The following is a 144,179-nucleotide window of genomic DNA, read 5'->3' as shown; positions in this document are numbered from 1 at the left end:
GTCAGATGTGGCATCCTTCAGTAGATTTGTTTCACGCCTTTCTGAACGCATTTATACTTTCAGGCTCCGTGAAATCTTGCAGCATTGAGTTCCAAATGCAATTATGGATTGAGAGAAAAAGCATTCCTTTTTGTTTTAAACACTGTCTAATCATTCCACTCAGTGCCACTTACTCTTGCTTCTTGAGGTGCGGGGAACAATTGCTCCGTATTCTCCTTCTCCATGCCGCTCTCCATCTAGCAGGTCTCTTACGTTCCCTCTCAGTTTTCTCTTATTTCAGCTGAAAAGTCCTAGTCCCCATGTTTTGGGTTTTTTTCTCAAGGTGAAAGTTATTCCCCATCCCTTCAGTTGCCTTTCTAATTCTAGCATACCTTTTTTGAAACAACAACCTTCAGCTTGCTCTGAGGGGGTGGGCACGCAATGGCTTTGTAAATAGGCAAAATACAAGTTTCCATTGAATTTTATAGACTTCGGATAACTTCCAACTCCTTGTTTAACTATCTGGCTGATGGCAAGCCCTGAGTCGATGCTTTCAGGAGCCCCGCTGATCTTACCAGTGAGACTAAGGTGCACAGGAACTTTGCAAGGCTTTCAAACTATCATAGGCTTTTATTCAAATTCACTATGGTGTTTCCAAGTCCACTGCGAGAGAAACTAATCAAATTATGTCATGTTTCCACTTGATTGCCTAATAGAGTTTTGAAAGAAACAGCCTTTTCATTCTGTCCCTCCTAGTGAGAGAAAAATATGTTTATGCTTACGTGTACTATTCATATAGGGAAGCGATGCCAATGAGATTTGTGAATATATTGACATTATTTAACTGCCTTTTAGCTGAAAAGCATAATGTTGGTGTATCTTACTGTTATTAATCAATTTTGAACACAAAGAATGCACAAACAGGCTTAATTGCCGAATTCCCTAACTCTTGAGTGATATATTTTGCAACTTGCCTATCACTCAAACAACAGAAGACTTGAGTGGAAGATATTAAAATCAATTATAAATAAAATATCTGTGTAGACCTCTTTCTACATACATGTGACTCTGAATTTATGATGCGGTAGCTGTATTGTAAGACACGACTCAGTAAAAAGGGCATCGTCTCGCTGTGCAGATGCCTCCCATGTCCGTCAGGTTTATTGACTCTTTTTTGATCTTTACTTTGCCCCTTCCCACTCTGTTCAAAACGCAGCTGCATTCAACTCTGGTTTATCCAAGAAAGCAGCAAGACAAGATAACGCAGGCAAAGCAGAAACCCAGAGACAGCCAGACCTGCCCAGGAAGCTCGGAGAAGAGGGTGTTGCGCCATCGGGAAGGACTGGTGACTCCGGGGGCTGTGAAGGGCAGGGGGGCACAGCTCCTCAGAAGATGCAATGCCATCTGGCACGGTGCTGCCGGAGCACAGCAGCGCTCCCATGAGCCCACGCTACTTCAGCATTGGTCACCTCGGGGGTATCTGCACCCACGATACACTTAATCCCAGATAATCTAGAGTTGACTAACACTATTTATTGTTAGGCCACGAAAACCCATTCTGAATCCCTGCACTGGCACTGACCTCTCTGTCCACTGAGTCATCGTTAACTCTCTTATTCTCACATGCAAAGCCGGGCACAGCTCCGCTCCTGGATTCCCCTTCCCTCCTTAATAACAACTGTTTCACAGCTCCTCTTCCCTCCCCTGTTCCTGTGCCTACGCTGGGCTACTTTTTGGCACAATGAAGTCAGGACAACACATGATAAATACACGGGATTCCAGTAGTTTAATACTTCCCAAAGCTTACTGCTTCTGCACTGCCCTCAAACACTGACATTCTTCTTGCTACATCATTCTATAGGAGAAGATGCTGCTCAGCTCTAGTCCCAAACTGGCAGCTCACATAGATGCCTAGTTAAATACTTAAAGAGGACTGAATTGCTTTTTAGGGGCTCCATCCACTCAAACCCCAGGCTTTTTATGTATCTAGTGATATGGAAGGAATTATGGGCCAAATTTATGCAAGTATTTTTGAAAACCACAGTCAGTATTTATATTTGAAGTACTTCTTAACATCCTGAAATTATCATCATCACCTAGTTTTCCTAAGGCACCTTGCTTCCCTGCCTCTCCCCTGTAGTGACCTTTTAAATTCCTCGGGGATTTAAGTTCCTCGAGGCAGGCTCTGCTTTATCACGTCCCTCCTGCGAGGTGCCAAAATGACCATTAACACCTAAAAGAACTAAAAAGACCTGACGTCCTGTCTACTGGTGTTGTACCATTTATAGGAATGGGCATTTTTTTGTGGACGCTGTTTGCCGCAATGTCTGATTTCTGTGCAGGTGGGAGGTCTACCTGTTGGAGATGTCTATACACCTGCGTCACAGCCTGGTAGTTGCTGTCATGGTCTACGGCTTGTGCCTTTGGTTTACCACTCTGCACTTCTATTTGCTTATCTGGTTAGTGACACACTGAAACGCTCCCTTACAAAAGTTGTCATTTCCTTTCAGTGGGTCCTTGAAAACTTACTCAGCGGTTTCGTTTCCATCCACAGCTTTCCAATTCTACTAAACTTCCTCCCCTCCAAGCTCCTCAAAAGTAAGTGAGAGTATTCTGCTGAAAGCATCTGGAAAAGGGCATTTTGATGGAGACTAGATATCCCTACTCACTAGTGGTCCAACAATCTCCAGCTGAAAAATTTAGTGGGGTGACGAATGTTACAACAAATCAGCCTGAATTAGGGGGCATTACGTTGTTTAACAAAAAGGGCGATGAGCCAAAAAGAGCTTCTTTACCTGATAATGGAGCTGCAATTGCTCCTAGGATACTTCATACTGCTGGCTTAAAAAATGAGTAACTCTTCCCTGAACCGTTCGCATCTTGGCACACAATTTCTAGCTCATTGTGATTCTAAACAGTGTACAGGATCCGTAAGCGTGCTTAGTCAGCCTGGCCAGCCACCTGAGAGCCATAAGCAATGTCCCCCTTACGACTGCTCGCATCTACTTAAAGAGAAAAGATAAAAAAAGGGCAAGGAGACCCATTCCTCTTGATTCCCAGAGACTGTATCGCTGCTCAGATCGTCCTTCAATCTGGAAGCGGCCAGACCACCAGACTCTCTGACAGCAGATGCACCTCCAGAAGCAGTGAGCAACGGCTTGTGAAGGGTAAGACACTCTCTGGCCTCCCCAAATCGCAGATCTGATACAGAATTACTGGTTGAAATAGCCAGCATTTTGCTGGAGGTCAGATTAGAAAAGGAGCCACCAACCTTCCTGACTTTACATACCGAAACCTTAACACGACTGAAACGCTAAGAGGGGAGCCAAGGAAGAAGAGCTCTGGGAGCTGCTGGCAGGTACAAGATGATGGTGGGTCCTCACAAGTCCACCCAACTCATGGGTGTGCAACAGGCCAGGCTACCCCCTCTGAGATACAGCCCTCGGCTTTCTGTACAAAATAACCAGCACCTCTGGTAGGCAAAAGGCTAAGTCATCAGGGGAAGAGAAAGCGAGATGAAGTCATCCTTTCAAGGCTACCATGGGAAGAGGCTGCAACCCCAGCGAAATCCCACTGCAGACGCAACGCCGTGCTGTGCTGACAGGTCTTCCCTGGCCTGCTGCTGGGGGCAGCCTGGAGAACATGAATTTTGCAAAAGGAACAGGGCAGCCCGAAGGCTGAATTACCTTTCCTGGAACACAGATCCCCAGCAATGCACTCCTACAGTCAACCACTGCCTCCCAGGCAGAGCATCAGAAGAGCGAGATTTGCGGCTGCACCGCTCCCGGCTGGACCGACCGACGGCTGCCGAGGGAGCAAGTCCTTTCGGATGGGCCAGGGTTAAGCAGGGGTCTGCTTCTTTGGCTGCTGTAAGCAACAGCTCTTACACAAGGCAATAATCCGTAGTCGAAGTCGGAGGTTGGTATGTTAAGCAACGCAGTTTATACTCAGGCTGATGTCCTTAACGGCGAGTGTCTTGTGCGCATCATGTTTTCAGGCTCTGGCCCCAAGCAGTGGTCTAAACCATCTGCTTAATTTTCCTTATCGTCTGGAAGTGAGTGATGCCCTATCCTCCCCTGACCCTGGGAAAGAGGAAGGTATTTGCTTGTAGAAGGAGCAATTTGCCTGGATCCTGCTGGAGAGATAACCCCGTGTTCAAACACCGATGAGAAAAACAGGCAGGTTCCCGACTGTTTTCTTAGGCTGGGGTATGTCTTGCCTGAAATGGTCTTGTGGCTTTCTCTTTTAAGCACGGCTGCACAGGCTGTCTCCCCTCTTATTTGCAGCCATCTAGCATCCCTGCCAAAAGCACAGTGAAAAACAGCAACAGGCAAGTAACTAACTCGTGGTTTATTTTTTAAGGTAGTTTTGCTGCCGAAAACCAGGGGAAGAGAAAGTGCTATGTGGCTACTCTGCTGTCAACTTAATCTGTGACCTGTAGCTTAGGAGCCCGTGCACTTGCTGCTAATTCCTCTGGACACGAGTTGCTACAAGACTGTTTCTGCATGTTAACTAATGTCTTCTCGGATTTTGCTCTAAGTATTCTCAGCAAACAGCACCGTGAGATGGGCTGGATATAGCAAAGCTAGCACGCTATGATGTAACTTGTTATTTTGAACACTTGTTACAATAATTGTCCATAATGACAATTGAGTACTGTTGAGATGCCCCTGCATTACTACTTTACGTGGACCGTGCTTCTTTCTCTGAAAGTCACCCAAACTGGTGAAATAACATTCCGTGAGAAACATCATCACTGAGCAGCTGCTTGCAAATTCTCATCGAAAGCCTGTTGATTTTTGTGAGTTTTCCACTAACTTTGGAAAGGCTTCGGATTTCCCTTGTATTTGCAAGTGCTCTTAGGAAACAAGCTTGGAAAAGGGGGCTGGGGGAGCATCCAGGGTGATGTCATCAAGCAGAAAGTGGAAAATCTGGACAAATCGAACTATGGCTTTTGACGAGCAGCACGAATACCACGTTTGGAGGCAGAGGTGCGGCAGGCAACTTTGTGCACAAAGACTCAGAAAGCAAAGCAGGGATTTTTTTTCCTAGGCTTCTAGCAAGGTTTCCTTTCACTGCAAGGAACGCGTGCTAGGTATCTCTGTACGAAGCCAACAAAACAACCCAACCAGTTTATTCAGGCATTTAGCTGTGCATCCGATGGTACCATTGCTTCCCGTTTCGTACGTGAAACCACTTCTAATGCTCCTAGAAGGTGAATGCTACACGTACACCTACGGAGGCCCTTTTCACTGACGTGGAAGTGAAGCGTAGTAGCACAGAGGCTGGGACCGCTCCTCTTCACCATCCCAAGTCTGAACAAAGGAGTGGTGTATGTGCGCTGTTTTTAAAGGAAAAACGTTCAGCGTGTCTGTGATAATCAGGATCTGTGGCTTAAACTGCTGAGTTCAGGGTATAAAATGGTCCGAGCCACTCTAGCTGGCTGTGACCCGAAGATCACCGCGGGTAGCGCGCACCGAGTACAACCGGTATCGCCAGATACCCATCACACTCTGAGCTCTAAGGCAAACCATGTAACATTTCTTTGCACTTTTACGGTAACAGCTAATGATTGTTTTTTTCTTTGAACTTTGTCCAAAGTTCATCTCTAAAACAAACTTCAGTCAAACTGCGCGTATTGACTCCTCAGCAGAATAAACATGCCGAATCTCTAATAACGCTTTATCACTCGTTCTACCTTCTTTTAACGGGCTTGTTAACCAGAAAGATAAAAAACGGTGAAATAAACAGGCTTTACTCAGCATGTATTCTCCTGGTGCCTCTATCAAAACCTCTGAAGGACAAAAGCAACTCTGGTCTGATTGTTTTCGGAGTAAGCTGACCCCTCTTCTTGCCTCAAACCCTAACTGAAGGTAAAATTAAAACCCAGGCTTTGGTCTGGGTTGTAACGCTCGGCCTCCACAGCTTGAACTGCCGGTAGGAAAAGTCTACATGGAGGGGGAAAAATCCGAGTACCGGGGCTGGGATTTTCAGAGGGGTTTAAAAACTGGTTACAGACTCGAGACTGGAGGGGTGAGAGGAGGGAGGGGGCTGGACGGTCCCCCCGCCCCAAGAGAAACCTCAGTGAACTAACGTGCAGATCTGACAGTAATCGAGCTGATCCCCCGTCTTACTCGATCTATTGAGCGGCCGTAGAAGTGAAGTAGGAAGAAGTATAAAAAGCAAATATACATTTATTAAAAATTGTGTCACATTTTTATTCTGCTAACCGTAACGTTTCTTGCCACAGTCGGACATGTTAGAAAACCTACCGCGACGGCTGTTAGATTTTTTGGTAGTCCCGTGCGCGTGACCTTACGTGTTAACCCATGAATGGTGGACCTATCAGTAACTATTTGATAAGCACCCTGGTATTTTCTGTGTGTTTATCTTTTCAGTACTCTATCGACCCTGCTGTTCAGAATCATAGCTGGCTTGCAAAAAAAAAAGAAAAAAAGAGAAAAAAAGGGGAGGGGGGGTAGGAGAGATGGCCCCAAAAGAAAAAGCCAAACAATGTGATAATTAAAAAAAAAAGGCATTTTTGGATGACTCTGTTTGCTTCGTACCTTTTTGTGCCTTTAAGGTTTGTGTCTTCAAGCTCCTATCTACAAACCCACAGGCTAGAAACTTAATTAAAAAAAAATAAACCCGAGTTTCTTGCATAATTGTATGAGTCCAGGAGCTACAGCTTTAAGAAAGGCACCAAATGTTGTAAAGTTCGCAATTAAATCACACACAACTTGGCAACCAACTGATGGAAAAAGAAGTGGAAAATTAACAGTAATTAAATAAACAATGGCTTGGTATCCCAATTTTTTGACAGTTGAGAGGGAACCTTGCTGTAAATCCCCACTCACGTCGAGCACACCAGAATCCTCCAGATGATAAAACTGTGCATTACTGCCCAATTACGACGAGTCCCTGAGTTACTCATCATGACTGCTTTATGGATTTAGTTTCACAACATAATAATGAGTTCATCGTGGTTTCCTGAAGCATCTGCAGAGATAATGCGAACACTTACTTTTCTTCCCAACTTGTGAACGTTTTGAAGAAATAAAGCGATGCGAGAGGCTATTAAAAAAAATAAAATTGGTTTTGCATTGCATCCAACCCCGGCTTTCTGTGAGAGCTCATGCAAATCCCGCAGCGTCCAGGACATGTCCCACTGCTTTAGCAATGGTGGCTCCAACATGAAGGTGAGGTTTTAAGTATTTCTGAGACTCTGGAGACTTTCAGAAGCCGGAGACGCACAAGGAGGGGTGCGTGCCATGCTTGTAACTTAAGCTAGTTTATTGCAGATAAGCACTGATGCTGCATGGGGGGGGTCTGCCCAAACCCAAGCGGCCAACAGCAACCCATTGTGCTGTGGCTGGAACCTGGGGGGGGGGACAGGACACACGGTGGTCCCCGAGGTGCCTTCTCACAGGCACCCAGGAACGTACGTGGGTCTGAGCAAGCGAGGAGCCTTCCCTTCTCTTAATATTTTGATCCTAACACACCCCCAAGTAGAAATCACGTTTATTTGCCTTTCGGGCACCGCAGAACCGTTGAAATTCATGCTGTGTAACTGCACTGCTTTGAACCTGCCTATAAAACTTTCTGCCTCGCCACGGTTTGGTATTTTTTTTCTTTTGGGAGGGGAATTAACGGGGGGGGGGGGGGGGGAAGGGGGAAAAAAAGGCAGGGAAGGCTGATGCGCTGCCGCTCCCCCTTGCTCGCACCAAAGCAAATGGCAGCATCACCCGGCGCTGGAGGAGTAAGTGAATAAATAAATAAGCAAACCCCACTGCACGATCGGCAAGGCGGAAAGCAGCGGCGGAGGCCGGCGGAGGAGAGGAGAGGAGGGGAGAGGCGGGAGGGAAAACCCGCCCCGGCCGCACGGCGAGCGGCTGCGCTGCTATTTCTGCGAATAACATGGCAGGGCCGGCGGTGCGCCGGGGAGGGAGGGAGGGAGGGAGGGGAGGGCGGCTCTTCCCGGGCGCCCGCGGGCTGCCGTGGAGGCGGGCGGCCCGGCCGCGCACCCCGCCGTGGTGCATCGGCAAAGCCCCTGGCGCGGGGATGAGGATGCCGGGCCCCCCCCCGGCCCCCCCCGCCCCGCCGCAGCGGCAGCTTCCTGCGCGCGCCCCCCCCCTCCCGTCCGTCCCCGTCTCCCCCCCCCCCCCCCCCCGCGGCCCTGTTGCATCAACTTCCTGTGCGGAGCCCCTCGCGGCGGGGCCCCGCGCGGCTCCTCCCGCCCGCCCCAGCTTCCTGCGCGCGGCCCCGCGCGCGCGCGCGCCCGGCCGCGCGCGCCCGGCCGCCCCCGCCGAGCCCCGCGCGCCGGCCGGCCGGGCGGGGGGAGGGGAGGCGGCGGGGGGGGGGGGGGGGGGTGAGGGGCCGCGCGCCGGCCGAGCACCCCCTCTCACTCACTCGCCCCCCCCCCCCCCACCCCCCGCTCGTCCGTGCGCCCCCCCCGTCCGGTAGCGGCGGGGCGGCGGTGGCGGGGCGGGGCAGTGCGGCCGCCCGGTGCCCCCCGCCGCCGCGGCCGGCGGCGCCGCTCCGGCAGAGTTTGGTGCCCTACTTCACTCTACTTTAGTTTCACTCACTTTACATCCGGGCTTTTTCCCTAGGCAATGGGGGCCGCAGCACAGCCCGTTCCTTAGGCAAAGGGAAATAAATTCGCCGCACCGACACGTCAAGTAGTCCCCCTCAGGAGGAGCCGCCGAGCCCGCCCTCCCGCCCTCTCGGCTCCCCCCCTCCCCATCCCCGGCCCGGGCCCGGCCGGCGGCGCCCCGCCGCCGTCGCGGGGTGGTGCTGTGGGGTGGGGGGGGCGCGGGCGTGGGTCCGTCGGCCCGGGCTCCCCCCCCCCCCCCCCCCGCTTCCCCCGCGGGTCTCCGGCGGCGGGCCGGGCCGGGCCGGGGCGGGCGGGGGCGCGCGCGCGGCGGCGTGTCGGGAGCGCGCCGCAGGCAGGCAGGCAGGCAGGCAGGGAGGCCGGCGGCGGAGGGATCCCGGCGAGCGGTGCTGCGGCCGGGCCGGGTGAATGGGATTGAAGAAGAGTTCAGCTTCTCGGCTTGTTTTTGTGTCACAGTTTCTCTCCTCCTGCGCCTCTCCGGCTTCGTGCCTCCCTCCCCGCCCGCCCCCTCCTCCCCGCCGCAGGAGGAGCCCCCCGCGGAGAGGGGGAAGGAAAAGGACCCCACAGAGGCAAGAGCGAGCGAAGAGGAGGAGGAGAAGGGAGCAACCTACCATCTTCCACTCCCCGCTTAGCTTAAAGAAAGTGAGAGGAGGAGAGAGAGAGAGAGGCGCCCAGAAGAGGGGGTCAGGGAGGCCCGGAGGAGCGGCGGCGCCGGCACCCTCCCCCTATGAAGAGAGTCCTCCCCCTCACAGAGAGGTCCTGCCAGGGGGACCCCGGCCGGCCCGCAGCAGCACCGCCGACCGCCAGCAGGGTGTAGTATCCCACCTTTCGGATTCGCCTCCTCCTCCTCCTCCTCCTCCTCCCTGCCCCCCCCGCCCCCCGGGCGCCGTCCCCCCCTCTCCCCCCCGCGCCCCCCCTCCGCCCCCCCCCCCCCCCCCCTCCCCGGCCGCCGCGGGGCTGGGGGCGCCGGGGATGGCGGCGGCTCGGCCCGCACTCTCCGGCCAACTTGGCGATGAGGAGCAGCAACTTCGCCGCGGCCCCCGGCCCCTCCCTCGGGGGGGGTGGGGGGGAAGAGCGGAGCGTCCCGGGGCGCCGCCGCGGCCCCCCCGGCCTCCCCGGCGGGCGCCGGCAGAAGTTTGCGAGCGGGAGCGGGAGAGGTGGAGGAGGGTGACACTTGGGGTAAAAGGAGGAGGTGACACATTGGGGTTGGGGGGAGGAGCAGGGGAAGGAGATGACACATTGCACTGGGGATGGGGTGGGGGAGGGAGGCTTATCCCCTCCCCTCCGGTTTCCTTCAGGATGATTATTTCCAGGCCCTTTTCTCTCGGTCGGGTCCTTCGCCGCGATGCTGTCGGGGAAGTTTTATTATTATCTGGGAAATGATGCCGCTTTCGGTGATGGATAATTCGTAGTAAAGCCGCTCCTGCGGTTTTTTTTTTTTTTTTTTCTTTCCTTCCCCCCCCCCCGCCTTCCCTCCTTCCTTTCATTCGTCTTTGTGGCCCGAGCAGCGCCGGGAAAATTCCGTTTCTTCTGCAACTTGTTATTCTGCAGCCGGGCCTGCCCCCCTCGCCCTGGGGCTGCCCTTCCCGCACAGGTACGGAGCTCGGGGCCGGGGCGCCGCCGGGGTTCCCCACTCCTGCCCCGGCACGGCTGCCGGCGTCGGGGAGGGCTACTTCTTTATTTTTATTTCTTTTCCCCTCCCTCCTGCGCCTGTGTAGGTGGAGTGGGGCTCTATGTGGGACTCTGCCATTTGGTGTAGTCCTCTTGTGCATGCTCCTTTCTTCACTTGCCTTTCTGCGCCTTGGTTTTTTTGTTTTTTGGGTTGTTGGTTTTTTTGTGGTGTTGTGTGTTTTGCTTTTTCTTTATTATTCCCAGCTTCGCTGTCGGTAGAGCTTTTCCCCCAACCGCCTCTGCAGTTTGGTGGGTGCTGACGGGATTGTACACCGAGGTTTTTAGGTGAATTCGTATTGGATTAATGCATGGAGCTCTTCATTCAACTTCTTCTCAAGTGTCAAAAAATGAGGCTATGAACAGATGTGTTTCAATATGGAGAGATTTCCAAGTTCCTAATTCTTGGGGGTGGAGGAAAGAGTGCCATTGGAGAGTGGCTTTTGTTTTCGATTGGTGAACAAATGTCATCACATTTCAGTCACGTGCTGTAATATTCTTTGTTCAGCTATCAAAGTATGGTATCTGCTACACCTGTTCCCACTTTTTAATTGTAAGTAACGGTGATTGCCTGCAAACCTTACAGTCCTGGATAGGAGCACTTCCCCTCTTTCTCCCCCTCCTACCCCCTGGATGTTTGTTTGGGCCCAAGCGCTGAGCTTGACAATGAACTTTTGTTCACTGCGCAGACTGCATGTAAAAAGGTCCCACTGGGGGTAATAACTTGCGTGTCGCGAGAAAGTTGCGTACGGTGTTGTACGGTAGGTCTGAGCGTGGAAAAAAATCAGGTGGGGACGTGCGCTCGGTAATGGCAGGGCTCTAGTAAGGGGTAGGATGCTTTGGGCCGGTGAAGTTTCCTTAACTAGATACGCTGTTGCTTGTTACCAGGTTAAAGGACAGATACTCCTGTTCACCCTCATCGATCGATAGATAACATCTCTTCTGCTTAGCTGTAGATTTTCAGGTATCAGAAATAAAAAGGATTTTGGCTGTCTGTTTACCCCCCCCCCCCCCCCCCCCTTCATTGTGCTCACTTCCAACAATGAAGACACCTGCTTAGTTTCAGTTTTGTAAGTCAGCTTCCTCTGGCTTTCCTCTGCTTGCCCGGAGCTAGCTGGTGAGGCTGGGATATGCTACGTAGCAGGGGAATGTTTAACTTTGATGAAAAGAGGCTTATTTTGGGGCTTAATTTGTGAAGAAAACAACATGTTTTTCAAAGCCTCGGGAAAAAAATAACCAACCCTAGAAATCTAAAATTCATGACTTCTACCCGGTTAACGTGTAATGCTACAACTTTAATATTAAGCTTGTTAGTGATTGTGTATAGTACAACTTTATCATTTATATTTAAATAGTGACACTAAATTACTAGTAAGAACAGGATCTTGAAAGAAAGAAACAAACAAAAAAACGTGCATAACAACCCATGTTAGTTGGAGAAGTTAATTACCACACTTCAGTAGAAAGATCACAGGCTTTGGCAATTTTATTTGTATCTGGGCATGTTTCACGATAGCTGAATGAAACTGTTTCCATGGGGGCATTTTTTATTATTATTTTCTAGAAGGGAATTCTGTAGCTCAGTAAATGAAATTTTAAAACTGTATTTAAAAAAAAAAAAAAATAGGTGAAGTGCTTCTCACGTGTTTTTAAACCTTTCAGCCTTACTGTGGTAGAGAAATTAGATTATTTTATGATAGTTACATCAGCCAGAAGTTTGAGCTGATACAGAGGGTGTATGAAGCAAGCTCTTTATCCATTGATTTCATGTTGCATAGTGGCATGTATGGAGTATCACTTCAAGGCCTTAAGAGACCGGTTGTCCAGCAGAAGGTAGGTGCTTGCTTATCGAGTACTTACCGCCAGCTGGTTGTCACCCCCCCCCCCCCCCCCCCCCCCCAACACCCCCCCCCCCAGTTTTTAGCCTTACTGACCTGAGTGACAAGAAACTTGGAGCGGATCCCATTATGGGTTTCAGTGATTTTTTGGTTAACTAACAAAGCTAACACGGTGTGTAATTCAAAATGTCGCGTTAAGGAGTATTTTGTTATTAATAATTATTTTACCATTAGTCATCGTAAGATTTCTACCTGAAAGCTTTTAGTCTTTGCTCTCCTCTATGTGCATCCTGAACTGGATTTGTTGTGAGGCAGAAGGCGGCAGTCGAAAGTGCTTTTCTTCCTTTAAGGAATGAAAATACAAAACTTTCCTTCAAAGAACTTAAAGCAAAGGTGGGAAACTGAAACTTATGCTGCTCAGAGAAAAATGCTGTTGTGTTTTCCAGCTTCAACAGTAAGATCTCTGCTTTCTGTTTAGGTTTTGTCAAGATCTCTCTTCACCCTAGGCCATTCAGCTTCAGCTGTGTTTCAGGCATTGGGCCTAAATAGTTGTTACTCCAACTTTACTTCTCTTTTTTAGAGATGAGGTTTTGTGTGTGTCTCTTAAATGTCACTGTAGAAATTATAATTTAAAAAAGAAAATAAAAATCCTTGGACTGGGTCTGTACAAAGGAGACAATTTTCATGTGTTTTTGTGTTTGTTTTTTTTTTTCTTTTAGGAAAATAGAACGTGTTTTAATGGCGCCTTAGAAAGTTGTGAAATTCTCTCTGCAGTTGGAAAGCTTTAATAGTGAGCCCGGCTATCATTTGGGTTGTTCATGCAGTTTGTTTATAATGGTCGTAATTGCATATGGACACATCATAGCTGTTCACTTCCTTTACACTTCTTCTCAGAGCCCTGAAGAACTTTACTCAGTCAAATGAATGGATACTACTGGAATTTGTTTACAACAGAGATTTCTCTTTCATTTCAATACCAGTTTGTAAGAACCTTGATGGACCACCTTATTTCGTGTGTTAGGGGCGTTTTGTGCTGATACCAGAAACTCAAGATGAACATCATGTGAGAAACACATGTTGGTGACTTAACCTTTTTACTATTGTTTCGGGTTTGTTGCTTTTGCTTGTTCAAAATCTTCCAGGAAGAGCTTCGTAGTGTGATAGGGCTTTGCTTTTCGGAGGGCCATCGCACAGTGATGTGAGCTGTAAAGCAGACTAGCCTTTGGGAGGGGCTCCTTATGTAGAAGGGGCAGCGCTAAAAACCTATTATTAAGCTTCTATTAGTATTTTTTTTACTGTCCCCTTCTACCCTTTATGCTCACAACTGTGCGGTCACATGTGTAGCTGTATGCTAGAAGTGTAAGACTCCACAAAAGGCCTGGCTCCTCTACGTTTGTGAATTGCCCTTGTTCAATTACTCTGTGCCAGAAAGCAGCTCACATCCTGTTTCTGATGTATTTTAACTGCACTAAGGTTATTTAGGAACAAACCGTATACTGGAAAGGTGGGGCGGTGCGCAGAAAGGTTTTGAGATGTCTGCCGAATGCAAGGGGCAAAATGTTTACTTCTGTACCCTGTAAATAGAGGGTGAACTGAAGGATAGTTTTTATAGGTATCTTACATTAATATTTCATGTTCAGTACAGCACAAAGCCAGTGTCTGGCTTGTGCTGGTGGTAGAGATATGCATTATGCAGGTAAAAAAGAAGTTTATTTACATTTGAGGGGGGAGGAACTTTGTATTTTATTTTCCTTTTTTTTTTCTTATTGCAAATACAGTCTCATTAAAAAAAAAAAAAAGCCCCTGTGTTTCTTTTATAAGTTTTAAATAATTTATGGCTCCCGCACCTTACCAAGTTCCTCACTGAATTAAAATTGGTAAAGTATGATTTTAAGTTTGTTTGACTCTGCTTTTGTTACGTCAAAACCTCACAAAAACAAAGTGGCGAGTGCAGATATAGAATGGCTATAAAATGTAAAAAAAACAAAAGAGTTTTTAAAAATGTACTTAGTGCTGAGGAAGGGTGCACTCGTGTGACAATCAGACTTTACAATTAGAATCACCTGTCCTTAAAATAATTTTTAAAGCTGTAGAAAGTTCTGAAGGGTCCCTTCCTTTGGTCTGAGAGGATTTCCATGCCTACTGCCCGAACAAAGCCCCAACTTTGCCACAGAATCTTTTGTTTTAATACTTTGATCATCTCAGGCTTTTGAGTAAAGAATGCGCTACTTGGTATAGGCTTCTCTGCAGCATTTATTTTCTGTTTCACTGTTTACATAATTTTAACATCTCTGTTGGAATTATCAAGTACCCCGTGCCTTAAAAGCTCTTTCCCTAGATGATTTGACCTATTACTCGTTCCCTCATACCTGAGATTTCTTGTTCGCTGTCATTGCAAACACTCACTGTTTGATAAGAGATTGTATGCTCCAAGCATGCTTTGAAAAACCTACACCAGAACATACTCCCCCCCCAAATACTACTACCCCCCCCAGCCCTAGCCTAATGTTTGTTGTTGCTGGTGGGAATGCATTTATAGATAGTACATAAGGAGTGAGGCTCTGCTTAATGTGAGCTCTCTTGTAGGCCATGTTCACACAGCTTCTCTGCTCTTTTAATGTCGGGTTTCTTAAAATGTGTGTTTTCCAGATTCTGCCCTTCCACCTGACAGTACTGCGCTCGTAGGACAAAAGGGAGTGATACCAAGTTCGCTTGCTACAGAAATTGTGCTGCGTGCCTCTGAAGTGAGAGACTCTACCATTGCATGTGTGATCAGAAAATTTTTTTGAAAATGTAGCCGGTGTGTTTCTGGAATGGGAGTGCTGATACGTGAATGGTTAAAACAAACGAGGGCAGATTTGAGCCTGTGACTCTAAGATGGCCTGTGCGTGGACTCGCTCGCCAGGCCGGCGAGAGGAGAACTCCAGCAGAGCAGCTGAGCTTACGGTCGGTTCGGTTTTGTTGTTTCTGCCTGCGAAACACAAGCTGTCAGTACGAAAGGGAGAAGGAACATTGATTCCTCCCTTGTTCCCCTCCAGCCCTGCAGATCCAAGCGTCGTTAACTATGTGGATCCCAAAGACAGCGTAGTTGCAAACAGTTAATTGAAGCGACCAAGTGGTATCCTATTGAAGCTTTAGATTGTTTTAGCAAAACTTCTGAGTAATCGCAATAATTATTTTCTGATAAGCTGGCTGATAGTAACTATGGCAACAGCTGTCTTTGGCCTATGGACAGTATTGCTGTATTGACAAAACCTTTAGATGCTCCTGAGGCCTCCTGCCTCTGTAGGGAAGTGCGTTAGGATGTCTTTCAGGTGACTGAAGCCTCACCGCGTGTCTTTCCGTTGCAACGGGACGCCGTCATTCTCTTGGGTCAGAGGCTTGGTCCTTTTTTCTTTTGCGTGTTTTTGCGGGTGCTGCCTGCTAGCCTGGAAACGCTGCAAAGACTATCTTGTTCCACAAAGACTAGTGAAACATATGAGTACTTAGATGGAATTATATATGCATGTTATTGTTTATTAATAACAATAATCCAGAGCTTGGGGAAAAGGGAGGAAAAAGAAAGGAGGACTTACTCATTTTGATCCCTGGTTGTTTCCTTCCTCGATTAAAACCTTCTTAGAACAGACTGGTAGGGGGAGCTGCCCTTCCCTTTACTGAACTGAAGTACGGCGTATTCTTCTCTGAGGCCTACGCTGAGATACAGCTATTTAATTTTCAAGTAAGCTCTGCTTCTTTTTGGATTAGAAGCGAGCTCCTGCTTCAGTACGTTGCAGAAATGGAGGAAGAGAGTAATTTGTTTCCAGATTACTAAATTCTGGACAGGGACACTGCGCCCCTCGTCAAACGTACTTTTCCTATTGATATTCAGAAGAGCGCTCTTTAATCTTAATAAAGGTAGCTGTCTTGGGGGGAAAAAAAATTTTCTCACTGCACTTTAGTATAAAGATGTTAGAAAGCTATGGCCCATTCGGCATGTTTGAAAGTAGCTAAACTGCTGATTATTCTTTGGGAATTATTGGTTAGCTGATTTGTATTTTTACTGCATCTTTGCCCTCTTAACTTTGACGTATGAGAACTGGATTTCGATCCAGCTTACCTGATGATTGCTAGCAGCGGTCTCCCTGTACGGTATGTGTATGTTGCTTGCTGGCCCGTGGAAGTGTGCAATATGGCCTACATCTGGTCTCATCTTTGGTAAGGATGTGGCTGGTGGAAACTACAGGCCCCAGTGTGCAGTGCTGTGTTTTTAGCTGGATAGCTTGCCTGGATTGTCATCTACTAATGCATCCTGGGACCTGTAGTTTTTGTGAGCAGAAGTTAGAGATTTGGGGTGACAACGGAAAGATGCTATAATATTCTGTAAACCCGGTCGTTGATATCTTACGCAGTTCTTAATTGGTCAGCTTAAACCTGTGCCGCTATTACTGTGCAGCAGCACGTATTTTTATTTACAAGTCGAAGACAGTTGGGTAGTGTGTTTATGGAAAAGCAGTCGATGAAAGGAGTCTTCAAACTGCCTATGGGGTTTTGTACGAAGACTATATTAATAATTGCGCCAATACCTCGCTTTGTCTGTGGTTGCAGGTATCTTATTTGGTACTCTGAATATTTTTAATCTTTCAAGCCAACGTTATGGATGGAAACATTGGGCAGGAGGCGGCTTCCGTTACTGGCAGTATGGCTGCCATGTTTCCTTCCAAACTGCCGCCCAACCGTCGCAGTGGCTTTCTGTCAAAGCGAAAGGGGATTTGAACGGCTTTTTACCGGGGAGATCTCGCTTCTCTGCTCTGTTCCTTGAGGTCGAGCAATGACGTAGCTGCCTTAGGAGGCGGCGGTGTCCCTGCGGTGGGGGTTAGTGATGTCATTGCTGGTTACCAAGGAGACGCAGGGTCTCAAACTCAGGTACCCGCAGGTGCGACCGGAAGCAGAGCGCATCCGGCGACCTGTGTCCGGTGTGTTTGAGCCCTGACCGCTACGCTTGAACTCGCATCAAAGAAGGTGAAGTGTTTCAGGAGTAGGGGTGGAGGAATAGTAACTTTCAGAATGCTTATTTTTAAATATCCGTAAGAATTGTGTATTTTAACGTGAGACGGTAACTAGTAATGTTCAGTGGGAATTGCTAAAGTTAACGTGGACGTTAATTTGATTGCAGTTGTTAAGCCATAGCAAGTTTAGTAGCCGCTGTAGTCTCATGTGCCATGTTTTGGGTACTGCAGTTGTCTTAATTTTGAAGTGAGCAAACACTTAACTTTAACTGATCCCCGTCAGTTTCTTTGTTCTTCAGTTTGTGTGAGATAATACTAAAAAAAGGTTTATATTTAAATGCCAAACGATATGAAATGAACCTTTCTGATGTTTTTGGAGAAATTAATTAGAGTTCCAGTCTTGGCAAGAGTCATGTGTATTTTACTTTAAGTCCCACAGAAGTCAGAATATCTGAATGCCTAGAATCGGAACCTGTATAAGTAGTAGTAGGATCAAGACCTCCAAACTTCTAATGTTGAAAAGTAGATTCTTTGTATTCACCATAATTAGCTTATGTCTAGGTCTGTGTGGCAAAATTCTTCTTTTAGTAAGTGACAAGAAATTCCACTCAATATAAATTTAGAGTTCGTATTTGCTTCATAGCAAAAAAAAAAACCAACAAAAAAACAAACCCAAACCAAAAAACCCAACAAACCAAAAAGTTGCTTTCCTTCACCTGTACAGATTGTAAATATGACAGATACTTAGGTGGTAATAGCTTCTTTGAGGCAGGGAATGTATTTTGTCGGCACTGATGCATTGTACACACAGTACATTGCTGACGCTTCTGTTTAAAACTGATACAAAAAGGTAAATCTATACAGAGGTTCATCGAAAAACCTTACTTATGCTGTAACTGTAATAGAGTTGGTAAACAGTTAGTAATACAGTTTTCTTTAAGCGTTCCCAGCTCCTTCGCAGCCCATGTGGAGCAAATTGCTGACAGGACACATGGTTAGCTGAAATAGTTACTATTAGTATATTGACATGATTAGAAAGGCTGTCATTGTTGCTGTGCAAGGATGAAACTCCCTTTCATTGACTGATTAGGCCTAGACAACAGGCAGGAGAAGAAACCAAGATAAATCTATATGTAGCGGAATGATGATGTATCTTGTCCTTCAAGGACATTTTACTCTCAGTAGAGAGCCTGCGACGGTGCCCTTTGTAATGCTGCTGTATCGGGGTATTCTAGATAAGGAACGTGGGTAATAGGGATGTGCAAAAGGGTTTGATGCACAGTTGTAAAGGAAAAACTCTTCTGTAAGTACTTCTTATCTCGTAAGAGCAAATGTGTCCTGATCTGGGAGGAAATCCTGGCCCTGCTCAAGTGGATGGGAAGCTTCCCAGTTGAATCAGGAGCACCAGGGTTTCATTCTTTTCCCCCAAAAAGATAGTTTTAAGTGGATTTTGCTGGGCTGAAACACTTGACAAAGTTTGAAGAATCTGGCATTGGTTTAAGATGCTGCTGCTGGCCCTTGGGGGATCTCGCACCAGCTACTTTGCCTCGTGGTGTCTTTGCTGTTCCTTTAGAAAATGGATAATATTGAGCTCCTGTAACGCTTTGTAATAGCTTGGAATCTATTTATTCAGGGCTTTTGCTTGATTTGCTAACACGACAAAATTGTATGTGAAAGCCAGAAATTAGTCCTTGATGTGTCCAAGGAATACGTTTTATTTCTGTTTCTTCCTTCTTGCCACTGTGACAGAACTGTACCAATTGATATGTTCAGTCTGAAATTCAAATAACCTGACTTGCGATGGATTTAAAACGCCCCGCACCACCCCCCCCCACCCCCCCCCCGCCAACCTAACAAACCTTTGTCGTAACTTTGTAGGAGGACTACAATGGCCTATATTACTAATAATGAAGCTTTTTGGTAATTTGCATCTAGCTGGAGCTCTAGATACCTTACTGTTCCACTGCTGCTTAGCTTGCAGTAATTGTCTCTGATAAGCATCTTTATCGTGTAAATCTATTGTTGTGTGTAGTATGAATTTGCTGTATTAAGGATGCTTTTGTCAGTGACCCCAGGCGGAAAGGATGTGGCTACCTGAGCTTCCCTTATTACCCTTTCAGAGAGTACATTCTGGTCGGGAATAAATTGGGAAGTGCTAGCAAGGTTTGCGCTGGTTTTGAGCACCAGGTAGTGTCCTTGAGCCAACTGCAATTCTTCTCCCAAGGAGGAATCCCACCATACCCCTTATTTTGCATTCTCAGAGAATTCTGCTGAAATCAGTGGATTTGTCACCGTAAAACTTGTTTCAGAATCAGAGACTTGGCTTCCGTTTCCCACCTGCATTTTGGCATACTTCACCAGCTCTACTTTGAATTTCATGCTCTAAAGTAAACAAGGAGATCTTCCCCTCTTCACGTAATTCTCATCCCTGTGTGGCAATTTCTTCTTGCCTTAAAACTCGCAGTGTCTTCTCCCACCTCACTTCTTGCAGGAATTATATTTGGATGCCTGGCTGTTGGTACAGAACTCCTAATAGATTGTGCAGTGTTTAATTTAATCAAACGTTTTTTCCTGTGATGATGAGCTGCAATTTTTGCAGACAGTCAAAACCTTCTGTTGTTGGCCTGTTAAATGCATGCTCCAGGTTAGTTCCTCACTGTAGTAAACGTATCTGCTCGGCTGCAGAGTTGCTTAGTTCAGCATAGGTCTATGAGTGTGAAAACCAGTGCCTCAAATTGCTGTTTTGCACTGGGATTGTCATTGCTACAAAATTGCATGAGTGAAAATACTGATCTTGGGTTTGCTCCTTTCTGATGGAAGATAAACATATATGATTCCTCAAAAGTTGGGACCTTCTCTCTGGTTTCCCTTTTTCAACTTAATCTACCCTACTCTGCCTGCAATTGTTTTTGTCCAAGAATGCTGATTTTTCCTTATGCCACATATATTGTTAATATGATGGATGATTTCCTCATTATGTATATAAGCCATCTTACTCTAAGGCTTTTGAAAACTTAAACTAAGGAAGGGAACAAGTATCTGTTAAATCTGTTTGTTGTTTGTAGAAAGTACTATGTATGAGACGTGCCTGAATTTTTCTCCCTGTTGTACCAGTAACTCCTGCAGCTTCTTCAGGAACTCTTGCGTTATATGGGAAAGGTGGTAAATGCTATCTGCATATTTTTTCCATAACTTCTGACATTTTCCCCCCAATGCAGGATACATTTTAAGCCTTCAGCTATGAAACCTCCATTGTGTTGCGATTAGTTTTTCTTTTCTCTACACTGCTTTCCATGCTGTGGTCTTCGGTAGTCCAGTAGGCAGTAAGACTCATATGGGCTTCTTGGGGATCAGAAGTTGTATTAGAAGGGACTTAAAATAACGCAATAAATTTTCAGGTATATTTCTGGTCCTCATATGGCATTTTTTCCCCCCTCTACTGTAATAACCAGAGTCTAAATTGAGAGGAGCTGGGATTTCTCTCAAAGGGATTTTAAAAGGGGGGAAAAAAAAAGCCATCCTTGAAAAAGCAAGGAGAGGAATATGTAAGGACAATGTAATGAAAGGAGTGCATGAGAATTTCTCTGCGTGGAGAGAGATGTGTTTAAACATCTTTCCTAGCCCAGCAATAGGACCATTAAAAATCTGGGCATTAATTGTTAGATAACAAAAGTTGTTTAAAGAGTAACTTTGCAAAGAAGTTAGTGTAGTGATGGGCACTACGCTGATACCACACTAATGCTGTCATTGTAAATATATCATTGCCAGTGTTGGTCTTGGTACTACTGTGGCATACGCAGTACTAGTTAAGTGCCTCACATAGTTTTGTCTCATCTTGAAGGAAGCGGGCAGTTTACTGCCTTAAACACACAAATGAGGGCCTCCGTTGTCTCATCAGGACAAGAGGAAATGGCCTCAAGTTGTGCCAGGGGAGGTTCAGGCTGGATATTAGGAAAAATTTCTTTACTGAGAGAGTGGTGAAACACTGGAATAAGCTGCCCAGGGAAGCGGTAGAGTCACCATCACTGGAGGTGTTCAAGGAGCGTGTGGATGAGGCACTGTGGGACATGGTTTAATGGACATGGTGGGGTTGGGTTGATGGTTGGACTTGATGATCTTACAGGTCTTTTCCAACCTTAGTGATTCTGTGATTCTGATTCTATGATTCTGTGATCTTAGTCTCTGCTGTTATGGTAAGCCTTCTTGCTGTGTGGTGGCTGTCTCCATCTCCTAGGATGATGTTGGAGTGGGGCTGTTGCATATATGGAATCAGTAGGTCCCAGGAGAGCAGGTGAAGGATGTGGTGATGTTAGTGTGAGAGGATGTGAAAGGGGAGTGTCCCTCAGCAGCATGTTACTGCCTTCTCCTCTGGGTGAAGCACCCTGGCAATAGGTTCTGGCTCCTTGGGAATAAAAATAATTTGAGGGAGAGGGAAAATTGACTGCCACCACCAGCCTCCTCCAAACTGCCGATCCTTTTGTTTAGAAAGTGTAATCATACCATGCTTCACAATACCCTTTCGCACACTATCAGCATTGTGAAAGTTGAAAATGGTGTTGTCTTTCAGTTGGTTATAGTAGCCACTAAAAATGGATAAATCTACAGTTTAGTCTTCCTATTTTACGTAAACAATCGGTTAAAAATCCATGGCAATCAGTGTCAGTAAAAATGGTTTGGACAGTTTTTCTTGTAGCTGAAGTCTGCTTTCATTGTACAGCAGTCTTGCACTCAGCTTTTCTTCCATTAAACACTGATTGTATACTTACGTGATTCCATGTTGGATTGGCACAGTGATTTAGTGTTATGTTTATGTGATATAGTATGTAAATCTTTTTACTTATATTGAATAATCATGGTTTTGAGAAGAAAGGCACTTCTATTAAGTGTACGGTTACTTGAATTCTTCCTTTCAGATCAGTGACTACCATCAGTACTCCCACACTGAGTGTGACTACCCTGGCTACAAATACCGTTCTCCAGATGCTACAGTTCCCATTTGTGTGCTTTTGAGGAGAAGGAAGGAGAAAAAAAAGGCTTTTAAGGGGTAAGGAGGGAGAATACAATAAAAGGGGAAGGGAGGACAGAATTTGAGGTTGATACCTGTGCCTATATATTTACAGGGAGCAGCGAGAGTGCCAGCTGACTGGAATGTGGGGGAAGGAAGATCAGAGCACATCCGTGTAATAATTTTGGAGTGCTTCCTGTTGACTTGTTAATACTGCATGGAATTTGGCCCAGGCAATTTGCTGTTGTGAATCAGCATAGTTTATTCACTTGAGTATAGGTGTGCCTGTTATTATTTGAGAATCTGCTCCACTTGAAAGATAACAGGTCAGTCTGGTAAGTAGTAGTATTCCCATGTTTCGGATTAGAAACTGAGGCAGAGAGAAATTGATTTATTCCGCGTTGCGGTAAATTTATTGAAGACCTTAAGCTAAGAACGGAGGCCCTGACTTGTGTGTTTAATCCAGTAAACTACCTGCTTCCTTCAAGTCCTGAATGTTGCTACGTTGTAAACAAAAGCAGCCTAAAAATGATTTACTGATTAAGTATGGGTGGTGTACCAATAAGTAGTGCTTGCCCCCAAAGGAGGAGAGATTCTTGTAAAACTGGTTGTACAAAATAAATAGGGTACTTTGTTTTTGAAGTTTTAGATATTTTTTTTTTATTATGTTGGGTTGAAGGAAAAGTAGATGTTTGGTTGGGGATGGGAGACCTTCTGAAGCATAGAGGAGATAATGATTAATAAATGTGTATTTGAAATCCAGTGAAATCCTGAGTTGCATAGGTAAGCATTGGTGCCAAGAAACAGTCCCAAGTTAAGTCCTGCAGAACCTGAAAAAATATAGAAGAAAGATGTGGTGGTTGTTGTTGCTGTTGAAATTTTTTTTGTCCACCTTTCTAGCTCCCTTGCATTATACTACAATTAATACAAGAAATTGCATATTACAATGTAGGCATGATTATGTTTTTACAGATACTGTTACACATGGGCACGCATCCTAAATGTATTCAGAGGGTCAGAGTTAAGGTTAGTGCTTACATTTACCAAATTGAAACATCTCCAGAATGTACTTTGCTATGACCAATGTGTGACTGAGGGTCCAGTAGCTTTTCTGCATAATATCACTGTTTCTGTATCATACTTTGAGTCTGGTATAAAGGACTTAATATAGCTAGTTGCATGGAATGGTTCAATGCACAGCACAAGTAACACTGAGTAACTAGCGTGTTGTCACTGCTGAAGTCTTAACCGCTTGTTAAAACTATTCTGTGTACAGCTTATGCGAGCAGAATTCTCCAATCCTCCCAAGCGAGTACTGTTCAGGGACAGATATCTTGTTCTGTTAATTTGGACAAACCCCTTTTCCAAGTGGAAAATCAGCAGAGTCAGCAATACCCAAATTTCTGCATCTGTCCCAGTTGGCTGGGTCCAGTGTTGCTTCCACTAACTCTTTCAGTACTGCTTAATAAGGATGCTTGAAAGGTACGGCTCTCTTTTTGTTATATGCCTCGCTGTCTACTGTAAATAGCTCACTTAAAGGTGTGAGTCTGATGCTTAGAACTTCATGTGATTGATTCTGTGCCTACCCATGGCATTAAGCTCTTGGGCTGTGGTGAGATATTGAATCACGATCTTCTAAATGCATGTCTCTTGTTCTGGAGTATCTCCAGTTACAGCCCTTAATGGCACTGCTTGTGGTGACTGCTGGTGTCTTGGAGTATTTGTGGAGCTCAGGAACTTCGGCATATGCCCCTCTAATGTTTCATTAGAGTTGTTCATGTTTTGAGACTCTGGTTCTGTGTAAGCCTGGGGTTGACTTCCGGCAGTAATCTGGTTTAGTACAGTCTTTTTACTGAAGTGTTTTTATGGTGTGACATCTCAACTCTGTAACTGCGGCGAGAGCTTCAAGGCCAAATAGAAGGAAACTTCAGTAACTACTGTGTTTCATACTCTACAATGTGACTTCTGTGAAGTAGAATTCTGGTTTTGGTGATCTCTTGATTCATAGATGGGTGTAATGAAACTTCCTGGAGTATCTTCTTGTGTTAACAGCTTAGTGATTGGCATGCTTCTCCTGTTCGTGTGCAGTTAGTCCCACTTACATCACCACTGCTTAACGAAATGATGTTTCTAAAATAATTCTCAGGTATATTGCCTTGGCATTAAAGGCCTGAGATCCAAAGAGATAGTGTCGGCTGGCACTGCATTTTTCAGAGAGAAGACTTTCAATTCTTGTTCTCCATGTTGCCAAAGGAAGCAGTGGTTCTTTGTATGCAAGTGTCATGGAAATGTGAAGTAAACCAACACGAGAACTGTATTACACCAGAAAGGTCAGCCTGCATCATCACTAAGACCAATGGCTTGGAATTGCAGGCAAATGGGCATAAATCTAGAGACATCCATACAGTTGTCCAGTTCTTCCTCCATCTCCATGCAGCCTAATGTGTGGGAAGAGAAGAAGATGCATGAAAATCATTGCCTGTATTTTGGAATATATCAGAATCAACTGAGTTTTCCTGTGTAATAGTTGAAGAAGTATCAGCAGATAAGGGGGGAGAGCAGAAACTCCCCTTGAACTTAGGAGGAGAGCAAGAGGACAAGCATTTGGTTTTCATTGTGAGCAAAAAATGTGAATGACATTTGAGATGTTCCTTGGTACTGCTTGGAGCTCTTTTATACTTTGCTTGGTACTAGAATTTGCTCATGGTGAGAGATGGGGCACTTCAGAAGAAAACTTTCCAAGTTATGTATCTGGAAGACAAAAGACACATCTGTGATGGGCTTTACTGGTGGGATGGGGAAGAGAGAAATGTTGCCCCATGGATAATCAGCGGAAGTGCTGAAGCGTGAATAAACTCTCTACACACATGTTAGGATTAAATCTTCTTGCAGTTCTCCTGGGGGTACCAACAAATTCAACCTGAAATATTCAGCCTATGACAGCATGGAGTGAGAAAACATCTAGTAAATCTGGAGTTCCCAACTACAAATAAGAATGCCAATTTCTTTGAATTGCTAGTTTGTAGTGCTATTTGTTGCCGGTGTAGTTTGCACAAATGATCTTTAGGATGACAAGGGCATTATGTTGCTGTTTTCTTTCAGCAGGACCAATTTAAATGCTATTACTGGCCTCGATAACAACCCTCCCTCCCAAAACAAAACAAAAGAACCCCAAACCAACCTGTGTGATTCTGTAAGCAGAAGGTTATTTGAATAACAAAATTATACTACCCCCTATGTGAAATCAAAACAAAATGTAGCACAGCCTGAAATTCATATTTTGTTGTCTTTTTGTGTGACTTAAGAGATTTCTCATGTCAACTGGATTGTGGTCAGCTTTCTCACCAGTGTAGCTGAGCAATAATTTTATTGAGGCAATGTCTGCGTCTTCATGAAACTGATCACAAAGCTTCTGCTCGCTCTTATGCATTTTTATCCTTGATACTTGCTTGTTCCTGATAAGGACGATAAGCTTATTGGGTACATCCATCTTCATCTTACTGCCTAGAGCAATACTGGTGGTGTATACTGGACACTTACTTTGTTTTCCAGACCGGTTGTAATTTGGGCTCTAGAAAATGAAACTTCTGTGTTTCTCACAGATTGAGACCTGCTTGTTTATCCTACATGGCTTTCAGCTTGGCTATCTTCAAAAGCTCATCTGTCAGAAGAGAAGGAAGCTGACAGTGATGAGAAAGCAGACATTCACCAAATTGTTTAGGCAGTGCTTTCTAGCAGGATTAGCAGTACTTCCTAGCAGAATTCTGTTCGATGTTTTTCCTGGGCCTCAGCTTGAGGTTATGCATTTTCTGCGACAGTAGTACTTCTTCAGCGAGACTTCTGTATTAAAAGGGAGAGCATCCAGTACTGCTCCAGGGTCAGACAGGGCCTGATGACTTTGGCAAGTTCGGTTTTCTTGGAGAGGAGTCAGACATTCATCTGCATGTTCCCTTTGAATCCGTTGGTTCAGGAGATCTTTCTTCTGGTCAGCTGGGAGGAAGCCAAATTGTTGCCAATCTTAAATGGGTCTTGGCAGTTTTTCCAGCAAACATCCATGGCTTATGTTTAGTGCTGCTTTCCAACTTTCTGGGTCTTTCTTGGTTAGGAGAGACTAACTGCCTGAATCTCCTTGGGTTGACATCCTGATTAGTGAGGGGCTTATAGGAGAGTTTTTCAGGATTCTGGGTTATGTAAAAAAAAAAAAACCAAAAAAAACCCAAACAACCCCACACCCTTGTATATTTGATCATGTTTTTATTTCAGTGTTGCCTTATATTACACAATAAGCAGAAAACAGTTTGATTTCTGCTTCAGAAGTTAGAATTACTGCTTTTAGCATTACATGCTTGAATTATAGCCTGGTTTATTTACCAGAAGAACCAACCTCCAAAACAACCCAAGACATGTACCGGTATGGCTGCTCAATGTGATTAAATGTAAGAACTAACATACTGTGCTGGACCAAATGCTCATCTAATTCAGCATCTTGCCTTTATCAGTGGCCAGCAGCAGCAGCTGACTGAACGGCGTAGGAAATGGGTGAATTCTGTCAGCTGCTGAAATATTAACAGTAAATTTCTGACAGACACTTGTTTAGCTGCTGCCAGAGATGGAAGCTACATTTGGGCTGTTGCACTGTGAATAGCAACATCAAACTATTTATAGGTGAATTTGTTTGCTGCCTTTTTGAACTCATTTATATCCGTGGCTTCCATAGTGTTCCACAGCAGCAAGTTCCACACAGTTCAACTGCGTTTTCTGTGTGCGTGGTGGGTTGGTGCAAGAAAAATAGTTTCTTTTGTTTCAAGCATGCTCCCTAGTTGTCATTCCTCTCCGTACCATTTCTAGCTCTCCCCTTTTTGAGGTGGAGCAGCCAGAATTACGTGCAGCGTGCATCACAGCAGAGTGTTCCCTGTTTGTTCTCTATCCTGTTTGTAATACCTTCTGAGATTTTCTCTGACTTCTTGCTGCTGGGAGTTGAACTGTTTGCTTGCAATAATCTCAATCTTTTTTTGTAAGTAGTAATGCCTAGTTTAGACTCATCGCTGTGTATTTATAGCTAGGGTTATTTTTTCCTCCAAGTGTGTTACTTTGCACTTGTCGACACAGGACAATAAAATGATAAATGAAAATCAATCATTTGGTATTATCAGATCCCCTATAACTCTTTGAAGTTTCCTTTAACTATCTGGAATAATGGAAAGCATAATCTCCACAACCTCCCTTTTAGCCAGATCCGTTAAAATTATGTTCACAGACTCAACCCTGATCCTTATTGTGGTAACTTCCCTGCTTCTTGACTGTTTAGCATTTCTTTTTTTCAGTATTTTAGTATATTCTTAAGAAGGGGAAGGTCCTCTCATGGATTTTGCTCTAAGGTGGTGTGAGGTGTACAAATGAGTTCACCTTCCTTTTGTTTTTGATGCAATGTAGTGTATTAACCTTTTGCTTGTTCAAGATATATATATTCCAGTGTCCCTTTTCTTTTGCTTTGAAGTTGGATGTCCAAAAGCTTCATTTCATTAAGATTGCAATCTTCTATATGAATACTTAGAAGAGAGTGTTCCTCAGAGATGTGATTTTTTTAATTTTTTTTAAATGATAGTTTAAATGGCCAGTGCTTTGTAAGCGTAGTACCATGAATTATATCACCTCCAGTAGGTAGTGGCATTCCCTGCCTCTTTTTTCAGTTCTTCCCTCTTCCAGTTTGTGGAAGTCTGTCTTGCATTTTTAACCAAGTCTGTCATGTTTTTGTTATGACCAGTTGTAAGTTTATTTTTTGAATAAATATCAAGAATCCACTGCTTATCTCTCTTTGTCATCTTAGTAGGATTTTCATAGCTTTTATTTGAAACTCTGGTTTGAAAGCAAAAACTTCTCACTCCCCCAGCATTGATCTCAATGAGCGATATTGTGATCAGTTTTAAGGCAGTTGGACTGTCAGGCAAAGGGCTGGTGTTAACTGTCATAGGTTTAACCCTTGTTTAACTAGACCATCTCAGTTTGATTTTGGGGGGAGTTTGTATTAACTAGTTGAACTTCTAGGGAAGTGGGAACCGACACTTTTCAGAGAAGAAATATTGCTAGGAAGTAATGCTGCTTTTGATTATTGTGCTTCTACATGTGAATTTACCTTTCCCTTGCTGCTCTAAGTATTGATTGGGGATTAAATAATCAGACTGACATGCGTTCTTTCTTACCATATCTGAGGGGTAGGAAGAAGGGCTGTAACAGCTTGGAGGACAAGAAGACTAATGCTTCGTGTATGAACATGCAGATGTGACATCCAGACTGTAACAATTTACCCACTGTAGGAATTGCATCCTTTACTTCAGCTTTGCTCAGTGTGTACGGATTGTACAAATTTTCAGATATCTAGGTGGTTTAGATTATTGTTGGGGGAATCAACCCCCTTTCAACTTCCTTGCTATTTGTGCATTTGGGAACTTGAATTATAATTTTACATTATTATATTCAGCAGCTCTTAGCAGCTTGTGCTCTTGTGTGGGTGCATACTTGTGATGCTTCGCAAGTTGTGGAAAAAATTTTTTTGGTAGGGCGGTATTAATCTGTTGTGGAATTTGAACAGTCTCTAGTGAACTGTGTGACTGCAGCAGGAACTTAATAACTGCAAAAAGTTTAATTCATAAAAATTACTGTTGTCTTGACTGCTTGTATAAGAACTTTTATGCAGATTCTGAAAAAGTAAGACTGACCGTTTTAGATGTTCCTGAATGAGAAGTCTGAATGATGTGTTTCATTTTTGTAGCACATGTAGCCTAAGCAGCTGAAGCTTGCTTTGGTTCTCTGTCTCTACCTGGACAAACCATTGTTTTGTGTATTAGTGAACTTTATTCAGACACTTCTGAAAACATACAAAACCAAGAAAAGAATACTTGCATTGTTATAAACCAGGTATCATTATTGTGTGTTTGTATTTGGAAGATGAAACACTTCCAAGTGACTTGACAGAGGCTGTTCTAATGAACTAGTTCTGAAATTGGCAACACATGCATGCTACTGCTGATCCCAGGGTCCTTCAGTCTGTTCCCTAAACAACCATCCTGTCCTCTTCAGGAAAAAAGTACTTTTTAGCATTCTGCCTTCTTCCAGAACTGGAGCCTGTAGTGTGTATGAAAGGATGATATACAAGCCACTTCCCCCACAGAACCGGTGCCAGATATTATGTGCTTGTTAATGCAACTTGAGAAAATAGAAAGGGTTGAAATAATTGAAATTCTTAATGTTTCTCCAATAGATGATTTGAAAATATGCCATTTAGCACAGGTTAAAATGACAATAGGGACTATTATTTACTAGGAGTGACTTCCGAGACATTAAATGCCTCTTGTTTTAGAATTCTTTAAAATGTTTGTGTTTGTTTTGGAACTTAAATACCTCTTGACTGGTACAAGGATGTGTTTTCTTGCAGCAGAGGGGGCTGAAAAGGATGTGGAGAGTGGTGTCCTCCTGCTCTTCCTTTCTTCTAGGGCAGGTGTTTCTTGGAAGACAAGGGACTGAAATAAACCTTGTAATTTAGTTCAGGTATATTGTGCAGAATAAAGAGGGGGAAACAGCTGCTCAAATTTTAAGATCAGAAAACAAATCTGTAATGGGGAAGACAGAACAGGTCTTTCCAAGGTGCATATATAAACTTGTTCTCACCCATCTTTTTTGTGTTGGTTGTTGTCTAACAGTGAGTTCTTTAGGATTCTGTTATAAATGCTTTATGTATGAAGTGTTGGGGTTTCCATTGCAATGAGCTAGTTAAATCACTGTTTAAATAATAACATATTTTAAAAAAAGTTGCACATACTCTGGATTGTCTGGGGAATCTTTTATTTTTGAATTGCTGTGGACCAGTCCCTGGAAGGAACAAACTGGTGATATTTTTTTGTTTGGTTTTGATTTTTTTTGTGTGGATTTTTTTTTTTTAAAAAAGTACAGTGAAACCATTTTTGCCTCCAGTATTCAGGTAAAGTGTGTATTTCTGTACTTACTGCTAAGTCTTAGTGTTCTTTATTTATTTTTTAATGCAGTACTCTGATATATATTTGACCTCTAGAATGTTACCCCTTTTTGGCCTGGTGAAGATGAATTTTGAGACTTCATCTATACCTTAGTTCATGCTGTTGTGTTTCCCCAGTAGTTTTCTGTCAGTCTCCTGAGACTGTGTTGCATCAAGTACTTTAGCCAGAATGTCATTCAGGTTAGAAGCTGTTAGAAAATGTGGTTTATTATCTCAGTGTTGTTCCATCTTGCCTGGATGAGAAAGTTCATGCTATATAGAGACAAAAACTTTTTTTTTCCCCTGAACCTGGGTGTTGCAAAGCTACAAGGTAGATTAGGAATCCAAAGAGCAGAAAAATGCTGAATTAGATAAAGTAAAAGGCTTAAAGTAGTTGTCAGAATGGGATTAACCTGGCAGAGAAATCAAGTTCTCTGTAAGAGAACACTTGAGGTACTTGGGCCAGCACTTAGCTGCACTTTTATTTAATAGCTTTGTATGAAAATAAACAGGGGAGCAAGGAATTGGTGTTGAGAGAGAGAGAAATGTGTGAATATTGAACCAGTGTTGGACTTGTGTATCTGTTGAGAGAATGGGGAAATCTGAATGTTCACAGAGCCCAGCAGGAAGCAAGTGAGAAGAGGGGATTTTTTCCCCTTAGAGGTATGCTGCGAAAACAGTGATGCAGCCTGGCAGACTAAGTCCTGTTGCATTCGAGGAACAAAAAACAACAGCCGACGATGGCTTAGAAGCTGCAGGGTAGCTGCTGTAGTAAAGAAGAAAAAAATCAGGGCCAAATCTTGCATGGTAAATTGCGATTCCCTTGTCTTTTTAAATATAGACACTACAGCTAAAGGAAGCAGAGAACAAAAGCTGATGCTGGAATAATCCGGTAGCTTAAATCCGAAGGGAAACGGGGCAAAGGGGTGGACTCCTCATCTGCAGCAGCACTGCACGCAGAGCCTACCTGATTTAGGCCTAGCGACAGTTGCGTTGGAGGCCTTGGGATGGCAGATAGCTCAGCAAGCGTGTTTTCTCAGTGTGACGTACTTGGGAGAGTGTACAGCCTGCATGCTAAATGCGAGTGGCTGGATTTGACTTCGCTTATAACAGTTCTAAGAATGTAATGAAATCCCTTCTCACTCACGCTTTTATTTTGGGATGGAGGGGGAGAGAAGGAGCTTTCAATATTCTGTTTAGTTCAGAGTTTGAAACAAGCATGTTTTACCTAATTCTGTTTACTGCCTTTTTATTTAGACTACTTGTAAAATGTGTTGATGCCTTTAAGTGCTCTATCGTAATTTATCAGTACACAAAACTAGAAACTCATGAAAACCCTAATGCTGTTTATTTTCTTTATTTAATCTATACAGAGAGCATACTGTACTTATTGTTAGAGGGTCTTAAGCTGATTTTTTTTTTAGTGGGTCTCTGTGCTCAGATTAGGAATGCCAAAATGACAACACAGTATAATGAAATAATAACTGGTGAAATAAAATAAGTTTGACTAAAAAGCAAATCAAATACAAATGTAAATGAGAATGTTTAGTAAATGTTAGAAGGCTGTACTTAGAACAGGTGTTGTATTTATTCAAGAGGAGAGGAAAATGTGATACCTTTCTGGTAGCAGCAGAGGGTCCCAGCCGCCTTTTACAGGGTTCAGAGCACCCAACAGAATCAACAGAAGTCTGAGACTTATTTGCGTAGAACTGTGTGAAATTAAATTGCCAGTATTCTTTCCAGAACAAAATCACTTCTAGCAGGTGAGAAGCATTACCTTTTTCATCTTGTTTTTAAAATCTGAAGACAGATTAAGAAACAAACGATCATTCTTTGATACTTTTGTCATGTGAACATCTGTTCACTAACAGATCATTTTCATATTGTCTTCTGATAATTATTCAGAAGCCTGTGACATATTAGAGCCAGTGATCTGTAGTGTTGTAAAGGCAAGAATTTATGTATAGTTTCTCATTTTGAGCCATCTTGCTTCCTGTTAAAACAAAAGTTCTAGAAAAGATAAAATGAGCTCCTGTATTCTTTTAAGTATTTTTCAGTATCATAAAACACAGAACACAAGAACGTACGTTAGCAGCTAATTTTCAAGTTTATGCTGCTGTGCTTTTATATACATGAAATGTGCTAAAATAATTAAATTGAAGAGGCCAGTTTATTATAAGAACTGTGCCAGACAGGAAGTGTGGACCAGTACTTGTTCCAGTATATTGACATGAAAGTTGACCCATAGCAAAAACAGCAGAAGTTGGTTTAATTTTAGTGTTTAAAGTACATCTTAGATGATGATTTTTCTCCGTGACCTTTTTACACAGTCTTTTCCTGGACGATACAGTAAACAAGTGAAGAGCTGTTATCCCCTGTGCCATAATGAGGATAAGCAGAAAATAATAGTGATTTCTATTCTGCCTGAGTAACAAGCAGAACGTACAGAATTCAGATGCCTGGCAAACCCAGATGCCTCTTTTTCCCCATTCGTCCTGTAGGTCTTCCAGTCTCAAAATCAAAAGGAACGTGTCTATGTGACTGGATCACTGAAAACATAACTCACAAACCAAACTTCTAACCAGGTGGGGAAAGTGCATGATGATGACTCCTTGATGACTGTTTTAGTTAAAAAGAAAAGTAGCCAAGCGCTCAGTCTCTTACCCGCTATAGCACACTGGAAGTCAATGACTGCTGAGGGAAGGAAGGAGGTCTCCCTTCTGCTGCTAACCCAGTGCTCCTGCTGCTTAAGCTTGTGCTTGGTGCTCCCCAGACCTATCTGTGAATCACTTCAGCTTTCTGCGGAGTGTGACACCCCCTCACCCCCACTGCCCCCAGAAAAAGAGTGGGGACTGCTGGTGGTAGGATTTCACAGCTGGAAGAGAACATAAAGGAGAGAGCCTTGGTCAGATAGATCAGCTGCCTGTGGGAGTGTTTCAGCTGCAGGATAAATTAAATGAATGTGGAGAAACTAGAGGTAGAACTATAAACTCTGAGCAGAACTGGGTTTTACTTAAACCTCTTGATGTACTGTTAGTCTAATCTTTCCTTGCGCATGCTTGAAGCACTATCATTCAGTTAGCAGGTTTCATGGACACACTGAGAGAAGAGCTTTACTCAAAGTACAGCATCTGATGTTGAAAGAGCTTTCTAAATATGGAAGTATAAAAGATTACCCCTTGTTGTAAGGTGCCCTACCATATAATCACTAATCACCATTCATCTGCATTTTTTCATGTTTGCTTATTATTATATGTGTACCTAGCTTCTGTCTGATATTTGTGGGAAGGTAACATCAGTAAAAACGTGTAGCTGACCTCTATAAATCTGTCACCGAAAATCTTCCTGTTTTTCCTTGCGGTTCTTCATCTGTGATGCTTTAAACTGAAAGTCCTTGTGATTGCAGGGCTTGTCTTTTTTTCATCGTAAATGCATGTTAAATTTCTTTGTTCAAGAAATTTTTGCATTTTGGTTTTCTATTTCTTAATTTTAAAATGCATTGTGTAATTGCGTCTGTTTCCTGTCTGTTGCATGCAAGTTGCCCTTCATCAAAATATGTTTAACACAGATTTATTCCCTTAACTGATACTCTCTTTAAGTAGTTTTCACTATAGTTTGTAACCATGGAAATGGTCTACAGATAATATTTATAAGGTAGAAGGAAAAACAGGGTGTCTAATGGGACCCCTGCTGTTCTGAAATCTCTTCAGCAAAAAAAAGTCTAGACTCTTGGGATTCTGTATAAATGTAATAGGAAGCCTTCTGTAATGCAGTAATTTTCTAGAATATATGTATTCACTTTAAATAAATTAGTTCATACATTCATGTTGGATAGTCCTTTAAAAATTCATATTCTTTCACCTCAGTTCTCTCAGTTGTGTAATCACAAAATTTTGCTCTTTGAAATGCTAGATTTAGGAGAACTTCAATTGATTTGCAGTCACTCTGTGCTAACACTGAAATGGAAAGCTTGTTTTTGCTCGCAGGTGCTGTTCTTAAATGTTTATATTTTGGACGGGCACTTTCACTGTTTCCTCTATAAAGCCTGGAAGAATGAGCAAAATACTTCGAGTAACTTTGAGTTACTTTGAGTCGTATATACTTTCTTTATCCTGCCTCCCCTCTCCAGGAGCAGAATCTTTCCCTTCCTTAACTCTGTGTGTGTGTGTGGATTGGTTTGTTTTCTTTTCATTTTATTCCTCATCTTTAGTGTTTTGCTATTTAACTTTTTTTTCACTTGTTTGGCATTTCCCCCTGCTGGCAGATGGAGTTCATAGCACTTCTTTCTGCTGTGGAAATGGAAGGCCGTAGTTGTCCTTGAATGTCACTGCGTTGTGGTTGAGGCGTTGGCTGCTTTTCTGATTTTTTTTTTTTTTTTGTGCTCTCAACGTCTCTGGTAGATAGATAAAATTCAATGAATACTTCAATCAAGCAGGGAATGTGCACATACCTGAAGTATCTCCGCATCAGAAGTGCAGTAGCACTTCCAGTGATAGTCAGAGATACCTTTAGTTTTGCATTTCATGCTTGCAGTCTTGCAGCACTACCCAGATCATCTCCTTTTGTACTCTGGACCTCTTCCCAAAACTCTTAAGGCACTTCTGCCTCCGTAACGCATCGTTCCCACAAGCCAGTTCTTTCCAAGATAAAGTGGATTGCTAGAAGGGGAAAAATAGTTTGGCACTCAATATCAAATTGCTCATCATGTTTAAAAGAATAAAATAAGAACAGAGGGATCTCCGATTTCTTAATGGAATTTGAAGGGGAAAAAATACTTTGATCAGTACTGGAGTAGAGTTTTCTTAATTTTTTTCTTGTTCCTTGCATCTTCAGTTGTTAAATCAATTGCTAGGATTTTCTCTGTGTGTTCCTTCTAGAAAAGTAGTCTTCTCTCCTCCTCGCAACTCCTTCTCCTCTATCTCCTTTTCCCCAAATAGTCCTCTGTCTCTGAAGTATGAAAGGAAGGCAGAAAGTTCTCAATGACTGGAATGAGAAATTTACACCACGCCTTAAGAACAGTAGAGGTTAATGAACTGATTTTTCTAGGCATGTTATTAAAAAAGCCCAAAAAACCAAAACACCAACCTCCAAATAACTTCCCTTTGAATTTCTTACAAATTTTGAGACGAAACAGTGGGCTAGTACAGCTAGGAGGGGACAACTCCTTCTGTTTTCTATTGACCTTCCATCTTTTTTCCCCTCCCAGCTGTACGTATACTTTGTAAATAAGTTGAAAATAATTTTTAAAAACATTCCCATTCTGAAACTTAACAGATTAACTGACATTTTTTAAGTTTAATTGATAAACTTTGTTTTCTAAAAAAACCACATTTTCAGCAATTTTATGGAATGTGACAGAATGCAGAAAAAAATTTTAGAAACAAACACCAAACTCTGCCTTGATTGATTTATAGCTTTACATCATGTAAATGTTTTAATCTTTGCAAAAAAATTCCCTGGCTCCCTGCTTCAAATATGAAAGTTTGCTGTCACACTGTTAGTAAAGGATGAACTTACAGACTTAATCAGGACTGGGGTTTCTTCTTAGTGTATGTAGAGATAAACAGTCCTTCTAAATAACGAAGTAATTCACTAAAATAAAATTTCAGGTCATCCAGCTTTTTACATGAGCAGGAATTTATCCACACTGCATAGAAGGTGATTTTTGTGTTGGTGAATGGTAACTCACTGAGCAAAGTCAGGCTTAAGTGTTCTTGTTTGTATTTCTCCCTCTGCAGTACCATAACTTTTGAATGCAACAATGCTGTAAAACAGCCCCATACGGTGGTTTCTGGGTACAAAAAGCAGAATTGTAGTGATGATGATTTTATGAATGTTAGAAGGGGTTACATGGGGAATACATTGAGCCCTTGGTATCAAGTCAGGAAGAACTTCTGCCAGGCTTACTAATGGCCATAGTTCAGAGAAGATTACTTTCTGTAATTTTCTAGTTTAGTTTTTGTTTAAAAAAAACCAAAAAACAAAACCCCAACTTTCCCTGAATGCCTTATTTATCATATGGAAGGAAATAAAAAAGCAGGGAGTTGAATTTGTTGTGGGTTGGGTTGGGTTTTTTTTTTGTTTTAAATGGCAGCACCTTACTCTTTTTCCTTCAGAAGAAGGGAAGGTATATGTTTGTGAGAAGTGAGAGGATGAGTGGTTTATTTTAAAGATGGCTTAAATGGTTACTCCTTGGCGAGTTGGATTATGCAAACTTTTTCCCTTTCAAGTGTAAGTGGCTTTAGGATGTGCTTCTCTGATTCAAGAAATATACTAAGACTGTTCAAAGAAGAAGGGTTTGTGTGTGGGTAAAAAGTGTGAAGCCACATACCTTAAATTGCTCAGGTGAGAGAGGTGATCCTGAGATTTTAAAACGTGCTTGTGCTAACTTTCCACCAGCCCAAACGAGGTTTTTCATTTTGCTAGAGAGCGTGATCTTATCCCTCACCTCCAGATGCCAGGAAAGACTCCGTTCAGGAAGAGTTCCTAATGCCTGTCAGAGCTGTAGTCATAGGACAAACAGAGCTAAGAGGGTAATCTTCATCTGCTTACATGTGTTTGACAGCCATGGCAAGTTTTGGTTCATATTTTAAAAATCAGGTTGTGAAGTGGTTTTGCTTTACAGCAGGGATGGACTTTTTAGCTGTAATGAGTCTTTTAGCTCATTTTCTGTGTGTTAAATAGAGTACTGCTTCTGCAAAGACAAATGATGGCATCACACGCTTCCATTTAAACTTAGTTTGATGGTTTTCTAAACTGTTTTGGAGAAGGTGAAGTGATCTATCCCCAAATGAAATCAGCTTCTGGTGTCTTAAACTCCCAGTTGTGTCTGTTTCGTGGCTAATCATCGTGGCAGAAAGAACTCGGAGGCAGAATTAGAGCTTGTAGTTTGAATCCCGTAGGTTGTCTGTATGCATCAACAGAAAATACAAGCCCCTCGAGCATGTTAGTGGGAGTTATCTTCCAGTATTGGGTGGGGATAGGGAGGAGAAAGAAAGGTTATAAAGGAGTTGTGCAGATGGACGAAGTGGAAGGCGTGGCTAGTACGCTTCAGTGCGGTCTGGGTTATCTTGGGCAATCCTGTCAGTCCCTTTACCACCTGCCTGGTACGTGTTACTGGGGCTGACTGGGAGATCTCCCAGCTGCAGCGCAACGGCAAGATCTGATTCCCTGCACTGGCACACAGGAGGCTTGTTTTCAATCACGGAGGCGGCAGCACCAGCGCTGCTAACATGGTCATTGAAATGTGAGCCTTATAATAATGTAATTTGAAATAGCTTGTACGTACCCCCTGTCTAGGCTGTTTTTGGTCTGTCTTTTTCTTGAGACTGCAGCAATCCTGTCCTGTTAAGGAATATGAGTTGTTTCACTTCTGACTTGAAAATCACAGTAAAGTAACTGTTAAGACTTGTTTTCCTAGAAGATACTGATAGAGTGCTCTCTATATACAGGATGCCTTTCAAATATAGGAAGGAGAGCTGTTGCTTTGAGGAGCTCGCATCTAAAGACAGAGGTCCAGAGAAAAACTGTTAATCCCTTCTGTATTTTGTACCAAAAAAAAAAGTAATTTTTAATTTTTTAATTAGTGCTTTACCCTTAATATTGTCAAGCAATGCTCTGAAATGTGAAAGAATGTCAGGCTCACAATTGCCTGTGCACAACAATTAGTCTTTTTTCATCTGAGTCCATCCTGTGCACTGAACAAGACCGAGGTCCTATTGGCAAAAAGTAAAAATTATGTAATTAAATATTGTAATGTGATATGGACAAATAAAGTTCCTGATTAAAGTTACATGGTCTAACAGTAAACATGTGCTAGCTTCTGGAGTTAGGAAAAATGCTAACAAAAAATGGCTAAATGTGAATTTTCATTTCTCCCATTTTTTCCAAATGAGTCTCTGATTACAGTAGCATGAGCTTTGTTGTATAACTTAAAGGTAATAATAAGTACTTGATTGATGTAACCAAACATCTTAATATATGGGTACTTAGCATTTAAATAGTCTTAAACCTTCAGGTACTGTATACTAAAATGTTTAACCACCATGTGTAGTTCTTCTGATGTCCTCAGGGGCTACCAAGCCTTAAACATAGGAGTTTTGTGTTTGAGGTCTTTGTTTTCATAACAGTCCCATGAAATGAGTAACTTTTTTCCTTATTTACAAACTTCAACAAAAAGTTTAAAGTTGATCTGCAGAATATGATTGTTTGGGTAATGGTGGTGTATTTTTCCTTACATATGTTGTATAGAATTGTTGAAAAGGTTAAGAGTCTTTTTTTTGGGGGGGTGTGTTATTACTTCTTTTAAGTGTGTGTATCTATCGAACTGCCCTTCCTGTTAGCAACGCTAACATCAGATTCTCAACAGTCAATCTCACTAAGAAAAACATATTTCTAAAACTTTGATGTTTTATTTGGTTAATGCTAATTTTAATTGCTTTTTGTTTTTAGCTTGTAGTAAACATAGGCAACCATTGCTCAAGCTTTTCTTCAGATCATATGTATGTTTTGGGAAGAAGGTGGTGTTCTTAATAGAAAGCAGAGATGGGTTTAGAAATACGACTCCCAGAACTGGGGTTTTGAAACCCCCTGAATATTGCAGAATATACTGTAATAATCTGAGAGTTAGCCATGCAGACTCATACCTTGGACAGCTTACAGCACGTATTTCTAGAGCCTTCAAAAGGCAACCTCAGTAAAATGAATAGCTGAGATTTCGTGATACATTTCTACTTGCTGAAGTTTTTAAGAAACACTGCAAAATGCTAAACTCTTTAGATTTCTCTATTGATATGAGTGATTGTGAGCTGTCTAATCTTAACTTTCTGATGTGTTTTCTAGTGAGAGTGAGAAGAGGCAGTGTGAGTTCGTGTATGTACTCTTGCTGTGAACAAGAAATAATCTCATTTCATCTAGAGAGCAGATTTTATCTGGCACCTTTTTCATTAATGCCATTCCATGTTGGTTCCCAGTAGCCACAAATGCAGAGAATTGTCAAGAACCAAAGCTACAGATTTAGTTGGTCATAAACTGTTCTCTACTAGAAAAATATTAAGAGCAATGGAAAATGTAAGTCTATTTAAGATGCTTGGAGTTACCAATCTCAGATGTTTGTTCTTCATTTGTCTCTCTCAATTTCCTATCTAAGAAAACTTGCCTGTATCAGGCACGAGGTTTTTTTGTGGCTCTCATTAGTGTGCTGCTTATGAGGCAACCAATACTTTATTTGCTCTAAAGCTTAGATGTTGAATTAAAAAAAGCATGCAAAAACACAGAATGAAAAGAAATTATTCAAGTGATACTTCATTCTTTAAGCTTGTCCTCTCTGCTAAATGAGGCAGAGATGCCAGTAAAAATACTATACTTGCATGAGGGCAGAATTAAAGTATTTTGTATTTCCAGAGGCTTGACTTTCAAACATTAACCTGTTCTAAACACTTACGAAAAAGCCTGTAGTAAATTATGTACAGAAGGGGATGCAAATGTATTTCCATTCCCTCTCTAGGTCCTCTCTAAGTGACTTCTCCAAGGCAACACAGCAAATCACTCGGATAGTTACGATTAAACTCCTGGTGTTCCTAACTTTGTCCTCGGGAGCCCCTGGGTTCTCAGCCTGGGGTTGCAGCCCTTCAGAGTGGTTAAATGCAATCCCAAGGTTTTTAACTGTGCAGCTTTTTTCTGCACAGTTCAGTCTTGATGAAGCTAGGGTCCCGCTATGGAGGCAAGTGGGGGAGGAAAGGAAGGAAGGAACAGTTAATCATGCTGTTATTTTTAAGCGACAGTTTTCTTTTCAGTTTATGTATGTATTTGTGCTACAAGTAAATTGATATTTTTCTTTTTTAAATAAAAATCATGCTCTCTTACTCTAAGACTGTATTTGCAGATGTGTAGTACCGACTGTTTTGTTTAGCTTTCCGGAGTCAGTCACCTACAGCAGTGAGATTTTTTTTATTATTATTATTTTTTATTAATAGCTTGGAGATACAGTTGTAGTTGCTTGTTGAAGAGGGACGGGTTAGTGCTTGCATGATGAAAGAGCTTCCTCTATAGATTTTTGGACCAATGAAATAACTGATTGATAGTTGGAGGTGGAGGGGACAACTAAGGTTTTAATATTGAAGAAGAAACAACTAGAGTTTGATAATCACACCTGTCTCTTCAGCACCTTCAACAATGAGGGTATTTCAAATTCTGTAGCATCCACAGCAAATGCACTTAATTTTACTATAGCCTCAAATCAGTCCATACTCCCCAGTTCATAACCTACCATGTTAGCAGTTGGATGTTATTTAAACTAACCTGAAATTTCTCTAAAATTAATTTAACAACTTATCGTCTGTAATATTTTGTTGTTCAAAATGCACAGTAAAATTTGAGACTAGGAGAGCGGCAATACTTACAGTCACTACCAGCAGTAGGCTTCCCGTTTTCTTTTCTGTTCTTGGTGTTCATCAGCACCCTGGTTCTGCTGGTTAGTAAATGCAAACCTCCTCCATTTGTGCTGGCCTCCACTCAGCAAGAGATGATTATGTGGCTTTCTACTGCTGTATCTATTTATAAGGCTGGGGCTTGAACTTCAGCTCTGCAATGACTTCTGTGTGTGCATAGAAACATATCTGCAAAGATGTTGTTAGCTGTGGAGTTGAAGCTTAAAATAGGCTAATATTCTAGTATTTTACTAGAAAATTGGAGTATTTTGGAGGCTTTTTTTAGCATCCGGCAAAGTAATTGAGCAAATGAGTTATCTATATTTTAGCTATCTTTTTAGGACTCTGACTCACGAGTTTTTTATGATTCATACGAGGATGATTTAAGAGGTACTACCTTGCTCTGCTGCTAAACGTTGTTGTTCCCATGACACACGCAGCGTAACGGGCAGTGTATCTTCTCGGCCTCCCCAGTTCATGACCTAGCATATTAGCTTAAACTGCCATTGATTTCAGTTTACATTAGTACGCTGGGATTTGAGCTCTAGTGACTGTGCTGACACGCCACCTGCTCTACCATCTTTGTTGTGTTGGTTATAACCTCTAGCAGAGGTGGTGGGCAAATGTCTGGAGTGGGTCACCTTGGCATATTTAGCTGTGGCAACTGACAGGGCTTGTGATTTAGATGTTAATAAATGGAGAAGAGGTATTTCCCCAGGGGAGGGGGACACAGGCCTTGCACAGAACTAGAAAAGCTTGCACCTATAATCTCATCTTCCCCTAGTGACTGTAATAGTTTGTATTTTAATCCAGATTAGAATCATAGGTCTCCTTGGCTTTCCATGCCATGTCAAACAGATTTTCTGTCTTTCTTTCTTTCTTTGGTATTTTATAGTTAGCTTCAGCATTTAAAAAAAAAAAAAAAACAAAACCAAACAAAAACCAAGTGCCCCAGAACTGGGGGGGGGAACCAACCCCAAAACAAAACCCGAAACTAAAAACCTCTCCCCAAAACCCAAACAACTCCCCCTTCCAAATTTCCAAATCTTTAAATTTTCTTTTTCTATTTCAAACTTTAAGCTCTTTGTAATTATCTGTTTTTTGTTGTTGTTTTTCTTTTGTAGGAGGGGGTAGAGAGCTGAAGGGAAGAACTTTCTCAAAACTGGTAAGTACTTCTTCCCAGGGCTAAGATGGGTTACCTAAGAATAGATGATACAAAGAGCTGGCATCCACTCCTGGAAAAGTTTGACGTTTACCGAAATTGAAATCCTATCCTTATACTCAGAAATTAAAACTTAAAAAGTAAATGTTACTGATGGAAGCCCCAGTCCTATAAATAAAATCACTGTAGGGCTGAGATTTGCGCCCAAGGGTCTGTAAGTACAGTGGACACTTAATCTACTCAAAAATAGTAATGTTAATTTTTTTTCTGTGTAGTGTGAAAACCAAATTTATTTGAAGGGATTTTTGTCACAGAAAGACTTCTGTCTAAAATTCAAAGTTATTCCGAGTCCTTCCATACACACAGAAGGCATTCATGGCTTTTGTATGGGTCCTACCTTTTGTTTTTATATATATACACCTTGTCAGCTGTGTTTCTAGTGTAGTTTCCAAAATAGCCATAGTTTAAATAGCTTTGTGATGTGTTAGAGGTTCTGATGTGGATTGTATTTAATTGAGATAACGATAGAGAAGTGCTAATGAACTTAAGTGATTATTGTAGAGTTTAAGGCTTCATTCAGTCTCTGAATATTTATATAGTATAGAAACATCTACTGCCTTAACTGCAGTGCATTGAGGTACTTACCTGAGTATGAAATTTTAAGTCTTGAAGCAACCACATAAGAAATAAGGGATTATTTATAACAAATGCGTGCCAGCAAGAAATTGAGTCAGGGACTGCTGCCTCCAATAGTTGAAAGCAATCCCAGGAACAGCAAATTTACCTCTTACTCTCAGTGCTCTTTGTGGCTGAGGCTTGGAAGTATGTCTGGATGTGCAAGAGATGCATGTACTCCACAATCATCTGCTTTCTTTCTGGCAATCACTGATTCTAGCACTGAACAAGGCATTTGCATGTTTTCCTTTAAAAACTAATGGGATGAAGGGTATTTGCAGACCAACCCGTCCATGCAATTTCAATCATCTACAAGCTTTTTAATTAAAATAATCCTGCTGTCATAAGAGTAAAGTGGAAAATGCAGTATGTTTTATGATTAATCCAGGGATAGTTTTATACGTCTTCAGATGTGGCATTCTAGTTAGTTTATAATGCCACTGGACCTAAGTTTTTAAATCTTCCCTTGAAGTTAAGTGTAAAAGAGTAAAAGTTCAAAAATATTGAAGATGTTCACATTCACATAAGCAAGTGGTCACATGCATTTTGTAGTTCTGTACCTGCTTTCAAAGGAAATACTAGCAATATTTAACCAGCTGCCCTCAGATATTTCTAGACATTATCCTACATAAAACAGAAAACTACAGTCTACGATTTGTTGGATGTAAGGAATGATCACTTTAAATTAACGTTGGATAAGTGTTTAAGGTACTTCAGAGGAATCTTGGACAGGGTTAACTTTGGATAGTTATTCTTGCTTGGGAAGGGAAGCTCCAAGTGCATGTTCTAGAGTGTTGCAGTTCTACAGGGGTGGAACCAAATAACAGCTCTATGTGATTCATATTCAGAAAACAGCAGCTTGACCAAATTTTTAAATGAACATCTTACTTAATGTGTTCTCCCACTCTACCAATTATTTGGATGCTTAGAACACTTCAGAACCTCGTAATAAATTCTTCACTGTCCTTTGCCTGTTTCCTTGTCTTTAAAGTGGTGGTGATGCATGCCTTGGCTGGGATGCCATGCCAAATATGTGGTATCTTATTTGTAATCTGACAAAGTTCTCATAATTGCTTATCCTGGTTCTTTTTGACTAAGGAGAACACTGGTGCTGCTAGGTGACAAATACAGCAGCTGGCAGAGGTGATTGCAAAAGATCATTCTTTGCTTTGTGGTCTTTGCTGATGAAGCAGCGTTAGTTTCTCTTTCCTTACATATCAGACACTTAGTTTTTGAAGAGGAGGTTGTTTTCTGTGTTTAAAATGTGCTTCAGTGTAACTTTGCCATCAGAAGGTAACTGGAAGTAAATGATGCTGCAGAGTGAGTTGCTCTGAGGCTGTAATGGGAATGCTGGAGGAGGGGAAGTAGGAACGAGGAGTAAAAAAAGTCAAAAGTTTGTTAATATCTCTTGCCTTTTCTTGGAAGCTTCGGTCTTATGAATTGAAATTAATTCTTCAAGATGTTATAGTATGGCACCTATTTAAAATCTATATATATTGAAGGAATAACTTTTGAGGAATCTTAAAGTCTGCTAACTTTTTAAATTACAATGAAAGAAAGATCTGAAATTGTAACAAATATTTTGGGATGGAACTGAATGATTGGTATGTTACTAGAATTGTTTTGGGTTTTTTACTTGTCACAATACATGTTTGTCAATACAACAGTGAATTACATTTGTTCATGTCTACACCCCTGTAAACATGGCTAGGCTGAGCAACCACTTGCTCCTGCAAAGCACTTACCACTTTTTCCTTAAATCTTTTAATTTAATTTTGAAAAATCTTTCTAGCTGTTCAAGGCATCTATGCAATTAGGTTGGATTAGTTTTTATGAACCATCAATACTACAGTTTCTATCTGTCAAATTAAGTTGTGCGTTAATAGTAGCTGCTCAATCTTTATATGTTTTTTTTACAGAAGTACTGTGTCATTTTTCCCATGAACTAGTACTGGGCTGTACAGTCACATGTATTAAAATTCTGTATTCTCAGTTGAGATAACTGTCTCTTCTGCTGTTTTGCACTTAACTTTAAAGTTAATACGTAGTTACAGGGTAATACCAGCTATTCATCATGAGTGCCTTCTCATTCATTGAAGATACACTGAGAAAGAAACTATGGCCATACCTGCCTGTATCTTTACCCCAAAATCAAATTTCCAAGGCTTATGAAAGACTTTTTGTCTCTGCAGTGGGTTCCAGTTTTCATTAGCCAGTCTCCCACGTGGTTTTCTGAAGCGTGGTTTCTTTTGAAACTGCAACGGTAGGGACTTAACACAGGCTATAGTTGTTCTTGTCAGTGAGCGGAAGTAATAATCCGGGATTCTGTTTTCTCATTACTGTTTGTGGTAATAGAACAGGGAACTATATGTGATTTCCATGTATCCCTTGATACAAATTACAAATTTATAGATAGTAGTGCAGCAAAGGCAGCTGTTCTCGCTCCTCTGTGTCACATGTGGGAGAGGCCCTTGCAGAAGGTCATTTCATGTGTTGACTAGAAAGTCTGATCAGGCTTTTGTTATTTAAATAAGTAACTTTAAGCTAACAGCAGACAGCACTGACAAAGAATAAGTTTAAATATGCTTTTTAAAACCCCTTTATAGTCTTGTCTTTTTGTAACATGTTTCCATTTGGAAAGAGAAACAATTAATTTAAATAAACAAAAAAAAAGAACACCCACCACCCACACCCCAGCTTTTTATTTTCCGGAGTTCACAAACTTGTCCAGCACTTCAGTTTACCATAGTGAGACAATGTTAAAGTTAAATTCTCTAACTTATGGGAATTATTCTCTTTTTACAGTCTACATGTCTAATCTAAACTGTCATTATCCTTTTGAAAACAATGAAGTCCCATTATGAAGGCCTCTGAGTTGGCTACAATACCTGTGCAATAATTGTGAGCAATTTAAAAAAAAAAAGGAACTCTTTTAACACTCCAGCAGTTCTTTAATGGGTGGTGTCTGGATGGAAAAGTAACTGGAAAGATTGCTGTATAATGTTTTCCGATGGCTCTTATGTGTATGTATTTATAGATGTTTTTACACAGGTTCCATTGTGATTAGAGCATATGGGATAGAGGCAGGAGTCTTAATCCTATTTCAGAAGCTGATACTTCTTTAACATTTCTGAACAAAAATCTCTTGTCCAACTTTCAAGGCTTTTAGAAGTATGGCTGATAATGCTTTTCTATGTCAGAGGTTGGGGGGATTAATTTGTTTGTAGTACAAGTGAAGATGGTAAACTCGCACTCATGTTCTACAGGTAAAATTCCAGGATTAAAAGGATTTTAAAATTAATGGTTTTGAAAAACTCTTGTGCTGCTTTATATCAGTCTTGTGTTCCTTCAAAATAGGTTTCAACTGAAATGACTAACTCAGCACAAACTTTAGGCAGTGGGTTATTAATATATTAATGTTGTTCTGTCAAATTGCATGCAGACCATCCCATCTAAGAACAGCTCTATAGTATCATGGAAGTATGTTGATGAAGTACATTCTGTTTAACAATTCATTGCTGTTCAGGTTGCAGAATATTAGTCTCCAGAATATTTTCTCATCTACGCAGATTTTTAAAACATTCTCGGTAGTTAAATTTTCTAATTTAATATGCAGCTGCAATAGGATATTGGTAGGAAATAGCTGCCTGCAAACTAAGATAAGGGACAAGTATGTCAACTTTGGGATATGTGGGAAGTAACAAATTTGGCTAAATGACTCCAAGGCAGGCATTTTGTACAGCTTGTAGATTTCTTGTGTTCAAAAGATTGTTTGTGTTTAGGCTAGAAAGCTGCAGTTGAATATAGTTCACTACTGAATTCCTGCTCTGTTATAATCTCCTTTTTTTCAAACTGACTTCTATCCTTCACTAACCAAACCAAAACTTTTATTTTTCTATAGCACTGGTGTTAAAGAGAAAACCAGACACTAAAGGCACTGGAATCAGCAAAGACACTTCTAGAGAAAGTGGAGAAGGTAGAGAATGGAGCTGCAGACTCTACAGGAGGCTTTGAAAGTGGAAATTCAGGTTCACCAGGTAATTTGTATTCTTTCTTGCTGTATACTTTCAAGTATAGCAGCATTAATATTGCTGATAGTATTACTACTAATGGTAGCATTAAGTAATAGCACTACAACTATTGTAGTAATTGGTTTATAAGCTTGAAACTACTTTAGAATTTTATACTCTGCATTTTGACCCCACCACCTGTTGTTTTTTAGCAATTGTGAAAAATCTACATATCAGGCTGTGGGTGGGGATTTTTTTTTTTATATTTTGTAGCAGTGTTAAAAGCGTTCTGAAAAATCTATGTTCAGCAACTTCTGTCTGGAAGGTTTTTCTAATGTTCTGAAGCCAACTTCTGTATTCAGTTGGCAATGGAAGAATATGGTGGACAAACTTTCAACTCCAAGCAAAATGTGTGTAGTGCTGTATAGTCTCATCTGGTGCTTCTCTTCTGGAGTATCTTCTACTTCAGTACCTTCTAAACTTCTGATTGTATAGTTTTGCTAACCAAAACACTGTAGTGCTTGGGCTCAGAAACTTTTACATGTTGGATCTTTTTACTGGTAGCCTATCTGATACCACATGGCGGGTAGAGTTGCAGTTTGCCATTCTGTTACAATACAAATGAAAACTATTAAAAATAATAAAACCTCATTTAGCAAATATAAGAGGATATATGCATGTTAATTCTTGGAACAAAATTGTTACAGCCATAAACACAGAGTAGCTGCCAACTTGAAATGTTAAATTTATCAATGAGACTTTTCTAAAGACAGTTCTCCAAGTATTTCTGTTGGATATCTGAAACTCACAACTTTTACACAGTGGATAAAAGAAATATGTGATAGGTTGCACCGATCGGTGTAACCCGTCATATAAAATTTGGAAAATGTTTCCAAATTACCTGGTGACTTGTTTAGGCAAGTGTTCTAGATGACTTGTTCAGTAGTTGCTGCAACGATGAGCATAGTGCAAGAACTTGAATGGGTGGATTAGTAAAATGAAGCTATGTCTGATTTAACAAAATACAACTTTCAGCTAGGGAGAAAAACTTGAAAAACCTAAAGACAAATTTCCAGAACTGCAGACAAGTATTTTGCTCTCCTCAGAAACTCCAAGACCCTTGCATTCAAAACTTCATTGAAGTTTTGTTATGGGGGTAAGGAAATTCAGATATTACCCATGGCATTTTGCTGCAGGCATTAAAATGTTTAAGGCCAGCAAGTATTTTTTTCAAGTATTATCTGCTGTGTGGTGACCAGAATGCTAGTCATACTTGCGTTTGTGTAACAGCATTTACCTTGTGTGTCTATCTTCATTCCCCTTTATGCCTAAACTAACCAAAAATTTTAAGACTGTGAGTTTTGAGTAATCTTTAGCATCTGTTCATAATGATGATGATGAACAGGGATGAAGACTGGAAAATGTCCAAAAAGACTTTTTTTTACCAACTTCAAGGGTTTTTGACCCTGTTTGCCTTAGCTTTGCCCAATACTCATTAAAAGTGAGCTCTGCACTGAAATCAACTTTAATTAAATTTGCTTTTAGTTGGTGAAACTAGAGAAGCCATTATATCAGAAGGTTGTCTTTTTTCTTTAAGATACTGTATATTCCCATAATTAAAGGCTAAGAACAAGTCTAAATGTTTACAATGGAAAATAACACTTGCAGCAACATGTTGGGTGCTTCAGTAAACTTTTCTTGAACTGTGCATGAGTGGTTACTGCTGTGCTTGTCAAATGGCCACTGATATAAATGAAACTGGTTTTGGCACAAGAAAAAGAAATCTTCAAATGAAATGCTTGAACTGTATTGTGTATCTTTTGAATTTTCTAACTTAGAGGTGCAATAGATCCCTTCTTTTGCCAGTGCTCAGGATTTGTGGAGAATTGTCTTGCTTGTCATCTTTTACTTATCTAACATTTCTTTTTCTGAGGACTCGCTAAAAAAGCTTGCCAACACTCACACAGTCATAGTTTGTCGTCCCCTTTTAAGCGGCGGACAGGTGCCTATGATGAGTGTACAGAGTTCAGCTCTGCGCTGTGAGCAAAGCCTCCCAGCTTCCTGATGCAGTGTCTTACCTGTGACTGCTTACATCGCTGTAAAAAGTGATGCTTAGTATTACTCTACTTTTGTAGAGTAATAGCTTCTTGTTTCCTGCCTATTCCAGTTCAACTCCAGGACTCTGTCTGAAGCTTTGTTGCTCCTGCTTTGGCAAAGTGTATCTTAAACTACCAGTAAGGGCCCAAAGGAGGTGTTCAGTTGTTTAGAAAAAGCTACTCTTTTTGTTTCGTTTTGATGATCAAAGAATCCTCCATAAATGAAGTCTGACGAGTTCGCTTGCTGTATCAGAGTACAACTTGAATATTCAGGTATCTTCTATGTCAAAGCTATATTGCTTGTCCTGAGAAGAGATTAATCAATTCTAAGTAGTTCATTCTTCTGCTACTGTGTTGACTTAATTAAGGTTATTTTGAAACAGTCTGCTCTTCATAGTTTTGATCACAAGAGGTGTTAAAGGAGTTATATTTAGCTATTCTCACAGAAGGGTTGGGCTTCATGGATGACTCCTCGAGCTGATGTATGGAAAGAACCTAAAACATCCTTTTCCTTCTCTCATTTTGTAGCAAAAAGATCAGTAGGTTTTAAGATAACTTCAATTTAGCTTGCATTTGGGGTCAGTGCAAAAGAACATTATTTTTTTCTTACGTTTAGATGACGCAGTATTGTGTGATCCGTAAATTTAACAATACTTTATGAACAGTTTACAGTCACTGTCTGTATTGTCTTATGACTGAGTCTGTACAAGCACTTTGTATAAAAATAACAGATTTGTTGCTTGTCAAACTCTGATGTGGCAGAAAGCACGAAGGAAAAATACACTAAGATGTAAGCAATGGGGTAACATAGCACCTTAGCTCCCGTGACGCTGAATGGCGGCATGATGAAACAATAATATTCAGTATAGATAAATGCCAAGTGATGCACTTTGAAAAAACAGGCCCAGTTTTGCATCTGCAATAGCAGGCTGTGAATTAGCTGTTAGCACTGTGGAAGGAGTTCTTGCAGTACAGCGTACTCGAGTGTTGCATGCAGTTTTAAACTTTGTCTCCAGATGATGGAGACGAACTAGTACAGGGAAGAGTGCTAAGAGTGAAAAAAGCAATGGAATGATTCGTGCACAAGGAGACTTTCAATCTGAAGAAGCAATGACTGATGGGGCAATATGTGGTGTGGAAAAAATGTAGGAGGAAGATGAATAGACAGTCAGTCATAGAATATCTCAAGTTGGAAGGGACCCATAAGGATCATCAGATTCAACTTCCAACTCCTCTTGACTCAAGTTGAGACTGGTTTTCCATAATATTATTTGCCCCTCATGCTTGCATTATCAGGAGGCTGATTCAAACTAAAAAGGAGGTCCTTTTACGTAAGAGTCCTGTAGTTTAACTTTGGAACTTATTGTCACAGAATCTTGAGCATTTTCCTGAGTTGGAAAAGTAATTAAGGCAGATTAATGGAAGAAATGTGTGTTACTAGCTATTAAGCCTAAGACATAATCTTTGAAGATACCAGAGATGTAAATTTCTGAAAGATGGGAGATAACACTCTATGCTTGTCCAGCATAGACATCATGCTGATGCCTCTGTTTGCTGTTGGCTAGTACTAGAAAGAAAATGCAGCAGGTCTGTGGTTTGACACAGAATTACCTGTTACGCTTTTTCTTGATTAATGCCATTTTTAGGATGTGAAATGAAATAAACTTTTAAAGAGAATTAGTTGACAAAGTCCAAATTCTCTGAGTGGTATCAATGCAGGTGGAAGGAAACATATGATTCCAATGAGCAAACGGGGAAGAAGGTACAGACTTTACATTGTTGTTTGCATGTGCGGAAGGGACACGGCAATGCGATGAATAAACATGGCTGTAACCAAAAAAGAAATTGGGAGTTTTTGATTTACATTGCCTCTTCATTCTGGGCTCTGGTTTTCTTGGGTGACAGCTTGGTAACTTCTTCCTTGCTTAGCAATAGACAGCATTCTCCTGCAGCTGCCTGAAGGAAATGAAGGAGGAAGAATAGTGAATGGTAACCATCTGTCTGCTTTCCTTTGGACGTGAAGGGCATCTCTTCTACAATGATCTCAATCTCTCTCTGAGGGAGAAAAGTGGCAAAGATACTTCTGAACATGGGTCTTCCATGTGGTAGCAGCCAAGCCAACACACAGGCAGACCCTTAGTACTTGAAATGTTCTGCTCTTGAATAGACAAACAGCTTTTGTGCCCGCAGTGGTTATCTGTGATTTGTGTTTCTTGTGACTGCAAGCAAAGAAGGCAGCAGTTCTAGAGGAAACACAGCTATTAGATTATTTTACCCAGCTGGCTTAAATTGTCCTTAAAAGGCATCACTTGTTCAAGAGCTGTTTAGGAGAAGGAGCAAAAGTGGTGGCTTAGTGCGGTAGCTTTACTATATTAATAAGAATGGGTTTGAAAATTCTGTAATACTGGATTCCAGGCATTGCTGTTGAAATACTGTAAACTGAATATTTTGCTTTTACAAAGGTTCTTCAAAAATGTTGGAATTTTAAACTGTTCAACAAGATCCGTAATGAAAATCTTCATTGTATTGTTGCATCTCTTTTCTTTCTAGAAATTGGTTGCCCAAATGAAGCAAGATCCGCAGGTAACTATTTTTATATTGCATTATTTACCCCTAAAAATACAGGAAATAACAGTGCATGAAGCTTAGGAATTTTAGATAGTTCTTGATCATGTTCTTCCTTGCTAACACAGTGTTTAGAAGAAAACTATTATGAACAAGTCTTTAAGAAAGACTGTTGGATAGTTTAAAAGAAAACCAAAACTTTTGCCTTTATGGACCCTTTTGCCTCACACTCTTAATAGCTTAAATCAAGTGATTCTTGTGGGCTGTGGTGCAGTTCAAACATGCAGTAAGTTTCTGATTCTATTGGAAGCTGCTCTTTATAAAATCTGCCATTACTAGAATTTTCTTTTTTCTTTTTTGAGTATCAGAAGGTTCACAGTTGTACAAGAAGCGATAGGATGTTTTGTCCAAATAAAGAATGTAGCTTAAGGCTGTGTTCAGATTGCCTGTCTTAGGTATCCAACTACAGCACTGTAGTGTCTAAAGAGTGGGCACTTGGCCTTGGGATGTTTCAGATCTACTGAAGTTGGATAACTAGACTCCTTGCATAGACAGAAGTAGACATCCCTTTCCCAATGACTGTGTAAGGAGACTGGGTTATCTTGTACAGCAATTAAGCGCTCCGGTGTGCTGAATGGGGAGTTCTATGGAGTTCTCTAACCAGTCTGAAATGTTGAGTAGCGGGATAAAGGCAGCCCGCTTGAGGCTTGCTATTAAGTGCTTCCATCCTCATGCAATACTAAATGCCCTGTAATTTTCTGAGCATCTATTTTTCTGAGCTCAGTGGAGTGGGAGGACAGCTTTTTGTAACAGTCAAGTAGTTAGACCCCTGACGGGGAGGGATGAGCAGCCGTGCAAAGTTCCTGGAGCCAGGAAGACTAAATCTGGTCCCTGCTTCCAATGCTCTTAATGCATTTTTATCCCAAATTATTAAGTGGAATCTAGAAGAAGGGATGATCACTGATCAATATCTGGTTTTGCTAGAATTATGTGTATATTGGAGAAGACTATCTACAAGCTGAGATTGTAATGCATTTCAAAATTGTATGGAGGAATATAAAAACAGGGAAGTTGTCCTGAGCATGAAGTTCCTGTAACGATATGTAATTCTCTTAAACACACTCTAGGGCATAAACATACATGGAAATGAAGACTTAGAAATGTTTGCCTTCATTTGACATGTGTGTCAATTAAGATTTGATAGATATGTTTGCTGATGCTCTACACATTCAAATGTATGATAATGTCTTTGCATAAGTAGTATAGGTGAGAATGCTTTAGGTAACATACCATAGCATACTGTTGTACGCAATACGATACTATTGTATTACATATTAACGAACATTTGTTTAATTTATAAACTGGATGAAATGTACAAACGTGCTTTATAATGCAGTAAGCACTAATGGATGTTTTAATGAGATCTTCATTCCAAACTGGGTTGTCTCTCTGAGTGCTAGAAAGGTCCTCTGATTATTGTTGCACTCAGAGACTTCAGTAAGGCTTTGTTGAGCCTCTTGAATTTTATTGGCTGTACATCCAGAGGTGCTGTATTTGTAGTACACTATGCAAAACAAACAAACAAAACAACAACAAAATACAAAACAAAAAAAATCACCTTCCTTCTACTACTCCATGTTAACAAATGGAATATCTTTCTCACAGATATTTTTTCTTTCTAATCAGAACGCTGATTTGAAGAAACAGCTTCATGAACTTCAAGCCAAAATCACAGCTCTGAGTGAGAAACAGGTAGGGAAACAAATGTATTTTTAACACCCTGTTCTAAAGGTGTCTCTTTTTCCCAGCTTCCAAGAGAGCTACTAAATTTTTAAGTGCAAAAATAAGTGTGGGCAACTAGACATTTTGGATTTTCATTTGATTTCTCAACAAAAGATAGGTTGAGTTATTGTGTGTCTATCAAACAAGAAACTAGTGTAATCAGTGGAAGCTATAGTAACTTTTTCTTGTATTGAAACTAATGTTTTATATTAAGGAAGCTGGGAAAATGAATTAATTTTGTCACTTCGTTTATTATCTTGAAACTGATACTAAACCAGAACAACTTGGTTGGTCCATGCTGTGTGCCTGGATGAGTATGCTGGAATTTTTCTTCGTGTCTAAACCAACTAAATTCATGTCAGTTATGGTTACCTAATAGACAATTTGGAAATTAGTTGTGTGTTTTTACCATGATAAATTACACCACAGTTGTCTTACGTTTGCCTTTTGGTAGGAATTCTCTTTGACAGGTCTAAAGAATGAGTAATAGTTACAACTGCATGCATAATAGAAAGATTGTGGAACTTGAAGATGCATCTTGTGGGTGACTAGAAGAAAAATAAGTAACATTGCGAGATCTACAAAGCTTGTTCTCACTTATGTTTTTAAAAAAATAAAACACCACCACATTCAAATAAACCTCATACACAGCCCCCCAGAAAAACTAAACTGACTTAAGCAGTCCCTTAATGGTATTGCAGTTATGTCAATAACGGAACCAAATCAGGTCAACAGGTAACACCTTTGAAGAGGGGAAACATTTTAGAACATGTCCATGGGTAAGAAAATAGTTATGCATCAGTGTCACATCTAGATACCTGCATTCATCTGTTGTTATCTGCATGTGTTCTGTTTTGAGAATTACCTTTCCTAAGGAACTAGGCAGACAGCAATTAACATTTATCTAGAAATTTTGTTTACTAAAAAATTGTATGTATGTTTTAGTAGTGGAACAGTGAGTCTGGGAAGGAACATGTAAAGATAATAAAGAAAATTATTTTTTAATGCGAATACCAATTCAACAAAAACTGAGGTTTTGCTGATGTGGTGGCATGCCCCTCTTAAAGATGATTTATTCTCTAAAACCAGCATGAGCCTCTGCATGTGGCTATGTCTCACAGCAAGCAGCTTCAGAATTCTCTGGTAAGCTCTGGAGGCCCATGGTAATTTCAAAATTAGCTTGCCTTGATGCCACAAAGCAAGTCGTATTGACTGCCTGTTCACATGATCGGCAGGGACAGGCAGTCAGATAGTGAGTGGAAGGTAAGAAAGAAGTAAGTGTATCTTACTGTAACTTTTACACTCGGATTCATAACTATTTAAAGTTATGTTACAGAGTGGTCTATACTAACATGTATTTTAAATTACCCATCACCAGATATGCAGCTGTATCTTTTCTGCTGAAAATTACAGCTCAAAGTACTAAAGCGCACTTGTTCATGGGGTGAACATGGGCTACGTTTCCAAAAGACTTTGGAAAAATAAGTTTCTGACTTCACTTCCACCACACAGCGGATGCAGTCAATATGAAGTCAGTCCAGTTTCCTTCTTTGTATTTTTGTGATTTTGATCATCAGTAGAACAGTGAACTTCTATGATTGTTGAAGTTTAAATATTTTGTTATATTTACCACTAAACCACAGAGCTGCCAGTCTCCCAGGTGACAGTGTTGTGAAAGTAGTATGGCTGCTCAAATGCAATGGTCATGGCAAATGTGAGTTCTAGAAAAAACCCCCCAACTTCCCACTGCAGAGAAATGCTCACTCAGTCTTATTTGTAGGAGTCTCTTGTATAGACATCTGTGGCTTAGCAATGCAGGGTTGAGCAGCATTTTAGAGACTACAACAAGGTCCTTTTTTCTGTTCTCGCTTTCATTTCTCTTTAGAAAAAATAACTTTTATCAATTTTTTTATGGGGAGAATATTATCCAACAATTTAATTTTCACACAGCATGGAGAAACGTGCAGTTTTGCATAGTAAATAAATGCTTTACATTGTGCAGTGCATTTCTTAGGGAGGAGCGCAAACGTGTTATCTGTACCCTTGTTTAGAGCCAAGTAAGTAGTCTTGATGTCTGATGAATAAACTCTGAGGGCCTAACTCCACTGTGGACAGTTACGGGAGGCATAATTGTCACTGTTTGATAAGCTTTTAATGAAATGTGAAAAGCTAACGTTCCAGCCTGTGTGATGTCCCTACTTGGAGACAGTGGCGTGGAGCTGAGACCCTGGTGTTAGAGAGGCAGAATACCGAAATATTTCTGGCTTCTGAAATACTATGTCAGCCTAATGTACCCTTTTTCTTTGCTCTCTTTCTTAATGAAGTTGCATGAAGACTTGTGCAAGAACCAAGTCAGTGGTAGGTTAGCTAAAAGCTTTTAGTTGCTTTAGGACTTCTCTCTATTTCTGAAGCATTGTGAGAGTAGTGCCGACGCTTGCTGCCAGTCGCTGCAGTGATTCATAGTGGCTTAGGTTTCTTGCTGAGAATTAATAATGACAGCTCTGTTCAGAAGTTTGTGAAATTGAAGAGATCTGGCAAAGTACAGAAAGGAAGCAAGTAGGCTGTGCAGCGTGTAGGCTTAAACCTAAAGAAATTTGTAAGCTGATGCAGGGTTAAATTGCTACAGCATAAGGTATGTCATATATTCATATGGTTTTCTGAAAATGTGAAAGAGGTGAAAATAAATGCTTTGATTTGTTTCACCTGAGATGATGGAGCAGTGTATACTGATTGCGTTATCATATGGAAGAAAAACTTCAAAAAGAGAAAAAAACTTATTTGAAGATAATTTGCATTTAAAGAGCAGTAAACGTGAATCTTTCAGATGATTATTTTCCTCTGCTAGTCTCTTTATGTTAGTACCACAGAGTTCTAAACTGTGCTTGCCTTATTTTTCTAATCTGGGGGCAATAAGGTGAATTCAGTTCAACAGTCTTGTTCCTCAGCTATAAATGTGAGTGCTGCAGTTTGGAACCCCTGAATGCTCTGGTTTTAAAACTGGCTTCCTCTTTTTTCCCCCACCCCTCTCTTCAATAAAGAGAAGTCAAGAGTAACTTTTTGCAAAACAGTTTGAATTGACAAATCTAAGCTTGGGTTGCAAATATGAATTAATTCTGTTGCTGTGTAGCACTGTTGTTTTTATTACGTTTTCACATCATTGTAAGAAAGTAATAGCCTTAGCACTCTTTCCTTCATTTCATATTCTACGATAGTGTCTTCTTTGGCATTCTGTTTTGTAGACTTTTACCCACATTTGCCTATCACTACTCAGCTTTCATCTGGGCTAAATGTACTCCTTCCCATAAAAAAAAGAAAGAATGTATTCTTGAATTTTTCCATGAGGAAGTTTACCAGTGTGTACTTTTTTTTTACTTCGGGGAGGTGGGGTGGGGATTGTTACCAGTGACACTAGTGAAAGACTGAGGTAGAGCAGGGCTAACGTAAAGGAACAGGAGGGATGTAATCTTGAAGTAACACCTTTTTTCTACTTCTTTCCCTCCATAGTTTATTAAAACATTATAATATGATTTTGCATATATATCATCATTGAGTATGTATCATAACTATTTTTTTTCCAGTGACAAGGAAGAGGTCATGTTTTTGACTAAAGAAATGTAAAGAACAAAGTGGGCAGCAAACAAATGCTTTTTAGGAATATCGTGTCAAATACAGAGGAATTTCTACACCTGTCCTTATCACAATTTCTTGGAAAAGTTGGAGCAACATTCTTTCTTAAATGTAGAAGAAAGCTTACAGGAATAGTCCTTAGACCTTATGGTAAAAAGGTGATGGTGATAGTCATGCAATTTCTTTGGTATATGCTTCTTTCCCCTGTATTTGAAAATGAAGTTAAAATGTCTCTTACTGTGGTTGCAGTGAAATTCACTGAATCTTCAAGAAAACAGTCTTGTGAAAACTAGGCTTGTATTCCAATGCATTTGCTCTTGACATGGAAAGAATAAAGTGGATCCCTTTGTGACACTGATTTCTGAAGAGCTCTATACACTTGTAGGTAAAAGTACTCAAAAATAGTTGTTAGCGTATTATTATGAATAGGCAAATCTAGTGACTTATGCTTGTATTTATAAAGTTTACAGCAAATGGAGGTAGTTGAGGTTATTCTAAATCCTGTATGTTTAGGGTGAGACTCCTTTTAGCCTTGCCACTAAATAGCAAGTAATGGGAAAGGGGATTTGGGGGGGGGGGTTTAAGAATGGTAGTGTAATTTTACCATGTTTTTTTACAGTTGGATGAAGGTAAACATGTGGTTTAGACTGACAAAGGAAACTTGTTATTTAAGTCTTCAAAAACTTAAGCATTAATGTTGCTATATTTGTTACAGGTACCATAACTGAGTAATGAAAAGATTAGTAACGTGCATAAATTCATCCTGTGAGACTGTTCTTGAACGCTTGTCATCCATAGTAAAGGTGAATTTTTGTGGAGGCTTTTTGAACACATTATTAGAAAATTGTACCTGAAACATGTTCCATGATATTCTGTAAAGATGAAAGGCTGTCTTTTGGTGAGAGGAAAGTAAGCACAAGAAAGCTAGAGAGCAGGAGGGAAACTGGGTACAGTTAATGGGTAGGAAAGAGCACTTTTGAAATGCTTCTGCATAAGAAGGTAGGCAAGATATGCCTGTATGTTGTTGATACATCTAATGAATACCATGAGAACTTTAGGGCTTAAAATCTGGAAATAAATAATGAAGTCTCTCACTTCTCACTCCTGCCAGTTTTGTCTGGAGTTTCTAATCCCTCCTTTCCCCAAGATCCATCAAAGGCATATTAAAATGCCAGTTATTCCGTCAGTAATGGAGGAAGCGTGCAAATATGCCATATGAACGTGTAGTAACTTGAGGCAGGTGATGCTTAATTTCAGTTCCACTTGTTTATCCGGAACTGTATGTATTACTAAACACCTATCTTTAAGTAAATGGCATGAATGATAAAGATATGCTAATTTCCATGTAACTGCAAGCATCCATTTATGCCAACTGTTTATAAAGCAGTCTTAAAATATATGAAAAACAATTCTGCACCTTTCCAGAGTTTGGTTTTAATAACGAAACCCTGTAGTGGTACACTTAGCTCTGCCTCCTCCCATAATTGACTATTTGCAGATTCCTTTGTTAGACCGTTTGAAGTAGTCACTCCTTTTTCCTATCAAAAAGATACTGGTCTATCTGGGTGTAAGGAGGAGTAAGTTAACTGCCTCTGTGAATCGTCAGACCCTTTGAACTCTCTGATCAGTGTGAACAGCACCTGTTTAGAAGGTTAATATTTGTTAGAGAAATCTGCATGAGCTTACTATTTTAATCTTTGGTATTTATTTAATTTGCATCCAAATATTGTGTGAAAATGTGAATATAATGACTTCTCATTAAGTTATCATCTTCCATATTCTCAAGATATACTGGCTGAAACAAATTTTGAATGTTGTACAGATGACTGTAGATAGGCAGAGTGCCTGCATCTCTCCCTGCTGCCTCCTTTGCCCCAAACTCTTTTGCAAAACTGATGTTATAATTATTTGCATATGACTGAAATATTGCTAAGCTTTCTCAGACCTTTTGTAATGCTTAAATTATCATTAAACCCATACTGGCATCTGAACTTGGATTTCCCGTTCTTCTCTTAATGTAACTCCACCTAGACTTCTCACTGTTGGTTCGTGAACTTAATTTTTGCGTATCTAATATACATTAGCACCGGAGTAACTTAATTGAGGAAACGCAAGTGACCATTTCATGATATCACTAAAAAGAAAAACCTTCCACACCTTCTTCCTGCTACACTTCCTTTAGCACTGATTTTCTGGCTCAATTTTTAATTTTTGAGTTTGTGCTGTATTTATGCCAGATTTGGGTGCAGCCGGAGAACTTTTTTAATTGAGCCTAGATGGATACATCTTTCATCTTCATATAAGACAGGGCATAACTCCAAAATAGCCTGCAAAAGTCAACATTGTAGGTAGAAAATGGGCAGTTAAACTACAGTATTTCCTTGAAAATCCCCTACTGATGGCGAGAGTTAGTTATTAGGTGCTCCTGCATGTTTTGACTTGCTGGATAACCTCACACATCAGTAGTTATTTCAAGGCCTACTATTCCCTTTTCCTTTTTATACTTGGAGGAAAGACAGGCAAAACATCAGATTGTGATAACTAGGATTTAGGATGTTTTGTACAGCACCCTTAAAGGTATCTTAGTTGGAGGCTGGGAAAAGGGATTAAATCTACTAATGAATTTTTATAAGTGAAAACATTAAAATAGCCCATTCTGCTCTGTTCTGCATGACTCAGTGGAACAACCTCAGAGCCACAGAAACAGTATTTTGATTTATTCCAAGTGTATCAGTGTTAGGGGAAGTCAAATCCAGGGATCTGCTTTTCAGAGCTTTATGGATCTTTAGTTCCTATTGGAGTTGTGTTTGGTCCCCAGCTCTTCTGAAAACTGTGTTGAATTTTGGAAGGGAGAAGAGAGAAAGACAGTGTGTCTAATGCTTAGGATACAGGCAAAGACTGAGTAGGGTAGTCAGCATTAAGTGGTAATTTCCAACATACAGGTTACTCGTTACACTCATAGTGTGTTGTGGAACCACCCAGTTCAACTCCTCATGCTTGTATTTGAAAAAGACCGAGGTGGATGTGATAGATGACATTGCTTCCGTAGTGCCAGTTCAGAAATGGTTTCTGTTAATTGTACTGGCCTTTACAGGTGGAGTGAGGGTCCTTTTGTGATGGACACTGGACAAATAAAAAGGAGATATGCCTTTCTGGAAGTGATTTAGAGAGAAGATGGCATACTAAGGAAGCATGAGAGGGCCAAATGCATGTACAATTTCTGTAAAAGTTTATTTTAGGGTTTGACTTTTCTATTTGAATAAGTGTTACCTGCCCTTACTGCTCTAGTCACTATGAGAGTTTTTTTCTCATTTTACTGTGGAGGCTGATAGGCTTAGGCCTTGAAGGTCTTAAAGAGAGAACTAAACCTTAAGGATTAAAGGTAAGAATGCCCTTGATGTGGTTTCACTAAATCTCTGTGTTTTTCTTTTCTATATTGACCCTGTTGTAGGGAGACAATGCAGCCTTCATCCTCAGGAAACATCAATGTTCACTGAAATTATAACCTGGTATACGTTTTCTGTCCAGAGAAATAATTAAGAGCATTTTCTTCAAATGTGGGCCAAATAAATGTGAATTCTGCTATTTGTGGGCATTATATATAGTCAGTTTATTTCAGTATTGGATTCATTTCTGGGTTAATTTTTAAAATACTTGTTCTGACATTCAGAAACTCCAAAATGCGTATAATCTCTTTAGAGCAACTTTTCCCCTGGTGTGGCATTGCCATAGCTAGTTAGCAGAGACACCTGATGGGGAGCTTCACTATTAGGGAAGATAGGTGGTGGAGGCCAGATGGCATGTAGGTTTTCTTGGTGTGTTTTTTGTTTTAATTGGGTCCATTATTCTTTGAGCTTTTCTTATTTCCTCCTTCATGCTAAGTCTGTCAAAACTGGTATTGATGTGCAAGGTGTCTTTCTCAAGTTTCCCCGCTTATTGTAACGTAACAGGTAGATTTAGCCAGTGGTGAGTGCAGAATTCTGATGGAAATTTTGCCGAAATGAAGTTTGAATTACTATGGGGATCAATAGAGAGGTGGAAAGAGTACTTTCCGGGAGGCAATTCAGACAAGGGAACCTAATTCTTACCGTTCCATGTTGCTTTTGTGAGGGCCCACCCCTCACTCCACTGACTATAGAAAACTTGTAGGAAGATTAGGCTTCAGTTAACTTCTGTGAGCTCATTACCTGTTTTCCCTACAACATTTATCTGATGTATTCTATGGAAAAGAATTCTGGTTCTATTCTTTCTTTTTTTAATAGCAAGAAATTCTAAGTGTCGTCTTACAGTAGACTTTTGAAAGCTAGCAGGGAGAAAGCCCTTGAGTTGTGATGAGCATTTCTTTGTCCTGTAAAATCCCTTCAAGGTTAGGTGAGGTGAGTTAGAAACAGTGAAGTAGTTGTGATTCCTTTTTTTCCTTCTTTCTCAAGATTTTTCTCAGTAAAATGTTGGCAGTGTGCCCAAGTAAATGGACACTAGGGTGTAAAAGAGTTGGACCCACGCTGCCCTATGTAGCAAGAAGAAATGAGCCAGCTTTTTCCTTACCCAATAAGTAAAACCTCAGTGATGGTGTTTGTACTGTTTGTAAAAGGCAGAACTTGTTTATCTTATTTTTCCTTTAAAAATAAACAGAGAAAAATTACATAAGTACTCTAATATGTGATGTGAATTCTTGAAACATGTGCTTTAGAGCTGTTTAATGTCCTGCAGAACAGCGAGTGGCTATCCTTCTATTTTAGACTTCTGAAATTTTGAATGCTTGGCAGTATTTAAACGTGTGAGGTCTTGCTCCATATCCATGTGCTCTCTTTATAAATTGCTTCATTTTCGTTCTAGTATGGCAGCTTTTCAGAGCAGTGCTTTGTCCTTTAGAGTTGGGGCCAGCCCCGAGCGGTGTGGAAGTGCCTGATTGTCAGCAGCTTTCTAGTGTAAAAAGCTCCACACGCACCTTTGGGCTGGTAACAAATGCTTCAGCGATCAACTTGGACAAAACTACGTTCTCAAATTCTCCAACTCATTCTAAATTTTGTCATGTATCTCAAGAAACAGAAATATCCCATTCTCTGAGTAAATCATTTTGGGGGAAGCAGTTTTACAGCAGCCCAGAACACTAAGCTCCTAACATTTGTCCGCTGGGCAATTAAAATTGTGTGGCCTAAAGGTACTATGTTCTCTGTTTGGAACTTGGAAACACCAGAAGATTTTCAATATCTTAAGCTTTTTCAAATGAGAACAGCTTACTGGCTGTCCAAGATTCAGTTCTGCCTGCCATGTAAGAACTACTTTCTCAACATCTTGTCTTCTGTAATATGCAGGAATCCTGCACTTGAAGGCTGGTTTGATAGGTGTGTCTTCCATGCAGTGAGGCTCTTCAGAAATGAGTTATTGGGATGCTTTAGTGCATGAAAATTATCCACTTCAAGTGGATGAAAAGCAGCAAAATCTTGCTCTGTCTAAATGTTAGAATTTCTTCTGCTACCAGACCAGGGCTGGTGCTTTAATATCTTAGGGAGAAAATGGCCCTCTGTAGAGGAACTGGGTATCATCTGAGTCTCAAATAATTCTACTGTTGTTTAGAGAACTGAATGTTATTCCCTTCTTTCAAACTTCTACCCTATTTTTTTGTTATCTATCAAGGTACTGTCATTTGGGACAAAAATTCATTGTAGGTCTGCTTTTAAGATAGCTTTAGGAATTTCCTAAGCTACTGTGTTAAGGATTTTGGTGCACAACACTGCTTAAGTGGAGAAGATTCATTTTAATCAGATACTAGGCTTCTTTTTCAAAAGCAAATGAGACTAATTTGTATTTATAGATACAGACATAAATGATTTGAAAGATTTTGTCTTTAAATGTAACTTAGTCTATGTTAATTTCCTTTAACTTAGACATGACTATCACAAAATAGATTTTGAGTTTCTAACAGTTGCTTTTATGGAGAACTGGCGAGAGACTTGATAATTTCTCCCAAATTACTTTTAAATGCATTCAAGTAGTTGTGTAGCTTTTGTCTGACAGAGTTTCAACAGTCAAGAATGAAATTTCTGCAAAGGTCTTAATTTTTGAGCAAAATACAATACAGTTAGATGAGAAATGCAGATACTACAAATTCAATTTTGATCTGTTAATGGAAAGATCTTTTTGAAAGGATTTTCAGTTATGATACGAAGTTGTGTCTTTAGGAGCTGTTATGAATTTGTGGATCACTTTGGATATTTGAATATTCTTTACGCCCTGGAGTTCAGAGCTCTGTGCATCTCCTGTTAACAGGAGCATTGGGTCAAGACCTCAGCGAGTGTCAATTCAGATTTTAAAATCCAAGGAATCCTATGGCTAGAGTCCAGTTAACTTAAAATGTGAAGCCATTTTAATTTTTAGTCTTGTCTCTATTATTCTTCTTAGTTTAGTAATCTGAAGGCCTTTAAATCCTGCTTACATGGAGAACTATGAAGAGAAAACTCTTCAAGAACCCATAGAAATGGACACGTAGAACGCGAATGTCTCTGGGCGCTGAAAGAAGCCAAGCAGACACACCAGCTGCAGGCCAGCAAACTGGTGTGTTGGGCAAGCTAGCCTGTGAGCTGGACGGATCCGCAAGCAGAGTGTTTTTTCTGAGGTCACCAAAAATTGCTAGATGTAACGTCAGTCATAAAACTAAAACCCTTGAAAGAGGAAATAAATAGCCAAACATTTTTAGGAACAGCCATGCTAGCTGGGTTTACATTACTGATGCTCTACGGCATTTTTCCTGGATAAACCAGGTAAAAACACAGCTGATAGGTTTGGGGGGGGGCGAGTGTTTGTTTTTGTAGTAAATGCCAAATGCATTGCTTTTATCCTGTGCATTAGGAAGGTGCGTTATGGTAATATAAAAATGTGTCGGGTTCTGTATCCCTAAACCTTAATTTTTCGGACAAGACCACAGGCAATAACCGAAGTTTTGAGTAGGATGGCCCTGCAGCAGCAGGGGTGTGGCACTATGTGGGACACTAATACAGTGTACCTCCTTATTTTTGTGTGGGAACATCACCTTGGACTGCAATATGGCAGTGCTAGGTTTAACTCATGTATAATGTGCTGGGGTTTATATTTGAATAGTAAGAGACAGTTATTGTCCTCATGTTCAAAATGAGAGTTTAGAACTTGAAATATTGCATTGTTTTTATTCTGTTTTTTAGTTTTGAATGTAAATGCTACTTTTAAACTAAATTCCTTCAGAATGGGAGTTAGTATTTACTAGGCTTGTGCATCCTCTATGATAATCAGGCATGATCTCAAAGCACTGGCACTAGCGTACAGTGCGTATTAAGTAATCTTTTAGAACGTAAAGGGTAAATAAACAGGTTTTGCCTTTTCCTCTTTCTTTATCCTGCGTATCTCTCTCTGCTGTATTAAGTGATGTAAACACTTTTTATTCCATCATTTCATAATGGGTTTTACATCATTTGGATTTAGCTATGTGGAATTAAACTTGATGTACTTCTCAGAATGATCTTTGTGGCTTCCAAATTATTCAAAAGTTGCTTGAATTAAAATTGCTGATCATTTGAAGCCTTGCAGGTGATAAAATCTCCTTCACCTTCATAGTTCACTTATTTATATCTTTGAATGGTGGCTGTTTTGCTAGCTTTTAAAGTATATATAAATTTCTCTATTCAGAAATGGGTTTTTTAAACAGTATGTGAATTACAGCATTTAGCAGATAGTTGGCTTCCCTTCTGACCTCTCCTGAGTGAGCAGGAGACCCACTTAACTGACACACATACAGTCATTTTGAGCCTTAGCTTTCAAAAATATTTTAGTGGGTCAGATGTCTCCAAAATTTCATTACATCCTTTATTTGCCTTTAAAATATTAATGATCTGCTCATGCAATATGCTGATTAAGACTAGAAAATGCTGAGACAAAAGGTTTGTTTTACCACTTATGGTACCCAGGGTTTCTCTGTGTTTAGTTACATGTCTCAAACCGTATTAAATATTCTGAGACCTCCTGAGTTGAGGTCTGTTTCTTGAAAAGACAAGGTTTGACTAGTTGATCACTAAATCTCTCAAACTTCTATACGAGGGGAGAAATGGGTTGTGGACTTAAATTTGACCCCACTCTGAGACATGCAGGGGGGTGGGTGGTATTTTCTTGTTGGTTTGGTTTTTTTTTTATCAAAATTGTTCCTACAGCCCACAGGCTAGAGTGTCTGTGCTGTTTTGGACTGGCTGGCATAGCCAGTAAATCTGTGAAAATGGAGCCCTTGCCTCCTCCCTCCCTCCCTAATATTTTGGAAATCAGTTGTATAAATTGCTATACAGTTAAATTTTCCTCTAACAGTGTCTAATAACAGCATCAAATTCTAAGGCCATGGAGAAATACCCGGTGCTGTAATAATCTTGGACTCACTTGATATAACTCTTCACTAAGACCCGGGATCATTACTGCCACGTCAGGCTGAAAGATGAATGCAATTAACTGGGACCAGAACAGGGACAGGAGTGTGTCTCTGAACCAAAAGTAAGAGGAAGGCAGGACCGCAGAGGCCCTGGGGGAAGCCCTGTTAGCAGCTGGTTCTCAGGAGAAAGCTGGCACTAAGGTTGATGTTGCATTACTGGGGTATTTGTTCTCATCAGCGGGTTTGGCTGTGGGGTATGTGTACTTCTGTTTGAAGACTTGGTAGGAGCTTGGCCCATTCTCAGTGGTCTTTTGTCTGCCTTGCTGGGGGAGGGAGAAGACGCAGCGTTGGCACCTCTGACTGTAGCTTACTCTCCCGTATTGAGGAAGTCATGACATAAGGTGTTTATTGATGCCAAGAGACAAGTTTGCCTCTGGTGCATGGATTTGGGTTATAAGAGCAGTTGCACCCAAAAGCACTTTAAACTCGTCAGAACAGTTGCAGTCCTGTTTGCCCATCTAATCTTGATTTGCTCAGTGTTTCCTAGTGTCCATTACTGCTTTCACACCTGCTTTTAAGGGAAGCTGGCCAACTGTGCCATGTGTTTACCTACACCTCATCCCTACTCGGACTGTCCCTGTTCCCTGGAGATGAAGTCCTTTTTGCAGCCCACTTGTCATTTCTGGAGGTCAGCAAAGAGGAGAAACTTCAGAGAGAGGAGTGGGATGCATCACTTGAAAGGACGATGCACCTTGTGCATATCCTGTTTGCGCTGCCGTACGCTGCGGTCGTTTGAAACTGTGTAATGTCCCCAAAGCAGCCCAGTGTGCTGGGAAAGCTGCGAAGACAGTAGGCATCAAATGTAGTGTCGTAAGAAATAAAAATTGCCTATTATAAGGCTTTAAGTAATTTAATGTTTGTATTTGAACGGCTTTGATAAGGAGTCAAATTAAGTTCTACAGGAAACAAGGTAATAACAAAGTATCTTTGAAAATAATCTCCCCCCAGTGCATTTTTACCTCGCCTGTCTTAAAAATACAGGTTGTTTTGAAATCTTTTATTTCGTAGGGCAGAGTGCATTTCAATAAATCATTTAATCAATTGATGTGTGGCATGTAATTTACAGAAAGAGTTGGTCTCTGTCTATGTTGCCCGTTATAAAAGATAAACATTTCTTTAAGAAGCTTTTGTACTTCTATTTTTGCAACAGGTCTTTGGTAACTCAGACTAGAGAAGTACCTGCTTTTTTTTAATAAATGTTCATCTTGTACTAAAAGTACCCCCCAAACCTGCTTTTTAAAAACTGCTATTTTATTTGTCTTTTCCTAATGGTCTTTGAAAGACCGTAAGCAGGTTGCTGAAGAAATCTCTATTTAAGAACATCTTGTGGTTGGGCTGATGATAACACTTTGTAGTGTCATTGTCTGGAGTTGCTGAAGCACTGCGCAGGAGTGAGGAAAGTCAGGTTGCACTCCTTTACTTTTGTCTTCCTCTGGAACCAGCGGTTCCAGCGCTGCGCTTCCAAGGCACCAAATCCACCGTATTTCAGAGGCAAAACTGAGTTAGGATCCCATACCTTGTGGGTTTGTAGGTTGTGATTATATGGCTGCTTTGATTAAGCTTCAGATTAGACTGCTGCTGTGGAAGTAGTGACTTGCCTTCCTGCCTGGTCTAAGTGCTTACTTCTGGCCCTCTCTCGTTCCAGAATTAGTGCTCATGTTGCTGTGCAGTACCTAGAGTCAAAAAGTTGTGTGGCTGAAGACTGAGATGTGCTAGTTTTTGAGCATCATCCAGTTTGCTGACTTGGCTCGCGTGCAGTTGACTGGACGCTGCTTTTGGCATAAGGGAAGTCGCAGAAAGGAAGGGCTGAAACAAAGGAAGGGTGAAACAGCTTCCATTTGACAGCTGCCTGAACTTATCCTGGACTAAACAGCTGTGTCACCACAGCTTTGAACTCAATCTGTGGCTTGGTAGTCTCCTTTTTCAGGGCGGTGCAGTTATGGTAAGTGTAACTGCAGCTCCTCATGGAAGAAAGGAAGGCAGGCTGTGTGTCTGTCTTGCTTCTCCCGCTGGAATAGCTAATCCACACAGTAGCCCTATGCATGAAGCAGACATAACACGTGGGACAGTAGACCTGAATGACTGGAATTTAAGTATAGAGGATGGAAATCGTTACAGTTGCACATGGAAACTTTCTGTTAAAGCTTTTCATTTTGTTTGTCACCACTGATACTATTTTCAGTATAACCTAACAGAAGTATGAAGGTGAAGCACAAAAAGAAATCTTAAAATGGTTCTTCAGTGTTCTTTGTAGAACTGAATTTGTGTAACTTGAGTTGTACATAAGAAGAACAGCTGAGAAGCTTTTTTGGAAGCTGTTTGACAGCAGAGAGCAACCTGAATTCTAAGGCATTATGATTTCTGTTTAGCAAATTTCAAACTGAACTGGTCAGAGGCAGAACTTTTAAATTCTGCCTGAGAACTTCTGTTACAAGTCCTGAGTGTTTCAATATGGATCATGTACACTGGGGCCAAGCAGAAAGCAACAAGGTGTCTTTGAAATCTCATACAGTCAAAGCCTTTGTTTATGTGTTAATCTCTGGCTTCAAATAAAACTATTCATGGACAACAGAAAATCAGACCCAAATGATGGTCCACTGGGGGTATCCTCACTCCTGCTGCCCAACTATGAAGAAGGAAATCCCTAAATTCTACTGAAAAGCATGTGAATTTTCCACAGCTGCTTTTGTTTTCAGTGGTCTTACACAGGCATAGCTACAGCGAGAATTTGTTGTGTACTTGGAGCTTGGTTAAAAAGTGTTGGGTTGTTTTTTATGCATGAATTGGAATAGAAACAAGTTAGGTTTTTTTTCCTTCTAAGTTCTGCAGAGTTGATTCAACATAAATAAAAAATAGTAAAATTGTTTGTTTGGGGGTTTTGTTGTGGTTTTTTTAGACTTTAAATGTATGTAGAGATTGAGCTACTAAGGAAGACAACTTTTCTGCACTCATGTTTCAAAGCGTAGCTGAGTGTAAGAGAAAGCTAGCAGTATGACTTACACAAAATGGCTTTCAGAATCAAGAATTCTAGAGGGTAACTTCAGTCTAATGCTGTAGGGCATCTTTATATTTTGGATCAGAACACAGCAGTTAATCAAAACATTTGTCACTTGATCATTTTAAAAATGCTAAATAAACTCAAAGAATGCTGAAGTGTAAGAATATGGACATTCTGATTTAGTTGGTCACAGGTGTGGATTTAAAAAAAATTAAATAAAAATTAACATTTTGGGCAGGCACTTGTAAGAGGTTTTCTGCTTTTTCCAAATAAAAATGGAAGGGGCAGCCTCTGATTTTTCTGCTCCTCTCCTCCCTGCAAATCCCCCATCATAACTGCTTTATATGGTGGTAGGGTGATGGCTAAGGATGTCTGAGAGGAAAGAGATTTGTGAAATTTAACATGCTGCTCAATAATTTTTCACTGGTATGCTGATGCTGTCAGGTTGTTTTTGGACAAACCAGCAGCCAGGTCTGCCAGAAAGGAGTTGCAAATGACAAAAACTAACAAAACGCAGCTTAAAAAGAAACAAAAAACTCCCTTCTCCCCCACCAAGCTACCACAACCAACACAATGGAAAAAAAACCCCAAGAAAAGTGTCTCATCCTGTTGTCACCCTAGATCCCCAGTCTAAGGCGTGAGAAACTCTCTCAGAGAGGCTCACTGACAGTAGGCAGAGGGAGGTTCTTTTACATGGAGGAAGTAGGAAACATCCTTTGACCCTAGCCTACATTTATTATATCCCCCCAAAGTGCACATAGTCCAACTCTAGAGAGACAGACAAACTCCTACAGGATGCTTCTCAGAAACAAGTTACACCTCAATGATAAGAAATAAGATTGTTATGACACAGGAAAGTGAAAAAGATGGAGAAGTCCAGGCATGGGGAACACTCCAGAGCATGCAATGCAAGTTTTATTTTTGTAAAGTGTGTTCAGGGCTGGTACCATAATTGGCGTTTTGATGGCGTATGGCAAATAGAAAACTCTAGCTACAAAGGGAGCTCCAGAGGTCGTCTAGTCCAACCTCCTGCTCAAAGCACATACATACTTCATGAATAGAGTGGTACCAGTCTCCCAAAAGGGATTGATGGCCTGAACTTGCGTTATTTGAATAAAAGTGTAACAGTTGTTTTTCCATTTGTATTACTTAGTATCCCTGTCTGAACTCAATGCCTGTGCCATCAATCTTAATATGTTCACTCATATATTTGACAATATTTTCCTGGGCTGGAAAACTCCCTCCATTGCAGCATTTTTAGGAAGATGTTTTGAAAACGCAGTTGTTTCTCTGAAACCCTTCCAGGGCATTAACACTGCTGCAGCTCTGCTGGCACTAACACCAAGAGGAGCGGTGCTGTATGCAAACGGTTTTTGTTACTGTGTTGTCTGCTAACTCTTAATGTGAAAGTAAGCAACCAGTGCTTTTCTCTTGTGCATCCAACCATTATTAACTGCAGTAGATCTGAGCAGGTGCTATGACAAGGAGATAAATGTTTTCATTTGTCCATCTGCAAGGACTTATTGCAGTCTGAAAAGAGTCTTAAACTGAGTGTTCCAGTGTCAGTGTTTGAGATGAGATCTTTCTTAGTCAAGCCTAGTCTAGAGCTGCTGCTAAACCTTTTTTTTTTTTAAATTCATATCTTTTTATGAGGAAGTGAGGAGTGCAAAACTTACTGCATTTTCCCTTGAGTGTCAGCTCTGTTTATTCCCTGTATACATGTAAAAGATAGCTCTAGAGCTAGCTCTGTCCCTTGTACAATTAATTAACCCCCCTGCTGTGGGCCTAGATATGTGCTCTTGCTGTTCAGTGATGTGTGTGAATTGACTGAAGAACATACACTCCCGTGCAGGCGTATGCAGAGAGAGAGAGAAAGCCTCCAAGAAACACGGGGAAAGATGGTGGGGGTGGCATGTGGCTTTGTAATCTGTCATGCTGAATGCTAGCTAAAGGTTGCAAAAATTGGGGATTTCGGTTACAACAGATAACTACAGAAACAGCTTACCATTGTATGGTAACAACTAGCCAGTTTTTAAGGTGTTACTATAGGAGCAAACCGTAATAGATAAGTATCAATAACCTAGAAATGTTCTTCAGTATTTCAAGCATTTGAAAACTCTTTGAGTAACTATATAACCTCATACAAGTAACTGTTAAAGGACTGACTTGTGCTCTTAAAACACAGATGCATACAATCCTAAAACAAGACAAGATGCAACTCTGGGAAATCAGTAAAACATCACAATAGCAAAGCTGCCTGTGAAGTTTAATGAAAGCGAAATAAAATTGTTCCTTTAGTGTGTATTTTTATTGTAGAATTAACCTGGCTCATTCTCGGGATTTTTCACGCTCCTATTTCTATACAAACTTCTGTACAAATGCACACACCAAACTTTCACTGAATTTGGCATGATTTGAAGCTCACCTTTGCTGCTGCAGCTAGGAGTCTGTATTAAGCATGGACAGTATCTTTTTACACTTACCCTTTTAATCAGCCACTTCTGAGTAACATTGTAGTCATTGCATCCTGACAGTTTTCTAATGGCTTTTTGTAGTTTCTTTCCATCGTGTATCTGGAAGAGTAGGCAAGTTCTGAAACTGGGAAGGACGCACCACTTAATGCAGAACAACACAAAAGCAACCTGTGCTAGCGCCTGAAATCCTATCAGCAAATTGCAGGTAGTTTGTTACCTATGAGAAGATAGTTACTGGCAATAGAGTGTCCCTGCTCATGCATCAGCTTGCATCTGGATGCCAGTCATTCTAGCAAGCTGCAGTGATAATATGCAAGGTGCTTATCTCACCTGCAGGGATGTGGTGGTATAGAAATTAAAGCCCTTCTTATGTCCAGCTTGAGGTGTGAGTTTTAGCCTTGCTTCCTTCAGACTCACACTAAAAACTTTCCCTTTGGTCTCTGCTGTGTTGAGTGGGACTATCTGATCATGCAGGCTGGGCAGCCATGTCTGCTGATTTTATCGGTTCCTTTGTGTGCCTTTGGCTGTTAGGGACTGTCCTAGGGCTTGTGACCTAGATGTGGGTTGGCCCTTGAACTTAAAAGTTTATTCTGAGTCCTGTTACAGCCCTTGCGTATACATCTTCTGTGACATGATTTAATTCTTGACTAGGTTGCTCACTGAAGATGTGGATTCAAATGTGAATTTTGCTTAACTGTGAGCTGGCAGATGCCGGTCTGTAGTTGAGGATGCACACTAAATAATGGAAGATCTCCAGTGTTTTCCTGTAACTTACAGTTTTTGCCATCTTCATTGTGAAGTTTATCAAAAGAGGGGAAAAAAGATGTTTACTGTCTGTATTTTCCCCTTACTATTTCACCATATTCCCTCTTCGCAGAACGCTTTTGCAGCACGTTCTGTTCAGCGAGTAGGTAAAAAAAATCATAGTCTGGAAGTTAGGAACTGCTCTGAATTCTAATTCCTACTTTCCTGTCATTCACTGGATGTACTTACAAAAGCCTTTTGCTTCTCTGTGCCAGACCCCTGATCAATTAAACATGGCTCAGAGTATGTCATCAAGTAACTAAGTAACTGACGATACATTAATTTCTGTTTTCAAACTACCTGGATTATGCAGAGAGCTACATTACAGTTAAATACAACTGATCTGATACTACACGCATGGGCATGGACACGGAAGCACTCTGCTGTCCATATAAGCTATAGCTATGTATAAACATTACCCCAGTATGTCTTCTAATTTTTCCAAACATTTCTTTTTTAGGATTGTGTTTTTTAAATCCTTCCTGTATGTGGAAAAACTTTCAGATGTATTCTGGTCTTCCAAGGGAAAACATGCACAAGGCAATAAAAGCTTTTTCATTAGGCAGTAATGTTTGTGCAAGGGCTGTGGAGTGGCATTGCATAAATAGCGTATTTAAGGAGGGGAAGAAAGAGAGCTTCTGCAGGACCCCTGCTCCTCTCCCCACAAAAGCAGTTAAAAACAACTCTAAACTAATTGTAAATTTAAACATTGTAAGATGCAACATTTTAACAATACATACTTTGCAAACAAACGTGCCTTAGTATTAAACTGGGGGGTTTTAAGCTTAGTTGAAGCTCCTTGCAGCAGGATGATCAGATCAAAGAAGGACAATCAAAGACTATCAAACAGGTTTACTTTCTGTTGAATTTAAAAAGGCATAATCTAGATAGAAAGAATGGCTTGATGTAAGGGTTTTTTGTGCGGATTTGGGTAGCATGTAATGTTTCTCGGCTTATTTTCTTTAAGTATGCTGTATTAAGAGTTGTCAAAATCAGTCTGCCCTTGAGCGACTGATCTCAGGTTTGAACTGGATTTCAGTGTCATCGCAGTAAGTTTTTGCTGGCCTGAACCGTAGTGCCCAGTGAGAAAGCTTTGTTAATGTATGGCAAAGGTAGAAACAGGTTTAAAGCTGTTAACCACAAACCCCAACTTGCCCAGTTCCCTTGATTTACTGCAAATTAAATTATTAAATGGCCTGATATAAATCATTAAATGCACATTTTAAGGTTCTGAAAGAGATTAATTTTTCATTGTTTTCCTCACACGTAGCCACCCGATCTACAATTTATAGTTCTGAGGGCTAGGAAAATTATTAGAGGATTGTCCTTCAGGATGCAGAAGTGAAATGCTTACATCAGTGATCCTGTTTGGAATGTTTGCTTCTGGCATCATCACTTTTAGATATAAATATTCATATTTCACCTGGAACAAAAAACTGCTGATTTTTGAAAGTGGGTTATTTTCTTTAAAAATGACTCTTTTGGCAGTTTTCATTATGTGTATGTAATGCTACATCAAAACTGGGGAATTACGTGGCAGTGTTTGTCTGTAGATGTATTCAGCTGAAACTTAGATACCTTGACAGCCTCCCCCACGGAGAGAAAAGGACTCGTTCACAGCCATGTGAAGAAGGCTGCAAATGGGAAAAAGCAATGTATTGTGGTATGGACATCGTTCGCCTTGTTCTGCTGTTTTCTTATTCACTTTAACTAATTCATTCAGAAGTAATTATGCTGGAAGTCACGTAAATGAAGATTTTATTCCCCAGTGCATGAAATGAAAGCACAAAAATTGTTCTAACGTGTAGAGTTGTAGAATGTAGAATTTCTAATTTGTAGAATTTACTTCTGTAGAATAACTTGTAAAAGACTCTCCAGATCAATTTGTTAATGTTTGTGTGGTGCTTTCAAGTATTAAATTGCCTCATAAGCAATAGGGACAAAATAGTGTTACAACCTACTTTTGTTGCTCATTAGCAGAAGGGCAAATTCTGCTATAGTACCATTGGTTTTGTATAATGCCGTAGTGTCTGGACACCATCTAGATGTGTGTAGGTGGGACAACCGTCTGTGTAGACAAGCCTACAATTATAAACACCTATTTAGGACAAGGTCTTAGGGTTCAGTAATTTCACATGTGAATCTGGAACATACTTTCATGCTTCATTTTGCTATGAAATGAAGTGTGGAAGGGAAGAAAATAGTCAGATCTGCTCCTGGTAATCTTCACTCTGACATACTTACTTAATCTTATTTAGACAGTTTTGAGCTGCTTCAGAAAAAAGTCCAGATTTTTATATCCTCCAATGGTTCTTTATTTTTGGTTTGTCTGTTTCTCTTTAATGATGGTTTTCCTTTGCTTTGAGAGAAACTCTTAGAAGACAATGGAAATTTAGTACTAGGTTTTAGTTATTTGCTAGTGAGCAGGTGCTCTCATCATTTTGTGTTGGAAAGACAGAAAAAGAAAGAAGGGTGGCAGCTCTACAGGCAGGGCTCGGCCTTAAGGTGTATTTTTCTGTTGCAAGTTACTGCCCTTTCAATAGAGGGAAGGAAGATACTGCATGCTTAGACTATACCAGTTCAGTCCTGTACCGGATCTCAAACTCATGCTAATAAGTTCTTATTTACAGCAAGATGTCAGACTGTGAACAGGTGTGGTTGAGGAACAGAGTTATCTTCTGTTCTATCGACTGATTTATTTTTCCTAAACTAAATTTGGAAAAATAATAGATCAAGAGGGGCAGTGCCTAGAATGGCTAAGTTGTGCGTCAGTTTACACTATTCATTCAAGAAATTTCAGTGCGCTCCGGACCACTCATGAACATCAGAATAAAAATGGTACAGAAAATGATACTCAGAGTTTTTTTGATTAAAAGTCTGACCTGTTTACACGTTGGTGTATATGATGGGAGAGCTAAGTACACTATACATGTGTCACAGTATGGGGGGGGGAGTTAGTTGCCACAAGCACCATTGTATTACGCTCTCTCTGCTGCCCTTGTGTCATTGGTAACTATTGAATGTTCACTTCTGATCAATTGTGAGGATGTCTTTCCGTACTGCTACTGCAGAAAGTAAGCTGAGCTAATTTTACAAAAAGACAGCCTAATTTTTTTGTTAAGAAGAGTTGTCTTAATTTTCGTTTAGGAGGAGAAATTCTGGGCCAAAAAAAAAAAAAGTCTCAACAAATATTTTCCTGCTCTTTAAAGCAGGTTGAGTAAAATGACAGAAGATAAAAAATCAGATCAAAATTACTGAACAGTATCTTTCAAAGTTTGTTTGAATTTTACTTCATATGAAGCAGAAATATGTAATTTTTATCAAATAAATTCTGCATTGATAGATTCAGCAGTATTTAACAATAGAAGTTTACAAAACTTTTATTTAACTTTTATAACTTACAAAAAGTCAGATCTACTAAATGGACCAGAATATTTGCATTACATTACATAAGTAATGTATCAAAGAGTTTATCTGTGGGTATTGCTAATTATTTCGTACAATGTGTAGCATATTACAGCCCCTCCCCAGGCTCGATTCTCATCAGTTAAAATCAATAATTTTTCTGTTCACTTGAATTGGTACAGAATCAAGCCTCCCACGGAAAACTCTTGTATTTTCTGAATATTAATACATAATATCACTAAGAAATGAAATAATTGAACTCTAAGTCTCCCTTCACGTTTTAAACAGTAAATTTACCTCTGTTGTCAGAGAAAATGAAACAGTAGATCTTGAAGTGGAAACAGGCCAGAGGAGGACCCAGAAACACGCTCCAGCCACGGACAGCCTGTGCAACGCAGCCTTCAGAGCAGCGTTCCCTGCAGTCATCGTGAACAACACTGATCACTTGCTTACTCCTAAAGATACTGAATGGTAGAACAGTGGCAGTGTTCATAACACTTATAATCACTACGCCGACCACAGAACTTTATGAATATTTTTAAATTATTTTTGTTAATGACCTGATTTAAGATATGCATGTAAAGCATGCATTAGCTATGTAGAGTATTTCTTTCATTAATGTAAAAATGCAGGCTCTTTACTGGAAGTGGGTGTGTTCTTAATCTGTTTTATTGGTCCTGCTCTCAATTTTCAGCTGTTCAAAACTGAAACTCTCAACCACATTTGGAAAGATGTCAGTTAGAAAATAGAGACAATTCTTGAAGCGCTCTTTGGGGTCAATACCCACTGAATTGTTGAGAAATTGTCTTAAAATATTGGGAATGAGAAACAAGTGAGTAATGCAGGGCTTTAGTCCATATGTAAAAGAGAAAGTAAAAGAAAAATCCTTGAAACACACCATTAACAACAGCCTGAAGAGTAGTTAAACCAGGCAATTTATGAAATAACATTATTTGCTATATTTTTTGCCAACTTTGGTATTACATCCTAGTTGTGTAAAGATAATTTACGTTTCTGATCAGCTTTATTGATTCTAATATATTATATGTGTTGCAAACACAGGAATTGCTGTCCAAACAAAACTGCTTTTAATAGTGGGGGTATTTTTAATTGTGGAAGGAGTTGTTAATCTTGCTTTTTGTAGGTCTTAGTTCTCTCTGAAATGTATTTTATTTGTAGTCAGCCTGGCTTTCTCCATTTAATATTTGAGAGGAGCCATGGAATAAATCTCCAAAATTAGGACTTGCTGACTTTCGTGAAGGTGCAGACTTTAAAGTGCCTACTCACCTGCAAATGGAAAGCAGACTTTGTAGTCCTTTGGACCACTGTGGAAAATTTGTCTTTATTTAACTTCCAGATTATTTTTTAAAGATTGCAGCAGGTGTAATGGAGTATAGAACTACAGCCAATCTCTAGAGTTCTTTGGAATATAATTTCGAGCAGACTTTCTACAAAATTTTTCAGTGTTCATATTCTAGTCTTTTATAGGACTGATACAAATGCAGTCCTATTTGTTTCTAAACATTGGTAAAATGGGTTAATTAAAACTGAGTAATCCTTCTTTAAATTAGGATCTGAATAGTGAAAATTGTCTGAGGTTTGGTACTCAGCTGGTGGAAAGCAGAAAAAAAATTTAGTTCCTTTCATAACCTCTTGAGTCTCCCCCAGTTATTTCATGAGATCTTACTAATACGAATGTGTTCAGAAACTATGTTTTATTCTGCTTCTCTATAATATCTCCAGATCCATTTTCCAGTCATTCATACGATGTTTCTCAGATACCATGTCATCAGCTGAAAAATGGCCAAAAATTACCTCCTTTTGTAAAATCCAGATACCAGTGAAGCTGGTGTGCATTTTGCGGTTTATTTCAGTGGGGCCAAAGTTTCATCTCTTGTCCTCTTTCTGTCCCAGATCCTCAGTTTTCTGTCTTCTTCTGCTACCAACAATACAGTCTTCATTTTCTGTATTATTCAGGTGTGCAATTTTTAGATTTTTTTTTTTTTTTTTTAGTATGTTCATCTAGGTCAGCTATAAATCTGGTGCTTGCTTTCTCAGCATCTTAAGACATGCTTTTTTTTTTTTGTATCCCTATGGGCAAGCCTCATTTCCTGCCATGTCTTAACCACTGCACTATCTTCAGCTCTGTTCTAGACATGTCTATTATGACAGAAGGAATAGAGACTTCTTTCACTTCCTAACGTGTAGCTGTTAAAATAATCCTTCCTGCTTGCTGATTTAATTGTCACTCTTATTTTTGTATTCCCCCTACTGTTCACCACCCATATTTGCATCCGATTTGAGCTCCTTTCAGTACTTTCAAAGTTCTATATAATTCTGCCCTTCCTTACTTATGTTCCCTCGTTCAGTTTCCTGTCTCTCCCCCACCCGCTCCACTTCTTTAATGTTCCCACACATCCATCTGTCACTTCTTGAGCAGTTGCTTCCATGTTAGCATCTACGCATCCTATGACCTCCCAGGACTCATCTGTAGAAGTGCTTACCTTGGCCACGTTTAAGTCCCACACTTCTTCTCTGCTGCTTTTATGGAGCTGAGTTGGATTTTATTTTAAAAAAATGATCTTTCCTATTTATTATTCCTCCTTCTGTAACTTCTGTTGCTGTATCTATAAACTGTACCCTGCTCATATTACCAACTCCCTTTAAATGCCTAGACAGATACCCTTTTGCAAAAATATCTAGAATAATTGAAGGCATTACCAGAAGCAGTTACATGTTCTGCACCTCAGCTAATCAAATACTAATCAAATGTTTCACAAGCTGATAGTGACAGAACTTGGGGCAAAGTGGCCTCAAGTTTTCATCTGCAGAGGAGTAGAACATAGAAGTAGGAGTGGGGAAAAGTAACTTCTAAAAGGGTTGTAGATAGACTTAGAAGATGCTATCTGCTGGAGCCCAAGCTGTCTGGAAAGCAACTAGTATGTTGTTTGTGTATCAGTGCTATACAATGGGTTTAAACAGGTGTAACTCCAGAAGTTGCATTACGCTTGCAGAGATTACTAATGAATTTCTGTATGATGTGTGGTATCAGTAAGCTCCTGGGCCGGAACAGGAATCTGTACAATGCTAAGGCCGACAGACCTTGAAGGACAAGTGAAAAGCTCTGCATTTTATTTTTTTTTACATGTCTGTGTCACGTATATTGATACTGCAGTCATGATGAAATTTAGGCATCTACTGAAAATTTTAGCTCAGCATGATCTTGCTAACACTGTATTAAGAGTGCAGGTAGTTGGGTCTTGGCTTTTGGGGGTTTTTTTTGTGGTTTTTTTATTGGTACAACACTGTTTTGTCTCTAGGTGTAGGATCCTGTCTGAAAAAATGTGAAGCGCACAGATCTGTCTTGTGTTGCTCTAAAAGACGGAAGACATAAGATTAACCCTGACCAATGTCAGTGGTCTATAGCTTGATGTCTTTAGCTGAGAGGATCTGCTTCCAGCTTTCTTGAATTTTACTTTAAGCACCAGTAGGTGCATTGTACATGTTGATTTTAATATTTTAGAGGAAGTGTGCAGTAGGAAAGGTAGTCTCTAATTGATCCCACTGAAAATTCTCAAATACAAGCTGTGTAATAACGTATGTGTGTATTGAAATGAAATTATGTGCCTTTGCTGGAAATAGCCACTAAACTAACTTCGAACTTTTTGGCCAAGGAGCGTGTAGAAGAATTGTGAATGCACTGCCAATTACTTGGAGCATTACCACCATTAACAGCCCTCCAAGAAAATTTTCACTTGTGTACTTTGTCTTTAAAATACTGCTACTACTTGGAAGGATATAGTCTGATATAATGGTATCTGAACGTACAGTTTTGCCAACAGGATGAGATGAAACTTACACGTATCTGACAAAGTAATTTTTCTATAGGCAAGACAAAATACTTTTAAGGACAGAAAGTAAAAGTGTTCAGGTGGGAACAGTGTCAAGACTTAATGTGTTGCAAATACAAAACCAAAGATCACTTCTTACAGTTTTTGTAATAAGAATTGTACTCTGAGCGTCATCCTTTATATAATCACTCCAGAATATTAATTATGATCTAGTATTTTTAATGGCATTTCTGTGCAAAACACAGAAATAAGTTGGTTTTAATTATGATTTTGATTTTTCGTTTGTATGTAGTTTAAAAATGAGCTGGCAGACTTCGGAGCATGCTTTTCGTTGTGTTGGTATCTGAGTAAGTACTTCAATGAGTTGGATAGGTTGTGTTGCTTGCATGATAGAGGCACAGACTGGACTGTGTCTTGTGGTTGTTGCTGCAGGCTTCAGTGTTCAGGTGCATATATTATTTCCCAGTGTCTAGTAGGACAGGCAGTTTAGTTGTTTTTCTAAAGACAGCTGAATTATAGTACTAAACATTTAACTTGTAACAGACAATGCAAGTGTGCAGGCCAGTTAGTCTGTACACATATATAAATCAGGTAAACAGTAACAGGTTAGTATAGAATTGCGTTCATTGTGAATAATCTTAAAAACAAATGTATTTGTGCTTGTGCCTGTCACACCTATTACAGAGCATGGAGAAAATATGCAGAAATCGCTATATCATGTTAGAAATCTAATAGAAATGGAGAGAGAAGGCAGAATGATGAGAGACAGCTGCTGCTGCTGCTGCTGCCCGGATTGGCAGCCTATTTATAATCGGGCAAGCTGGTAGCTAGATTACTGTGCTCGGCTGTAACACATCAGATACCAGCGGTGATTGTTTGTACATATACGTTAAGCATTTTATTTTCTAAAGCAATGCATAGTTTTCACATTCTAGAGAAATTAAATAAATGGACCAAACCAAATTTTTTGCTATTTTAAATAGTTTTGAGTGGTGTAGTACTTTCATATCAGGAAACGCTGTTTAACAGTTTGTTACTGATTTTTTGCATGAATCAAACATGTTGTGGTAGTAGGGCTTGTTTACATGTCCTGAATGCCATCTGAAATGATAACGTCAGGTGAGATTGAGCCTCGCGCAGATCTTGACTGCGTATGAAAATGAGTCTGTAACAGTTACCAGCCTGTTCCACATTTTGCTTTTTTTCCTTCCTTTTTAATTGACATTTTAAACACATGCAGTGGTATTACTTTAAAATTACCTTTTTTAATATTTGGGCAATTCCATTCATAAGTCACATGGGGGAATTGTAAAGGCAGGCATTCATTCCACTTGGAGGTGATCTCTGGGTAGATGTCTGCATAACACGCAAGGGCATAGAGCCTAAGTGACTTGTTTCACTACTCAGGTCCAGGAATTTTACCAATTGATTTGATTTCATGTAAAGGTCAGTTCCCTCCAGCCTCTCACCTTTCCAGTACCCCCAGCTCCTTACTCTGTAACTCCGGCAAGCTTCACAAATCTTAAAGAAATCGTAAATTTTTACATTAGGAATTGTTTTGTGGGAAGATTATTCTAACCAGGCTGATGCACAACTAACCTGTGTAGAGTATTGTGTTACATCGTGACCTGATCTGCTGTTTGGAGTATTCCTGACAAGGAGACGGGTAAAATACTTTTACATGTTGTGATAATGTAGTTAAGTTCCCTTCTTTATCAAAATGTGCTATGAGATTGTAATTGATTTGGTAAACCTTAAACCTCGAGAAAAATAAGTTTTTCTGTCTTTTGGGGGAGAAAAGGGGGAATAAAGGGGTAGGAGGAGTCTTTTTGTTTACATAATGATGTCCTTACCTAAGTAAATAATGTAAGATCTTCACCATGCTACCTTGTGGCTGTGAGTTCTAAAAGTTATCAAACAAAATTAGTTTATTTCTAATTGAAATTGTTTACTTTCAATTTTTTTAATGTTCCTTTGAGCTTCAATTTTTAAAGACTAATAGGACTTTGTTTTCGCTGTAGCATTTATTCACTCACTTCATCTGAGTGAATCAATTATACAAGCTTGATTTTTTCCTTTCTTCATATGAAAATCTTTCTACGGCTTATATTTATTTGTGTTGTCTATTACTGAATTAATTATATTTTGGTTGTTTCTGAGAACAGAATTAGGGAAAATACATATTCAGGATCCTAGGCCCACTGTTAATTTATATAATGCCATATCATTCATGTATTAAATCTTCTTTGCTTTGCTTTAGTAAAAATAATTTTCACATTGTTTGACATTCCAAAAGAAACATTCCAGGTTTTTAATTTCAAATATATTTACTGATTGATTTTGCTATGTCATCACTGACCGGATTGTCTGTGATAAGCGTTCAAAGTGTCTTACATTGAAGTAAAGCCGGTTCAGCTGTAACTTCTAGGATTTCTTTTTGCATCCTTAAGATAGTTACAGTGTTTACATTTTAATATGCTGGTGTATATACACCGCCTGTTTCTGTCAGTTGCTCAAGTTCTTAATTTCAAATTCTTTCATACTTTCTAGATATTTTATATATATTCTCAGTGGCTATTTCTCCTGTAATTTTATCATCTGATTCCAATACCCTCTCTTTGGCATCTCAGTTATCATATCAAGATATATGATAAGTAAAGTTATAGGCATATATTCACCTTCTGCGAAGAAGACCTCATACAAAGACATAATTTTGTTTTCTCTGCAAATTTTTGACCTTAGCTGTCCGTCGATTCTTCAGCAGGCTGGTGGCTTCCTGCTTTGATGCATTTCAAGAATCCTTGGTATTGCTGTTATAGCTCTGTTATTTGCTGTGCACGTTTCCTCATGTGTCTCCTTATTTCCATCTTTCATTTCTCCTGTCATAATTGATACTTCCTGCTATTGGTTTGCGAGGGGTGAATTTCCCTCTTCTGAAGGACACATTTGCCTCTAATAACCTCCTCAATCACACCATTAATGAAATTGGTTTATTTCTCACTTTTTTGCTTCTTACTCTGTATGGGTTTTTTCTTTGCTTGCTTTATGGTTTCCATGAGTCTTTTTCGCTTGGTAAAAGGCTTTCTGGTAAGTATTGGGGTTTTCGTTTCCCTGCTTTGATTTGTAAAGCCTTTTGACCCACATTGTTTTTCTGAAGTTTTAAGTTAGCGGTTAGTGTTTGGAATTCCAGGTGTACACCACCTGCCCTTTCCCAAAGGGATCCTCTCTGGGCAGTATTCGTACACATTTGTGTGGATGTGGCTGGGTACTTATCCTGTGTGTTTGTCAGAGCTTCCGAGCGTGATCGGAGAAACCGGTGGAGCTTGTGAACTGAGCCAGGGGGGTAGTTCTGGGTTTTTTTCCTCCCCTTTTGAAACCTAAAGTAACACAATGCAGGCAGCTGTGGCGATGCTTTTAAGTCTTTGGCTCAGATTCAAAGGGAGTGCTTTCCATTAGAGCATCCCCTGCCCGACCGTCAGATACCACAGTTGGAGCCAACAGCCCCATTTCATGGCCTTCCCCACTCAGGCTTTCGCTCCCTTTCCTCTCCTCTCCTCCGCGCTTCAGTCACCACCACCCTGTGTCCTCTTTCTGCTACTGCACCGTCTTTCCTCGTTGGATTTTGTGTCCCCGGCAGGAATCTCTTCCAGCCCAGGAACAAAGACCAAAACCAGCTCTGGGCAAGTACGTGTATTTTTCATCTGCGTGTGCTCATGTACGTCAGCTGCGTGTTGGAATACATTTCCTTTCATCGCTCCCCAGTCAGTGCCCGCGGAGAAGTGTTTCTTCTGTAATTATTTTCACAAACTTTTTCTTTGCGGGGGATGGAATAAGCGAAAGTCTCAGTGAAAGTGCTGACCCAAAGCAATATCAGGTTTTCTTCCGAAAAATCAAAATGTATGTGTAAGATACCAGCTGAGAGAAAGTTTGTTCACTGGTTAAGAATTATATAGGAAAAAACTGCCGTGCCCTCAAGCAAAGTGAAGCCAAATTAAGAGCAACAACATCCTTGAACTGTTACGGCATAGTATATACAGTCCATTTTCCTGTGGTGAAGAATCAGAATAGCCGAAGGAGACAATGGTAGTCTTTCTACTTCTGTACGATAGAAATCCATGCAGGAAGGTGTCCTCTCCATGTAAGTTTGGAGCCACCTTTGTCCTGCTTCGTGTTAAAACCAAAGCAAAAGTGGGCCCAGGCTGGCGCTTGGTTGCCCTAATTCTGATGAAGGTGGCATTGACTCAGTGTATGATTCTTCTTAGTATTAAAAAAGGCCTCTCTGTGTTTGTATATCTGAAGAACTAATGTGCATTCTTAGTTGAAATTAATTATTATTAAAAGGTGGGTAAGATCATGGGCTAGAAGCTGTAACAGGATCTGGCTAATCTTGCTACAGAACTGGACACCCATTTCATTAATTATGGAAAATAATGTAATAAAATTTAAAAAACAAAATATAATTAAAATGTTAGCCCAGACTGTCAAATGTCTAATGTTATACTCCTGGAGAAAACTTGTTTTCACAAGCTCAGAGCCCCATCTGCTTTTATTGATTTTAGTGCCTTTAAAATTACTCTTTTTTTTTGCTTAGGCCTTGACTTTACATTTGGGGGACCTACACTTACATTTTTGTTTTTAAATTAATGTCTCTGTTTCAGTTTTCCCATATGTGAAGTTTAAAGAAAAATGAATACTTTACTCCCTACCAACATTACAAGGTTATTGTGAAGATTCATTATGCTTGTAAACATTATATAAAGGCCTGAATATTGCCAGCAGTATTACTGTGCTTTATTAGGTATTTGCATGATTCATCCTATAGGTAAATGTGTAATGTTCAATGATGAGTAGTTAGCAGTTTAAAAGAGAAGAAAAAAAGATTGTGCATTTAAATTCCTCCTTTTATTTTAAAATGTATCTACTTAAAATTATTGCAAATCAATGTCATGCCCTGTTTCAATTTGAATAAATCTAATTTTATTAAAGATAACATTAAACAATACAAGGATGTTTCTGACATCTTAAAGAACTCAGAGGAACCACCTCATGGAAATCACTTGGTACACTGCTGGGATTAGTGTGTATGTGTTAAATTGAATTATGACAGTAGTAGTCCCTTCTGCCGGTAAAGAGCATATTTACTCATTTATGTGTATTCAGTTAATTTAGTTTATTATTACTTCATAAAGAGCTGAAAAACAATGATGGAGAAACTGTTTTCTCTCTTAATCTATAAGTAAAAAGTACCTGAAGAAGGGCAAGATCTACTAATTCTAAAATCTGGAAGGACATGTTCACTAAAACCAGTTCAATTTTGTCTTATCAGAAGGCCCTTCTCTGTTTAGTACATCTGTTTTAAATGCAAATCATGCCTTGATAAACTTCCATTCCCCTCAGATAAACAACACGTTCAATATATTTGTACTGGTCTTCTTTAAAATGTGTAGTGTTCTGGTACAATATTGATACTCTTCTTGCCACAAATTATAGTAAGAGATTAAAATAATAGAATCTAGTAACATAAAATAGTCACTTTTGAATGTTGTAATCTACGTGTGAATAAATTGAATGAATGTATGTTTAGCTTTATTTTTACTTTAAAATTATATTGATCTGAGCTACTTTCTGGTTAGCAAAAATAAGTAAAAATGTTAGAGGCTGGTTTTGTTACATTGTTTTATACATTCAGTGCTAGTGAGAACCAGCTTTTTTCTAAAAAGTTAAAAAGAAACACAAATTCAGAAAAGATTAAAACCCAGCTGTTTAAATGAAGATTTTCCTGTTCAAAGGAAAAATCAAAATCAAAGCTCACTAACTTCCATGTGCGCCCTAATGGATAAAATGTACCCTTAGATTTAATTGATTTAATTCACCTGATGATGATGGGGTACGTATAGGTCTTTGTTTCTAGGAGTCACAGAGGGCAACAGCATTGTCTGAGTCTTTCTCTTTGTATCCATATGATCTGCTTTGTTTATAATGTCACTAGTGGATGTTCACTTCTTAATTTCAATACCTGGAGAGAGAGGTATGTTAGAAGCAAAGGTCAACAGCATCATGCTTTTGCTGCAACGTCGTAGGTAGCAGTTCCTTGTTATTATTCTGTTGGTTGTTAGATTATCTCCTTTCCTTCCCTGTGCCACGTGTGAGTTTTATTCCAGCCGCAGCTGAACCAGCAGGGCTGAAGAAATGAGTAGCCTCCAGAAAGGTTGAATTTATCGGTAATGTAGTAGAGTATAATAGTAGCGTGTAACCACAGCCTTGCCATCAGCATCCAGAAGTGAATGTGTGAAGTACATGTTCATGTTTGAATTACACTAACCTGATACTTTACATTTTGCTGTTTGATTTTTCAAGAGGATGATTCTACGGTGCACGACTTTAGTGAACAATTCTGTCATTTCAATATGTTTGATAGGGTTTTGTGTCTTTTTTAATGGATGGACTTAAATGAGGACTCTTTTGGGAGCTTGATATGAACTGGAATTTCACATTGTGGTCACAGCATGGTTTTGTCGCACCTGTTTGTGCATGCTACCCTGATTAATATTCAGCTGATGTCATTTTGATGTAACTTGATTTGAAGCTGAAGTCCTGAGCTCATCAGAAAGAGCTTCTAGTGGCAAATGAGAATGCTGACACCCCAGAAATGCTTTAAAAAGCATGAGAAGTAGCTTTTCTCTGTATATTCAGGAAGTTAAAGCAAAAGCCAACTATTTCAAATGAGAAATTGCAGGCCCTCGGACAATATAATGTGTATCTCACAGTGTGCACACAAAGGAAATATATTAATTTTTAATCATCAAGGGCATAGCTGATACCATGTGAACAACTTCGAAAACAGGTATTTAAAAAAATAATATTGTGTTGATGTATCCCAGGTCAAACCAGAAAATGTCTCGATACCCGTTGATGGGCCTAGGCTTTCAAAACATCATTATTTCCCTCTAGGAGCTGACTTTCAAATAGGTAATACTGGCCTCCGTATATTTTTTAGAAGTCTAGTTTTGATACTGCTTATTCTCCCTGTTCTTTCGTAGCTTTAACCGAGATCCTGTCACAGTGAAGATGTGCTTTTGCTACAGATATGTGTGATAGACATTAGTTTTGCAGTTGTCGCAACAAGTCTTGTACCTTTGCCAGTGCCCTGCACTGAGCTGTGTTACTGTAATTTGTCACCCCTGTAAGAAGCAGGCTCGGACACCTCCAGGTTATTAGAGAGGAAGAAAGGGAAAGTGTTACCTTATCCTGCCCTCCGGCATTCTGTTTCTGTTCCTATGGCTTTCACATTGTCTACCTGAAGTTACAGAGAGCATCTACCAGGTACACAAACATTCAATATCACTATTTGGGGAACTGTCCTCATTTCTGCTGCAACTGAAACTAACGATACAGTTTTTATTCTTTCTGGCCTCAGCTGGCAGCAGTTCAACCCAGGTAAAGCTGTTCAAGTTGGTGACAGCATTGGCTGAGTTGACCATACAGTTGAATCCTTGAGGTTACAGTTTGGTGTGGTATTACAGTGTGTTTCAGAAACATGCAATAAATGTATTATAAATTAACAAAAGGCAGTATTTGGATTTTTCCTAGTCCACCTAAGTGTTTGGGAGTTTTGTAGCTGATTTAAATGGATTCTGTATGCTGTGCTGTATGGACCTGATACTGAAGTCCACTTTAAGATGAAAATGATCTTGACAAGCTACTTTTAGAAGAGGTTTAAAGATTGTTAATGAACATAATGGACATTTCAGAAGAAGTTTTGTACGGACTGAGAAGGGACAGCAGCTGCTGCTCCTCAGCTGGAATGGCAGAGGGAATCGTTGCGATCTGCTCGTCAGCCACCCTGGACAGACGGCTCTCATAGCTTTAGCAGTAGCCTCTCCTTAAAGCTACTGCTTATACTTCAGGTTTGCATTTGGAAAGAAGGTTTTTGGAAGGGGGGAACAGCAGTTAGCGCCGTGTGTTACGTGAGAGTGCTCAGTGACTCTGTTACAGGCCAAATGCAAATGAGAAAGCCTGTTGGACTCCTCTGACAGCACTTATTTGCTGGAAGCTGTCATCTTTTGTAGCGTTTTTTCCTCTCCGTAAGAAACGGGGCGGAAAATGTTTGTAGAATTAGGGTATAGTTACACCCAAATAACAACCTCATTTTTGTTTTTCTGAGGCAACTGAGGGTAGAAAATGTTTTTAAGGAAAAAGGCTGTGAGACTTATTTGAACAGCTTTAAACAATTTAATGCTGTGCATATTGCAACACAGTCGTCTTCTGCTTGAAGTTTGTAGTGACTGGGTTTTGCAGACCAGAATTTCTGAGTTGTGATGTTAGAGGAGAACCCAGTTCTCAGCACACTCTGTACACATTTTTTTCATTACTTTGTATACAGTGTTTCAAGAGGAAAGTAAAATAAACACGCCAGAAATATTTGATACAGAAGTTAATAAATGAATCCAAACAAAACCTAGGAATGATATTGACTTAATTGGTTCTTCTAAGGGAGCAGATAGAACCTGTAGGTAACTAACATGTTAGCTTTTCCAGGTAGAGGCTCAAGACACAGTCCTCCCACTAAATTGAACCGCGGCAGAAGCCCTTGCGTGTGATTCTCGCTGGAATCTGGGTAGCGGTATGCCCCCGGGATGTCTTGCAGAGCTTTGTTCACTCTGGGGGAGGAGACGTGGCAGTGACTGAATGATTGTAGAAGATGGAATTTTATAGTTCATGTGCAGTGGACTGGAAGAGAGGGGGGTCCCGATAAGGCAGACTATATGGAAATACTTAATATGTATGGTATCTGGTGGTTTGAAACACAAAATTAAAATAAACAGATGCTGGTGCGGGGACCAGCATTCTCTCTCAGGGGAAATCCCTCCTTTATCCTTCCTCTTCCCTTCTCACTCCATCCCTGGGAATCTTGGGTTCTTTTCTACATTGTGGCTAAGAAGGGGAGATAACAAGTGCCCCTGGCCCAACTTCACTACAACCCGGCGCTTAGAAAGCTCTTGGGGAAAAAGAGATGTACTTTCGTGTTATCTCGAGCTGATAGGGGAAACGAATGTCATCTGTCACTTTTTGGGCAAGTACTCCAACCACAAGGACATGTGCAGCCAAGCACTGCCGGAGCATGGTGAGTAGATGCCTAAGTGTGCAGAAGAGGTGGGATTTCAGGCATTCTTTCTCTTCAGGATTTCCTTTAAAGCAGAATTGGACTAATGGGACTCCAGGTGTTGTAAATCTTTCTTTTGTGTTAACTCTCCCTAAGCACTGCATGCGGTACGGAGGCAGCCCAGCACGATCACCTGAGTCTGCGTCTACGTAGCCAAAACGATGCCTCCAGTTCCACAATGTGGAGCTGTGCTGCGCTAGCCTGTAGGAAAAAAGGTTAAAAAAGTAAGAATGAAATAACTTGGAGCTCAGTAGCTTTCGGAGCTAGAGAAGTAGCTTTTCTTGTAAGACAACTCGTTTGGATCCGATTCAGTACTAATGGTTATTCCTCACATCTCACATGCAAGCGGTGTCAGATGGACTTTGCTAGCCTACTGGGCTTCTGAGGCTTATGTACGGTGGTTTCACCTGCATTATTTTACTTTCTTATCTCACTTTACCTTCTATTAATTTAGAGGAATCAAAAGCAAAGAAGGAGGTTGGGTTGGTAAATTGCCGTTGCTTTTCAGTTTCTCACAGGTGTAAAAAGTGAAGGCTGAAAGCATCTTTTGTACAGCGTTATTACTGTATTACTGAGTATGAATCGTGGAAAGTGAATTTACAAGAAGTAACTTCCTTTCTCAAATTAAATGCTTTATTTTATTTAACTGTTGTGGTTAGTGTATTTTTACTGTTTTATTTCCTTTAAAAGTATTAGCTTCCAGGAAGATTTCAGACAAAGTTAATATTAATGAATAATTTTAAAAGAAAAAGTTTAATTATTAATAACATTTCAGAAAGTCAGTAATGCACTGGAACAAAAACAGTAGCTTCCTGAAACAGGATTGCTGGAGTAAGGTTCTTCAATCAGTGATTTCCAGCAGTATCCAGGAAAACAGTTTAGCGGAGTGTTACGTTCAACGTCTGGGATTCTCATTTTTAAAACCTCTGTTCTTTCTGTTTCTGCACTTTCTTAAAAAAGTGCTTCTGTTTTAAGCAGAGAGATGTTCTTGACTGGAGATGAGACAGAAAAATTGTTCCATTTCTGTTTGACTCCACATGTTCTGATACATTTTTTTTAATTACTATGATGTTATTTTTAGCTAAGTTCATCCTTGCACTTTCCTTATTCAAACTTCCTTTTCACGTGATTCTAATTTTATCTAGAATTTTTTGTAGCATATTCCTCCTTAAGCGTTCAGACCAAAATTGAAGGAAAAAAAAAAATACATGTTTTCAATCTTTTTGCATTCGCCAATATCAGTTTAGCTCAGCTCTTCCAATTGTTAAAGGCTTATTTTTGCTTATTAAGGTAAACAGCCAGAAGACCTAGTTAAGATTAAAGTCTTAGTATATTAAACAGTTGTACAGACAGGTTCTTTTTCTTTTTTCTGAAAGCAGTGCAGAAACGTCGGGAGAGAGGAAAGGAGGATTATTTTCAAAGTGTGTGGGTACATTTAACTAGTCCTTTATAAAGTTTGGGAGCCACAGATTCATCTCAGATCTATGAAGTTAAGAAAAATCAGTTCTTGTTCCCTACAACGCTGGAGTTTCTGCTGACCCTCCAGCCCCTTGGGCTTCTGCTCCCAGAGAGCTGCTGGGACAGTGGAGGGCGGCGTGGCTCAGCCTCCGCACGCTGTGACATACGGTGTGTGGGACATAATCAAAACGCATGAGAAGCGACTTGAGATTTCCAACACCTGTCTTCTGTTGTATGTCCTTGTAATTTCAGTAATGGTATTTTTGTCAATGATGATTCTTTGAAGAAAATATTCATGTGAATTAAATCAGATAGTTATGAAAGAAAACTAGGAAAAAAACCCCAGATTTTGCTATTGCTTACCATAATAAATATGCTACTTTCAGTCCTCATGCAAGTGGGTTATAAGAAGGTTTGAAACAAGGACCTTTCATTAGCTCTCAAGACGGTTCTCTCTTGACTGAGTTAATGGGATAGTAGGAGAAGTAACAAAAGCAATTTGTTGGTGTTTTTGCCAAAAACGCAGCTATTTTTAAAGTAGCATTTGAATGTGCATTGGATTTCCTTCAATCTCTTCCTATTTTGAGGAGAGGCACCTGATTAGAGCTGTGGTTTCATGCAGGATAGTCAAATATATGGATTTGACACGTCGTCTTAAAGGCTGGACTGGGTGAGTCTTTTTTCTTTTGTATTAGGACCGTGTTTCGTGTCTGATATTGCAGAAATACCCTTGTGCAATCTATGTTAATTCATTTATAAGGCAAAAGAAATAATTTATCACCCTTACAGGTTGAATGGTTTGTGGCCAGGTTCAATAATAAAATGTTAGAACTGAAGAAAAACATGAATAGCAGTGAGTGTTCCTTGCCTTACAGTTCACTGCACCTTCCTTAAGGCCATCTATTGTGTAGAACACCCTTTTTCTCAATTTCTGCTTAGCAGAGACGCGTGTCGAAGAGATTGATTGACTCAAGCTCTGAAACACTGAAATCTGCGATGCTTGGGAGGTCTGGAGTGCCTGTCGGACAACTGATACTGGTACACATCTCTGAGCAGTGCTTGTTAAAGGCCTGGCTGTCAGGCCAGCAGCAGAGGTATCTGCTGGTCTTGAACGTGATAACCTTTTTGCATACATGGATGTGGCTAGAGAGATTGCTGTTATGGGCGTGTGGAAATTAGTATTTGTTTTCAGGCATCTTGGATTCCGTATGTAATGCAGAGCACATTTAAATCATTCTCTGCCATAACTCACAGAAATGCAGAACCAGATTTCTTGTAATACTGGCTTACTCACATTCCTTATATATATGTGTGTGTGTGTGTCTTGATCATGTTCTTCTCATTTGAGGACAGATGAAACCAGACTAGTTTTCGCTGGAAGTTAGAGAGGAGCCTGAAAGCCTTTTGCCGGACGTCTGGTTGGCCGTAGCTCCGCTGGCCATGAGGGCGGTTAAGTCTGAGAGCGGGTGTAAAGTTCTGGTTTGGTTGTGCCTAGCAGAGAGTAGCGCCTGAGCTTGTGTGCCAGCTGTGCCACATCTGGGGAGGGACCCCTGCCTTGGTGGAGTGCCGGGGCTGCCGTTCCCGCTGGCTTTCCAGCTGCCTTCAGCCGCTGGAGCAGCGCGCAGCAGCTGGAGTGGGGTTGGCGACGGAAGTCTCTAAAGTCTTGTTTGGTTCTTCAGCTAGAGCCTTTGCAAATGCCGTAATGTGCGTTCGGAGTAAATAATGTCACGCAAGAGAGGTTTAGTGCTAGCTGTGGAGTTAAGCCTGGGACCAACTTTGTCGGGAGAGGAACGTGAACGAAAGCTTCACGGCGTAGCTGTAATGCTTCAGTTTCAGTACAGACAGCTTGAGGTGGTTCTGGAGATCTGAAAAATCTCTTAGGAATTTAGCAGCAGGGTTGTTTCTTCGGGTTGGGGTTTCTTTTTAAATATTGCTGCAAATTCTCACCTCCGCCGGTGCGGAGATGACCCCGCTCGGAGGACGAAGCGCGGTGCCCGCGGCAGGCAGCCGCGGCGCCCGCCAGCCCCGCTAGGTGGCGCCCGTTCCCTCCCGGCGCGGCGGGCAGCGCTGCGGGCTGCCGGGGAACGGCGGCGCGGCGGCTCCGGCACCGGCTCCGGCACCGGGCGGGGACTCCGGACCCCCGGGCGGGCCGGCGCGGCTCCCTGCCCCGGTGGGAGGGTGGGGGATTGCTGCATCCCCCGCATTTCCCAGCACGCGAGGGAGCACAGCCTGGGGGTACGCACCGTACCTGCTTCCACGGCGCGTAAAGGCTTTAACAGCGTCAGTGTTTTTGTGATGATTTCTGTGATTGCCGAGCTTCCCATCTCTCCGATTTGTTATGATTTTTACAAAGCGAAGGCAGAACGTAGGCGTTCTCTGTTGAAACGGGGATTTTCTCCTATCTTCCAAGAAAAACAAAGTTCTATAACAACTGAATTAACAACGAAACGATGTGTTAGCCATTTTGGTGGTTTGGCCACTAGAAAAGCAACGTGGAGGAGGTGCTTCTTAGTTATTTTGGGGTTTTTTTCCACAGTCCATTATTTTCAATCCTGTGTAAGAGAGAGAAATTTGTGAGGTTTTGTTTGGGGGTGTTCCATTTATAGCGGTTTCAGCTCATTTTAAAGAATGCAAAACGCTGTGCAAGTTTTTGTTGGTTTGGTTTTTTCTTATGGGGTTGGGTTTTTTTAATGTGAAACACCTATTTATGTGCATTAAGTAGGTCATTTCTTGGAAGACTTGAGGATATCAGGGTTCCTGCTACTAAAACAACTTCCATGTTCTGTTAAAGTAATTTTTAGTCTGATCATGCAAACACACTTGATGAGTGCAAATTCTTCCAGATGCACAGAACAGCCAGTACTTTGAACAGCATGAGCTTATCTTTAGTGCTTGTTTTACGCTGACAGATTGTTAGCGTTCAGCTTTCTTACTTTTAAAGACCATTCCGACCCTAATTAATTGAAAATTAATACAGACACATTTGTGGAGGAAAATTTTTGAGAACATATGTTTTTCCTGTGTGCACATACATAGTATAATTGAGTAGATTTGGGAAAAAAAAGTACAAAAGCAGAAAACAGTAGGCAGAAGTGTTTGGTACTGTGATTGGGTTTTGAACGAAATACAGCAGCAAAAGTATTTAGCTGTCTTACAACAATACTTCTTCGCTCAGTGCTGTCAAGACTTTGCATAACTGAAAACAAGAACATCTATTTAGTATCAATGTTGTTAAGAATTCGCATAACTGAAAACATGGACATTGATTTGATACCTCTGAAAAGTGTCGAGTCCAAAAGAAGGATGCATTTTACAGATGCAACCCCTGAAGTGTTTGGGCATGTAAAAGCTTACTTTTACCTATTTTTGGGTTTAGAAATGTTAATATCTTTTGGGTTTAATCTGTAAAAAGCCTGTTAGAAGCGGGTAAGTTATCTGCTTTTCGTCCGCTTCATTCTATTCTGTTCAGCAAACTTTGATGTATTTCATGTGCTTTGGTTTTGGGGGTTTTTTTTGGCTGTGAATTTAACAGAGGTCGTCTTACTTATTTCGTTGTTTGTGCATCTTCAAGACTGATAATACTACTTCGGTTCTAAAATTATCATTTTCTAGCTGCTAAAAAACATGCTGGTTTAGTTTCTTGCGCAGGTGATTGTCTGTATTTCAGTATAGTCACAAAGCCGAGACCATGGAAAAGCTGTAAGTCTAGTGATCCTCGGTAGTTCTCTAGTCTCATGGGCTTTAATAATCCAGGAGAGATTAGCTGCTTTTTTGATTTCCCTCCCACCAAGTGTGTCAATTCTGGGTGAAACTCAATATATTACGATGCATATGTTGAAAATAAGAACAGTGTTAGGAATTTTAACACAGGTTTCCCAACAGTATCTTGGGCCCTTGCAGGAAGTTAAGTTCAGCAAAACTGTGTGTTAGGGCTGGAGCTAGTCTGTAGGAATTACTTGCAAATACTTTAGTATTAACCTGAAGCCAGTCCAAACAGTATTCAAAGTTAAAAATATTTGGCTGGATCATATGGCAGAGCTCTTTTGAGGGGAATTCCTAGGTGCTTTATGGGATAACCCCTTTGTTTCTCCATTGTGTTCATAACCAACCAAGCAAGATGCATATATACCCAGGGAGATCTGCTGTGAATCATTTCACTGTGGCAAAGTTTGTAGGAAGTGGTAATATCTTTGATTCAAAGAAATGATGCCCCATCAGGAACGCAAGCCTTTTACAGTTGCAAAGTGGAAAAAGCACATTTCAAGCTACGAACACGCTGAGAGCAGTCACTCGGAGTTTTAATTGAAAACTGTCAGTCGGAGAGGAAGAGGTGGGTGGTATTTGTGAAGCAGAGTGAATGTCAGCAAGGGCAGAGGTGCTGCATTGTATTGCCTGTGTTAGCGTCAGGATATGCATCTGTGAGCGATTGCTGCTGTCAGCAACAAAGTGGAGGATGAGTGAGGTTGCTGTTTTTAATGATGGACAGATTATAGGTTATAATACGAAACAGCGGTATATGCAGACAAGTAATAGGGGAGTAAAAGAGGGGTCTGTGGAGTTGAGGAAGAGATGTTCTGTCTAGGGAGTCAGCTCAAGGTTCCTAATTTCAGCTGTGTAAAAAGGAGTCTAAACTGTCCGGAATTTGTGAAGATGGGGCACATGCCGAGCGTTATTTATTCAACCATCCATCTGTCTGTTTCTGTTGACTATACACAGAGGCAAAGGATGATTTATTTTTTAATTGCAGTATTAGAAGAGTTGAATATCATCCTAGGTATGCAGTGTAGATGGCTTTTCTGAAAATACCCGTGCTGTGGTCAGCTAAAGTACTGGAAGACTGCAAATACATTCCCTGCTACTTCTAAAAAAAAAAAAAAAGTACCACGTATTTAGCGTTGATGATATCCAGAGCATGGGGATCCCAAGAGCGCAAAATTAATATGCATGGATGTGTACCCTGAACACTTTTCTTAGTTTCAGATACTTGGGTTTCACTGAGTTTGATAGTCGGCAAGAGCACCAGGCAGCTTAACTCCTTGTTAATAAAGATTTTTGTTGCTGAATTTCCTTAAAACTTCTGTGTTTGTCCATGTTCTTTTTTTGTTGTTGTTGTTAAGAAAGAATTCTTTATAGGGGTCAGTAATCAGTTGTGCTGCTGTGGTTGCATGAAATGGATAGTTCAACGACCCAGCGGAATAGCGGATGCTGTGCAATTTGCAAGTACAACTTTCTTCTGTGCCGTATCACTGTAGAGTGGAAGTTCATGCTTGATAATGTCTGGAGTATGTGATTGACAATAGGGTCTGTGAGAGGAATCCACTGGCCTGGTTATTTGTCCCAGTTTCTTGATATTTACACCAAATTATGATTAGACTAACTTTAACCGTGTGACATCAAACAGCTGCCTCCTTGCCACGTTACCATCCCTTGCAACCTAGAGCTCCTCCCTGCTGTTCACTCAGTTCATTCTGTTCTTCCCATTAAACTGTTACAATTCTAGTATGCATTAGCACTTTGCAAATTCTCTTTTTCATTATGCTGTTCCTTGTCATCTGCTTTATATGTGAAACACAGGTAGCAGTTGTATGATGTGACTGCACAGCCCCAGCTGTATAGCCGAAGTTTAAGCAGCGTAGTCCAAGTTTAAAGCTGATCGTGCCCAGCTGTGTCCTTAGTCACACTTCTCCATCCTAATTCGTCACTTCCAGTTAATTTCCACTAGCTGAGCAGAGTCGTCCGGTATTTTAATTTGTATTACAGATGTGTAATTTCAGCCCTCAGCTCTTCACCCCTCAATACTGAGGCACTCCGGTCATTCTGCAGGAGCTTCTTGCAAATCCCCGGAGCGCTCTGCCTGAGGTTCTGATACCATCGCTGCAGCGTGTCTCCCGGCTCCGCTCACCGTTTCACGGGTGAGGGAACACGGCAGAGCAGGCTGCTTTTGTTCAGCCTCGGCCTGCCACGCCACGTGCCAGCCGTGCTCCTGTCAGCAGCGGCGAGAGCCCTTGCAGCGTCAGGCTGTGGTGTTTGCAGGGGAGACGGCTTTGAATGGGAGGGCTTGGGGTGAAAGAGGAAGGGAGTGCTGGGGAGTGGGTGACAGGCAGGTGCTAGCCTGGGTGTCTCAGTGCCACTGTCCGCCCACCCTGGGCACGTTCTCTAAATCCACGGTCCCCAGACCCTAGGTCGTACGGTAAATAGGGGGAGAGGCTCAGCTACCAGCAAGGAGGCACGGCCGATGGGTGCAAGGGGTGGTTGTTCTCAGCTGGCAGCGCCGGGTGCTCCTGGGCGATGAGGTGGCACTTCCAAGCCAGGCTGACGAGTCCTTGTGTAACTAGTAGTGGTTAGCGGTGCTGCAAAAGGGAATGATTTATGAAGAGTGAGTGTCTGCAGTTTTTAATAAAGTGTTTAAAGATATCTGCACAGACCCAGATTTTAAGGCTCTCTGTTCCAATTTTAAATGTTACAGTCCCTCTAATTTTGGATTATTTTGACTAGGCACAGCTGTTAAGCCTTTCTCTCCTCTTCTGCTCTCCTCTCCCCAAAGAACAGAAGCCTCTAAAAGTCCACTCTTATCTGTCTTACTGTGAGCCTTGCCGGCTATCACATATTTAATGAAGGCTATTAACTACCTTGTGATTAAGTTGAAAGAAAGAAAGGAGAGTAACTTGAAATAGGACAGTGACTAAAAAGAAAGACAATACCTAGCTTGTATCAGAAGACTTAAAAACCACACGTTTTCAAAATAATGTGCCTTAAAATACACATTTATTAAGAAATTCTTTAACTTGATTTGTTTTGGGAACCGCGTCTATGTATGTCACATCTGAAAAGCTTACAGAAAGCTTTTACAGGTGTTTCTTCAGAAGGTGTTTTACTCGTGGTGCCTAAACTGGCTTCCCTGTTACAGTTACCTTCTGCACATTGAGTCATTGCCTTTGAGACGTAAGCTCACCCCGCCTTTTTAACAACTGACCCGTCAAGTTACTAAGAACACACATTACATGTTTTTGCAGCTTTGTTAGTGTGACTAAAATACCTCACTGTTGCTAATTTCACTTCTTCAGATAGAATTTTCTACATCCGAGTGTCTTTTGCAAAATGTTATAGAAGACCAGATCAGGGGTAAACAACAGAAAACCAGACTGTATCGCAAAATATAACTCATGGCGTTAAACAAGCCACACAAGACAGTGGGATGACAAATTTGCCAGTTTATAATGAGTTAAGTAAATTAATAAAATCGTGTTATTTTTGGGACCTGTTTTTTGCCTTTAATGTCTGATGGTAATTTTCCAGTAGTCTAGTTTTAATGAAAGCATTTACTCATGTAAAGGAGGGTTTCGGTTTGTTTGTGTTGACATTATTATTTATTTCCGTAGAGAAAAATCCCTCCTTTCTTTATCATCTACTTTCAGAAATCTTGTGGAATGTGCTGAGGAAATGTCATCCTTCCTTTGACATTCATGTTTTGTTTGGGTTTTTTCTTTCATTTTAGTTTCTATGAAGTAGTGTAAACTCGAGCTTAATTTGATCTGGCATCCCCGCAGTTGAACATTTGTAAGTATCTTGTATTGTGGCCCATCTGGGTTGCCATGGAAACCGGAGACCTCCATCCTCCTCCTTGTTGTTGGAAATGGAATGCAAACAGGGCATCAAAGTGACGTTTTTCTAGTACAAGTGAGAGCCCTGTGAAGAGCCAAACAGAAAGGTTTCTTCTTGGTTTTATGCTCTTGTGGCCTGTTGTAGCAGTTGTTACAGCACACCCTGTTTTCTCTTGAATATCTGGCAGCTGGGTAAGAGGAAAAAATGTGAGCATCATGAAAAAGCCAAGCCTGTGTGGTTAATCTTGTCCACAGCTTTTTCCTCTCTATCTTTTCTTGATGTATTTGTCTTGGATTGTGCCGCTAACTAGTAAGGAGGTGCGGAGCATGTTACTGCAAATCGTGTGTGCTGCAAGGGGCTGAAAGAACCGATTATGTAGCACGTACATGTGGCTTAACGTTTCTCTGCACTGATCCTCCTCTTACAAGAAAAAACAGCCAAACAATTCTGGCAAACGTGTCAGAAGCTTTCACTTGTAAAACAGTAGAAATGCCAAGTGATGATTCTTCAAAACTGTATGGATTTAACAGATATAATTGCAAAATCCTACACCGTTTCCCTTCCCCCACGTACGCTCCAGCTGTGTACTCAGCAGTTCTGCCGGCATGCTGGTGAATGGTCGTATCTCCTCCCCGGGACAAAGAACCTTTGGAATCGCCGCTGAATACTAACCAACGCAGCCGATTGTACGTGATTGTGGATTTCCAAAATAGGTTGAGAAATTATTTTCTAAATAGCGAACTTGCTCATCAACCGAGAGACAGGCTCCATCAGCACAAAGGGGGCACAGGAACAGTTTGGTTTTGTGTGTGGGAGAAAAAATCTTAGTACAGTCTGTTCATGCTGAGCATGCTGTTGCTGGCCTAAAAGCAGCTGCCTCTACAGCCTCCGCTGCTGGTGCGGTTTCTCGAGCAATGTGGGTCACTGGGCAGGCTTCTGATCTTCTTTAAATTAATTTAAGGAAAGCAGTTTCTGCCCCTGTGCAAAAGATGGATTGTCCAGTTCGGAGAGCTACGCAGTGTGAGAATCTGTGCTGAAAGCGTTAAAGGCTTGGAGCAAAAGCTCCTCTTCCGTCACCGCTCGGGTAAACTGGAAGAGGAAGACGAGGAATGTGCAGGCAGAACGCTACAATCCTGCATTATTTGTCTGGCTCATAATAAATACATTTGAAATGCAGAGCAGGAAAAGGCCACTGAATTATTATTACTATTTGCATAGTACTAGTATGTGTTAAATATTTCAAAAGATTTTTGCAGACTGGGTTTTTGGCCTGCGGAGCGTACAAGCTAATTGTGCAACCTACCAGCGGGGAAACAAAAGAGGGGAAAAAAATGAAGAATGTGGGTTTAAATCGAGCATGGTTTACTGGTCAGTTTTTGCGTATGTGTATATTAAGTATGGACTTTCTTTCTTCAGTGAGGTAGTTATTTCTAATACCTTGGAAAAAAATCTCAAAGTATGCCCTGCACTACCTGTGTCACCTCAGACATCCCTCTGGGCATAGGCCTGACGTGTGGCTGTGAGGGGACTTTAAAAGGGGCTTGTGTGCCCAGAAGTGTGCCCTTTTTCCCAAGTCAATCCAATAAAATACAGTACTTTCTCCTGCAAGGCTTGCCTGCCAGGGAGAAGGGGCTAAGTTTTGCTTGTCAGACTTCGCTACTTTTCGGTTCAGCTTTACGTTGTCTGCGAGTGCCCTTTGCTTGTGTGAACCTGTTTCTTCTTACTCCTTTCTGTGTTTCCTGATACTTTTTTTTTTTTGGAGCTTGTTTTTTGTTTTCTTCTGAGCTTCCTCGCAATCAGTGACAGCTTGACTGTCTTCCTATGCAGACTGACAAACGTGGTTTGGATTGTGTGGTTTTGATACGAACATATTTATATGATCTTCCAAAAAAATTACCGTGAAAATCCTACTCTGCTCGTAACAAATACTGCCTGTACAGTGTGAAGTCAACTATTTCTGTTTGCACATTAAAATCTTTACATCGTGGGTTTTTTTTTTTTTTTTTTATATTATTTCTGGAACACCTATCACACATGGACATTTTTATTACAGTTGGTTAATATTTTCTTAGCCTTTGGTCATGGTGTTTCTTTTTTTAAAGTAAAGTTAGATCACCAGTTACTTACATGCCCTTGCATGTGTTTACTGATATAAGTGTGGGGGTGTGCAGTATAGATCTTTTAAAAGCCTCTTTCCTCTGCTTACATCCTACCCCAACTCCAGAGGAAATACAATAGAGGATAGTTTTATCAAAACAATTAAATATGCCCTATTTTCTTGACTATGCGCCCTGTCCTATTTGTTAGAAAACAGAAGGAAACCCTGAAGCTTTTTTCCCCCAAAGCACCCCTGCATTTCAGCGTCGGTTTGGTTTATTCAGAGGTAATATGAGGGGAAATGTTATCTCAGCTGCTTCTTTCCTCTAATGGCTCCCCTACCACAGTGCCCACAGGAACGGCTCCTTAATGCTGAAGCTCCCCTTCTGCTTCTCATTTGGTGGAGGTGATCTGAGAAAGAGGGTTAGGCGAGGCCTTACTTTTATGGACTGGAACTTAAAAGGGTACGCAGTATGTGTATGAAACTTTAATTAGACTCTGGTTGCAAAGACAGTGCAGCTTTAAGGTAGTTCTCTAGGTTGATAACTGAGCTTCAGATCCCAGTATGAGTGAAGTTAGCAGACCTGAGGACACAAAGCAAGATGGCTTGCTGTAATAGCCTGTGTTTCAGTTGCTAGGTTTCTGTAATCTTTCAGCCTTTCTCAACAGCGCAACATGTGTTTCCTTTTAAAAAAAAAAAAATAAATCCATCAGCGCAAAACCACAGGGAGGAAAACTACTGTTTTGTGATTTACAGCTCTTAGAGACAGGTGTGATAGGTGTCTTTAGAGATACCCGAGAGAGACCCGCTGATGCTGTTTTTAGAAGTCCGTGCGTTTGGAGCTAATGCTTCCAAACATATTCGCAGCTGAACGGTCACGCAGGAAATGCTGAGTGACGGCCAATGAAATAATACTTCTGAGTTGCACTAAGGCTGTCTGATACCTCTGAGGGCAGGTTTAGCGGGTCAGACCGGTTTGTAGTATGAAATGTGTTCATCCGGCAATATATTGCCTGTTCTCTGCAGTAAGTAGCAAGTCAAGCATATGGTCTCAAAAAAGAACTTGCGCTTCATCATGTGACGGAAATATATGGTCGTTTTTATTTAATCCTTTTCAAAACAAAAAGTTAATTTGCCTTTTAAATCTAATACGGGCCTGCAGAGGCAAAGAAGAAGTCTTCATCTCCCCTAAAAACACACTTATTATATATGTATAGTATTGCATAAAGAGGAATTATAAGAGAGCCTATTTTCTATTTCTTACCTCTCTTTGACAGAGAACTCCTTGGAGAATTACAGAAATTAATCAAAGCCTTCTTCGGAGTTCATTTTACATCTGTAGCATTTACAGTCTGTCTTTAAAAGTTTTAACAAAGTACTACTAACAAAAATACTCCCCCCAAAAAACCAAAATACAGAGAGTTTTAGCCAGTTGCACTAGGGCTCTCTTCCCACCATTTAAAATGGGGTCCTCACATCTATGATGTCAACAGCCCCTCAGTCTTCAAGGATTATTACAACAACAGTATAAAAAGCCTCAGCAATTCTGTTCCAGGAGTCCTTGACCAGACTGCATATTTCTGTACATATTAGGTTAAAAGATCTGTTCACCCACCTCATGGGCACCCAAAACCCTCAAGACATCTTCTTTATTGAGATAATAAAAAAGGAAAGTTCTTGCATTATTTTTGACAGATCGTCTATAAAAAGGGAATGATGAGGCAGTGTAGAGCAAAATATTTCCTTCTGAAATATTTTCTAAGAGGTGTTGGGAAAAGAACAAACATTACCAAAAAGTTCTGAAGAGGCACATTTCTCAGGTGACGAGTTAAAAAAAGGTCCCATCAACTGCAATGTCACATTCTTCAGAGGTGAGCTTGGCCCACTTGTTGGAAAACAGTATTCCAAATGGTGTTAGCAGTGACGGGACTGCTCAGGGAAGTGGAAGCACCTCTGCAATGCTTTATTCTGAAAGCAGTTTCAACACTCGGTGCTTACAGCCAGGAATTTTGGAGCTTTCAGTCATGATTCTAGTACGTACTCCAAAAAAAGATGAGAGCGCAGGTTATAGAGGCATTAAGTACAATTCATGTGTGGATAAAGTCAAAATTATTTTTAGAGAAGAGCTAAGGGTGGCACAAAAATGTGGTTCTGCCTTCCTTCACAGTGCTATCCTGGCTGTTCTGACAAACTTTAATCCCAGCTCAAACAAGATTTCATTCCGTTACAGCATTGAAGCACTATAGATATATTTTTACCAAACAAGAGAGATGGATGCTTTAGATCATTTTATTCAATGTCCTAATCATGTATGTTTCAAATTTATTAGGTTTGAGAGTGAACATCATCTTTAGTAGAGAAATTATATCTGACAAAATTCATCTTGCATCTTAGTTGATATGAAATGCCTCTCCATGACAGCGGTCATTGTTCATCCAAGAAGTTACTGTTACAGAGGTACTTGTGTTTGCACTTTGAGCAAGCCTGTCTTAGAAGGGAGAACTAACTGTCCTCTGACTATTCAGCTTTCCTGAGGCAACCTCAGCAGCTTGACCATTTTGGAATCACTGTGTTCGGTCACATCCACGAATTCCAAATTTATGCCATATATTATAGGCTTAGATGGCACAAGTTAAATCGCATTAAAGACTGAATTGGCATCTTTAGATTAAATTTAAGAAAATTTGGGAAAGGAGGTCTAAACTCTGTTAGAAAATTACTTGGTTGAGGAAAGTGGGTCTTATGTTGAGAGCCTGTAATGATCACTCTGAAAACCAAGTCTCTTCAGGCTACTTTAGGTTGGTTCAGTAGCAGTGTTCACCTTTCTGTTAGAAAAGAAGGGCCACCTCTGTTTCCTTCATACTGGAGGGAGTCTTTGACAACATTCACCAGAACTCTGAAATAAAATTCCTGTACCATTCTGAACAAGGACGGTGCTGGATTCATAGCTTGACTTGTAGCACAAAAAGATTTTGTTTCAGGCACTTCAGAGTTACCAAGACTTAGAAAACAGCAGATCACTTCAAAATATTAGCTGAATGTTGGGAAACTCGTGGTAGAAGAGAGGTTATATTTATTTATGGAGATGCATGCAGATGCGAGTATCACAATACATTGAACAACAGGAGAGGGATGGGAAAGGATAATGGAGGTAATAGCAAAAAGAATATCACCATCACTCACTTACACAGGGCAGTTCCGTATACAACTTTATGCTGTGAAGTCATTTGAAACAGTTACATATTCCAACGGATAGTATAAGATGTCATTTGAAAGTGCAGATTTTGTAGTGTTTCGTTTATTTTTTAAATAATTCGGATTCTGTTCCAGATTGTTTACAATCCCTCCTTCCAAATTTGTTTCCCTTTTATCTGTGTAAGCATGTGCCGACACTGTTGCTCAGTATACACAAATGCTAATCTACCTTCATGCACATGGAAAATAGCTTTCCTGGCACTGAGTTTAAAACTCCCATAGAATACATTATTAATCGAAGAAGTCTCTCTTTTTAGAAAAGCCTATCATTTATGTGGTCACCGTTGAGAAGGTTATAGATAAATATAATGCTGTTTGTTAACAGTGTGGTCTTCAGAACATACAACAAACAACCCCGGATGCTGAAAGTGCATTAAAAAAAGATTTAAATTTCAAAAGTAATTTTCCTTCTCTGTACTCTGGTTGCATACACTAACATGATCTAACTATAATGTAACGACAACTTCTTTTCTATTGCCCTGCATGCTTTAATGCTCTAAATGCATTTCTCTTGGCAGGTCTCTGCAGTGAGGTGAAAGCATGGTAACTATTCAGTTCCCTATAGTGAGTAATTCCCTAGTTCTGCATTTGGCTTTCGCATGCTAGATCATGTATCTATGAAGTTCAAGGAGTAGAGCTGTGAGGGAAGTGGGCAGGGTGAGGCTGGTGTCCATCTGTGTGTCATTTAGCTGAATATGACTGCCGCTCAGTAACAGAGCTGCAGCCCAGCTTCTGCGAAGTCTGCCAGTGCTGAAGCGTTCCTTTAGTTACACGTGCTGGTCTTGCAGACTCTGCTGAGCCTTATCAAACACAGCCAGTTGGTGCTGCTGGTATGAAAGCACAGGGGAGCTCTCATGTGGAAGGTTAATGGAGTGTAATTAGAAAGAAAAATGAACTGCTCAACCACTCTATCTCACTCTACCTGCACTGAGAGTGACAAGTGCTCTGATCTTTTATAAACCCTAGAGCAGAGGTTTAACAGTCTAAAATTATGACAGTATAACTGTCAAACAAGCAAGCACACTGTGAAGAAGTAGTACGAACTTATGGATAGGAATGTTTACATTCCCTTATGTGGTCTCTGTTGTAGTTTTATTCATGCTGGATATTGTCCATATTGATATATCAGGTCTCAAATGCATTTTCCTGTGAAGTGTCCATCAAAGCCAGAAAGATCTTTGTGTTCCATGCGGGGCTGCTTCGTGTCTGCGCATCACGTTACTGTTACCTTGCTGGATGAAGTGATGACACCTTCCTAAGGCATTTTGATAGCAAGGGATTAAGCTTTTAGAGAGAAGAGTTCTGGCAGGAGCAAGAACAGCTACTGGGGTTTCCATTCCAGGAACTAACAGAAATTTGAGATTACATACATAATTTGATTTTAGATACTGATGCTTGATACTGTTAATTATGTTAGATACTATGTGCATCTGTCAAAAACTACCATGTTCATAAAACGGTTTTTTGTCTTTCATCTAGCATGCAGATTATTTTTTTTTTCTTTTAAAAGAATACTGACAAACTTTAGTTGTGAAACTGCATCTAGGAAGTAGAGAGAAGACACCACACATCAAATCCAAAACGGCCAAGGAGATTAACCAACTTAACTTCCTGCGTGTTAGAGGCCATTATATCCTACCCCGGTACTCCTGTGTGACGTCTTCTCCCTTCAGGGAGACTAGGACAGTTTAGTCATCAGGAGACTAAATTTTTGTCTTCCACACCTTTGTGTTCCAGAAAACAGGTGCTGGATTCGGCTGCCAGTTATTCTGAAGGCCCTTGCAATGTCAGCAGGTTGATTAGGGGAAGTTTGCCCAGCTAATCCTAGCAGGCAGTCCACATCCTGCATTGCAGTGGAAGGGAAAAAACCGACATCCCAGCAAGTCTGACCTGGGGAAATTTTTTCCTATTGCAAGTCTAAAATCAATAAGTATCTAAATATGTAAAGAAGGCATAGAATAAAAGGCATCAAAGGAAGAAGATAAGCTTGCTTTGCTTAGCTTCTTTTCTCTAGCTGTGGCCAATATCTCGTGTTTCAGAGGAAGGTGAAAAAACAACCTTGGGTATATCTGGGTATTTGTGCCTCTGGACATGTTCGTATTCTGAAGAGTAAGGCTTTATGCAGAGTTTCAGTGCTGGAGAAGCGTGCTGGGAACAGTGTTGGCATTTGCACTGTCCCTGCTAAGGGACGGGAATGAGCAGAGGTGTCCCAGGTTCCAGGGCCATCACCCCCTCACGTGTGCTGTACAGTCTCCTCCAAAACTTAAATTAAGCATTTGCTTTGGAAAGCTGTGTAACCTTGTCCTAAAGACTTCAAACCACGGTAGGCCATTACCTCTCACATTAGGTTGTTCCAGCTTTTAACCATCTCTGCATCTTATTTCAGGGTTGAATTTGTCTACCTTCAACTTGCAGCCACAAAACCATCGTTTTACATTTCTCAGAGAAACTAAAAACCCTCCCATCATCAGATGTCTTCTCCATGTATAAATATCTATACTCAGTGAGAAGTCGCCTCTCAAGCTTCTCTGTAATGAAGTGGATATGCTGACCCCCAGTAAGCCTCACATTACACAGCGTTGTTTGTCGGGTCCTTGATTACGTTTGTGGTTTTCCTTTGAACTGTCTCCAGTAGCTCTGCATCCCTCGTGGAAAAAGGTAGCTTTCCATTCTTTTGGCAAAATGCCTGTTCTAGGGTGTTTTTTAAGAGAGGTGGAAGTTCACCAAATCTTCAGTTGCTGAGTAGTTTTGGTGTTACTCAGTGAGGCGCTTTTTGCGCTGAGAAAAACACACATAGGGACAAAGTCCCCCCTCCCCTTGCCATTTAAATCGGGACACTAAGGAAGAACCATTGCTTTGTTTTTCAGAGAGTCACTGTTGACTGATCCACAAACCTTGAAACAATTGAAGAACAGCAATTTGGGTCTTCTGTGGTGATTTAATTTGATGTCTTCTCTGTGAAGCAGGCATTTTTCTTTGTTTTGATCGTGCTTGGTTAACTAAAGAGAATAGTACAGCAGGTATATTTAGCTGGTCAGAGTATCTGTATTTGATATACTGTTCAAGCAACTAGGAAGAAGAGAAAATCTCTCATTTGAGTGCCGTGAAACTATGACTTTTTGCTCTGATAACTCAGTCTGCCTGTGAAGTAGAGATCAACAGTGAATTGTGATGCGATGTTGTTAGTGATGGGTTTTAATTGAATTGGCGCTAAACAGTATTTGGTTGACGACACAGCAGCAGGCAGGCTTTTTCCCTGTTAGTTTGTGATGTTTCTAAAGCAACTGTGGAAATGAAATACTAGATGCTGTTAACAACATCAGAGTAATCAACAGGTGGTTGTACAATATAGTTTGAGCATCCAGATCTTTCTGTTCCCAAAAGAACAAGTTTGCATTCTGTGGTGAAATAAAACTGGTCATCTTGCTTGAAACTTCTGATCATGCGTGAAGTGCATGAGCATGAACTGTGTGTGTTTCCTTTCACGGGGAGGAGAGAAGGTGTGATTCAGTCGTGGGAATAGCTGTAGGATGCACAAGAATCCTGCTGAAGCTGATTCATTTTTATTCAAGGGACTGTGTTACTGTGCAGTAGGACGCTGTAAAAGTACTTGATGGCTATCCTTCCCACTTGGGTTATTCAAAAATATGAGGAGTTACCAGATTAGAAAGTAGACTTGTATTTAGGTTGATTGTTTGTAAAACATGAAATAAGTTTACAGATTTAAATTGCTGTAGCGGACTTGCTTAATTCAGAGAAATTCTGTTTAAAGGATGTCACATTATGAGGTAAATCAGAGGTAAGAGAAGAGAAGCAGCAGGACTTCCCTGGTAGAGGTATTTAGCTTAGACAACTGGCTACCGTGTATAGATGCGAATGGCTTTCCCGTGGGGGTGGTTGTTGCTGTGTGTTCTCCTGCACAGAAATAATAATTCACAGTATTTTTTGTGCTGAGATTTTATATCCCAAGCTTCAGTCCATAACAGATTTTACAAGACCACATTATACACTTCTGGGAAACAAGCGTCAGTCAGAGATCATAGAAACATACTTTATGTTGAAGTACAAAGAACCCTTGTTTCATTTCTGCACAATCTAGGTGGCTTTTTTTATTTTCCTAAGGACACTTTTTTTTCCCTGAAACAGACAAATGGGGGTAGAACAATATGGAGATAGGCAAAATAAAATTAAAATGAGCACCTTTTCAATGGTAGTCAGCAGTTTTTAATTTTTTCATTTCTTCAGCCTTTTCATGTGATCCCCACATCCTTTTACCAGTTTGTATTTGTGCTCGGAAATATTTCTGGGAAATGGAAAAACCTAAACCAAACCAAAACAAACCTTGTCAAACCTTGTCAAATTTAAAAAACATTAATTTCATTCCTTTCATTCCATTTGTCCTTAATTACATTCAAAGGACTGCACTTAACTGTTTTTCCTGTTCTGTTTTGCCTGTTGTCATACACTTAATTCTCCATTCATTAATTGCTTCATTGTTTAATTATTGTAGCTGTTCTTGCAAGTTTCTTTCCGTTAACATAAGTACCAGGGTGAGAAGGTAGATACTACATTTACTTAATATATAAGCTGCAGGAAAACGTTGTGTATGTGCTGCCTCTACTAGTTCAGTCTCTGTTCCCTACTTGTGCAAGAGTAAAAATTCTAAAACGAGAAGACAGTGATGCATAAGGCATTTCACGGTACAACATTCCCTTCCAAAAATTAATTGATCTTGTGGTGCTGCAAATGGTAAAAGACACGGTACTGAAAATAAAGCAATCAAGAAGTCACATAAAGCAGAATGGCACAGAAGCTTTTTTTGGTCATTTTCATTTATAATTCTAGCTATATTTTTAAATAAAATAAAAAATTATAAGCATTCGCCCCTGTTAAGAATGAAGGAATGAACATTATTTTCAGAACTTACATAATTCTCTTCTGAATGATTTCTAGCAACTTCAAGTAGTGTTTCTCTATCATAAAGGAAAAATCACATTGTTTTTCAATGTATGTGTGTTCATGTGTGAACTGTGTATTTGTTTCAGAATCACACCTGTAGTAATTATTTTAAATAGTTTAAAATATAATGATGTGTAATAAGTCTGCCAGCATTTTTAATGACAAAAATACTTTTCAGATCATGCCGATGCTATATAACAATATTTATCTAACAAAATGTCAAAGCAGATTTTTATGGCATGAAGATATATTTAAATTCCGTTTTACACAAGGTGCTCTATGCCATATTCAGTAATTGTATTAAAGACATTAAGACTGCAAAGCAAGCTCATGAATTTAAGGCTGTACTGTCTTGGTACATCTCTGGTGCTCATCTCTATCATAAGTGTGTTGCTCAGTTTATCCCATAGGACCATCATGGCAGAGGGAGGATAAGCATTCAGTTCCCCTAACATGCTCCGCGACCCCTTTTAGCCATGCAGAAGAAGCCTTTGTGTCTTTGTGCAGCTTTTAGCCGTGTTTTCTGTGGGTTGAATGCAGCACGTCCTCTTTGGGACAGTTACAGAGTGTTGGCAATGCAGCCATTGACTGGGTATGGTTAAGATATCTGTGTATTTTAAAAAAGCTTAAAAAAAATGATGTTTTTAAATTATAAAAAGAAATAGTGCACATTTCAGTAATCATGCCCAGTAAGACATGCAGTCTTACAGTCTTCCAGTCCCACTGCTACGTTCCTATTCAGCACACAAGCACCCCTGCCCCGACTGAGTCTTTTCCAACTGAAAGGTATAGGTGCCAGTTTGATCACCTTTAAGAAGTAGAATACTGTACCATGCTCTTCCTTGGAGTAAAATTCTTTCTAATTTAGTTGGTTTAGATCTTTTTGTTGATAAAAAGATCTGGGTATGAGTGAAGCACAGCCAGAAGTGCAAAATTCCATAAAAATACAGGATAACTGCAGAAATAGCTGAAAATATTTCTATAGTCCTTTGATCGGTCTTTCAATGGAATTAAATTCAAGTTGTTTTGTACAACAGTTTGGTTTTTTTCTCACTGGTGTAGATTCTGCGTCATCAATTTCTATAATTGGATTTCACTGTTTTAAATTTTAGATACTGTCTTAAAGCAGTTGATGAGTGTGCAATTATTCTCCTTGCTTGTAATCTTTCCACTCTCAAAATGCACCCTCTTTGCAGGTTAAAGGCTAACTGTGCCAGGGCTCCAAAATCTTTTAGCTTCTTTCTGCCACGAAAGTTTTGGTATCTTTCTGTTCTGTCAAAAAGCAGAGGCATTTCACCTCTTTTTGGGTAGCGGCAGGGGCTGGGGCTGGCGAGGAGAGAGGCAGGAGGCTGGAAGGGAAGATTGCAGAGCAGTGAAATTCTCTTCATCCTCCCCACTCACAAGTTGGAGCTTATTTGATATCAGTACTTCGTCTGACCATTTCAGTCACAGCAGTTGGCAAGTTTTATATCCCAGAGAACATGTCTTGGTTGTTGGAGGGAACAGGTAACAGAGGATCCCTACTAGCTGACTTGCTGGAATTGGTGGAGCAGGAAAGCAGGTCACTAGCAGGCAGCTGAGCAATTCAAACCACCTCAGCTTTGGTTTTGCGATATAAAAGGTATGCATTGCAAGGCTGTTTAGTTACTTTATTTTCCTCTCTTGTTTTTAGAAGATTTTTGTGTTTTAATTTTTATAGATTTTTGAAGTTTAAATGCAGACCTTCCTTTAGTTATGTATGCTTTTCTGAATGCGTTTCCTGGATGAAGAAGAAAGTGTGTCACCAAATATAACAAGGGATCTACTATTTAAAAAATTGCTGTACTCAGAGAACTACTTTGTTATTGATTGATTAAAATGGACATAATGCTTAGCTAATAATGTTATACTTAAACCTTACTAAGCTTTAAGTTTGCTCCAAGGACTTTCCTTATCTTCTAGCAACATATTCATGATAGTTTTTTACACGAGCACAGAGAAGACACCTTTTGGCACAGATCTATGGCCAACAAGACGTAGAGCCAGATTTTCTGCTTAATCAAACCAAAATAATCTTCTAATGCTGTGTTAGTATCTGGCCTGTGGCATGAATGAGAAATGAATGAGCACGGCATCGCTAAATGTCACAACGTTGATTACAGTTATTACCTTTAAGAAGGGGTCATATAAGATGTGTAGGGCTCTGTGAACTCAGTGGTGTGAACGGTTCCTGATGAGATTAGCGATGAAGATGGCAAGACAGCAAGAGCTATGAGATTATGTAGTATGCTTACAGGGCACTGTTCGACAAATGGGTTTTGAAGTAGTCTGATAGTAACCATTGCAGAGGGCTAGCGGTTACTTTTTGGGTAGAATACAATTTGGAAGAAAGGATGTGATTATTAATTTCTTTCACGTTCTGGATGTAAAGGAGGATCAGCATTCGGCTTTGAGGAAAATTCAGTAAACTTGAAGGACAAATGCTTTTCATACATGTGTAGTGTTTCAAGAAAAGAAACTATTTGAGGAATATGGGGAGGGTCAGAGCTTTCTGACGTGCAGAAAACTATTCTGTTGTGTTTATGATGATGTGTTTATGATTGAGTTAATCTCAATTTAAAAATTTGGATTTGTCAGTAAGAATTTAATTTAAATATTCTTAAATAAGAGTGGAAAGGAAAAATGGCAATGATTACATTTAACAATTGGGAATATTTCTTAAGAGTTCTGCAGTACTGTTAAATAATCTCAGTCTCACTGGCACTCAATCTCTAAGGCACATAGCTAGGACTTTATACCAGCCTTGGCAAATTTCAGTCATACAGATTGTACTTTCTGCAGCACAAACCGCTTTCAAAATTGGTTAAGAACAGTCAAGTAACTCAAGACCAATTTTAATATACGGTTTTAATGAAGTATCAAGTCTGACAGTAGACAAGAGTTTCTTTCAGACCGCCCTCCTGTTCAATCCCCTGCAAAAGGAGGCTCTGCTAACACTGCTGCAGACAGACACGTGCCGGGGCTCTTGTGCGGCGGCAGAGCAGCGGTTCCAGCAGGATGCCGAGGAGCAGCCGTACGGTGTCAGACCGACAGCGTGGGTTGGGACCACGCAGAGGAGGACGCAGCAGAGGGTACTGCTGAAAATGGGCGTAGAGCTGCTCTTAGTTCCTGTGGAGGTGCAACCCTGAGAGTCTCGTCTGGTTTTGCTAATTAAGCTAAGCAATTTTGGAATATGTTGTTCGGAGTCCCTCTTGATAAGTGCTAGCAAACAGATAATCCCAACAGCCTTGCAGATAGTAAAACGATTTCTGTAGTTTCACTGTGGTATTTTTACTGACAGTTGGTAGAAGCAGCTTAATAAACTGCGTAAGCAATTGGCATGCACTGCAAACTTCAGTTTTACTCTTTGAATCTTAAAAGCATTAGATGTTTCTTCCAATTTAATATCTGCATAATGGATATGGATGGCAGGATATGCTGCTGCCAGGCAGCTCTCAGCAGCCTCTAACAGGCTAGTGTAGACTTCCAGAGCAACGGCGTTTTTCCACTCACGTTATCCATCTTATGCCAAATATGCTGAGCCTCAGTTTTTGCGCAAGGCACTAATAAAAGTTGTGCTTCAGCCCTGTTTTTCCCCAGCTCTGCACGCCGTGTTTCGGGCCTGGGGGTGGAACAGGCGGCGTGTGAACGCGATGTGACTCACCTCGCTCCTGCTCCCGTCCTTGCTGGCTCTCGCCCTGCCGTAGCAGTATGGCAGAGGAATCCTCCAGCATGCCTCTCCCTCTCCTCTCTCTCTCTCGTTTTTTATTTTTTTAAAAACCTTTCACTAATGTTCCCTCCCATTGTAAAGAACAAGATGGAAATGAATTCTTGGGCCATTGCTGCTGATTTCCTCCAGCTAGGGAATCAGTAGAAGAGCACCGTTATCGCTGAATTTCGTCCAGGCAGCTGTGGAAGACAAAAACTCCCTTCCTGTTCATGTATGCAGTGTATGTGCAGTCCAGTTCTTGGCAGGTATTCCATAGGCATGTTGCATTATTTCCTCTCCTACTCTGCTCCGTTCTCCTCTCCCCTCTGGGTTACTCTCTGGAAATGTTTTTTCAGCTCTTGTATCTGCTTGCTGACACGGCACTTTGGTTTGCATGTTAACGTGGTTGATCTTTTCAGAAAGCAATTTTAAATGATTGTTCAGTTATTATGTGTAAGAATGAGTTGATAGGCACAGGCCATTTAAAACTATATAAAATACCTGAATTAGAAAAATGCCTTCTACACTCCTCTATTATTTCCCCCTTGTTCTAGAAGGGGACAAACAATTTACAGCTGTTAGGTTATGACAGCTTTTAGCTCTTTTCTGGATGCAGTGTAAAATAGGTCCTTCATGCTGCCGTCCATTACCAAGTCCCTGAATTTTCAGTGAGGGTGGGCCTGTGTTTCTCTTGTCGTCAGAGCTGAGCGTGCATCCCCAGCCAGCGCTGGGCGTTTGTAGAAGCCAGGCAGTCCTCCTTCTGCATGCCTCCGAGTGGCTGAATTCAGTCTTTTGCAAAAAAGTCAGTGGTGTGAGCTCACACGTTTCAACCTTATGAAACAGGGGTGGTTTTTGCATTGATTGTGTGGTTTTATTTGGCTTTTTAAAGTTCCAGTTCTCCGATCAGCCAATTTGGGACCCTGCGCCTTTTGTTATCTTTGGGCTAGAGGTACACATTCAGTGTGTGAGGTACAGCGCAGTCTTAACTCATCATAAGCAAGATACTCGGAATCAAAAGTCTACAGTATGTCCACAAGAACTATGCAGAGAACAGATATTTTGTTAGCTCAGAATTTCATGATCCTGTGTCAAAGAAATTTGATGGATAAAATTGTTTCAGTTGTTCGTAAATAACTGGATTTCTTTTGTGGCTTTTTGTGTTCCATCTCTCTGTTTTGTACTGTGTCTTAATATTAATGCTTCAAAACGAAAACTAAACATTTGATATTGTCAGAATGTTGGGGTTTTTTTTCCTTTTCCATTCCATGTAAGTGGAACTGCCTGGGGCAGCCCGCTCTGTCAGCGCCTGGCTCTGGCAGAGGTTTCCTGACCGTTTCTGTTTCCGCTAGAGCTTTCTCAGTTGAGCCCGGACCACGTCTGTTGACTTCATTGTCCTCTTCTGAAGCCAACCTTGTCATATAACTGGTTTGGAGTGTACCTATGCCCTTGATCAAGGGGGCTTAAGTATATATCTAAATCTTTTTAAAGCTGGCCTAATTTGGGGGTAGTTGGAGTGTAGGAAAAAATGTCCGTTTTCTATCATGCCCGCAAAAGGTAAAGTCTCATGGTGTTTTCATCCTTCTCCACACTGAAGTATAATACGAACATAAATTGTGAGCCCTTATTACTCACGCGGCGACATGGTATCTTATCCTGCAGGTCACTCTTAAATCTATTGAGTTACCGTCTAAAGATACGCAATGGCTACCAGGAAAAGAAACTTCTTTTTTAAATAATTTCAAACTTTCATGGAAGCTATAATGTAATAGGAAGCTTATAAGCTGGGAGAAATAAATCTGTGCAGCTTCCTTCCCACATAGGTAGCCTTATCTGATTTTCTTTCAGGTGACAATAATACTGAAGAGAATGACCACACATCCATGTCCTTACTCCCCACTTCACACTCAAACTGGCTGTTTCTCCACTCAGTTTCAAAGCCTGGTACAAAATGTCATCCCCATTGCCTTGAAGTCAGCCCAGAGGCTTCAACCTGAAGCCCTTTTTCGTCACTGTGTAGGAATGGTGCATGTTTGAAGGAGTCAAAAATTCAGAATCTGAATGCTAACAAGTCTCAAGTAAAAACAGGTTAATGAGGTCTTGCAGTGGTTTGTGAATAGGCTGAATTTGGATGGGTGGGTTTCTGCAAGGACAGCAAGGTCACCCTGCTGGGCAGCAGTACTCCTCTGTGGCCTAGTTTGACACTCTGCCCATTAGATAACACCGATATTTAATAAAAAAAAAAAAATCCCACTAAACTTCTGAGCGGTTCTTTGTTTACGTTAAATAAATGTAACTTTAGGTATTATTATCTTCTCTAAAATGTGCAGCTAAATAACTGTCATCATTTCTGTTTATATTTTTGTTTATCTGGTAGAAAAGAGTGGTGGAACAGCTTCGAAAGAATTTGATAGTGAAGCAGGAACAGCCAGACAGTAAGTTTCAAATACAGCCATTGGCACAGTCAGAAAACAAACTACAGACACCACAGCCGCAACCACTACAACAGCTACAGCAACACCACCATCAACAGCAGCAGCAGTCTACTGCACCCTCTCCAAACGTGATTGGATCACAGGTAAAAATCTTTACAATAATTCTTTTCCTTGATGAAGGTGAAGTTCAGTGCAAAAAAAACCCCAAAACACCAAGAAAGGTGCAGAGAGAAAATGACAAACTGTCAGTTACGCCTGTTTGTGTACCAATATTAATTTCTCCTTTTATGCATATGCACGTATGTGCCTTGTGGTTTTTTTCAGCAATAACCTCCTATCTGAGTCAAAAAAAAACCCCAAAACGTAATGTTTAAAAGTCAGATCATAACCTCACAGAAGAGAAGGGTGGCAGCATCACCTTGCTTAAAAATAAATGAAAGTTTAGCAAATGAACCTATCTTTTCCATAGGTGCATGAATGACTGTCTGTCCATACCCAGTAGGTCTCAAGAAACAGTAAAGACTCTACATGCACTGCATGAGGTGTATGATTAAAATAATTTATTTTTAAGAGACTAACAGAGTGCTTACTGTATCTGTGAACAAAATGTAAGAAAACAGTTCCCTCTTTTTTCTGTTTGGTTCGTTTTAAACAGATGTAACTCGTGTCAAATAATACTTACCTGAGTCTTCAAGGATTAGTCTAAAAGTATACATTGGTAACTGCAAAGTTTGCATTTTAGAAAGTAGTGTCTTTATTGGGAAGGTACACTGAATTTCAGTACAGTATAGGATTAGCAACATAATCCCAGAACTCCAGAAAGTAGTCAGCTTTTACTGGGAGGGGAATTCCAAGCTGATTCAAAGTCTCTCCTGTTCAAATATTTGGAATCCCCAAAGTGTGCTAGTAAAACAGCAAGAAAGCGCAGGGAGGTGTTTTGTAAAAAGAAATGTATGTGAGGTCTTTTTTGCTATTGATGCAATCTCAGCAGTTCACGTTTACCTGGGTAGGCAGATGGCAGAATTCACCCATGAAGTTTACTTTATGCGCATTGCAGTGAATCACAACCATAGCTTTGACCCATGGTGGTTCTTGTCTTCCCTTTTTCTGGAAACAGAAGGGGGAGAAATGGTTGGGCTGTTAGTTTTCTCATTAACTCAACAGGTTGTTTTGGATACTGTCTAAAAATGTATTTGAGAGACTTAGGTGATTGTATTTTTGGTAAAAGAATATTGAAGAAATTAAGCAAACTTAACTAAGGAAAAGGCATTTTTGAGCAGCAACATCTCTATCAAAGCTAAAACAGAACAAAGAAGTGAATATTACTGAGTCCTGAAATATTTACAGGCAAACAATGGATCACTATTTGCTGTATCACTGCTCTCCATTTTTCAGTCAGGAAACATGAATGCAAAAGCAGTTTCATGCGTTTCTCTGTATTCCACACTTTGCATTCATGCATTAACTTCCAGGTCATCTCCTGGGTTGTAAAAATTGAGGTTTTGTTCAAAGTTAAAGAGCCCTCTAGTGAAACAGTCAAAAAACTGCTACACCCTTCTGAGTATCATTGATACAGTTGTACTTGGAAAGTCATTATAAACTGAAAGGCAGGTCATCCTCTCATTTGTATTAATAAGCCAGCTTTTATCCTTAATACTTTTCTGGTTTTATTTATATTGGTATAATTCTGAAGTAACCTCACTTGCTTCTGTACACATTTTGCATCTAAGGTTGTGCCTCTGTCCTGTTGCCCCTCAATCTCTTTCAGCAAAGTCAAATGTTTTGTCTCTCTAGAAAGTTTTTTCGTGTCTACTTTTGTAAATAATACATCTTTCAAGGCTGTGTCAGTAAAGAGAATGCTTTCAATGGTTATTTTCAGAGTAATTCAATTTAGGAATCAAGGTATATATACTGCCTTAATAGTGATATTTTAGTATACTTAATATAGTCCAGTAAGAAGAGCTTTTTAAATTTTCATAAAGCAGCAAGCCTGCTAAAAGGTCATATTATTGCAATGTTACTATGTGAAATAATGCAGACTTACTATGAATGCCACTTCAGTGTGAACTCATGCATTGAAAACTTCTTAGAATAACCAAGGTAATTAATGCTCAGCAAAGTAAGAGGGATATTCAAGCTCTGTCATCTGCTGACTGAAACTGTAGTCTTAGTACTTACAGACTTACTAGAACCCCTTGAAAGAGTCACAGTCTTATATTACATGATTGATTACACTTTTCTTTAAAATGTTCGTGGATTAATGTAAGGCTTGTGAAAATGATACCATGTTACATCTCATTGGAAAAGCTTGAATAACGTTACTTCGTTAGGGGAACGGAGCCTCTTGCTGTGGAGAAGGTGCAGCAGAGGTCAATAAGAAGCTCTTGAATCTCAGATAAAAAGTTAAGGGAATTGTTCATGTTGCAACAAGGATAAGTTAATTATGTCTGGATTTTGTATCAGTGTATAAAATTGAAACATCCTTTGATTTGGCATTATACAGTGTTTGTGCGTAATTAACAGGGGATATAGTTCAAGCATTATGAAATTAGAGGTCTGAAAGTAAACTGTGGTTTTGTTTAAGGAAATACTATTGGTGACAATACCGAAGAATCCAACTTATATGATTTTATTAGAAAGAAGAGAAAGGTCTTGTGTGATTAAAATCAAGCAGTCTAAATGAGGCATGTTCAGAACACGAAAAAGACTGCCTGATCCGTGGTTCTCCATTTTTTCCTGTTGTGGAGCCTAGTGCTGACATCAGGAGGGAATGGTGGTTATTTCATACTAAGAGCACTTGATCATGCCAGTAGCTGTTTTGAAGATGCAGTGCCATTGCTACAATGGATTTTTTACACCAAAGAGAAAAGAAATAAGCTCGCTTGCCGTTCTGTTGAGTGTCACTTGTCATGAGTTTTCTGTGCACATTGTGTTCTGGTTTTATATGGAGACTCTCTTGCCTTGTTGCTTTTTGAATGAGATTCATAATTTTCCATTTCCCTTGACATCTTAGAAGACAGTACATTTTAAAACAACACTGTGAAATTATAGTTGTTTTAACTTTGGAATTTGTAGCGTAGTGTATTCAGGCATTTCAGGTAAATGCTGGCATTAAGTGATTCAAAACCACTCTCTCTAAAGCAGGCCAAGAGCAATCATGGTGTCACACATATGGTCCAAAACCACCCCATTCCGCAGAAGTTAAACTTAATTGCCTGCAGTCTGTGGCTGGACAGACTAACAGCCAGCTCTTACAGGAGAGCCCTACTGATATTCTTAGGAAATAATTTGAAGAGCTAAATAACTGTATGTATGGCTGAAATGGAAATTTGGGATGCCCCAAATCAAAATACATTTTTGTTCTTAAAGAAACCAATTTATGAATGTTTTTTCCCCTCTTCCTCTGATTGTGAGGATCTCTGTAAATAACGTTTCCATTTGAAAATTTGAGTTTTAATTGGTGAGAGGCTAGTTTGCTGGTATGTTTCATGAACCTCCACCTTATAGGTTTGATATTGACAGTACATATTTGGAAGTAATATGAAACTAAAAGATCCAAAAATGCATATGCCAGTACTAACACTTGTCATTTTCCCAGGAATTTGTTTTGAATCAATCAGTAATGCTGCAGATGATTAAAATAGACCCAACAGGTACCCCAAATGAGAATCCTTTCTAGCTATCCAGTTTTCAGAGGCGTAAGACAATGTGCTTGTGCAAACAACAGGTAGATAGACTCAGCGCTGCCTTTTCTTTCTCTTACTGTCTATTGTTTCTGACTAACCAACCCACGTCCTGTCTGATACGAAGTGTCTCTGTCTCTTACAGTGTATTTTCTGTTTCCCTTAGAAAACTGTAACTACAGCTTCTATGATCACCACTAAGACACTACCTCTCGTCTTGAAAGCAGCAACTGCGACCATGCCTGCCTCTGTTGTGGGTCAGAGACCTACCATTGCCATGGTTACTGCTATCAACAACAATCAGAAAGCAGTCCTCAGCACTGATGCGCAGAATGCACCAGTCAACCTCCAGACAACAAATAAGGTCACTGGGCCAGGAGCTGAGGCAGTCCAAATAGTGGCAAAAAACACAGTAACTTTGGTAAGCGTTTCGTGTGTTTGCCCTGCAGATATGTGTGGGTTTAGTTTACAAAAGGGCTATTAAAAAAACCAATAAACAAACAGTCAGGTTTTTGCACAGAAGGGATAGCAGGGACATGTCGTGAGTCTTCACTAGTTGACACTGTTAAAATGATAGTCTAAGAGAAAGGCATTTACTGTCTACATGGGTTGTTATTACTGTTTTGCTTTATAGAATTAAATCAGTGCTATCATCACCTCTGTGTAAAGTTTCCCCTGTTAGTAACTGTTAATCATGGGGAAGTAGCAATTGTTCGCCCCCGCCTAATCTCTATGTGGCTGTGTTCTGCAGAATTCCTACTCTTTTCTTTGGTAAAGGAGACATCAGACTTTCTTCATTTGGCCAGTTTGGGTTGTCGTCTTAGAATTTTTTCAGTCAATCTCTCTCGTTCCCTTTGCGTGATAAAGTCTCTGGTGTTAGACACATCACTTAACTCTGCCCGCTCCCATGTCTTCACTCACCACTTTCTCATACACATATATAGAACCTGTTTCTTTAAGCATATATTTTGGAAAGTGCTTTGATTACATCATACAATCTTTCCCAGAATAGTTAGCCACCTAGAAATAAAAGAAGTAATGTTTTAGAATTGGCTTATATATGCTTCTTGGTCTGGAAACCAGGCATTGTATAACATCATGACAGGGATATTTTACTTCTGCAGTAAAGGTTAAGGCTTCACTAAACATAAATCCAATCTATCTTTATTGAAAAATAGAGTTTAATAATGCAAGTGGAAGTAATTTTGCTTTCTAATGAGGCATATATTTGCAATCAGAATAGAGAAGACTCTTTGAGTGGAGTTTTTTCTACTGCTCTCTTTTCCCATGTCATCCTTTGCACCACTCTCGTCTGTCCTTTGTGTCTGTGCTTCATTTCTTTGCTGAATAACTTACTTAGGTTTGGGGAGGTGATTCTGTTTTTAATAATAGTCCATGATTTATGTTTCTGTAGCAAATTTCATCAAAAATCTCAGAATATTTTCCCAAGCATTAATTAATCAGTACAAGACCTTTTTGAAGTAAATTGCAGTCTTATGTGGGTGGACAGAAGTACAGAAGGGTGGAAGCTAGCATGGACATTAATTTCGGAGAATCTCACCAAGTACTCAACTTAGGGTAGCTAGTAGCACTATTCAGAGGTTAATCATCTGGCAGGTCCATCCAACTGATTTCAGTTAGACAGGGAAGTACTTAGGATGCCTTAAAATCAGATCTTAAATTGTTTCAAATTCTCTACAATTACCTGAAAGGGGGTTGCAGAGAGGTGGGTGTTGGTCTCTTCTCCCAAGTGACTAGCGACAGGACAAGAGGAAATGGCCTCAAGTTGCGCCAGAGGAGATTTAGACTGGATATTAGGAAAAATTTCTTTACTGACAAGAGTGGTGAAGCACTGAAACAGGCTGCCCAGGGAGGTGGTGGAGTCACCATCACTGGAGATGTTCAAGGAACGTGTCAACGAGGCACTGTGGGACATGGTTTAATGGGCATGGTGGGGTTGGGTTGATGGTTGGACTTGATGATCTTACAGGTCTTTTCCAACCTTAGTGATTCTGTGAAATGAATGGCCTACTTTTGAAAATTTCAGGTTGTATATTCAGAGCCCCTCATAGTGTCATTGATATTGCTGAAAGACTTGTAACTTCCAGATCTTTTCTATTTGTGTGAGATACTCTTTCATTCTCTGCATGCCATTCAGTATGAAAGGGCAATGGTTCATATAGCTGGATATCAAAGTCTGTTGTTATTTTCTGTTTGTTGTAAAGCCAAATTTTAACTATTAAAACAAACAGGACTTTTCATTATCTTCACATTAAGTGGTTTTAGATTGCACAGTAGTTCGTACAGTTGAACTAAAAGGAAAGATACCTTCCATTTATGAAGCAAGGTGTGTAGGACCTGGAAAGTAAGATCAGCTCTGTCTTTAATACATTTCTAATGAGGAACCTGTTACTGTGAAAAATTATTTACAGAGTGGAAAACCAGGAACTTTGGGTCTGAAAATACATTCAGGATGTTAATTTAGTGAATGACTTCGAAGCTATTTTCCTCTTACTGAACCCTCTTATGTTCTTACAGCAGGTTCAGGCTACGCCTCAGCCCATAAAAGTGCCGCAGTTCATCCCTCCTCCCAGACTTACTCCTCGTCCAAATTTTCTTCCACAGGTGAGTGTACAGAGAACAAGCAATAGAAGGCGGCACATAATTATAGCATAGATAGGAGATACTTTCTATGAACATTATTTTTGTCAGTCTTTATTGGTCAGTCTTATTGGTGACCTGGTGGAGGAGGTTTGTGGATGATGCCAAATTTGAGGGTGCAGTCAGTACTCTTGAGAGCAGTGCTGACATTCAGAGGTTCCTAGGCAGGATAGAGGAATGGGCCAACAGGAATCTCTTGAGCTTCGGCATGGAAAAAGGCAAAGTCTTGCACCTGGAATGGACTAACTCCCTGCACAGGTACAGGCTGGGGGCTGCCTGGCTGGGGAGCAGCACTGCTTAAAAGGTCTTGGTTGACAGTAGCTAAACCAGCGGTGTGCCCTGGCAGCAAAGAAGCCTAGCAGCATATTGGGCTGTACCAACAAGACCACAGCCAGTAGGTTAAGGGAAGAGATTACCTACCTACCTTTCCTCAGCAATCATAAAACTGGACCTGGTAGTTAGCATGCAGTTTTGGACCCCCTGGTACCAGAAAGAAGTTGATAAATTTCAATTAAACCAGGGGAGGAAGGCCACTAAGCTAGCTGGGGGGCAGGAATATACGACCTGCAAGGAGGGGCTGAGGGATCTGGGCTTGTTCAGTTTGGAGAAGAGTTTTTGGGGGCACCCTAACAGTAGCCTTATTTCCAGTATCAACAAGGAAATTAACAGGAAGATGGAGACATAGGTGCTTGGCAGGAGAATTACAGACAACGATCAGAAATTGGAACAGGGAAGGTTTAGACTGCATATAAGGAAACAATTCTCTCTTTGAAGACAATTAGGAGTGGAAGAGGCTTCCCAGAGACGTGGAAGCTCCGTCCTTGAGGTTTTACAAGGCCTATCTGGATAAAGCCCTGAGCAACCTCGTCTGCATGTAGTGTTGGCCCTGGTCTGAGCAGAAGGTCAAATTAGAGACCTCCTGAGCTGCCTCCCAACCTGCATGAGTCTGTGATTATGAAATTCGCATATGATGATCATACATGATCCTGTTTGCATCAAATGAAATGAACCCACAGAACAGATGTCAGCAAAATCAAAGCATCACCCCAGGCCTTAAATTGCTCCAATTGTTGTTTGCTGCTCATGATCAAAAAAGGAAAAACGAGATGTCTCTAGATTGTTCCCAAGTATTTCTGTATTGCAACAGAGAGTGACCTCTGTTTGCAGCTCAGTGGTAAAACTTGTGTTTTACTTTTTTTTCATGGTTTGGGAAAGGCACAGATTGCTGGTTCATTTAAAAAAACATCTTGGAGGAACTGTTTCATTTGTAAGAAATATGTGGCGCTGTGAATAAAAGTCTAAATCTTTTACAAAAGTAAAAAGGAAAGTACAGGCTGGTATCTGATTAAGATTTGGGGATAGTGAGATCTGTTGGAATGTGACCTAGTTTTCCATGATAAAATGCATTATGGAGTATTAAAGGTGGATAGGACAATAGAAATTAAATAAGGAAAAGGACTTTATTTTCAGAGTAGTGTGTTCTGCCTCTGTACTCTGTAATGATGTGGTAAGTACAAACTTAGCAATGGCCAAGAAATAAGCAAGTGTTAGTGGTGGAGGATTGGAAGATTCTTGTGGCTCTCTTCTTTTTTGTGAAAGAAGGAAAGAGTAATGACTGCATTTACCTGTAGACTTTAGCACTTTCAATGAGGGATTAATCTATAATCTCGACAATTTTTTTGCTTAGCAAGATTGGTTGTGCAGGTGTCTAAATAATAGATAGAGTTGACAAAGGTAACAGGGATTTGCTGAAAACTTTAATTATTTCTTTCAGGGCACAATCAAATGTTCAGGATTTCTTGGAGGCTCAGTATAAAGCCCTGAGACACACTTAACATGAGAGCCTCAGCTGTGCCTGTAAATATTACATTAATTTTTTGGCATGCAAAACCAATATGTTGATTTAGATACAGATAAGGCACTTGGCAATAAACACGCAATATAAGTGTCTGTGCATCCAAATACCATTTCAGGGACAGTGGCTGCATATGCAAATGTTACGGATGGGTTTTATGCAAGTAGGTTTGAAAATGTAGCTTTTCCTTCTCATAGCATACTTAGGATACTATGCTAAAAATTACATTCTATAAAAAAATCAAGCAACCTTCTGTAGATCATGCAGGCTGAATTGAAAGACTTCCGATATACTGATATACAAATATCTCTTTTTTTTCTTTTTACTTTTTTTATAGGTTCGACCTAAACCAGTTGCCCAAAATAACATTCCTATTGCCCCAGCACCTCCTCCAATGCTTGCAGCTCCTCAGCTTATTCAGAGGCCTGTGATGTTGACAACAAAGTTCACACCCACCTCTTTACCCAACTCTCAGAACTCCATACATCCTGTTCGTGTAGTTAACGGGCAGACAGCAACCATAGCCAAAACTTTCCCTATGGCACAGCTCACCAGCATCGTGATAGCAGCACCAGGTACCAGGCTCGCTGGACCTCAGACTGTACAGATCAGCAAACCAAACATTGAAAAACAGGTACAGATAAGAAAGTGTCTACTAATGCAGCGTACTGGGTTTATTGCTTTACTGTGCCAGTTTGGAGAGGATGACAACCATGGAGAAATTGTCAGTGCGTACTGGAGATACTCATGTTCCAACAACAGTACAAATTACAGAATGACTTGCAAGTCTTGGGGCAGAAGTTACCATTTCTTTAATACGGCCCATTGGAATCTTTTTCTCATGCTTCAGTGTTTTTATGCTCCCCCTTACTGTCTTAACTTCAGTAGTTTATAAGCTAGCTACATTGCAGGGCTATACCAGTATCTTGAAGACCAAGTACAAACTGAAGTCCGTGTTCATATCAAGCCTTTAAGAAACACTGGAAAAGTAAGTTCTGTGTTTCTGTTTCACAAAGGGTGGCTATGTGAAAGGCAAAAATTACGCAAAATCGTAGGGGTATGTAAGACGATAAATGTAGCTATTTCTTCCTTGATCTTGCAGTCTTGTGATTGGAGGCAAAATAATCTCACTTGGCTTCTGAAGACTGATAGTTCCCCATGACTAAATTTGATTTATTGAGTGGAAAGGAGACCCTCAGAAACAGAGAATTCTAGATGTTTAGTTTTAAAGTCTCTCTCCAGAAAAGACTTTTATAAAATAAAACATTACTTCTGTGAGTGTGGATTGCAACTGAGAGTCCTTGCCATTCAGTTCAAGCAAAGCAATCTTCTGTGTCACTTTTAACTCTTTCGTATATTATATGTTAGTATAATATTGTATACTATATAGTACATTATCTGTAATATAGTATTTCTGTAATTTATATAAATAATAGTAGTATATATTTCATTTATAACTCTTTCATAGACTAATGTGCCTTGAAGTTACCTTCTGCTTTTGAAGTCACCTATGGAGACTGTGAAAATCATGTGCATGAAAGATACACTCATGCTCAGTTCAACTTATGAATTCTCATGAGTAGGCTTTTGCATACCTCAAGGCTGTTCCACAAGTTGTTCAGCAATGTGTGCTCTTTTCGTATGTTTTGACGTTGTACTTCTACAATACTATACGTTTGATGCCTGTTCCTTTTGATGTCAGCAATATTTGCTCTTTGAATAATTGCTGGCAATTCAACTGTTGAGAAACATACAGAAAAATGGTAGTGGCTTAATAATACATGATTTTTTCTGTGCATTTTCTCCATATTGTGAAGGGGAAAAGTTTGTCTCTCTGTAGCTTACCTCACTCAGTTTGTAGCCTCAGCAGCTATGCCATGGGCTGAGGATTGTCATGCAGGGTTTGCGATACCATTGCAGAAGATTATGACTTCAGAAAAGAAAAAAGCTTCAGAAACGTCTGAGATCATAGGAGTCAGAGAGACAGTTTTTGAGCCATTCATAATTCTATGAAATATGAAGACTGAGGAGTGAGAAGTACAAAGTTCACGTGACATACAGAATGGTTTCTACCTGGAAGTCTTCCATGGGATGCTTTTTCTTAAAGTGTCTGTTAGTTTTCCCATACCATATAGTGATTTCTGTAATGGAGTTAACTCTTAAGGTGACTTTTACTGCTTGCATGGCTGCGTGGGTTAATGGAATGGTAGTAAGGCTGTTTCATCCTTTGTTAAACACATTATTTAACATTCCTCTCACGTCAGATTCCTCAATTAAGTCTTTGTTAGTGTACTGCCAGCTTTAAACTTTTTCTCCTGTATCTGCAAAAGTATTTGTTTTGCTTTATTAGTCAAAGTAAAAAAAAATCATTCTTATCACTGAATGAGAGAAACACTATTTCTTTTCAGACTATTAAACCACATGTGGAAGCGGAAGAGAAGCAAACAGAAAGTCGTACAGTTACTCCACCTGCTGCACCGAAGCCAAAACGAGAAGAAAATCCACAGGTATCAGAACACACCCAGAGCTTGCTTTTAAGGGAAAAAAAAGGAAACACTCTGTCCTTCAGAAAACATTTTTCCCCCTCTGTTCCCTCAAGACTCCTTAACTTTAACATTCCATACATTCCTGTGGGACAGCAGTAGTTGATAAGGCTACAGAATAAGAAATCTAAGTAAATACAATGCATTGCATTTTTCAGTCCTGGAATGCGTTAGACTTCTGAGTCTTTTGTAAGTTAGAAGATCATAATTTCCCTCTGATACTTCCTTCAATCAGGAGGCTTAGATTACAGTCTTGATTTCCATTTTAGACTTCTGCAGTTATTTTAAATGCTGGAGTAATGGCCTTATTTTGCTTTATAAAACATTTCTGCTCTGATGAGCAGGATGGAAAGAGTCATGTATGTTCAAGTTCTGCATGGGTTTTATTGCAGTTTAGGTCCAGCTGGTTTTGGGGGGAAAGAGTGGTCAGAATGGCTGTTTCTTAAAGCCTTTCTGCCATGCAGAGCTTTGGAACTGATTACAGCTAAATGCTCTACTATGTTTGTTTTTGTAGATGGATTAAAACTGACTACTGTGTGAGCATTAACTGCTGTCAGTACAAATTCTGGTTTTTACATGTCTGTGCACTTCTGGCATTAAAATTAGAATCCTTTAAGAAAGCCATAGCCCTTATCGAATGGCAAATGTAAACCAGAGTTGCTGCTTGTAGTTCGCAATATATGGAGAATGATCTTCAACTAGCGATATTTTGCTAGCAATTGAGCTGTGTTGGTATTTACTAGGAGCCAATCAAATAGTCAGTTCAGTGCTGGACTGGAAGTAAAGAAACTGCTTTCTTGTTCCCAGCTCTGCCAACTCTGTGATCATGAGCAATTGGCACTTCCCTGTATCTCAGCCTAGGTTCCCGTCTAGAAAATGGGACTGTTGTCTATCCTCTGTAAAGCAGTTTAACATACGTGAATGAAAAGTGATTTATAGAAGCAAAGTATTACTAATAACATTTTTGTTGCTTAGTTACCTGTCAACTGACTTTGGAGGGCCTAAGTGACATAGCTCATCCTAACGGATCTTTTTTTCTTTCCCCTCACAGAAACTTGCCTTCATGGTGTCTCTGGGACTAGTTACTCATGACCATCTGGAAGGTAGGAAAATCGACTTAAGTTGGTTCTTGAGCTCCCTGTTTCCTGGTCATTATGAATTGGAAGTAGAGGTCCAAAATATTTCTGTATTAAATGCAGTATTTTCTTGCACAAAAGTACATTTGGGATGTCTGTACCCTTGATCTGACTTAGTTTGTTGTGCATGCTTTTTTATTCCTTTTACTACATTGAAACAAAGCAGCTGCTTATGCAGCTGAGATCAGTGGTTGGGAAGAACGTGTATGCTCTTGGTAGGAAAGGCATTTGTGACGACCTCATTGCTTTCTGGACAACCCCTGTATCCGCAAAGTTACACCATGGATAATTTTACTTTAACCCACATCTGGATTTTTCATTTATTTCATGGGACTGTAATCTGTAGTGAATGAGTTAATAGATTACAATTGGTTTTATAATTTAAACACCTTAATCCTGTACAGTGAAATACAGCCTAATATTTCAATGGCTTGTATATTTCTGTACTGTATTTATTTGTACTTACAAATCAACAGGGTTACCAGAGGCTTTTCATTTTACATCCCAATTACACTGACCATGAGTTTAAAATGTCTCAGTTGTGGAGTACTTGGTGAGAAGATGGCAGTCATTTCATTAGTTAGTTGAGCAGTGTATTTGTATTCCTTGTCAGTTCTTAGTTTTCAAACCTTCAGAAATTAGAAGTATAACAAAGTTGCCTATATTCAGCATGATTTGGTGTTCTGTAGAAATCTTCACAGCTCTCCTCACATGCAAACTGAATTCTGAGGACTTTATATAGTACCTGAGACCCATTGTTTTCTAACCTGAATGCTTTGTTTTACAAGAAATCCAAAGTAAGCGACAAGAGAGGAAAAGAAGAACAACAGCAAATCCAGTGTACAGTGGAGCCGTTTTTGAGCCTGAGGTATTAATTTTTTGCTGGGGGAAGCTGGTATTTTCATTCTGAGCTTGCATGTCTTTCTGCCATGTTGCTACCTCTGAAGTTATCTCAGTTCTAAGTACATAGGCAAGATATCATTTATAATTCAAAAGGCCGTTGCAATGATATGACCCTCAGATTAAACAGTAAATACATTGGGATGTTCTTATAATACTTAAGTCTTTTTCTGCCTTCTCCTATGTAAAGCTGACGTTAAATGGCAGTGTGTGTACCATTAGGTCAGCTTGTGTATCAGCCTGAAGCAGTCCAGATGTCAGAAGCAGTGTAAAAAAGCTAACCTTTCTGAAGCTGTGCTTCAGAAAACAGAACAGCCAGTAATCTCACTTAGTACTACTGTACTGTTCCTCAGCTGTTGCATATAGTTGTTGTCAAAAATGTTGGCCAACAAAAATTGTTATATTCTTCCCTGCAGCGCAAGAAGAGTACAGTCACATACCTGAACAGCACAATGCATCCCGGGACACGTAAAAGAGGTGAGGTATACTTAGACCTGTCTCCCTGCTGTATGCCTCTTCCTCCATCTTGCATTTGCAGTCCCCTTGTTGATTTGAAGAGCAAAACAAAGAAGGACTCTACAGTAAATTTCCATGGTAGACAAAGACCATGACTTCTAGGGTTTAGCATAGCAGGTTTTATTAGGCAGCTCAATGTTTCATCTCAGTTTCACTCTCAACAAAAAAAATAATACAATAGATAGGGCAAAGTGAAAGGTGAGACGTTTGAACATCATTTAGTGGTATAAAGCTGCTGTCAAGATCCTCTTGTTAATAACTAAATTGTATTGTTACTGTCAAGAGGAAGGTGGTTATGGAAAAAGTGTCTGTGCCCTGAATAGGAGAGGAAACTTAGTGTGACAAAAGCCTTGTTCCCCACTGGGAGTAGAGATGGGTCCTTCAAAGAATTTATCTTGAGCAAGAAAGGCTATCGTGCTCATAGTGAGCACTTTTCTGCAACCAGAGTGCCACTTCTCCTAAAATGAGAGGTGATCTTTCATATAGGTATGCAGTATTATTCAGTAGAAATCCTTCTGTAGAACAGGTGAAATTTTAAGACTTAGATTATGGTGAAACAGATGACTCAGAACAGCACAGGAGAGAACATACCATTTTTTGTGCATGGCATCAACCACACATATATGGCAAACTTTCCCTGATTTTTGATGATTTTCTGCAGTCCTTAAAGACTCGTAATACCCTCTCTACTCCTGAGTTTGCTGTCTAAAAAAAAAGTAATCAATCAGATTAAAAAACCCCACAGTCCTACCTAGCACTGACCAGTTCCATTATCTTTGGTTTTTGGCTGCAAGGTCAAATACTCATTTGATATGTGCTCTCCTTGATGTACCTCTTCAGTCCAGCAGGCAATGTGGCAAAGCTGACACTTCTGCAGCTATGCTGTTTCTAAGTAAAAGACATCAGTCTCTACTGCCATCCTCTAAATGTATTTTTTAAAATTACATGATGTAGATTTTAGAGAGAGTGATTTTTGCATTTACTCTGTGGATAAGTAAACGTTTCTTCTTCTAGTAATGTGCTCTTAATTCTATTTTATAACTCACTGTGAACAATTACTGTATCAATGAAAACTATTGCATGCTTTTGTACTCCATACTCTCTTAGCCTGTTTTTGCACACTGACTGCTATTATACTTACTTTTTTTCCTCAAACCCTGCTGTGAGCCTGTACCTTGCATCAGCACCAAATTAGTAGCACACGTTTTCAATTGACAAAAGATTGGGATGTATACTTTTGTTTTGTGATTTAGTATAGCAATATCTTAGGTGAAAAGCTTATGCAAGCACATGCCCTTGAGAGCTTTAGTTTAATTCTAGATGGTGCTGAGCGTGTCAGAAATTTCAGCCATGGACATCACTATCAGAAATCCGTTTCCAAGGACATACTTGGTTCTGGAACATATCCAGACCTTAAATGCAAGGTTTAGCATGTTAATAGGTATAGACTGACAATCTGCAAACATAAGATCTGGGGAATTATTCCTAGATCCTAAGTCCTTTATGTTTACATATCCATAAATTACCCTGGAGAAGGCAGGCAGAAATGATGGTTACATACTGGTTTTTTGCTGTCTTGCTTTGCATACATAATTTTACGAAAATTGTTACGAACACATTTTGCACTCCTGCTAGTCTAAAGGAGCATATAGGAGTTGTGCATAATCAAACCTACTTGACTGAGAAAGTCTAAGAAAGAATACAGAATTTGAAGAGGATTACAGTGGAAGACCAGTGGTAGGTTACAACTGGTAGTGCTGGTGTTATGGGTCAGACAACAGGACCTGTTCTTGAGGTAGCCTAATTTAAAAAATGTACCATTTGGGTAGAAAGTGCTGATCTGTGGGTGAGTGGGTTTAAAAAAAGGGGAAGAAAAGGAGGGGGTTGGTGAGTGTTGGCCTCTGATAAAGGACTTAACCTTTGTGTAGATTTATGCTGGCACTAGAAAGATAGGGAGGTGTGGAATAACAGTAGAAAGGATTTAATAGTAGTTATTGTAGCTTCTCTCTAGCTTTGATGCCAACATGTTTTCCCTAAAAATTGAATAGCCTCATTTCTAGGAGTGGCAAGTGTCCCCACGCTGCTTTTGTGGGAGTGATTCTTTGACCCTTTACAGAGCTTATCTCTATTTCCTTCTGAAATGCATCTTTTAAATGTTCTTTCCTTGCAAAATTCTACTTAAAGATTTCTAAAAAAATGTTTAAATCTTTGCTTCTGTCCTTCCACTTGTAACTTTTATATTAACTTCCTCTCTGTGCTACATCATTTCCTTTTTCACGCTAGCCAATGAGGACCACTGGCCAAAGGTATGTAAGATCATTTTTCCTTTTTTTTTTTTTTTTTTTTTTTTGTGTTCCCTGTTGTTAATATGTAGGTCGTCCACCTAAATACAACACGGTGCTGGGGTTCGGGGCTTTGACCCCCACGTCCCCTCTGTCCAGTTATCCTGACTCCCCTGAAAATGAAAAGACAGAGACCACATTTACTTTTCCCGCAGCTGTTCAGCCTGTGTCCCTGCCTAGCCCCAGCTCCACAGACGTAAGTAACTCTTGGGGAGGGGGTTACTTTTAGAAAGATATGCAGAAACAGCCACAAGGAAAATCGTTGCAGATTTTGTTTCTTTAGTCTCACTCATCATTTGTTCTGATTCAGTGCAGTGAAACGGTCCTGCATTCTTTTAACACCCTTCCTTTTTCCTCCTGCACCTATGTTCTTATCCTGTGGAGATTTTATTTATAACTCCTTCAGTGGATTGAAACATTGGGAGGCACGAGGCATGCTAGATGAGCTCATTTCCTTTGTGCAGTGTCTGAGATCTTGTCTGACTGAATTGAATCTGTCATCCATGAAAAAGGGGGAAGGGGAGATTGAAAAGTATTACTTACAGACCATAATAACAGAAAGTTGGGGTGTTTCTGTAATGAGAGAAGCAGGGAAAGTGCTTGGATCACCCAGGACAGCCAGGAGCAGCGTTCACAGCAGTGGTTATGGCAGTTCTGGTGTACTGGCGTAGCTAAATACATCGCCCCTGTGGTCAGATTGCAAAATCTGTCTTGGGTGAAATCTGGTCATTTGGTTATAATTTATGAACAACTCCGTGTCCTTATTTTAAGTTAATTCAAAGATAAGATTTGCTACTCAAAGCACAACCTTTTTTAAGTTGCTGAGAACTATCCAGTTATTTCATTGTTTCTGTTTCTTGCAAAAACATGATGAAAAAAATTAAAGGTCGTGCATAAACTTTAGAAGATAAATAGTGTGGGAAGGATTGGACTGAGTCGCTCTGTAGGTCCAAAATGACATGAAGGGACTGTACACTATGATTTGTCTGAAGGTGTACTGTGACTGTTCAGTATGGGTGAAACAATCCATTGCACAAAAGTCCTCAGGAGTTGTAGTGTACTTGCAGTAAAGTGCTGCGTTTTGATGACAGTTTAAAAATAAAAAGGTGCTTGCTTATTTCTTCATACCAGTGCTGCAAACGCCTCCTGCAATCTGAGTCAGAGTGGTCTCTTTTTTTTTTTTTCCCTTTTTTTTTTAAACATACTATCACATACAATTGAGGCCCAACCATTTGAAATGGGCTTTAAGGAAGAGGTGGGCTGCTTTATTTTCATCTATGCACTCGCACCACTGTAAGTACATAGACTGACCGACCAACTGTACAGGCCACATACAGTAAGGAATAGAAGCCAACTTCTTGCCTCTGAACTGTATTTGTTCTGCAGAGGTAACAGGAATAGAAACAGTACAAGTGTGTCTGAGTCACTGAAATAAATAGATGCCATTCTGATACCCAGGGAATATGTATGTGAAATTAAAAGGTTCTCTTATATAGCCACTTTTGAGAGCAGAATAGCACTTGACTGTAAAAACCCTTTCCTGATGGTCAAATGAATGGGACAGTGGAACAGCCCCTCAGGGAGAAGGTGGGGCAGCTCCATCTCTGGGGACTTTTAAAAGCAGGCAGTACAAACAACTAGCAGACATGCTGGAGAGCACATTTTTTACTTTGGCCCAAGAGAAGGACTGGATAATGTGGTGGGGGGTCTTTTCCATCTCTGACCTGAGTGTGTATACTGCCGAGTCTTTTCCCACTGTGTAAGAGCTCTCAAAACAGTATAATGAGTTGTTGCCCTGTTTTCTGCAGTGTGTGGTGGCAGCAAGCTAAATCAAGAATAGTGAATTTCTGTAGCGTTCAAATCTAGTTCTGAATGCCCTGAATGTTCTGAATTTGGATAGTACTTAGGCCGAGGTTCTGGACTAATTTAAAATAGAAGTAATTTAAAGGAGACAATGGAAGATTACACAGCAGGTAATTAACATTATCTCTTACCCGAGCATATTATAATATAGCACAGTAGCACTCTTTCCCGTTAGAATCATATATAAATCTCCTTTACCATGTTTCCAGAAAAGTCGTTTAGTTTACACATATGCAACAGCACTAACATTTTTGTGGGTTTAATTTTTTGAAAGAATTTTATCCCAAAGTCCCATTCAATGCGTATTCGCTATCAATTGGGTTAATTTGGGAGACTTTTCAGAAATATCTGGTATCGAATTGCATGTAAAATAAAATACATGTAAAAGCAGAAAATATATTTCAGAGTGCTCATAAAAATATTTTTAAATTAAAAATAGACTATTGAACAAAATTTTAACCTTCAGAGACAGCAAAATATTGGAAAGAAAGTAAATATGAGATCTGTTCTTCTGTCATTACATGTTATAATTCTTACTTGCTAATCATAAAGAGAGGACTGGTTTCCCATTGCCATCATGAGCTGGAAGGTAGTCCTCTGTTAATATGTTCTCATAAAATTGCTGTATAAGCTTGTGCAGCCGCATCCCTTTTTTGTGATTCGGTTTCCCTCATTTGTACATTTGGCATGGTGCTTCCTTTTCCCATCTGAGTTTTGAGAACTTAGCAATACTTGTAAAAACCTTTAGCATCCTTGGCTGGAAAAGTGCTATATAATGCTGAAAAAGTACTAGATATTTAAACACCAGCAGTACAAGTCGTGCTGGAGATGAAGACAGAGGACAATTAGGTCTTTTGCATTTAAGGAGCTTGCAGCTTAATTAGATGTCGAATACAGTATACACTGAAATGCTCGTGCCACAGTTTATGACTGGTGCTGCCACTGAGAAGAACTGTCCTGCCTGTCACCAGCAGTCTTTTCTCATCCCTTAAATGCCTCCTATGTTGTTCCAGCACACATATATCTGAGGCCACGTTGTGATCTGCTTAAGGGAACTAGTATAGCTAAAAATTGTTAGTTTTAGCCAAGATCATGCCTTAATCCGGTTAATTTTATAGACACATATGTTCTTGTGCCAGCCAGCCTCATGCAGGGGACAGAAATGAGTGTCTGGGCATGTAGAGAAGGCAGGATCACTTCTTTTGGCAGTGAGGCCAGTCCATGTCATGTTGGAGAGTGTCTACACTGTTAGCAGACGATGTGAATATAGAAGGGTCTCGTTTATTCTAGACAGGACAGAAAATGTTGTCTGTAGTTACAGCCTCCAGCTTTTGGGGTCTTAAAAAGGAAAACATGACAAGTGCGTGCCTAAGTAAAAGGCTATTTCAGAAGTCTCAGTTAAAACAATTGAGCAGTTCCTCAGACAGATATAGAAGAAAACTGCAGTTTTGCCCATCTTTAAAGTATTTTTGCATTAAGTTCCTGAGAAGGTCTAATTCCTATAGGCTTTAGAATGGACATTTGATATTTAGCACTTGAGTAATATTTGTCTTCAGCCAACCTATGAAAATTACAAGTCAGGCCAAGTACTTGGCACCGGCCACCATGGCCCAGAACAGCCTTCTTGCCTTTCTCTGAATTGTCATTCTCTGAATGACGGGGATAAAGTTTGAAGGGCGGATGAAGCAGGGACTTGAGATGGGATTGATGAAAAGGATGGACGTATAGAAAGTAGGAATAGAACCTGGGAAAAGGAAGGAAGTAATGCACTAGGCAGAATTGAGCAAAACATCTCTTTTTTTTTTTTTTCTCCTATTTTTTTTTTTCTATTTGGCAATTGGCTGTGAACCATTTAGTTACATGTGATTCTGCCTTATGCAGTAGTGGCATATTCACCTGGAAGATAGCAATTGCTTTTGACAACCAATTACTCAGTAGTAAGAATAGTGCAAAAATCTCTATTCTAGTGATGGTTCAAGTCTGTGGTCACAAAATGGCTTTTTATTAGTAAACTTTTTATATCAAAACAACATTTCAATTGAGAGGCGCATTAAAGAACATTCAGACTGCAAAGTCAAGCCCATAAAAGTTAGGAAATGCCAGAATTATTATTGCTTCTGATAACTTAATTCACTTGCATCATACATTATGATCATCTTTATGATGATCCTGTTGCAGAATATTTACTTTTCCCATGTTCTTCCAGTGAAATGTATATATAAGTATAGATACTACATATTCAAACACACAAACTATGTATACTTCTGATTTGATACTGTATTACTCAGTTCTGTTGCCTAAAGCCAGGCCCTGCTGCTCTAGACACTTTATAAAAATAAAGAAAGCTGTTAGCTGTCCTAAAAGCTTTCATTTATTTTTCCTGGTCTCTTGGTGCAGAGGAAGTAGAGCAAAAAGTGACGTTAAATCACCTTTTATGGTCTGTGTTCTGAAGTTATTCTTCAGTCTCTTCAGCTTGTAGCATGTGTTAGAGCAGCTTCAGTGAGCTCTGCTGTAGCCTAAGCTGGCTGCCTATAGCCTTCAGAGAGCTGGTCCAGAAGCTGAGATAAGCGGGGTGCATGTCACAACATCAAATCCAGCCCCCCTTTATGCATATATTTATTAACTGGGGCATTTCTTTGGAATCAAACAGTGGCTGGGATTTTGTTAAGGCCAGTTATTAATTCTGAGGAAATGCCCTGAATTTTGCGTTACCAAAAATAGGACTGTGGTTTTTGTGCGTGTGTGTTGTCATCTCAATGCGTTCAGCCGCACTGCACACTGACCAGCTGTGTCACTTCAGGTTTTTCAGCGTTCAGTTGAATTTAGAAGGTTCTGTGTCTAAATTTCTAAATGTCTCCCCCTCAAGAAGCCACTGTGTGTGTCTCTTGTGTAGGTCTCTTCCTGCAGGGTATTAGGCGAAAAAGGTTTGGTTTTCATCACACCAATAATTTTGCACCTGAGTTACCTAGTGCCATTGTGTAGTCTGTGGCAACCAAAGCATCTTAACACATGTCGTTCTCTAAAATGAGAATTTTATTCTAAAATGCAAGAATTTTCCTCTTACATTTTTCCTTAGGTTGCAGAGGATTTTGTCTTAGCTTATATGACATCTCCTGCCTGCCTTCTTTTCCTTGTACTCACAGAGTGCATGATAGGGGAAAAGAAGTTCTTCCCAGCTTGGTTACACAGATCACTTCACAAGAGGCATGAAATGTCACTCATTTAATTCTTCATTTAACACTGAGGAACATTTTGGTGTTAAAGGATGAAATAATACCATAACCCAGCTCTCAATGATCCCTGAGAGTTACGGAACCAAAACATGGCACTGAAAATTCACTAAAGATTGATCCTTTACAAAACATGGCATCAGTGCTAACCTTGGGAATTAAGAGAAGAATAGCCTTCCCTTTGAAGAAAGGCCTCATCAGCAATAGAGCCGGGAAGTAGAAACCTGAGCAGATTGCTTGTGTGTCGTTCTTCTAATATGTTTAATATTTTATCCATAGTAGAGATTAGTGTCATTTTTCTTGCCTGGCAACTCAATGTTTAAGTGCACAGTCAAGTCTGCTATCCCTCCAAATTGATAGAACGCATTCACGCAGGTGAAAAGACTGCAGGGGTCAAAATGAAACATTGCACAACGTGTTTCATACCAGGGGAGTGTATACGTGCAGTTTGACTCAACACACGCATCTTAAGATCGTGATCTTGCAGATGTGGTGTGTGTGAAACTTTGACCGAAGCCGGTAAGAAGGGTGTATTTCAGGCTGCAGGTGGGGCTTTGAATAGGTCCAGAGGAGAGGGCTGCCGTGCCCCTCTCTCCTCTGTGGATGCTGAGCTATCTTTCTTTCACACCTCTTTGTTCAAATATCCAAAACCCGAAGAAAACCAAACAGAAACACCACCACCGCCCCAAGCATGAGATGGGAGTAACAGGAGGAGAGAGAGAGAAGAAAAAGTGACAAAAATCAGACCTACCTTTCTGGGAAGTTAATGGCTGTAGAAAAAAATTCTCTCTGATGGTGATGCAATATTAACTAAACCTAGTTTTTTTAAGAGACACTGCCAGTAATGCTTTCAATTCTTTCTTTAAAAAGACCCTTAGTTAGAAAATCTCTCTTGGTATTCCCTCATCCTGGCTCTCAGCCTACGTTAGTGATGAACATAAACCACTCTCTATAGAGAATGAGAAAATTTTGAGTCATGGCTTTTTTGGTGCAATTTGAGGTAACCTAAGTGAAGTAAAAAGAATTGTCTCAGAACATAATTTCATTCTGTTCTTTTTCATTTACAAGCACAACACCTTTTCCTTCCAGTTTCATTTCTAAAGGTGACCTAAATATTTGACAATGTGTTTTTTTTTAAGTCACTCAACTGGGGTTTCTTACATACTATTACTGGCAAGAGACAGCCTCATCAGCATTCCTGAAGTGGAGCTGTGCTTACATCCAGAAATGAGAAGGGTTAAGAAAGTGGGTAGCTCATCACTTTAGGCAAAAAAAAAAAAAAAAAGCAGGGTAAAGGGGGAATCTTAAAGAAGAGAGGCTGTGGGGTAGCAGTTGTTAAGAGAAGCTTATGGTACTACGTGTTTGCTGTAACATTTTGCCTTGGGAGGGCAGAGGGAGTGTTTGGGAGGACAGATGTCAGCGTTTCTGACATCCTGCCTGGTTTTCCTGTTTCACGTCCTAAAAAGGGTTTGACCATTTGGAATCCCCTTAGACATAGTTTGTGCTGTAAACTTTGCATTCAACTTGGATGTAGATGTCAAAGGTCAAAGTTCACTTTTTGACTTCTCTCTCTCTCTCTCTTTCTCTCACCCACACCCCTTCCCCTCAATTTCATAGGGCGATATCCATGAGGATTTTTGCAGTGTTTGCAGAAAAAGCGGGCAGTTGCTGATGTGTGACACATGTTCACGTGTTTATCACCTGGACTGTCTGGACCCGCCTCTGAAAACCATTCCCAAGGGCATGTGGATCTGTCCCAAATGTCAAGACCAGGTATTGTTTGACAGACAGGGAGAGTTATACACAATGCACTATAAAGATTATTCCGTGTTAAAAGAAAATAACCAGATCACTTGGCTCACTTAGATCAAGACAGTCTGACACTGAACAAATCTATTTGATCTGATAAGGCTTGTGTGAATTTGATCAAATTACCTCTGTTGGGTTGCGTGCAAATACAAAACTGTTAAGTCTTGCTCACAGATTCAGGGTCCTTATTTGTTACCCTTGTTTTTACTCTTTTTACGGGCCAAAGCACACAGACTTTTGGGAAAGGTTCTCTGTGACCCATAGAAATGTTCCTGTTCATCTTAAGCTCATTGTTTCTTCAAAAGTTATTAATATATTCTTCTAGACAAATAAATAAAACATTTGCGCAAGCCTATCTCAATAGGTAGAGCAAATATAAGCCCCTGTTTACTCATATAAATGAAGTATCAGAGAGGTTGTCTTCAGTGATCTCTTTAATAATATCATCCAGCATCAGTATAACAAGGATAGGCGAAGTTTGGTGGTTCTTCCTTCCAGATCCCTTTCTGAAAGTACACAATTGAAGTGAACAGATGATATGTTAATATTTCGTTTATAGTTGCATTGAGATTACAAGACAAAGAAGTAAACTATTGTATTCCTAACCCTTACGTGGAACTCCAGAAGTTGCAAAGGATTGCTGATAATCAGCAGCCTGAAGCTGTTAGCATTCTGTCTGATTTAGCATATTGCTTGGTCGCCCACGTGACCTTCCATTAGCCAGATGGTAACGTAAGAAAACAGCCTGTTCGGAATATGCTGTTCAGAAGAATGAAAATGCAAAACTCAAATGACTTGGTCAGTAGTTGCAAGTGAGGAGGGGGTGTTACCGCTTCCCTACTCCTGCTCTTGCCTACTCTTACCTTATCCCTCCTCTTCATACTTCTGTGATAGTTTCCCACAGAATTAGTGGGGGAAAAAAATCTGAGTTATTTCACTGTAAAGTGACCAAGTCCTCTATCTTCTGAGACACCCGTCTGATTCACTTAATTAAAAGACACAATACATGTCTTTCCTCTCAAAATAAAGTTTGTTAGGAAGGAATATGTAGGAAGGATCTGAAAGACATAAATGGTGCTTACACTTATAAAGAGGGTTTGACAACTCTTACTAAGATGATTCTGATAAGAAGGGGAGATAGGACGGTTTCATGTTTTACCAGCCAGGAAGCGTGATGTTTGTATATATGGTATGGAGACTGCTCTGTGCCATGAAAAGTTTTCTCCCAGAACAATTAAGATCAGCAATTTGTCTGCACCGTGAAATAAAGTTTATGTCTCCTGGCAAGCTTGAGTTCAGATATATTATCCCTTCATTCCTCTTGTAAGTTGTTCAGTTTCACTACTAGAGTTTATTTGTGGCAATGGAAGGAATTTGAGAAAATGCTGATTTTTGTAAGAAACAGGCCTGCTTTGTGGGAACCACAGTACAGTTGTGAATAATTCCCTTTGTTAAATCTCAGACCAGGTCTGTGAAGTTTCATGTTAACAGGGCTGAGACCAATGATAGCAAAAAGAAAATCCTCAGTCTTTCCCTCTTTCTCTCTCTCCTTTTTGTTTTCCTAGAGGTAGATTGTGTACCAGCTAAATCTCTAAACGCTTTTCTTTCAGATGCTAAAGAAGGAAGAAGCAATCCCATGGCCAGGAACTTTAGCAATTGTTCATTCATATATTGCATATAAAGCAGGTAGGAAAATGGGGAACAACACTTTTGTTTCACTTTTAATAATGGAAGATGTTATTTTGGGAATGGGATAGAATGGTACTTCCTTTACAAAAGGAAATTAAAGGGGAGGAACCATAATCACTAGTGAGGTAAAAATAGCAGTCCAAATATTCGTTAAGCCTTCCGTGATGCTTGTGTACATAGGTGAAATTCTGGGGTGATTTAGTGCACGAGTTGTTGAATTGACTTTAAACCCAATTACCCTCTTCACATGAAACAGTTTAGAGCTTCTGTCCACTGTTGTAACAGGAACATTTTAAATACTCTGATTAATATTCTGTTTTGTAGCAAAAGAAGAGGAAAAACAGAAACTACTTAAATGGAGTTCAGATTTAAAACAGGAAAGAGAACAACTAGAGCAGAAGGTCAAACAGCTCAGCAATTCTATAACAGTGAGTATTGCCCTCCCAAATAGCTCTGCACCTGTGTTCTGCTGCCAGAATGCAGAGAGAAAACTATAGAGTGACTCCATGTACTAGACCTGTCTTCCACTGGGTTTACTGAGAACTGAGTGAGCACTTCCTTTTGCTTTAAGGACTTGGGGGAGCAGGAATGACATATAGGCAACATATACTTAGACTGAGTCCCTTATACATGATCCGTGTTGATCATATATTGTAGACGTGTGGTGACCTATAATATCAGCAGGTGACAAACATGACCCAGAGCATTATTGTCTGCGGGCAGTAGATTAAGTCAAATTCTCCAGTGGCTCACTTAAATATGAATTGTTGGGCCTCTGTGTGTAGTAAGTGTTACAGTCTTGGTGTGCTTTCCAGACCTTCCTAATACAAAAGTGACCATTTACTCATGACTGGCTCTCGGGCTCTTGACATGTTGCCTTGGCAGTCAGCAGCTGGACACTGTGCATGCCTCTGCATAATATTAATTAGATGATGTCATACTTCTAACCAGAAGCTGCAGTTTCCACCTTAGTTTATCGCAGTAATTGGAGCATACATATGAATTTGCTCTCTTCTCACCTTAATATGCAAATCAGGCTCTTGAGTTGCCAGTGTAAAGTTTGAGCCCCTCACTTAGCCTAGCCCTAGTCAGTATCACAGAATGAAAAATACTGAAATCTCTTCTGTGGCAGCATCTGTAAGGCTGGATAAATAAGTACAGACTTTTCTTTTAAATACAGACGCACTTTCTGGTCTGCCTGTCTTTACCTATTAGAACAGAAGTAAGGGTCCCATGTTTAAAGACCCCTAAAAGCTGACAATACAAATAAAATGCCTGTGAGCAAACAAGCGGTGGAGGGTGCTGGTTAGCAGTTCTGGAGGCTGTCATCTTCTGGTTAGCAGTAGCTGGGCATAACCTGAGCAGCACTACAGCACGAACACTGGTTGTCGGTGATGTACCCAGGCAGATGCAAGCCCTTAACATGAGGGATTGACAGTAGGTAAGGAGAATGGTTTATTTTCTATGATCAAGTCATTGTTTATACTTTCATTGGAACTGTCCAAAAAAGACACATTAGGTCTAAATTTTGTGGCATTTTTATGATGCCGCGAGCTGCATATGAAAATAGTAAAGCTGAAACCAACAGTGTCTGGAGATCAGCATGGATAAAAGGTTTAAAAAGTGTAGGGAGGTTGCCACCTTCATCTAAGAACCTGAATGTTACAGACATAGCTATCATCTCCTCCTTTTCAAGAGTTTCAAGTTTAGATATAAGCAGTTTTTCACCCTTGAAACATCATTTGTGGGCTTTTTTTAAAGTTATCTTCCCCTGACTCTTAACTGATGAGCTAGCTAGGTTACTACTGCTTCTAAGAGAAAGAAGTGGCCACAAAATAAGATTTTCAAGTGAAGAAGGTCTTGGTTTTCTCTTCAAGTGCCCCTTTATTTACTGAGAGGAGGAAGTGATGTTCCTGCTAAAACGTATGTGAAAGCAAAGACTGTATCCCATTAGCGACATGCACATACGCTGTCAGCAGTCAGCTGCAGTAGGATGCCTGAGTGTGCAGATCTGAGCTAAAGAAATGTCAGCAATGCAATACCTATAGAAAAATAGTAAGAACATACACTTGGAAGTTTCCCTTCAGAAAGAACACAAAAGGATGGAGTTGTCTGTGTGGATTTGTAAAACACCTTGGGATGAAAGGGGGCCATACCAGATGACAGCTACGTACTGGCAATTTAATTCCTCAGCCTACAAATACGAATTCTCCCGTGAACACAGCCCTGAGACTTTTTCTTCTAGGCTGGGAAAGTGAAATCATAGCTGCAGTCTTTTCTGCATACTTACATTTAGATCTGTGAACATCATATTCAGTCTCTTACTTTCTTTCGTTTATAAGCTTGAACTTATTGCTGCTTTTCTGTTTTGCTGCAGAAATGCATGGAAATGAAGAATACTATCCTTGCAAAACAGAAGGAGATGCACAGCTCCTTGGAGAAGGTAAAACAGCTGATCCGCCTCATCCAAGGCATCGACCTTTCAAAACCCATAAACTCTGAGGTCAATTCAGTAGCCATCTCCAATGGCATGGACTCCACTAACAATACTAATGCTGCCACCTCCACCTTAGCCCCCTCCCCTTCCCAGAGCTGCGTGGTGAACTGTAACAAGGGCGATGAGACTAAATAACACAGTGAAGTTAAGAAGGAGCCAAGGGAGGTGGCGGCGAGGAGGAAGAGCAAAATAACGAAACTCTAGAAAAGCAAAACCGGATTTCTTCTGGAAAGTGCAGAATTCTTTAGTTCTTTGGTTCCAGAGAGAGCGTGAAGATGCTTGTGCCAGGCGGCACCGGAGTTTGCCAATTGATCCTTCTTATTCTGTGTGTACATGCAAAGTTTGGATCATGTTACATGAATAGTGCCAGCTGGGGGTTCTTTGCCAGCACCATGCCAAGTGAAATAATATATTTACTCTCTCTATATTTTACACCAGTGTGTGCCTGCAGCAGCCTCCACAGCCACTATAGGTTTGTTTTATTTTTGTTTGGGGTGAGGAGCAGGGATGAGGGAGGAGAGCAGGTTTCAAATCCTTATTTGCAGAACAGTTTGTTTAGCTAGGGGAAAACAAAAACAAGTCCAAAGAGCCTGTGGGCTTTTCCTGTTTCTAAACTCTCAGTACTATTAAACCAAAAAACCAGAAATATAAATTATCAAATCCCAGTGCCCAGAAGGGACAAGTCTATCAAATAAGCAGTATTTACTATTGTTTAGACAGGAGATGTACAAAAGGAAAGGAGATGGACTTTTCACTGAGTAACCAGCACATGTACAGGCTGAGGATCTACTGTCCCAACAGCTTTGGGTTAATCCTATTTCTTCACATTAAACAACAGACATGCTTTGCAGAATTGGTTTGGGTCCTGACACTCATCCAGAAAACCTATGTTGGGAATGGGAAAATAGGGGGCCAGAATCCAGGGTCAGCTTGGAGCATTGGATGGAGGTGTCCCAAGAGAAAATGTGCATCGATTACTTGAAAATGAGATTCCAACCCTTTTCTATATTTATAAACAACAAAGGTATCTTGAACAAAGTAGCACATGACCCAGATGTGTGAACTGAACAGAGAAATGTCCTTTTCTTTCACTTCCTTTCTCTTCTTTTGGTAACAAGAACTAAATAAGGAATAGAAAAGCTGTTTTTCAGGCTGACAGTCTAATTAAAGAGGTAGATGGGACCTTGCATGGTATAGATTAGAAGTAATAGTGTCAGTGAGATACAGTGAGTCTTTGTGAGTCCTTGTGTCATCGTTTTGGGCACTGTTTTTTTATGCAAGGGCAAAATCTTTGTATCTGGGGGAAAAAAAACAACTTTTTTAAATTAAAAAGGAAAATAAAAGATATTGAGGTCTTCCTAGTGTTACTTAAAATAAGATCAAGGTAAGAAACATTGTAAAAAAAAAAAAAAATTACAAAAGTGCTATTTGTTTCCTAAACAAGTGATTTCTATTAAAAAGGTGTCAGAACTGGAGAAAATGCTGTGTACTTAGAATTTTTTAACACAGACTTTGCTTATTTATTATGACATTCTGCTGTGTTTGTGTTTTAAAATCCAATGGGACAGTTTCCATAGATTATACCATACATGCTACTGGCTAAACTCTAAAGAGAATCAGATCCTACAGTGCTGGATCTCACCCCACCTGGAGGATCTGGCAGGCTTGTCTCTGCTGTTACCGCATCTCCCCCAATCTTTCATGTGTTCGTAACCCAGAGAAAAGCAATAGGCACGTGCTTGAGTAAGGCTTTCAGAGTTTTGTGATACGGCCTGAGTAGAGCTTGAGAATGAAAGACAGTGAGTTGGCTGGACTGAAATCGCCTTCCGTTATATCCTCTTGTTTAAGAAGTTCATCTCTTACGTATAATCTCTTCACTCTAGATAGCAAAGCTTGCCTTGTGCTTCCTATTATTGTGGGGTCTGTCTCAGTTTACAGTGCCGATTCTGGTCACTTAGGGTTGTGTCCCAGAGCTGCCTAGTTTCACTACTGCGTACAAACGGTTGGGCAAACCCTGTTTCCACTGGAAGTACTGGGAAAACTCCCTTTACTTCCAGTGGGAGCAGAGCGGAGCCACTACACACACAATGTGAGGCAGAGTCCCTGGTGTGGTGCCCTTGAGAGCATGCATTGGGTGGCGAGGCAGACCTGCTCAGCTGTCTCTAGTGGAAGATAGAAAAGCTTTGGATTTCATGGATGCATTTCTGGGCAAAAAGAAGTGAACACTCCCGGCATGCTGCCACAGCCAAGTATGCTTCTGCGGGATTCTTGGAGCTGTTTTCTTCCCTCTCCTTTAGGTTGCCCTTTAAGGACTTCTATTCCTTCTATAGGAGTGTGTGCTATTTTCAGCTCTGAGCTCAGAACTGATATCCCGAGTTCTCACATTTGTCTGTAGTCAGGAAAGTGACTCTTACGTGCACTTCTCAGCTGAACCCGTGATATCCTCGACTCTGTCTTTTGATGTTTGAATTCTGTTCTGGAACTAGCAGAGCTGGAAGGGTAAGTTAGCACAAGTGGCAGGGAGACAGCTGGGCAGATGACGTCAAAACTGATCAAACTAAAAATGTCCTTGCATCAGCCCAGTTACCGGTGGGGGTCATTACCATAGGGCAGCACTGGGCCAGCAACCCGTAGCATTTCAACGAAGGACCATGTATTTCAAGGGATGAAGAGAAAAAAACAACTGAACATGAGCCTTCCTTCTTTAGAATATGAGCCAGCAGCTAAGGGCCAGATATTCAGGAGAAACTGCCTTTTTGGCCAGGTTGTTCTCTAGTTGGCCACTTGGGTGATTCTTAACATCATCTTCTGAAGCATCGAGTGCGTTCCTGGTAAGAGACCATCTCTAGGGATAGGTGCGCTGAGTCTTCATGGTTCTCGCATTCTTATTTCTGGTGTTACCTTCTGAGCTCCCTTGGAAGCACTGCACTATTTGGGGGTAGCAAGCTATGCCTGAAGACTTGATAGTCCTTCTGTTTTCTTTGCCGATTCAGGAGGGGATGGAAGTGAAATTCACTGGTAGCCGCATTTAAATGTGGGCACAGTTAACCAGCCAGGAGATGTTAAAACAGTTATTGCTGCTTTTCTGAGGCATCTGCTTGTCTCCAGAAGCCGAGTAGATAAGTGTAGACTTTTATGTCCCTTTTGTTACAGCATTTGTGTTCCAGACTCTAAAAGGATGCCTTTAGTTAATCATTACCTGGCAGAGGAATGATCTTAACTTAGACTTCTTGATGCTGCTAGGTAGTTTTCTCTCTCATGCGCGCTGATCCTGTTTGGATGCTTTCCCTCCTGGCTCTGCAGCAGTATCAGTCAATAGACAAGGAGCGTTCCCAGGGCTGCACTGACACTGGCAATGATGCTGCTACACAGACACAAGTAAATTGGGGTTATTGCTGCCCAATTAGCAACAGTAGGGTGGAAGGGGAGTGGGCATTTGCTAAATACAGAGGAAAATGGGTTTCTTCTAGCTGATCTAAGAGGTTCCAATCAAGGGAGAAATTTAAATGCTTTGAACTGCTCAAAGCTCAAGCTTGTCTTCTGGGTTTGGATTGTTTGGGGTTTCTTTCTCACCGAATATTTGAGATAGTGAGTTTGTACTAAAACTTCTGCTCTTTGGGAAGCTGTCACAATGACTGGTGTTTTGTATTTCCAAGCCACCATCAAGATATTAACTAATTCTTATGTCATTGCTTGTCATTGGTGGGAAATAAGTGGCTTTTAAATCTCTGTTATAAAGGAGGAGACAAGACCACAGAGGAAGCTCGTTATCAGAGACGGTCCTGGCTCTCAGCCCGGTGCTAAGGGCTTTAAGAAGTCGCCCTGCTTCTTTGCTCAGAAATAGCGTAAGCGTTGCAGAAGTCGTTTTTTGCCGTCTCCTTGCAATCTGTTCTTTAAACAGCTGGAAAGGGGTGTTGTGGTCAGAGTGGGAAAGCGAGCATGTGACCTGGCTGGAAGAATTAGTGTTATCATTAGTATTCTCATTATCTTCGTTTAGAGCCAGCAGTGGTTTTAGTGCTGTACAAAATGCGGTAAAGGCAATACTTCTAGGGATGACTGGCACGTGGGGTGAGTAGCACGGATGTTTCTTCAAGGACATCATTAGCCAGGAGTTACCATGTCGGTAGGATGAACTAACAGTTTGCGTGAGCAAAACAGTAACTTTGCTCTTCGTTGCAAGCAAGTTTCTGTCAGTGGGGATATGAATTAAAAGCCACCAACCTAAAAATTAAAGAGGTAATAATTTTATGGGCAGATCTGTTGGGTTTGTTGTTGGTAGAAAAAACCCAATATTGTATTTTATCTTTCCTAGCTGACCAGGCTTAAGAAAGCAAATCTGTATTCC

At 40.4% G+C, this 144,179-nt stretch overlaps 1 protein-coding gene across 3 annotated transcripts; it reads left to right on the top strand.

Moving 5' to 3' along the window:
- Positions 1-41,661: 41,661 nt before the first annotated feature.
- Positions 41,662-141,259, top strand: PHF21A (PHD finger protein 21A). 3 transcript variants are annotated; one of them, XM_059819406.1, is made up of 17 exons: positions 41,662-41,689; positions 46,263-46,398; positions 51,018-51,050; positions 52,719-52,784; positions 113,053-113,253; positions 116,960-117,214; positions 119,332-119,418; positions 121,647-121,943; positions 123,718-123,816; positions 124,904-124,955; positions 125,777-125,856; positions 126,305-126,365; positions 128,779-128,942; positions 135,457-135,612; positions 137,259-137,334; positions 137,662-137,765; positions 139,715-141,259. In XM_059819406.1, exons 2-17 carry the CDS (start codon positions 46,345-46,347, stop codon positions 139,967-139,969), a joined length of 2,040 nt encoding a protein of 679 aa, XP_059675389.1. In that variant the 5' UTR covers positions 41,662-41,689; positions 46,263-46,344; the 3' UTR covers positions 139,970-141,259. The 3 variants fall into 3 exon arrangements, with proteins under 3 accessions (XP_059675389.1, XP_059675390.1, XP_059675391.1); XM_059819407.1 differs by lacking the exon at positions 128,779-128,942 and adding an exon at positions 128,688-128,710; XM_059819408.1 differs by lacking the exon at positions 116,960-117,214.
- Positions 141,260-144,179: the final 2,920 nt, after the last annotated feature.

Source organism: Gavia stellata, chromosome 7 (genome assembly GCF_030936135.1).
Source record: "Gavia stellata isolate bGavSte3 chromosome 7, bGavSte3.hap2, whole genome shotgun sequence".
In the NCBI taxonomy this organism is placed as follows: domain Eukaryota; kingdom Metazoa; phylum Chordata; class Aves; order Gaviiformes; family Gaviidae; genus Gavia; species Gavia stellata.
This window is presented reverse-complemented; position numbering and strand designations above follow the sequence as displayed.

Excerpts from the sequence above, each read along its gene's own strand:
- PHF21A (XM_059819406.1), top strand. The coding sequence starts at position 46,345 with ATGGAGCTGCAGACTCTACAGGAGGCTTTGAAAGTGGAAATTCAGGTT. Across the intron at positions 46,399-51,017 it reads TGGAAATTCAGGTTCACCAG|AAATTGGTTGCCCAAATGAA; the intron begins GTAATTTGTATT and ends TTTTCTTTCTAG. Across the intron at positions 135,613-137,258 it reads GTCCCAAATGTCAAGACCAG|ATGCTAAAGAAGGAAGAAGC; the intron begins GTATTGTTTGAC and ends CTTTTCTTTCAG.